This window comes from Kogia breviceps, chromosome 7 (genome assembly GCF_026419965.1).
Source record: "Kogia breviceps isolate mKogBre1 chromosome 7, mKogBre1 haplotype 1, whole genome shotgun sequence".
In the NCBI taxonomy this organism is placed as follows: Eukaryota; Metazoa; Chordata; class Mammalia; order Artiodactyla; family Physeteridae; genus Kogia; species Kogia breviceps.
In genome coordinates this window covers 107530637-107663323 of record NC_081316.1, presented here as the reverse complement: position 1 = coordinate 107663323, position 132687 = coordinate 107530637, and the positions used below count along the sequence as shown (strand labels likewise).

The 132687-nt window shown below is 49.4% G+C and overlaps 14 protein-coding genes and 1 pseudogene across 62 annotated transcripts in view; 6 read left to right on the top strand and 9 right to left on the bottom strand.

The window, feature by feature from the left end:
* HINFP (histone H4 transcription factor) overlaps positions 1–10169 on the bottom strand; it is a 10510-nt gene extending 341 nt beyond the window's left edge. Inside the window, exons 1-10 of one of the 6 annotated variants that reach the window (XM_059069045.2) lie at positions 9889–10169; positions 5123–5328; positions 3115–3344; positions 2743–2854; positions 2411–2563; positions 1806–1883; positions 1599–1719; positions 1374–1512; positions 1151–1275; positions 1–631 (exon numbers count right to left, since the gene is read on the bottom strand). The exon at positions 1–631 is cut by the window's left edge and continues 341 nt beyond it. In XM_059069045.2, coding sequence (XP_058925028.1) covers positions 208–631; positions 1151–1275; positions 1374–1512; positions 1599–1719; positions 1806–1883; positions 2411–2563; positions 2743–2854; positions 3115–3344; positions 5123–5318 — 1578 coding nt within the window. In that variant the 5' untranslated portion in view covers positions 5319–5328; positions 9889–10169 and the 3' untranslated portion in view covers positions 1–207. The remainder of the gene's footprint in view (positions 632–1150; positions 1276–1373; positions 1513–1598; positions 1720–1805; positions 1884–2410; positions 2564–2742; positions 2855–3114; positions 3345–5122; positions 5329–9888) is intronic. The other 5 variants (XM_067039126.1, XM_067039128.1, XM_067039127.1 and 2 more) reach the window with 5 other exon arrangements.
* Positions 10170–13477: 3308 nt separating this feature from the next.
* C2CD2L (C2CD2 like) lies at positions 13478–22544 on the bottom strand. 7 transcript variants are annotated; one of them, XM_059068917.2, is made up of 14 exons: positions 21824–22544; positions 19733–19828; positions 19235–19354; positions 18946–19056; positions 18741–18857; positions 18535–18646; positions 18284–18392; positions 17533–17597; positions 17315–17442; positions 17049–17223; positions 16227–16328; positions 15946–16079; positions 15573–15858; positions 13478–14572 (listed from the first exon to the last, which is right to left on the bottom strand). In XM_059068917.2, the coding sequence occupies exons 1-14, from the start codon at positions 22175–22177 to the stop codon at positions 14361–14363; spliced, it is 2121 nt and encodes a 706-aa protein (XP_058924900.1). In that variant the 5' UTR covers positions 22178–22544; the 3' UTR covers positions 13478–14360. The 7 variants fall into 7 exon arrangements, with proteins under 7 accessions (XP_058924900.1, XP_058924899.1, XP_066895225.1 ...); XM_059068916.2 differs by having other exon boundaries at positions 15946–16082; positions 21824–22536; XM_067039124.1 differs by having other exon boundaries at positions 13478–14592; positions 15946–16082; positions 21824–22269.
* A 4220-nt stretch (positions 22545–26764) lies between these two features.
* Positions 26765–31836, top strand: DPAGT1 (dolichyl-phosphate N-acetylglucosaminephosphotransferase 1). Of its 2 annotated transcripts, XM_059068679.2 has the most exons (9): positions 26765–27401; positions 27691–27811; positions 27987–28200; positions 28446–28592; positions 29849–29933; positions 30303–30491; positions 30813–30900; positions 31068–31223; positions 31307–31836. In XM_059068679.2, the coding sequence occupies exons 1-9, from the start codon at positions 27241–27243 to the stop codon at positions 31370–31372; spliced, it is 1227 nt and encodes a 408-aa protein (XP_058924662.1). In that variant the 5' UTR covers positions 26765–27240; the 3' UTR covers positions 31373–31836. The 2 variants fall into 2 exon arrangements, with proteins under 2 accessions (XP_058924662.1, XP_066895220.1); XM_067039119.1 differs by lacking the exon at positions 27691–27811 and having other exon boundaries at positions 27038–27401.
* Positions 31837–32544: 708 nt separating this feature from the next.
* H2AX (H2A.X variant histone) lies at positions 32545–33932 on the top strand. Its single transcript, XM_059068683.2, has one exon. The coding sequence runs from the start codon at positions 32645–32647 to the stop codon at positions 33074–33076; it is 432 nt and encodes a 143-aa protein (XP_058924666.1). The 5' UTR covers positions 32545–32644; the 3' UTR covers positions 33077–33932.
* Positions 33933–34245: 313 nt separating this feature from the next.
* HMBS (hydroxymethylbilane synthase) lies at positions 34246–41618 on the bottom strand. 3 transcript variants are annotated; one of them, XM_059068681.2, is made up of 14 exons: positions 41421–41618; positions 39142–39195; positions 38726–38798; positions 38290–38339; positions 38148–38203; positions 37689–37766; positions 37382–37459; positions 37169–37244; positions 35921–36034; positions 35632–35670; positions 35309–35428; positions 35013–35066; positions 34785–34871; positions 34246–34686 (listed from the first exon to the last, which is right to left on the bottom strand). In XM_059068681.2, exons 1-14 carry the CDS (start codon positions 41451–41453, stop codon positions 34513–34515), a joined length of 1086 nt encoding a protein of 361 aa, XP_058924664.1. In that variant the 5' UTR covers positions 41454–41618; the 3' UTR covers positions 34246–34512. The 3 variants fall into 3 exon arrangements, with proteins under 3 accessions (XP_058924664.1, XP_066895221.1, XP_066895222.1); XM_067039120.1 differs by lacking the exon at positions 37689–37766 and having other exon boundaries at positions 41421–41584; XM_067039121.1 differs by lacking the exons at positions 37689–37766; positions 41421–41618 and adding an exon at positions 39378–39465 and having other exon boundaries at positions 39142–39250.
* Positions 41619–43511: 1893 nt separating this feature from the next.
* Positions 43512–52450, bottom strand: VPS11 (VPS11 core subunit of CORVET and HOPS complexes). 4 transcript variants are annotated; one of them, XM_059068960.2, is made up of 16 exons: positions 52220–52450; positions 51461–51609; positions 51228–51363; positions 50723–50886; positions 49862–50109; positions 48917–49118; positions 48366–48517; positions 47546–47732; positions 46714–46860; positions 46400–46588; positions 46136–46297; positions 45768–45907; positions 45477–45679; positions 45174–45345; positions 44522–44744; positions 43512–44026 (listed from the first exon to the last, which is right to left on the bottom strand). In XM_059068960.2, exons 1-16 carry the CDS (start codon positions 52404–52406, stop codon positions 43862–43864), a joined length of 2826 nt encoding a protein of 941 aa, XP_058924943.1. In that variant the 5' UTR covers positions 52407–52450; the 3' UTR covers positions 43512–43861. The 4 variants fall into 4 exon arrangements, with proteins under 4 accessions (XP_058924943.1, XP_066895218.1, XP_066895219.1 ...); XM_067039117.1 differs by having other exon boundaries at positions 51228–51375; positions 51461–51632; positions 52139–52432; XM_067039118.1 differs by having other exon boundaries at positions 51461–51632; positions 52139–52429.
* Positions 52451–52466: 16 nt separating this feature from the next.
* On the top strand, positions 52467–77991 carry HYOU1 (hypoxia up-regulated 1). Of its 8 annotated transcripts, none has more exons than XM_067039112.1 (26): positions 52467–52610; positions 67101–67198; positions 67438–67531; positions 67710–67788; positions 67944–68098; positions 68221–68297; positions 68744–68925; positions 69165–69280; positions 70646–70838; positions 71053–71187; positions 71359–71441; positions 71537–71669; positions 71841–72028; positions 72259–72397; positions 72933–72993; positions 73149–73228; positions 73645–73830; positions 73974–74146; positions 74226–74313; positions 74443–74565; positions 74714–74847; positions 74928–75012; positions 75660–75900; positions 75995–76042; positions 76309–76359; positions 76493–77991. In XM_067039112.1, the coding sequence occupies exons 2-26, from the start codon at positions 67108–67110 to the stop codon at positions 76552–76554; spliced, it is 2997 nt and encodes a 998-aa protein (XP_066895213.1). In that variant the 5' UTR covers positions 52467–52610; positions 67101–67107; the 3' UTR covers positions 76555–77991. The 8 variants fall into 8 exon arrangements, with proteins under 8 accessions (XP_066895213.1, XP_066895216.1, XP_066895214.1 ...); XM_067039115.1 differs by having other exon boundaries at positions 52508–52610; positions 73977–74146; XM_067039113.1 differs by lacking the exon at positions 52467–52610 and adding an exon at positions 53943–54112.
* Positions 77992–82952: 4961 nt separating this feature from the next.
* Positions 82953–89607, top strand: SLC37A4 (solute carrier family 37 member 4). Of its 22 annotated transcripts, none has more exons than XM_059070085.2 (10): positions 83027–83160; positions 84390–84731; positions 85601–85833; positions 86150–86393; positions 86888–87046; positions 87294–87379; positions 87896–88009; positions 88207–88272; positions 88637–88775; positions 88886–89607. In XM_059070085.2, the coding sequence occupies exons 2-10, from the start codon at positions 84584–84586 to the stop codon at positions 89050–89052; spliced, it is 1356 nt and encodes a 451-aa protein (XP_058926068.1). In that variant the 5' UTR covers positions 83027–83160; positions 84390–84583; the 3' UTR covers positions 89053–89607. The 22 variants fall into 22 exon arrangements, with proteins under 22 accessions (XP_066895200.1, XP_058926068.1, XP_066895209.1 ...); XM_059070083.2 differs by lacking the exon at positions 83027–83160 and adding an exon at positions 83188–83779; XM_067039092.1 differs by lacking the exon at positions 83027–83160 and adding an exon at positions 83511–83637.
* Positions 89608–90547: 940 nt separating this feature from the next.
* On the bottom strand, positions 90548–94331 carry TRAPPC4 (trafficking protein particle complex subunit 4). 2 transcript variants are annotated; one of them, XM_059070096.2, is made up of 5 exons: positions 93399–94331; positions 93061–93235; positions 92340–92443; positions 91565–91691; positions 90548–90906 (listed from the first exon to the last, which is right to left on the bottom strand). In XM_059070096.2, exons 1-5 carry the CDS (start codon positions 93571–93573, stop codon positions 90828–90830), a joined length of 660 nt encoding a protein of 219 aa, XP_058926079.1. In that variant the 5' UTR covers positions 93574–94331; the 3' UTR covers positions 90548–90827. The 2 variants fall into 2 exon arrangements, with proteins under 2 accessions (XP_058926079.1, XP_058926078.1); XM_059070095.2 differs by lacking the exon at positions 90548–90906 and having other exon boundaries at positions 91477–91691; positions 93399–93663.
* Positions 93674–95795, top strand: RPS25 (ribosomal protein S25). The gene is made up of 5 exons (XM_059070097.2): positions 93674–94085; positions 94328–94423; positions 94986–95169; positions 95553–95651; positions 95746–95795. Exons 1-4 carry the CDS (start codon positions 94083–94085, stop codon positions 95645–95647), a joined length of 378 nt encoding a protein of 125 aa, XP_058926080.1. The 5' UTR covers positions 93674–94082; the 3' UTR covers positions 95648–95651; positions 95746–95795.
* CENATAC (centrosomal AT-AC splicing factor) lies at positions 95761–104102 on the bottom strand. 2 transcript variants are annotated; one of them, XM_059070089.2, is made up of 11 exons: positions 103927–104102; positions 103622–103785; positions 103106–103204; positions 99753–99819; positions 99612–99674; positions 99213–99277; positions 98960–99065; positions 97949–97979; positions 96262–96351; positions 96057–96189; positions 95761–95973 (listed from the first exon to the last, which is right to left on the bottom strand). In XM_059070089.2, exons 1-11 carry the CDS (start codon positions 104044–104046, stop codon positions 95910–95912), a joined length of 1002 nt encoding a protein of 333 aa, XP_058926072.1. In that variant the 5' UTR covers positions 104047–104102; the 3' UTR covers positions 95761–95909. The 2 variants fall into 2 exon arrangements, with proteins under 2 accessions (XP_058926072.1, XP_058926071.1); XM_059070088.2 differs by having other exon boundaries at positions 96057–96351; positions 103927–104089.
* Positions 100784–101082, bottom strand: LOC136794523 (enhancer of rudimentary homolog pseudogene; annotated as a pseudogene).
* Positions 104103–104195: 93 nt separating the features above from the next.
* On the top strand, positions 104196–118551 carry LOC131760209 (V-type proton ATPase subunit e 1-like). Of its 2 annotated transcripts, XM_067039089.1 has the most exons (3): positions 104196–104316; positions 105936–105993; positions 117756–118551. In XM_067039089.1, exons 1-3 carry the CDS (start codon positions 104297–104299, stop codon positions 117978–117980), a joined length of 303 nt encoding a protein of 100 aa, XP_066895190.1. In that variant the 5' UTR covers positions 104196–104296; the 3' UTR covers positions 117981–118551. The 2 variants fall into 2 exon arrangements, with proteins under 2 accessions (XP_066895190.1, XP_066895189.1); XM_067039088.1 differs by lacking the exon at positions 104196–104316 and having other exon boundaries at positions 105736–105993.
* FOXR1 (forkhead box R1) lies at positions 112698–122001 on the bottom strand. Its single transcript, XM_067039090.1, has 6 exons — positions 121941–122001; positions 115154–115228; positions 114805–115052; positions 114337–114563; positions 113224–113462; positions 112698–112736 (listed from the first exon to the last, which is right to left on the bottom strand). The coding sequence occupies exons 1-6, from the start codon at positions 121999–122001 to the stop codon at positions 112708–112710; spliced, it is 879 nt and encodes a 292-aa protein (XP_066895191.1). The 3' UTR covers positions 112698–112707.
* Positions 122002–128798: 6797 nt separating this feature from the next.
* UPK2 (uroplakin 2) lies at positions 128799–130912 on the bottom strand. Its single transcript, XM_059070100.2, has 5 exons — positions 130837–130912; positions 130292–130426; positions 129962–130100; positions 129632–129702; positions 128799–129235 (listed from the first exon to the last, which is right to left on the bottom strand). Exons 1-5 carry the CDS (start codon positions 130910–130912, stop codon positions 129099–129101), a joined length of 558 nt encoding a protein of 185 aa, XP_058926083.1. The 3' UTR covers positions 128799–129098.
* Between the last annotated feature and the right edge of the window lie 1775 nt (positions 130913–132687).

Below are 132687 nucleotides of genomic sequence, written 5' to 3'. Positions count from 1 at the left end.
AGGATCCCCACAGAATGTGGTCTGGCACAAAAGGGAAGTCCCTCAGTCTGCCGAATGATGCAAGCTGGGTCCAGAGTGGACCGCACTGCTCTCAGCACCACTCCTAAAGGCATCCAATGGCAAGCGCTGCCCACTAGGGGCACTGCCACCAGCCCGGCTCAAACCCCAGCTGGGGTCTGGGGTAGCAATGGCCAGGGTCTGCAGCCTTCACACCATTTGGACTTCTGGCTCCTCAGCTACTTCCTGAAGCTCTTCCTTGATGCCCCCAGAGGGGGGCTCAGAGGCTAGAGGTGGCTCTCCCGGGGCTTCGGACAGCACATAGTAGACAATCTCTCGCTCGCCTTGGGCGCTGGTCTGATTCACCACGTGGATGACAGGGCTAGAAGTGTACTGAGAGGCCGAGAGGGCTGTCCCCTCACCATCCCCACCTTCCTCTTCCTCTTCAGCCTTTTCCTGGGGTCCTGGCTCCCGTGGCACTGTTTCTAGAATGATGCCCTGCAGGCTGCTCTCATTCAGTGATGCTCCCAGGCCCGATCCCTCTGGTGGCTGCCGCAGCAGTTGCTGTGTCAGCTCTACACTCTCATAGCGAACCAGCTGCAGCCGCATGTAGCCGTCTTCATGCTCCTTGTACCTGGTGAAGGAGGAGCACAGAGGGCAGCAAACAAGGGCAGGGGGAGGCAGAAATGGCCTGGAGATTGGCGAGGTAAGGGACAAATATGGGGGAAAGAAGCAGCTCTGGGATTCTAAGTGATGGAGGTTAAAGATAAAAAAGGTCTTTATTGGAATATTTAGAAGAAAAGGCAAGAAGGATCATTACTCAAAAAGGGAAGGGAGGGGAGGGAAGGGGAGAGGGAGGAATTATCTGTACTGGAGAGTAGTGTTGTCAAAGGATTTATGAGCAGGCCATGGAGCTACAGATTAGGGCCCTTGGACTCACTCTGGTTCCGGTTACAGGGCTTTTGGCACCTTTTACTGTTTTGGGCATGTGCCTTGGATTCAAAAATCAGAAAAATAATCTTTGCCCCACCACTATTCTCGAGGTTCCTTGAGCCTAAATGGAGATGGTGGACATCAAAGCACCATCAAATTCAAGGTCTCTAAATTGTTGAAAGGTATGAAGAAAAAGTGTGGGAAGCTGGGAGGAGCATACCGAAAACGGGGGTGCCCTGAGGGCCACTTGAACTGGTGTTTCTTGCGAAGGTGCACGGTGAGGTTGTTGCCCCTTGTGAAGCATTTGTCACACACATGGCATCTGTACCTCGGCTCTGAGTCTCCCTGGTGGGGGGAGGGGAGGGAGAGTGAGGCTAGCTTCCCCCCGACCCCGGGCTCCCCGACACTTCTGCTGGCCCTTCCCCACCATCATCCCCACTCACTTCATGCACTTTTCGGTAATGGGACTTGATAGAGCAGAGTGACCGGGCACTGAAGGTGCAGTTCTCGAAATCACACCTGTAGGCTGGCTCCTTGCTATGGGTGTCCAGGTGCTTCCGGAGGTCGATCAGATTCTTGCAGCTGCCGAGAGAGGTCAGGAGGGGTCAGAGGGCATGGGGGACCCTGGAACACGAGTTCTCTGATTTCCAGTCCCCGTTTCCCTTTACCTGTAGTCACAACAGTCACATTTAAAGGGCCGGTCCTCGCTGTGGCGAAAGCGCATGTGGTTTCGGAGGGAGGATGGCAGTGGGCAGGTCATGTCGCACAGAGGGCACTTGTAGTGGTTCACTGAGGAGCAGGGAGGAGGCTGTGATCCGAGAGCTAGTGGAAGCTTGGACGGCGGGCTGGGACGAGAGGGGTGGCTGGTCACTCACCATGGTTACGCATGTGGTCCCGCAGCAGCCGCTCCGTGGCAAATCTCTTGGAACAGTGAGAACACTGGAAGTGTTGCTCTGTGGTGGGGCGGGCAGAAGAGAGGGTGGGTTGTGAGGGATGGTGGACAGGCACAGAGAGGAGAGCAAGCTGGGAAAGGGGAACCATCCCAGGCAGAAGGGAACCACCAGAGGAGGAGCGGGGAGCTTAGGGAACTATGGACGGACGTAGTATCACAGAAAGAGCATGGGACTTGGGAGTCGAGAACCTGAATTAGAATTGCGGCTTGACCACTTACTAGCTGTGTGATCTCAGGTAAGTGATTTAACCTCTCTGAGCCTCAGTTTCCTCATACGCAAAAAGCGTGGATAAGAGGCCTACCTCATGGGGCTGCTGCTAGGATTCACTGAGATAAGAGCTGTGGCACACAGTAAGCATGGAATAACAACGTCTAATGAGTCTCTATCAGCAGAGACTGTGGTAGGTGACTGAGCCCTCAAGGTAGATGCAGCCAACTTGCAGATACCTTCAGGGGTCCCCTCTCCTGGGAACGTGCCCCCGACCCCCACTCCAAGCCTGCACCCATGCCCCTTCTCCGAACACTTACGATCCAACGAGGTCTGGCGACGAATGTGATCTAAGAACTTGGTGTTGTTGGCAAACATGCCCCCGCAGGTAGGGCAGGCCACCACCTTCTCCTGGGTATGGCTACGGAGGTGCTCTCGAAGCTTAAAGCGGTCCTTGAAGGTGCACGTACAGCCTGGGAAGGAAGGTCCAGTCAGGTCCAGCTACAAACCCTCAGAGTAGGCTCTGGTACCCCCACGTCTCTCCAGCCAGCAGCCAACCTTGCCCTGTAGGACTGGTCCCACCGCTAGCTGCCCTGGCCCCTTAGCAACCCCACGGCTTCTTTAGAGGTCGGAAATTAAAGAGTGGTCCCACCTTTCCAGCCACACAGCACCATGTGGTTGTCCTTGCCGCCTGCCTGGTATTCACAGCACAGGCTGTGCGCTTCCACATGCCGATAGAACCACTCGGGATTGTCGAAGGAGCTCTGTGCCAGGAGCAACTTGGGGTAAGGACTGAGGGTGGGTGGAGGGACTCCTACCCCTAGGTGTCCAAAGGGGGCTTCTCGGCTCTCTCCCAAATTAACTTGGTGGGGATAGGAAAGTTTGAGCAAGGGGGCTACCCAGAAATGTAGAAGGGCTACGAGCGGGAACCTCAGGAATACAGGGCATCCCTGAAAGGGTCAAGGCATCTTGAGTTGAGATCCCCAACTTCCCTCCACCCCTATTACTGGCTCTGCCTGCTGACCTCACAGTGCTCCCACAGACACAGGAAGTGGTCAGGGATGTCGGGGATGAGGTTGCGGCTCTGGAAGTCCAGGACGCAGGGCTTGAGGTCGGCCTGGCTCTGCAGGGTCTGCAGCCCGCACTGTTTCAGCTTGGTGTGGTAGCAGTGGAAGTAGACATGGCGCACAAGATCAGCAGAACTGTCCAGAGAACAAAAGCCGCACTCCTGCCACAAGCAGGAGAATTCTTCCTCTGCAAAAAGGGGTTTAGAAGGGAGAGTCTGATACTTTCCAAAGCTCTCTGTCCACTTAGCAGCAAGTGAGGATGCCGGACTGACCTGGTATGCCAGGAATTCATTCAGCAAATACTAGTATTTAATGACCACTAACTGTGTGCCAGGAACCAGGGATACAACGACGAGTAAAAAAGAGTCCCAGTCTTTGTCCTCGTACAGCTTTCAGTCAGAGAGAAAAAAACATCAAATAATCACATGTATAAATATTAAACTGCAACCAGGTGGAGGGGAAGTGTGGTCTAGGCAGGCAGACAGTGTGTGCATGTCCCAGTGCCAGTGACTCAGAGACAGCAGGTGTGGCTGGCATTTGCTACAGTGGCTCGGAGTTTCTGCTGTTCCCGAGGAACCTGAGACACCTCCCACTCCTTCCTGTCAAACCGGAAGTCCTTCTTTCCCCCATATTCTGCCTAAGATCGGCAGGACTATTCAATTCCACTTCCTATCTCTCTAGCATGTCTCTAAGCACCAAATTTCCATTGCTTTATAGGGGTTTACTTGTTTTGAAAAGTAGATACTTTAAAAAATACAATAATCCCCTAATTTCTCTTCTGTATAAATATTACTTGACTTTTGAAGCTATTAGTTATAGTTCACAGTCACTAGACTCAAAACAGAATTTGAGGTGGGGGAAGGAGAGGTGTCTCTATACCTTCTGTAGAACAGAGTTTTTCAAACTGTGTTGTGACCCATTAGTGGGTAGTGAAATCAGTTTAGGGGATTGCAAATCACACTTTTTTTTAATGAAAGAGAATAAGATAGAACAATTCAGAGAGAATTTAATACAGGCAAGTATTATTTTTAGTATTTTTTAACTTTTGTGTACAGGGTTGTGATATAAGATGTATTCCTAACTGGTGGTCACAGTAAAAAAATAAATAAATAAAAAATAAAAATTGAAAAACACTACCAGAGAGTGAAAAACAAGCAGCTTGCCAACAGCTTGTACAATATGATCCTTTTAAAAAAATAAAATCACGGCTTCCCTGGTGGCGCAGTGGTTGAGAGTCGCCTGCCGATGCAGGGGACACGGGTTCGTGCCCCGGTCCAGGAAGATCCCACATGCCGCGGAGCGGCTGGGCCCGTGAGCCATGGCCGCTGAGCCTGCGCGTCCGGAGCCTGTGCTCCGCAACGGGAGAGGGCACAGCAGTAACAGGCCCACGTACCACAAAAAAAATAAATAAAATTTAAAAATTAAAAAAAAAATAAAATCATATCTATCTAATTTATGTATACACATGCAGAGAGAGGTCAAAAAGAATGTTCACCAAAGTCAGTAAGTCAGTAATTGACTTTTAAAATTTTTTTTAATTTTTAATTTTTATTTTTTTTGTGGTATGCGGGCCTCTCACTGTTGCGGCCTCTCCCGTTGCGGAGCACAGGCTCCGGACGCGCAGGCTCAGCGGCCATGGCTCACGGGCCCAGCCGCTCCACGGCATGTGGGATCTTCCCGGACCGCGGCACGAACCCGTGTCCCCTGCATCGGCAGGCGGACTCTCAACCACTGCGCCACCAGGGAAGCCCAGTAATTGACTTTTGATGGCAGGTTCATTCCATATATCCTTTTTGAATGAGTTTTCTATAATGAGTCTACAGTGTTTTTAAAAAACCAAAAAAAAGCACAATTAGGAAAATAAACCACCACTCTCAATGGCTGCCTTCCCCCACTGCAGCAAGGAAAATCAGATTTTCCACCATCCCTTGAGCTCTTTCCCCCTGCTGTGTCCTGCTTCCTTACCCAGAGGGTCCTCCTCCTCCTCCTCCTCCTCCTCCTCCTCCTCCTCCTCCTCCCCGGAGCCCTGCAGGTGCTGCTGCAGGTGCTGAGTGACGTGCTCGCAGAACTCCTCCATGGCTGAGCACACAAAGGAGCAGGACCCCCACTCACACTGTAGCCCCAGGTTCTCTTTTCGAGGAACTTTCCCAGGGGGCGGCATGGCCTTCACCCTAGAGGGGGAGGAAGAAATCAGCAGCTGCCAGGATTCCACCCAAGTGCTGCTGAGTGTAAACAGCTGGGCGGGCAGCCAGCCTAGACCCAGAAGACATTTTCCAGTGGCCCGTGACAAACTCCATGATTTTTCAATAAGGACAGAGTAGCAGTTCCTTAAACCCCTGAAAGCTGTCTGCTGTTCTTGGGAAAGGAGAATACAAACTAACGTTACTGAGCATGTGCCAGGCTCTGAGCTAAGAACTTCAATAGACAATTTTCAAGGAGCTTCAGAGCAACCCGCCAAGAAGGAATTACTCCTACAGGAAGCAGAACAATGCTCAGGTTCAAAAAGGCTTTGGGGAATGACCCAGGGTTCAAATCCAGAGGCCTCTGTCCACCACCTACTTAGCTGTGCGACCCTGGACAAGTAACTTAACCCTTCTACTCCTGAACATCCTCATCTTCAGAATGGAGACAAGCCCTTTTGTTTTTAATTTCACATTTACTATACTACAAGCACCTATTAAGCACTTTATTTGCCTTGTGGCATTTAATTACCAACACCACCCTATGAGGTAAGCACTATTCTTAACTTCATTTGTAGATAAGGGCCTAAGGCTTGGAGAGGTTAACTGGTTTGACCAAGATCACACACTACTGTGGTCGGGTCAGGTGAGGCTGACTCCAAAGTCCACATTCTTTCCTATGCACACATATGACCCTAGAAGCTCCTTATTTCTTACTGTATCATAAGTCCCCCGCCAGCCAGACTTACAAAGTGCCGTACAAACTCCCTTTGTGTAACCTATCCAGTGCTTTACTCCACCACTGCCTTAACATCCTCTGAACAACTATGCAGATTCCATTTCAGGCAGTTACCTGTCCAGTTTATACTGGGTGTACACAGTGCTAGGCACACTTAGGCATGTAATAAATATTTGTTTAAGAAAGCTGAATAAAATAACTAAAGGTTCTCAACCTTTAATAGCCACACAAATGCAGAGGTTTCCAACCCCTCCCCTAAAGGTTCGGATTCAGGAAGGCTGGGTTAGGCCTAGAAATATGCTCTCTTAACTCAGCACTCCAGTTCTGGGGGGGCTTCCAGGAACAGTTTGAGGAACAATAAAAGAACAGTTTCCCTCGTTAAAACAAAACACAGGGACTTCTCTGGTGGCGCAGTGGTTAAGAATGTGCCTGCTAATGCAGAGGACATGGGTTGGAGCCCTGATCCGGGAAGATCCCACATGCCGCAGAGCAACTTAGCCCCTGCACCACAACTACTGAGCCTGCACTCTAGAGCCCGCGAGCCACAACTACTGAGCCCACGCGCTGCAACTACTGAAGCCCACACGCTCTAGGGCCTGTGTTCTGCAACAAGAGAAGCCACTGCAATGAGAAGCCCACGCACCACAAAGAAGAGTGTCCCCCCCCGCTTGCCACAACTAGAGAAAGCCCATGAGCAGCAACGAAGACCCAACGCAGCCAAAAATTTAAAAAAATAAAACAAACAAAAAAACCCCACAGAATGACAGATGATACTATAAGCAAAATCTCTGGAGGAAGAAAAGTCACTAAGAGGCCCTGATTCTGTCCCCTGTCACCTCTTCCTTGAGGATTCTCACTGATTCTCGCTGTCCCCACTGCGGTACCCTGAGAGGGAGCAGGAGCATTGCTCCCGCTGGCCTTCCTGAAACAGGTGGGAACTCTGAAAAAGAACTTTACTACACACTGAGGAAGAAAACCCAGAAAACACAAAATGCATAACATCTTTCATAGCTACAACTGTAAGAACCTACTATATCTAACTGCTTACCAAAGAAACCCCTTTCAAATCCACAGCCTTTGCCTCTCCTCTGAGAAGAAGCCAGCTACCTCTGACACTCTGGGGTGTGAGTACTTGGGGCTGCTGAGCTCTTGGTAGACTAATAGTGAAGCCCTATTAGGAGAAAATGTGGACTACTTTTACAATTTGGGGATAGAAGAAGTAGGGAAAGCCTTCCTAGGTAAGACATAGCAGTCCAAACCTCCTATACTACCTTCAGGATCAAGTCCACTTAGCACAGCACGCAAGGCTCTGCTCCAACTGGCCACAACTTACTTCTCCAGGAGCTGGGTAAGGGAGCTAACACATGAGGGCCTACCATGTGTCAGCCCCGTGGTGAGTCCTCTTCCACACTTCACTTCATTTGGTGTAAGAGTGCCCTGATTCTAATCCAAAGGTCGTGCCCTTCCCCCCACACCTATCCATTTATTCCCTCTTTCTCTCTGAGTCAGTAATCTTTGTCCCTAAACATACTACATTCTCCTAAAACGCTCTGCCTGAGAAACCTCTACTCATTTGCTTCAAGCCCAAATGCCCCCTGCTTGGTGACCCCTCTCCCAATTCATCCAGGTACAGCTGACATATCCCCCCTCCTGCCTCCACGGCACTCGGTACACACCTCCATCCAACTACCTGTTACAATGGAACAGAATGTGTGTCCCCTAGACAAGGAGCTTCTCAGGGCAGAGCCCATCTCTTCTTCACTTCTCATTCCCAGCATTAGCCCAGAGCTTTGTACTCTTGGGAAACTCAATAAATGTGGGGATATGATTATATCCCAGGAAGCATTCCTAGACTACCCCGCCCCTCAAATCACTCTCGCCTTTCGGTTTGATGGCTAGCATAGTTGAAACCAGAAAAGCTCAACCCTATTTTTTCTGCTGCCCTTGGTCACTCATGGTTGTTTTGTGTTCTACTCTCATTTACCCAACTGGACAATATTTGCTGCTTCTGAGCAGATACCATATCACGCCTGTGTCCCTATACTGTGTCCAGCACAATGCTGAGCACAAATATTCTAAACACATACCTGTTGTTAGACTGTGGATAAGGCCCAGGAAGCAGGCTATCTAGATATCTAGAATGACTTGAAATTTAGGCAAAGCTCCCTGAATCCCTCTTTCAGCATCCCCCAGCGTTCTTTACTTTCTTTCCCTGTACACTGCTTGTTTCTACCCTGGGAAGCTGTAGGACAAAGTGACTATTTGGTCACCACTCCTCTTTCTGTAGGCAAGGGATGCAAATGAGGCAACCTGTATAAGGAAAGGGCGCTGGACCAGCTGTCAGAAGACCTGGGTTCAAGCTTCCTGTCTCAATGAGTTTGCTCAGCCTAGAATATTATAACACCTAACTATCTACTATATGCCAAGCACTGTTTTAAGTATCTTATATGTATAAAAACTCATTAACACAACAACCCTATTGAAGTAGGTACCATTATTACCCACTTCGCAGATGAGGAAATGGCCCAGATAGGTTAAGTAGTTTACCCAAGATCAAAGCTAGAAAATGATGGGAGACAGAATTCAAAGCCAGGGAGCTTGGCTCCGTTCTCCTCCTACATCAGCCTGTCTTTCTTCATGTCTGATTCCTTCCTCCCCACAGACATAATATCCATATACACAATACCCAAAGCATATTTTATTGAGTAGCTATTTTGTCAGTTTCCTCCAATAAGCTGTGACCTCCTAGAAAGCCTGGTCTGTGCTGTGTTCAGTTCCAACTGCAGGGCCACCACGTACCTACTACAACCTCTTTTAATGTTTAAGTAAATCTGTTAACTTATTACTTTACTTTTAGACAAATCACTTAGCTTCTTTGAACCTGTTTCCTTAAATGTAAAACAAGATACTAATATCACAGCAGTGGATGATGGATTCAATAGATCTGATTAGAAAGTTCCAACATTTACTAGCTAGCTATGTGACCTCAGGCAAATTACTTAAGCCCGGGTTTCCCATGTAGCATGGGAATAATCATGCCTGTCTCATTGAACTGGTTTATGGATTAAACCAGATAATGGATATTAAAATACCTAGCATAACACACCGCCAGAACTCAACAAGTGTTGGCTCTTCGTATCCCTGCTTCTAAGGATGAGATGATCTAAGCAAGAATTCTACAAAAAGATCAACAAAAGGAAAGCCCGAAGGATTCCTAACCCTTACTTTGGAGTCATAGTAAGAAGCAATCAGCAAAAACTTGAGTATAAATTGAGTATATATTGAGTATAAATTCGCAAAGCACCGAATGAACCCTGAATGGTGTTCAAGAAAGGAGGGACCCAGATCCGGAACCTCCTAAGGACTCACAATGTGGTCGAAGAGATAAGACTCTGACGTGTTAAGACAACGACCAAAACAAAGCGCCGGATGAGGGAAAGCTGGACAGGGAGAAATCCCAGTGGCACGCGAAACAGGGAAGACTTGCCCTAAGCGGTGAGGACCGGGCCCCTGGAGCACAGGTAGAATTTGGAGAGAAGGAAGGAGACCCTTCCGGCGGGTAAACCTCTCCCTCTCAGCCCCTCAGGCTTTCCCCAAGGCGTGGCGGCGACCGTGTCTCAACGGCAGCCGAAGCCCCAGACGCGAGGTTCGAGTAGATGTTGGAGGCTAGGCGCTGCAGGCACCAGGCAGACCAGCGTGGCCGAATAGCAAGAGGGAGCCTCGCCTAAGCGACTGGGGAAGAGCCTGGCCTCGGCAGCGAGCCCAAAGCCCAGCCCGACGCTGCCCGGCCAAGCCCGAAACCCGCAGCTTACCGTCGATCAGCCTAGTCAGCTCCGGGGTCTCTCCTGCTCTCCTCCCACCTCGCACAGTCTCTGGGAGGGCGCTTGAGCGACGGCCAACGACAGCCAATCGCCGCTCTCTGATCCCTCTAACAACCAATCGCCCCTACGACTGACGGAACCCGTGCGCGACCAAAACACGGAAGGGGCGGGAGTGAGGGGCGGCGGGACGCGCGGAAAGGTACCGCTGCTGGCGCCGCGGATCTCCTGGCGTGGCGCAGGAGGGGATACCTAGGGCCCGAATTCCCCCAACTGCGCAGGCTCGGCTCACGGCACCCACTGGGCATGCGCAGAGCTGAACGCAGAGAGGGGTCACCACGCTTGTGTTGGTTATCAAGCTAGCTGGCCGCGTGGGCGATGAGGCGGGGGAACAGGCGGAGGAGGCATGCGAGGCTCCGTGCGCAGCACAGCAAGCCCCAATCAGCCCGAAGTGGGAGTCCTTCACCTTCTTAATCTTCCTGTTTCTTAAATATCAGTATTCCTTGTGCCATCTCTTTCCCCTACACCTCACCTCCTGTGTCACCAGGCTCAGTGAATGATTCCTTCAAGTCAGAAACCTGGCGGTCATGGCTGATTCCTCCCTCACACGTCGCATCCAATCCATTGGCCAAGTCCTGTAAATGCTACCCCCTTAAATACAGGATCTCTCAAGTTCATCCCCCGTTCTTGATGTTCGCCGCCCCCTCTCTAGTCCATTAACAACGTCCATCCCGGATGTCTACACTGACCTAACTGGTTCCATTGCGGGCACTCTTCCCTCCAAACCATTCTCGACGGAGCTCTCAAGTGATCTTTACAAAGAGCAAATCTGATCAAACCACCACCCTGCTTTAAACACTCAAAGTCATTCTGTTGACCTCAGGACAAACCCCCAAACCATACTGAGGCTTTCTAGACTGTTCAGCATCTGGGTCCTGCATACTTCTCTCCACCGTGTCCTGAGTGCTTCTCGAACTCACTCTCTGCTCTCCAGCCCCCACGTTTCTTTCAGTTTCTCCACCACACCTAGCCGCCTTTCCTCCCCTGCCTTGTACTTGCTGTTTCCTCTGCCTGGAATAATCTTCCCTTTCTCCCCTTCCCACATATGTTTGATTCCTACTCATTCTTCTGGTCTCAACGAAGATACTTCTTTTTCCTGGAAGTCTTCCTGGACATCCCTTTCCTGCATTTCCCCATTACAGCTCTATCACGCGGTATTGTATTTGCCTGTTTACGTGTCTGCATTCTGCACTAGACTCAGTTCAGTGAGAGGGCAGGGATTGCGTGTATTTTTCACGTTTATAACCCCACTGTTTAGCCTAGTGGCTGAAACTCAGTAAGGGTCCAAGACATATTTGTTTAAAAATTATGTACCTTAGTAAAGTTCATTGGTATTGATATTTACTGTGTTATATTTTCTAACCTAAATATAAACCTATATAATTTATATAATCAGAAAACGTTTACCTTACATGTTCAATATAAATAAAATGAACTTAAAGATGCCATTAAAAATAGTGAAGCCAGGGACTTCCCTGGTGGCGCAGTGGATAAGACTCTGAGCTCCCAATTCCGGGGGGCGGGGTTCCATCCCTGGTCAGGGTACTAGATCCCACATGCAGGCAGCAACTAAGGAGCCCTGGAGCTGCAACTAATGAGCCTGCCTGTCACGACCCTGCGCAACCACATAAATACTTTTTAAAAATAGCAAAGCCAGAGTAAAATCAGAATTTCGTGTATGAAGTTTGTTACTAACAACAAACAGTGAATTAAACTTTGTCCCTATTTTAAAATATAATTCAAGAGTAACAAAAATGTTTTATCAACTTTATCCATTCAAAAGCACATAGGTATATTAATACTTCATAAAATGCCAACCATATTTTAATTCAGACTTACACCACTAAAGATGGCTCTTAGCTTTAATTTAGCAATTTCATGAAGAAAAATCCATTCACTGAGCTGTGTAGACTCAAACAATATTTACAGAGCAAAAATTTCAGGTATCTCTGGAATCCACACGTTTCCAAAATTTGAAATGGTGTATTGCTGTCTAACGTAGGTCACTTCCATCTCAGTCTGCTTTTCTTGAAAACAAGACACAATTTTGGCTGGATAATTCAAGACACATCCTGAGATTTGTTCTTTAAAAGATGCCAGAAAATCTTAAAGCGTAATTCATACTCTTCAAAAACTGTGGATCTATTCTGAAAGTATAAGGTGAATTAGGTTATGTTTTGCGTTCATTTTTTTAAATCCTTATTTTTGAAATGTGATCAGGCTCTTTGTCACTACTAAGTTTGTGATTGCATTGAGTTCTGGGCAGGTCACCCTAGAAACTGAGTACATCTTCCAGTCACCATCAGCTCAATCCACAGGTCTAGTAGGAATCTGAATACCTGCCCTCCCATAAACAATAGTTTCTTGTGAAGTCTCGAGTTCAGTGTGTTTGGCTGTCTTGTCATATTGGTAAACAAACTGCTCCTCTGTGAACTATTAAGAGTTGTATTTCTTAGATCAGGGGAAGTAGCTTGATAAATCTTTGAGTTGTGAGGACCTAGAATTTAGCATACCAATATATGCAAATTAACCAAACATCCATATTCTGCCACCCTTTCTAAATATTCCATTATTCTGTGACTAGCGCCGACAGGAGCATGGGGAAAATGAACAACTCCAAGCTGCCTAGCCAAAGGCAGGTGCCCTGAAGCCCCTGTGATATAGGTTAGTCAGAATGGCAAGGCTGGAAGTGAGTGTGACCTGGATGATTATCTAGGCCACCCTTCATTTTAGAGATGAGGAAGTTAAGGTTCAGAAAGCAGAAGTGGACTTCTCAAGCTCACTTGCTGTGTCTGTGGTACACCCAGGTTTTCTGTTCCTGGTCGAGTGCTCCCTCTGACATCCTGCAGCAGCTTATCTGTTTCAAGTCCTGTGTAAGATCCCAGAGAACAGCAACCAGCGTCTTAGAGTTTGCTAGTATCCATAACTTCCTGAAATTTGCCCACATTTAGGAGTGAAAGACTTTTTATTATGATGAAACCCTTATAAGACTTCCCCCTCCCAATCCATCTCTTCTGAGGCAACAGCTCACACTTATTCAGCACCGACTGTACGCCAGGCAAGTTCTAACCCACAACCAAATGATAGTTACTTTTATCACAGTCCCCACTTTACAGATGAGAAAAGTGAGGTGCTCTAAGTTTACATCTCTTGCCCAAGGTCACAAAGATAATTAGTGGAGCTGGGACTCAAGTGCAGGCAGTCTGGATCCAGAGGCTGTGCTCTGGACTCTCCTATATTCTAGAAGGAGCAGCCTGTTCAAGGAAGGAAAATGAAGATGCCCGTACTAGCTGATGGACTTTTCTTTTCTGGTTGACACTTTTGCTACAACTTCACCCTTCAAAGACGCTTGTTCTCCCATCCTGTCTCTACATGTCCCTTCCTCCCTGCAGGAACTTTGTAGACCCAATATATGTGTCACCGACCCCATCTCACTATCTGGGCCCTGTCTCTGATCCTCTCACTGCATCAACACCACAGCCTTGCTGCCCATTCGCCTGTCAAAGGATGACCAGTTGTCCAGTTTATAAACTCCAATTTGACTTTAATAAATTAAATTCCAGGCCATCACACAGCAATGGACATCATCATCTCCCACTATACAGAGGTACAGCTCTGATCTTGCTCCCTCATCACACACTCTGTAAACAAAGCCCCTAAAGCCATGTCTCAGGGAAAGGCTTCCCATCAGGCTCCTGGCTCCCTCCTTCCAACAGAGCCACTGCTCACAGAGAAGGTATCAAGTACAAAAAAACGGTAACAAAGGGGGAGGGAGGGCTGAGGAGCAGAAGGGGACGCAGGGAGGTGGGGAGTACCTGCCCCCCATCCCGGGCACCGGCCCGGCTTTCTGTGAGCTGTCCATGTCCTCAGAGGCAGACATTGGTGCTGGTCGGAGTGGGGACCTGAGGGAGGTGAGGGAGCCCCATCCGAAAGGGAATTGCCTACCCTCCTGGGATAGGAAAGAAGGGTCACCTGGGAGAGATGCCCTCTATTACCTGTTCACCGAGGGTCCGGGACCACACATATAAATAGAAAAGGGAATAAATAAGGGAGGCGGGATCAGCTGAGGAGCCGAGCAGCCTGGGGCTCCTCAGAGGGGCCAGTGCCAACGGCAGGCCAGCGGGTCTGAGGACGCCCACACGCGCCAGGACACAGCCTCCCCTTGCTCCCAGCCACCCGCGCCCTCTTCTGCGTCCTCAGCAACGGGTGTCCGCCTCTCACACGCTTCCCGCTGCAAGTCCCCTTCCGACTAGCCCCACAGCCCGGGGTGGGCGGGGCTTCCTGGAACCCAGAGGGCTGCCCTGGCCCAGGCTACCGGGGATCCAGGAGGGGGGAATGGAAGGGAATGTGGGGAAGGGGCTGAGAGGACGCCTGCCCTCTCCTAGCTCAGGAGGTGTGCAGGGCCCTCAGAGCTGGGGGCTGGGGTTGCCATTGGCCTTGGGTTTGGATTTGAAGGAAAAGCGCTTGATAAGACGGCGAGAAAAGCTGCCAGCCTTCTTTCGGACGCTGGGTGTGGCCGTCGTGTTGGAGAGGTCATCGTGTGATTGGCTCAGACCGGCTTCCTTCTGACGAGGCCTCCGGCGGAAGATGAGCTTAGTGCCACTGCGCAGGAAGCTCACTGTGAGGGGAGAGGGGAGGCTGAGGCAGAGAGAGGGGCCCCACGGGCTGGGGTGAGAAGGGGAGCAGAGAAAGGGGTCCAAGCACGAAGGGGTCCAAGATGCGGGACAGAACAAACATGCCCTTTTATCCTTCCTGAGGAAAACATGGTGATGCTCGTGGGATTCCGTGCGTGCTCCTGACCACCGCCCCTGAGGGGGAATGTCACGGGGCTGGCTGCTCCAATGTGTGAGGACAGATTGACGATTGGGCCTCTTTACTAGGGAAAGACAAAGGCGGAGCAGAGGGTGTTCCTAAAAGGCACGAAGGGACAAAGTGGGTTGACGCTGACTTGTTGACCAAATTCCAGGACGTGAGCAGGAAGCAGTGTGTCTGGAAGGCTTCAAAGAGGTAAATTCAGGACGAATATAATGAGAAGAAGGGTGCTTACACGGCAGGCTTCGGACTTAGGACTCTCATTATCCCAAGAAGTGATGCAGGCTTAAATCATAAATAGTTAAATACACTCGTGAGTGATAGACTCACTGGCAGAGGGATGTGGACGTCTGGGGGCAAAAGCCCTTGAACCTGAGAAATTAGAAATACCACAGCTGTGCACAGACTGTGTCACTGCTAGAGGGGCACTCCTAGGGTTGCCTGCAGTAGGAATTCTTATACTCATAGGGGAGAGAGTAAAGAATGAAAAGAAAGGGTGGTGGTGGGCAAGAATAAGGGAAGGAGGATATGCGCTTAGATCCAGGAAGAAAGAAAAAGGGAGGTAAAAGGAAATATTTTTACATCTCTTCTTATCACCCAGGCCTGTTAGATCCAAGCCAAGACTCAAGACATCAAGTCCCCCCTCTCTAATCAAGCTTGGATGAAACAGGCGGGGAACTCTGGGATCCCTTAGAGGAGGAAGGAGGAGATTGGCCCGAGGCTCCTATGTCCCTTAGTGTCCAGTGGGACCCAGGTGATGATACTGGGTATAAAAGAAGAGGGGGGGGCTGCCAATATCTCCCCACCTTTGTGATCCTTGAGGCTGCGGGTTTCCAGCGCACCAGTAGACCCTGTTTCCGACTCAACATCATCCACAGAGGGCCTCTCAGAAATGTCCGAACGCGTTGTCTCATCTGCTTCCTGGACACTCGTGGGACTGGAGAGGGCATCTAGCGGTCCTGGGGACATGGCTGGTGGGTCTGAGGGAGGTGAAGAGGGACCTCCACTGGGTCCTGCATCATCCTGCATTGAGGCTTCCAGGGATGCCGCATAGCCCAGGGATAGTGCCAACTCGTCCTGAGCAATGGGCACCTGGCAGGAGGGACAAGTTTTAATGGGCAGGAGTGACCAATGAGGGCTCTCTCCCTAGCCCAGCTCCTCTCCCCAGAGCCTCGTTACCTTGGAAACACCGGAGATGATGAGTGTGCTACGCTTGGTGGGTGTCTTCTTGGCTGCCCGCCCGCTGGGCTCAGTCAGCTGGCGAATGGCTGTCTCTGCTACAGGGTCCAAGCCGTTGGAAAGGTGGCTCTCCCCTGCTGGATGATGGATACAGGGGATGGCTAGCCTGACTCCTCCCCAGCTCCTTCTTGGACCTGAACTCCTGTGCCCCACCCAAGATGGCTTTTGACTCTGGGGCCCAGGTGCCAACCACCACTCACACTTCCCGATTCCCTACTCACGGCTGCTGCTGTGGGAGCTACTGCTGGGGCCACCGCTCTCGCTCAGCACAGTTGTTGTCTTCTCGGTCACCTCCACCTTGGACGGGGAGCGGGAGGGGGAGTCTGGTGGGTGGGGGAGGGTCAGTGAGCTGGGAGGTGCTTTAGAGTGGCCCCCACCCCTACCGTCTTTACTGAGATGCAGACTTTGGTTGACTCAGAGGGTAGGGATGACTAAGGGATGATTAATCACAGGGGTGACTAAGAAGATGCCATGGGGACAAAAAGACACCACAGGAGCCAATGGGAGCGTGGGAAAGTGCCATGGGGCCCACCAAGGGCGTGGAGAGATGCCATGAAAATACTGAGTGTGCAGAGATGGCAAAGGGGTCCAGTGGAGGTAGGGGAATTCCATGGGATCCCTAGGGATGGGAGAAATGCCACGGAGGGCCCCTGGGAGTGGGAGAGTTGCCAGGGAGGCCACTGGGTTTGTTGGAGGGTCCCACAGGGTGCTGGAGGTTGAGGGGCGAGGGAGGGGCAATTGGGCAGCTGGGGTTGAGAAAAGGGAAGGAGAGAGACGTGTGACAGAGGGGAACTTGGGGAGGTGGAAGTGTGAGAATACCGTAGGAGGGGCTGGTAGATCCAGGATTGAAGAGGGAGAGGACTAGTTAGGGAAATGGAGGGATGCAAGGGAAAGTTTGAGAGAGTCGAAGACAATGAGGAAGATGTGGTCGGAAAACAGGGAGAGTCGGAATTAGGGCTTTCCTTGCCCTTTCCCTGTCCAGCCACGGATCTGCAGTCTGGGGCCCCTGGCTAGAGCTGGGCTCCCAGGCTCCTCCTCTTTACCTAATTTGCCATCTACCCGGGGCCGGGACTGGACGGTGGTGACTGTGGTGACAATGGTGCCATCGGGCATGATGGTCCGGTCAAGCTCAATCTTCTTGGTAGGTGTGATGCTGGGGCGTGGAGTGGAGGGGGTGGGAGTGCCCAGGTTCCGGGGGGAGCCCTCCTCATACTGAAGCTGCCAAGGGGTGGAAGAGGAAAGAGGCAGGGCCTCAGAGACTGGTCTTCCCCCGTGTCCTCCCACCTCCCCCCAGGGGTCAGCTTCTCACCTCTACTGCCATGGTGGCTGCCTGCCCCAGGGCTTTCCCTGGCCCAGGGGTGAGCGGGCACACCTGTCTTCGGGACAGTGGTCTGGAAGGGGAGGCCACAGACACTGTGGCCTGGCCCAAGAATTCAGCTGGGGAAAGGGGTGGCACCGTGAGCCAGGGCTGTGACCAGGCCCCACTCGGCACCCACCCAGACGTGCTCCCTCCTGCCCTGTCCTCACCGTCTCCACAGCTGCTACGCCTCAGCACTTTGAGGACCAGCTCCCGGCTCTGGGGCCCCAGATCCCTGCGGCCAAGAAGAGGTGGGGCAGGGAAGGGGAAGATTAGCAAAGTGAATCCACCCTTGAGTTGATCACAGGCCAGAGGCAGAGAGAGATGGAGGTAAATAAGATAGAACAAGTGCTGCATTCATCCTCCAAATATGGTCTCTTCCCAAGAGAATGGGACAGGGCTGAGCAGGGACCATACCACTCAGCTGGGCATTCAAATCCTCCATGCTCCTGCCCCATCCTGCCTTTGCAGTCTCCCTCTATGGCAAATCACTCTCGTTTTCCTTTACTCAAGCTGTTCCCTCTGCCGTGAACACTTTTCTCTAACACTCCATTAAAATCCTAGTCTTGCTCGAAGGTGTGATTTAAATGCCGCCTCCTCCATGAAGCCTACCCTGATCCTTAGCCTATGGAAATTAAGCTCCCCCATCTAAGCACTTCCACTGCACTTTGTGTAAACCTGGACTGGAGCACTTATACCATCTTCTTTACGTACACCTGTCTCTGCTTCTAGCCTGTGATCAACTCAGGGCGGGGGTGTATCTTGGTTATATCTGGACTACGCCAGGGCCTGGCAGACAGTAGAGGCTCACACCAAGGTTTACTGAAAACAGAGCTGATTCATGCCAGGGCTCTGCTGGAAGGCTCTGATCCCCAGTCCAGCCGCGGGAGCAAGGGTAGGGGCTGGGGAGTCACTCCTTACAGTGTCAGGTCCTCGCTCCACTCCACCTCAGGCCCAGCCCTCATGGGCTTGGTCCACTTCTGTTGCATGGGGTCATCGAGCTCAGCTACACAGCACACTTCCCCAGTGCCTGTGGGGAACCGGAAATTTGAAAACGCTCAGTTCCAAGCTGAGAGGCCACTGAGGAGCAGAGAGGCCATGCCCCTGGCAGGGGCGCCAGGAGCACCTGCAACCATAGCCTCGGCAGTCCCCCAGAAGCTTCTGGCTCTCACCTTCCAGCTCACGTCCCAGGTGAGACGCTCGAAGCTGCCTTAGGAATAACCGGGTAGGTCTGGGGATGGCTGGCTGGGCTTGGGGCACCAGAGGTGGCTTCTCACTGGGTACCTAAGAGCAGAAGAAGGTAGAAAGAGCAAGAACCCCGACACAGTACCCTGGGGTCAGCATGCACGCAAACTATTTGTTGTGAGCGCCTACTCACCAGGCCCCCAGGGGCAGAGCAAGCCCTCAGGTTGACCATCATAGCCGGCTGGGTGCTGACTACGGAATCCTCGATCAGCTCCTCGATAGTGGAGAGCTCTACTTGCTCCTCTCCTCTCTGCAGGGAGGAGAACAAGGAGGTGGGGCCCCCAGCTCCGCCTCCTTCTCCCTGTTCTGTGGCTTCTCTCCCAGCCCTGCCCCCTTACCTCCCTGTTCTGCAGCTTGGGAAGCACTGTCAGCCTGAGATCTGGGCGATCAGTGAAGGCCCAGGATACAAGAAGGCCCTCGCCAGGGATTTCCTCCAGGTTGACTTCCAACTGGGGACAAGGGACAAAGGGACTGGGTTGACTTGCCCCACTCCTCCAACTACTCCCAACCCCCACCCCAGGACCCTCCCTTCCCAAATTCTGTCTTAGAGAGGAACCAAACTGAAAAGGCTGAGGCAACTGAACTGCCCGCCCCCTGCCCAACTCAGTTTCCCACATCCTCCTCCACCTGTGTTGGTGGCAGTGTCAGAGTGACGTGGTAGGTCTCCATGGAGACGGCAGCGGGGGACTGCTGGGTCACAGAGACTGGAAACATCACCTCCTCAGCAGAGAGCTGGCAATGCAGCACCTGAGACAGGCGAGGCAGGGAGGCAAGGAGGGTCACGCACGGAGGAAGGGTGCTCAACTTGGCCCTGCCCTGTCCTGCCCGACAATGGGTCAGCAGACCCCTCTCCACTTCGGTTTTCCTTGGGAATCACCTTTTGGGGGTCATAAGCCCATAAAAGAATGATAAAAGCCAAAGACTCCTCTCTCCAGAAAAATGCAAATATGCACACATGTACTACATTTTGCATGTAACTTTAGTGGGATTTTCAGACCTCCTGAAGCCAATCCTGGGATCCCTAAGGCATTCAAAGACTTCAGGTTAAGAACGCTCAGACTAAAGGGAACTCAGGATCAGCCCCCACTCCAGCCCTAAAGAAGGCAGTGCCCATCAGACCCTTACCATGGTGCGCTCTGATTGGTCTGTGCAGGTCACATGACTGATGCTGGCTTTGGGTGGGAGTTGGGGCACCTCCTCAAAGGCGATTTGGATGGAGCTCTGAGGGAGTAATGTGGGCATAGGATCAGGTCTCTGGAGCTGCCCCCCACAGGGCTGGCCTACTCAGTTGCTGGCTAGGCCCTGGCACTGCGGAGGCCTCAGCTGCAGGCTGGCTTCTGTCCCCTCCTTGGCTCAGGGCTTTAGGACAGGAAGTGTTCCCCTTGAACCCCGCCTCTCCGGGGCCTGCAGCTGCTAGGGAGAGCTGGGAAGCTAGACCACCTCAGAGACCGCATCACCTTGAGCTGAAGACCCTAGATTTCTCCTGGAATGCCGGGAGCCTCCCTCTTCTCCCCCACCTTCCCGTTCATCCCCACCCTACCCCCGAAGAAAGGTGTGCATAGAAAAAAAATAATAAAGGTGTTGGTGCCACCTGTATATCGTAGCTGGGCAGAGAGAGACACAGCTGAGCTAAGGATGAAAGCAGTAGAACCCCTTATTCAAGATAAGAGCTAAACCTTCTTCCAGATAAATAGGATGTAGAGGCATAAAAGTATGACTCTATCCATATTTTTGGAGATGAAGACTAGCTCAGCATGGCCTTGGGGAACGTTACCAGAGGAACTGGGAAGAAAAGCAAGCTTAGAGAGGTCAAGGGCCAGAGACTTGGCTAATTCCTCAAGGCAGACAGCAGGGTGGCTTTAGGGAGCAGAAAGCTGCTTAGCTTAGGTGTTGTAAGAGCTTCATAATTCTTCCACAGCAGTGGAAGCCAACTGCTGCAGCCCCATCCAGAGAGCAGGATGGGAAGAATTGAGGAGGGGGCAAACACTGAGCTGGCAGCTCCTCCTTGGGTCTTGGGATGGGAGGAAACATATCCACAGGGCTCATTTGCCTGGCAAACCAGGGAAAGCCAACTTCTCTGCTACTGTAGCGGTCTTGTTCAAAAGCCAGGCCAAGGGAGATGGAAGCTGGGAACGCCAGTCTCCCCACCCCCTGCAAGGGAGGCTAATGTCCAGCTGAGTCAGCTGTCCTGGGGAGTCAGTCCTGACCCAGGGACAAGGTACAGGGAGAGCTGGGTGGAGGGTTGAGTTCACGGCATAGACTGACAGATGCCATCTGGCTTTCAGGTCAGCTGGGCAGAGGAAGCAGAGCAATTTCTTGCGTGGCCACTTCTGTTTCCAGGCATCTGAGGAGCTAGTGGAGTAAAACCCTCAGACTAGTGGTGGCTGGAAATGGAGAACTCTCTGAGCCAGGGGCTAATAGACTGCGAGGGCCAAGATGAGTGTGGACCCCAAGAGAGGGAGGTCTCCACCTCCCACCCCACCTCAGTCTTATGACCACGCTTCCTGCCCCACTTCCTGGGAGGCCTGCTGCCCATGGTGCAATGGGAGGAAGTAGGCTGGGTTAGTCTGTGACTGACCCTCAAGGGGCAGCTCTAGGCTCATCTACTGGGCAGGGTATGGATTGTCAATCTCCTTTCCACCTGAATACCTTTCCCTCAACACAGACACTGCAGGGAGCATGGAGAAGGACGGGTTAGACTGCAGCAGTGAAATTACTGAGGGATGGGGCTGGGGGTGAATTCAGGCTCCCCGGAGACTGCCTGATCACACCAGGGATCTGGGGCATGAAGTGCTGACTGGGTGTGGTGGCATGAGGACCAGGCAAATTCCTTCCACAGGTGCACATGTCTCCCTTCAACACCCCCCCCCCCCGGCAGTGCCCCCCCCCCATCAACCCACACACACAACCAGCACCCAGGCTGGGCGGAAGTGCCCTGGGGCACAGGGATTAGCGTTGCTATGAGAACAGCAAGTTGTGCACTGGTCTGGAGCCAGAGAGTACCTAGACCGCAAGAATAGAGGATTTGGGACACAGCCGGATTTCTACAACCTCCAGCCTCACTTGCACCGTTTTCTCTGATCCCAGAGGAAAAGAGAGGCCATAGGGTTCTCCAGTTGCTCCCCACCCCCATACGTGCCTCCTGGCCTGAGCAGTCCCTCCTCTAGAAGAAAAGGCTGAGTGACGGGACCACCTAGGTCCTCCTGTCCAACTCACCCCATCCCTGCAGGCCTGCTCGTTCAACGCTCGCACCCAAGCCCGCTGCCAGTTCTCCCGGAAAGACTTGAAGGCGAAGAGCGACGCCAGGAGGCCCCGGACGCCTGGCTCCTCAGGGGCGCCGGCCCGAGTCGCCCGCAGCCTCAGCAGCGAGCGCCACGCGCCCAGCTCCCGCAGGGAGCCGGCGGACTCGGCAGCTAAGGCGGGTCCCGGGCCCCGGCCCCCGCGGGCCCGCGCCAGCCACAAACCCCGGGCATACTGCAGCAGCCAGCCCAACACCGTAAGCAGCGAGGCGGCGAAGAGGACCAGCAGGGCCGCCCAGCCTACGTCCCGCTGCCCCCAGTCTGGATCCATGCTCCGCGCGGGCTCAGGTCCCGGTTCCGGCTCGGGCTCAGCCGCTGCCCCGGGGGAGCATGGCCCGGGCGGGCCTCGGGGCGGGGGCGGGCTCCCCCGGGGCTGGGCGCGCGGGATCGGGGGCTCTCCGGGGCTGGGTGCCCGGGACTAGTGGGTGCCACAGATCGAGGAGAGGAGGTTCCTGGGGGGGGGGTCGCGACGCCGGGGTCCCTCTCTCCGGAGTCCGGGGCCCTCCTCGGTTGGTCCGGCAGTCCAACCCGGGTTAGTCGCCGGCCAGCGCCCGACTCCTCCCACAGCGGGGGCCCCGCCGGACCCGGGCGGGGACTCGTCTGCGGAGACGCTGGGGCTCGCAGGCCGGCACCGGCTCCGGGAGGGCTGCGTGCGCAGAGCTGACACTGACAACACGGCCGGCCCCCCGCCCCCATCCGGCCTTAAAGGAGCCGCACCCGCGGCGGGCGGGGCTTAGTGAGCCCGGCGTTCCAGCGCTAGAAGAGGGTGGGAGGAGGAGCGGAGAGCGGAGGAGGTTCTAGGGTTGGAAATAGGCGGGATCTATAACTACCCCGCCCCATCCTGGAATCGGGGGTACTCCTGCTCCCCGGAGCTCAAGGCGAGAGTAAGCAAGAGTAATTTCACTCACCTGAGATGACGCCTCTGCTTTCCCCTACGTTCCTTAGCTTTCCATAGTTTGGACGCCTGTGGGGTTAAAAAGGAGGTGACCCCTGTGGATAGCATCAACCCCTCATCCCAACACTCCCAGGCTCAGCAGCTTCTTGGTTCCTATGTCCTGGCGGAAGCTAGGCCCTGGGTGTGTAGCTGCAGAGCATCCCTCCTAGATAGAAGTGCCTGGCAGAGGTCCAGCTGATACCGACCCGAGAGGAACCAGAACCTGAACCTGGTAGAGGTTGAGAATAGAACATGGAACATTGAACCCCCTCCTCCACCCCCATCCTCTTCCCTCTGGAGCTAGGACCAAGGGACACTCTATTAACCTCCTTGCTCGTGTGGGTTTATTCTGGAGATATTTCCAAAGCCTGGAGCTGCTTCTGTTTTTAAAAATAATTTATTTCCATAGTAACAGCTCCTGCCTATGGAGCACGTGTAGAGGGGGTGGCAATGAGGAGGGAGCTGGCAATGCAGCACTGGACTCTCAGTAGATTCAGCCACAAGACCCTGCCATCCAAATATGTGATATCCCAGCAAGCACCCAAAAAATTATGTTATAGGTACACTCTGGCCTCAGGATCCATCCCTTTTCCTAGATTTAAGGGAATGGATTCCGTCCCTATAGGATAGAGGCTTGTCACTGCTTTCTGGAGGCAGGGGAAGGAAAATCCTACAAAAGGATTCAAAGGAATCCCCATTCCCCAAGAGGCCCTTTTTCTCCACATACATATGGCAGGCCTTCCTTAGAGAGGTAAACAGAGAGGCGTTAAGTATCTCTCTCCCAAATCCAATCATTAGTATGAGCAGTGAGCAGATGGGAGTAAACAATGTCTTCTAAAGTGCGGGGTTGCAGAGCTAAGCAGAACCTGGCAGGTCAGCGACAGGGTGCCTGAGCCACAGGAGGTGGTAGGAAAGCCTGGGGCGTCCCCAGATTTTATTCTAAGGAATGGGGTAGGGTGATGGGGTAACCTTGCTGTGACCCTGCCCATGCATTATCACTGGACCTCCAAAACCATAGAAGATTCCTAGAGTGTGGATTTTTAATCTTGAGGGGAGAAGAAATGAAGGGAGGAGAGAACTCAGGGACACAGAAGGAAGCTGTCAGTGGGCAGAGCAGCTAGGGCTAGGGGAGCAGGTTATGTGGGAAAGTTGTCCAGGTACAGTTTCACTATGAAGACCCTCTTCCCCCAAGAACCCTTTTCAGGGTTCTTCAGAGTTCATCTCAGGTCTCTGAGTTGTTGGGTTTACTTCAACTCCTCCACTGAGCACTTGGTCCTGTGCTGCCAGATACTGCTTCACAATTCAGTCTTATATTAGTCTCTCTACTTAGTCCTCCCAATCTTCCATCCACTTGTTACTAGACCTCTTGTACTTATTTCATTCTGCCTTATAGCCTAGCTGGTTGTTTATATGTCTGTTTTTCCCACTCACCAGAAAGCTGCTTAAGAGTGGAGACCCTGTCTTACTCATCTCTCTTCCCTCATATTGACTCAAGGTGCTTTAATATGATGAAGTAGACTCCTTGGAGAAAACAATTGCATTTATATCAGTTTGTGTCCCCACAGTACTTAAAAGTTTCCCATGCACATAGTAGGGGTTAGCAAATTCTTTGTAATTTTAAGAAGTCTAACAGAAAAGATTCCAATATACATGTAAACACTGAGAATTTCTAAATTGTTTACATCTTTTGAAAACCCATTCATGTCATCCAAGTGGACTAGGAGATCTTGGGGCTTGCTATCAGCTAACAACTTTTGATAAACTGACAGGAGAGAGGTGGGAGGAAACGGTAAAAGAGTAACTCAGCTGCTTGTAAAGAGCCACACATGTGGTCCTGCAAGTGTCATAGATCCAGACTCTCCAAAGCTGTCTCATATGGACTTTTTCAGCACTGTGAAACATTTCTGGGACAGTCTTTGTCAGGCAATCAGCCTTAATAGTGCATTAGCTTTGCTTACCAGGAGGCACTCAGAGCTCCCCAGTAGGCGATGCGCATCTCAGACCTTGTCTACTCAGCCCAAGAAACCAGCTGAAACTCACCTGATCCATGGGTCCTAGGACCAGCTTCAGCATTTAGGCAAATGCTTTGAACTTGTACCAGGACAGACACAAAATATCAAGTGTGGCCAGGTCATGTGTGTGTTTGTTTCTCCTGGTGAGTCTGATAGTCAACTGGGCATTAACCATCATGGGAACAAAAATATTCAGATTATATGACAAATATCCAAGTAACCATGCTATGATGGTAACATGTATGCATGGATGATGAATTCCCAGTGTCTTGTTTTTGAACAAGTATCCTCTAACCTCTTCCAGGGGTGTGTGGGGAGGGGGGGGCTAACAATCTCTGGAGAAGAAAGAGATAAAGGTGCCCAATGCCAGGCTGGGAAGGAAGAGTTATTAGGATTGGCCTCCTAATAAAACAGGAAATAGTTACAGACTGTCCCTCAGACCTCCAGGGAGTCCCAGCCTGCTCCTGATCAACAAGATAACTGAATGCTGCCTCCTCTGGGGCTTTGACAAGCCCCTTCTTTCCACCTGCTCCTGGCATCTCCCTTTCCCTGTTTGGAAGGCCCTTCCACTCTTGCCACCTACTGAAATCCTTAGAAACACTACTCTTCCTCAAGGTCTTCTCACTTCCCCTGGTCACAACTAATTGCTCTCTCCACGTGCTCCTATTGCCCTCTGTACCTCTTTCAGATCCAGACTCATTATGTGTGATGATGCCTTGTATACAGATATCTATGTGTCCTTAGCCCCATAGGAACACACTGTGGAACAGAAAACACTTTGCCTCTAGGGAATTTCCAGTCTAAGAGGCACAGATGCACACTCATGCACCCGTGTGCAGGTACACACACAAACACACACACACACACACACACACACACACACAATACCAGTGGGATAATAAGTACTGAAAATTTGGAGGAATACTACTATCAAATAACTACTGGGATTACTTTATATACATGGTTTGAGTTGTTAATTAGAGCCACCTTTGAGTAGAAAGGACATTTCACATCTGGTTTTGAGAGACAGGAGGGCCTATCTTTGGCCTAAAAGGAGTCAACCTGACCCTGACTCCTTATTCAAGAGTGAACAAAATGTCAGCATGCTTCAGTCGTCTCCTGCACTTCCTGGTGAGGAATTCTTCTCTGAGGACTATAAATCATTTGCCACCTAAGAGCTTGTGTGCCTGTGAAAGAGAATGAGATGCTGGTGAACTGTTATTTGCAAGGAAACAGGTGCCAAGCAAGAGGCACCTAACCTGGAGAAGAACCTGCCTGGGAATTCCTCAGACTTACTGGAAGCCAGTCACTTGTGGGTCTGGTTCTCCTACTTAGCTCTTTCCAAAGCCTCACCCTCACCTCCTCCGACTGGGAGCCCGGCACAGTGCAATGATCCAGGACCAAGGAAAGTCAAGAACGGGGTTAAATCCAAGACCTGAGGACATGAGGGTACTCCCAAGCCCCTTCAGTGCTAAGTACCCCTCAGTGTTGCCCGGCAACTAACTGCTACTGCGGGGGCAGAAGGCGGGGGTGGGGGGTGGGGATGGTGAAGGAAAAGTACCTGGATCAAGGACACGGAAAAACATGAAGTGGGAGGGGCTTTTCAAGTGTCCGCGCTTTAAATTTTACATCATCTTCCAAATTGTAGCTGTGTCTCGGGGAACTGAGTTGTGTTTACCTTGGCTTCCTTCCCAACGCTGACTATGTTGGCAACAGGTTTTCTACACTGAGCAGGTGCTGCTCCACATCCTCATCCCGCCTGCCCTCCCCCGTGCTTCCAGTAGCCATCTTCCAGTCTCCAGAGGCGTCCCAGAGTAAACGCGGGGCACTAGCCCTTTAAACGCGACCAGCGAAGGCCGACGAGCTAAACCCGACGTGGAACGAAGAGTAAGCGGCGTCAGACACGTGGTACAAGGAGGCGCTCATCTTGGAACCGGGCAAGTGTTTCCGCTTTGGGCTGTACATCTTTAATACGATATTAGGAAAGTATCCGCCTTTGTTTGTCCTTCTTTAATTGCTTTTCCAATCCCCTCCTGATGATTCAACTCTCGAATAAAGGGTGTAGTTTAAAATCACACTCCTGTCCCTACTCTTATGCCCATATTAAAAATGGCCGCCGCCTTCCACAACGACAGTTGTTCTGCGAACTAGATCCGGGTGGAAACAGTAGGTAGGCAGATGCAGTGGGGCAGAGCCAAGGTTGCTTTATAGAGGCTCGAGGGAGTCCTGAGGGCGGCTCAGGTCAGAGTTGTTGGGTTTCGTTCAGGGTGGCGTGGGAGGGTCCAGCCTGTGGGGAGCGGCCACTCCTTACTGCTGGGGCCACAGGGCTTCTGTCCAGCTTGCCCGTTAGCTAAGGAGGGTGCCGAGCGGGCCCCCTGGCCGGTCACCATGTGGGCCTTCCCGGAGTTGCCGATGCCGCTGTTGGTGAATTTGATCGGCTCGCTGCTGGGACTTGTAGCCACACTCACCCTCATCCCTGCCTTCCGTGGCCACTTCATCGCCGCACGGCTCTGCGGCCAGGACCTCAACAAATCCAGCCGGCAGCAAATGTGAGGGGCCGCACGCTGGTCCGGGGCAGTGGGGAAGGGGTGGGCAGGCAGGGGCGGGGACTGGAGTGCTAACTCAACAGCCAGCCCGGGACTCTGGGAGGTGGAGGGCAGATCTGATTAGCATTGGGGAAGGGGTGGAGGCGGGAAGGTGGGACCCTTGGGTGTATCTGGGAGTCTAGTAGTGGTGCCCTTCCCAGCCCCCAAGTCAGGTTATGGTGATGCTTGCCCTAGTGAGTGACCACGCCCCCTTTCCTCTTCCCCCTCCACCCGACTTGCTGCTGGGCCACAGCCCAGAGTCCCAGGGAGTGATCAGCGGTGCTGTTTTCCTTATCATACTCTTCTGCTTCATCCCTTTTCCTTTCCTGAACTGCTTTGTGGAGGAGCAGTGTAAAGCCTTCCCCCACCATGAAGTAAGTGGGTTAGTGAGGGCTGCTGCCTGTGGCTGGGACTGGGAGCTACTGGAGAGAGTTGGAGTTATTTGGGTGTGGGGGGAGGGGCTGAGAACGAAAGAAAAGATGAGAATTCTTGAAAGGAACGGTGAAGTGGGAGTAGGCTGGAGCCATGACCTGCCCGAGCCTTCCCCAGTTTGTGGCCCTGATAGGTGCACTTCTTGCCATCTGCTGCATGATTTTCCTGGGCTTCGCGGATGATGTACTGAATCTGCGCTGGCGCCATAAGCTGCTGCTGCCCACAGCTGCCTCACTACCTCTCCTCATGGTCTATTTCACCAACTTTGGCAACACGACCATTGTGGTACCCAAGCCCTTACGCCCACTTCTTGGCCTGCATCTGGACTTGGGTGAGTAGCACTGCCACTTCTGCCCCCGTGGCCCCTACTTCAGGGCACCCTTGCCCTGTGAGATACCCAGCAGAGCATCCTTCTTGGTGCTCCACATTCTCCTCCCTGTTTTGTCCCTGTGTTTTCTTAGATCCTTTTGTTGGTCTTCCATCCCATCCTCTATCCTCACCACTTTTCTCAGAAGAATATCCTTAAATTCTCATTCTACAGGTGGCATTACTTCTCTTACTGTTTTCTCCCCCCAGGGATCCTGTACTATGTCTACATGGGGCTGCTGGCAGTGTTCTGTACTAATGCCATCAATATCCTAGCAGGAATTAATGGCCTAGAGGCTGGCCAGTCGCTAGTCATTTCTGCTTCCATCATCGTCTTCAACCTGGTGGAGCTGGAAGGTAGGTGGGATTGGACTAGGGAGAGAAGAGAAGTCTGAGTGTTAAGGAAGTTGCCTGATATCTGGCTTTGGGGAATTTGTTAAACGTGAGAAAGAAACTAAGATTTGTTAAATGTGAGAAAGAAAAATAGCAGCCGTGTCATTTAAAACGGCATTGGCAGTAATAGGTAGGCCATGGTCTTCTCCTGTTGAACATAAACAACTTCATAAAACCTCAAAATCAGACAGGGTCACTCTGTGACCGTGATACAGTAAGACCAAAACTAGACCCCTCTGTAACCATGTCTGAGCATACACAAAACCACAGGAACACGGTGCATCTCACAAAAATGACCAAGATCCCCTTCTAGCTAACATGAGTGGTTGCTGCTTCCTTCCGATAACAACTCAGTTCCTCTCACTTCTTGGATAAAAATTATTAAGATGCTCAATCATAGCATTATCTCTGCTGACAGCACCCAGTACAGGGCAAAACTCTGCCTCCTTGCATCCTCCCCAGAATTATTTAAAACAAATTATATAACAAGTTCTCCTAACACCTCCTTACTGAGGCATCCCATGGTTCCCCATGGGTTTTTTCTTTTTTTTTTTTGTGGTACGCGGGCCTCTCACTGCTGTGGACTCTCCCACCGTGGAGCACAGGCTCCGGATGCGCAGGCTCAGCGGCCATGGCTCACGGGCCCAGCCACTCCGTGGCATGTGGGATTCTCCTGGACCGGGGCACGAACCCGTGTCCCCTGCATCGGCAGGCGGACTCTCAACCACTGCGCCACCAGGGAAGCCCCCCAGCTTTGACTACAGGAGTGTTTCTGGTGGTTTTTGGCTGATGGACATCCATCCATAAGTACTTATTAAAGCTAAGCACTTTAAAAATGTGATCTCAGTTTAAACTCTGTAACAGCTCTGTGGCAGGTGTTTTCATCAGCCTTTTTTCACAGATAGGAAACTGAGGCTCAGAGAAGTTAAATGTGTCATGATCAAGGTCACACAGTTAGTAAGTAAAGCTGGTATTCAAACCTAGGTCTGAATGGTCTAAACCAAATGTAAGACAGTAACTAGTTTAGGAAGGGTTCATGAAAGAGGTGAAATATTGGAAACTGCGTGGGTGACATAAAAGGGGTAGTTGAGTTCTTAGGACCTAGAGAGGTGGACTATACAGCTTGGGACAGAACTCAGGGACAGACAAAAATAGGACCCAGGTGTGCAGGGGAAGTGGCTATCAACTTTTCCTTCTTTCTTTTTCTCCTGTTTCCCAAGGTGATTATCGGGATGATCATGTCTTTTCCCTCTACTTCATGATACCCTTTTTTTTCACCACCTTGGGATTGCTCTATCATAACTGGTAAGTAGGCCTGTGGATAGTGGGACGGCTATTTGAATTTGTGGCCAGTACGGTTCTCCTGATTGCGACCCATCTCCTGACGGAGAGGCTTAACCTGTGCATCTCTGTATTGAGTGTTTCCTGGGTCTTTTTGATAATATTCTTAAATCTTAAATATTCTCTACCCAATTGTAGCCGGGGACAGGTGCTGTGGAGCCCCCAGGAATAGATGGATTCAGGGCCTTGTTTCCTGGAGAGTTGCTGGGAGAGCTGGAATGTCCTCTGAGCCAGAACTAGGGTCAGGGCTAGCCCAGTGTGCAGGGTGTGTGATGTGAGAGAAAGGATTGCTAATGCCTCTTGCCACCTGCTCAGATCCTCTCCCCCACACAGGTACCCATCACGGGTGTTTGTGGGAGATACCTTCTGTTACTTTGCTGGCATGACCTTTGCCGTGGTGGGCATCTTGGGACACTTCAGCAAGACCATGCTGCTCTTCTTCATGCCCCAGGTGTTCAACTTCGTCTACTCACTGCCTCAGCTCCTGCATATCATCCCCTGCCCTCGCCACCGTATGCCCAGGTAGCCGCTTTGGGGCTTGAAAGGGACATCATAGCTTTTTCCCTTGGGATGCCTTAGACGTTTGCTATGCAAAGGGAATGGGCCCAAAGAAGGGCTAACTCTTGCCATGCAGTTAGCCCTTTATACATTACAGAGCACATTTAGTTCCACGATCTCATTTAATGTTCACAGCAGCTCTGATCACACAGAAGCAAGCAGCAGAGCCAGAAATAGATCTCAGGGTGTTTGACTGCACATTCAGTGCTCTTCCTGTTAATTAACCACAGGGAGGAGAGTTCTTTGTGTAGTGGCCCAGTCACATGAAGCTGTCTTCCCCTGCAGACTCAATACCAAGACAGGCAAACTGGAGATGAGCTATTCCAAGTTCAAGACCAAGAGCCTCTCTTTCTTGGGCACCTTTATTCTAAAGGTAACAGGGTAACAAGGAGGTAAGGCTCTAGGCTGCCATTCGGAATTCAGGGAATGGGGAACCTAGGCCTACATCACACCCAAGGGGCGTTTGGAAGCACTGAGCAGATCCCCATTCCTGAAGCGTAGGTATTAGCTGAAGTTCTCTCCACTTTTGACCCCCTCCAGGTAGCAGAAGGCCTCCGGCTAGTGACAGTGCGCCAGAGTGAGAATGAGGATGGTGCCTTCACGGAGTGTAACAACATGACCCTCATCAACTTGCTACTTAAAGTCTTTGGGCCTATGCATGAGAGAAACCTCACCCTGTTCCTGCTGCTGCTACAGGTGCAATGCTGTTCGTGATGTGGTTTACATCTCCTTGTCTCCCTTTCTCTGTGATTCTTACTGTAGTTCATTTCTCCTTACAGGTCGTGGGCAGTGCTGTCACCTTCTCCATTCGGTACCAGCTTGTCCGACTCTTCTATGATGTCTGAGTCCCCTGATCCACTGTCCTTTGCTTCACAGCCTCCAGATTTCCTAACTCAGGCCGACCTCTTCTAGACCAAGATTGCCTCCTGGCCCAGGCCTCTCCCACCCTTCATTCTCCTCCAGATTTTGTCCTCAGCATTTCCTTTCCCCTGTGATTATTGACATCCTGGGCCTTTCTTGCCCTCTAATGACTATTGATTGGACTTTGCCTATGGCTTTCTTCAACTTGCCACTCCCCCTCTCCGTCCCATCTTTGCAGCCTCCTGAGGTGGGATACTGTAGCTTTGATGCAATTACTCACAACTCTTGACACTCAAGAAATATTTGGGGCCTGGGGATAGAACCCTGGCTGGGGATAGGGACACAGGCTCGAAGGTGACTTGCCATTTGACTATAAATTAAGTATTCTGATGATTTAGCAGACTGGGGGGCCTGTGCTCCCAGTGGTGACAATAAACTGTCATCTTTTTCTTATTGTTCCTGTAGGTGTATTTCCTATATAGGGCATTTTAGGATAGACTGGGAGGGTTGGTGGAGGCATTTCCTCAGAGAGTATGCCTATCTCTCTGCCCTATCCTTTATCTTTCAGTACATCAGGCCCCTCCTAGCAAGAAGGGAACAGAAAGAACAGACCAGACAGAACATGTTGAATAAATAGGAAATCCTGCTGCTCAGGTGGCATAAAGGGTCATAAGATTGGCGTTATCTGTTCTCTGGTATGGGGTTGGACTTTCAGGGGGTCTCATTCCTTCCCTTTTTCACTCTCCGTTTGCCAGGCAGGAGAAGGGAGTGACCAGACCTGGGACGGGAGGAAGAGGTAGCCGTAGTGTTGACCCCTTTCCTTTAAAAATCCTAGACCCGCACAGACTTCCCTGAGGCTCTTGAGGTGACTTCAGACTCCACCCTCTTTGTCTTCCGGCTCTGGTCTGGGCTGTAGGGTTTAAATCTGGCGCGCTTCACTTGGATTGGCTACACCCGGGAGTGGTTGGCTGTCTGCTTGCTGCCGCTCCTCCTCGCCTTTTCCCCGGGCAAAAGGTTTTCAAATTCGACCAATCGGCGGGCGCGTTCTTTCAGCTGAGGCGCGTCATCGAAGGGTTAACCGCAGCCAACCGGAGGCGGGTATTGGAGAAAAGAGCCAATCAGGAGAACGCGGGGGTGCGCCCTGGGGGCTTATAAGGGCGGCCCTTGGGCGCGCGCGGCAGCAGTTGGACTGCGGCGGACGGCTCTTCCGTAGTCTTTTGGGCAGCCCTCCTCTCCGTTCCTCTACCTCGCGCAGCATGTCGGGCCGCGGCAAGACAGGCGGTAAGGCCCGCGCCAAGGCCAAGTCGCGCTCGTCGCGAGCGGGCCTCCAGTTCCCCGTGGGCCGCGTGCACCGACTGTTGCGGAAGGGACACTACGCCGAGCGGGTGGGCGCCGGCGCGCCGGTCTATCTGGCGGCGGTGCTCGAGTACCTCACAGCCGAGATCCTGGAGCTGGCGGGCAACGCGGCCCGCGACAACAAGAAGACGCGGATCATCCCCCGCCACCTGCAGCTGGCCATCCGCAACGACGAGGAGCTCAACAAGCTGCTGGGCGGCGTGACGATCGCCCAGGGAGGTGTCCTGCCCAACATCCAGGCCGTACTGCTGCCCAAGAAGACCAGCGCCGCCGTGGGGCCGAAGGCGCCCGCGGGCGGCAAGAAGGCCACCCAGGCCTCGCAGGAGTACTGAGGGCGCCCGCGCCGCCGCCGCCCGGCCCCTCCCCTCGCCACCACAAAGGCCCTTTTAAGGGCCACCACTGCGCTCACGGAAAGAGCTGGGCCACGTCGGGCTCCGGGCCGGGCGGCCGCGCACTCGTCCCCTCCGCGGCCCCGCCGCCGCCGCGCGGCCTGCCCCTCCCCCGCGCGGCTCGCTCCAGCCGTGGCTCGGCGGAGGGCGGCCGTTTGAACGCCGTTCGGTGCCAGGAGCGAGCTCGTGACTCGGCCGGCCTGGCCCCCGAATGCTGATGGGCTGCGGGGAGGCCGCGGCACCTTCTAGAAGGCTGGGCCGGCCGCGCTGACGCAGGGCCGGGGCGCATGGCGGGGAAGGTGAGTCGGTGCGGACGGCCGCCGGCGCCGGGTGCGTTCCCCACAAGCCCGGTGCTCCGGACGGGACTCGGTTGCCGGCGGCGGCGGCGGCGGCGGCGGAGGCGGCGGAGTCAGTCGGTCACTTCATTTGTCCCGGGACGCCCTTTGCTGCCGGATCCCGAGCCTTGCACGTCCGCGCTCCCTCCATCTCCACTCGCAGGCCTGTGCGCGTGCCGGAAGACATACTTCGCGGCGTGAGCATCTCCCGCGGTGTCGGGTCCCGGCGGCGTGGGGGCTGCGGGAGTCCTGACCCTGTACCCGCGCCCCTCCCGGCGGGTCCGCTCCGCAAGCCAAGCACCTAGATACCAGCACTAGTCCGTTAATCCCCATCTGGACTGAGTCGCCGTTGGCCTCGGAATTGGAATTTTGCAGCTAACCCATCCAAGACAGTACTTTAGGTATTGGGGAGTTTCAGATGGACTAATTTTGTTTATTAAAGGATTGTTTTCTTTTTTAAACAATGAGGTGTCTCTTCATTTTGCAGACGGGTTGCAGGATCGATGACTTTGTAAGATTCCTAAAGGTAGTGGGGGAGGGGAGCTATCTGATACAAAGGCTCTACCGTTAACTGGAGCGGCAAATCGTAGATTATAAGATTATGGTTCTTTTCTTGGTGTTCCCTGGGAGACAATTTATTCTGTCAGAACTACTGAAACAAACAGAAGGCAATGTATTCCAGAACTTTGGACAGGGGTCCTAGCCTCTGAGGTAAGGAGCAAAGGGTCTTGTGTTTGTCCTTATCTTTCTTTCCTGCAACCCCATCAAAAACAAAGCCACCTTCAAATCTAGTTTATTAGTAGAGTTGGTTACATTCAAAGGCTGTTGCTTGTTAGATGTTTTTTCTCTAGAGACTAAGCCTCCACCTACTGAGGAGACAAGGCATCACCAAGGCCCCAAGTTGAGACAAGTCTCTAAGTCTCTGCCCCTGCAGTTCCATCCCCTGGGTAATCACCCCCCAGGTAGCAGTGAGACTGGGGCACTGAGGGCTGGGATGTAGGCACGGGGCACCAGCAACCCAGGCACATGTGCCCCACAGACCAGTTAGTGGGCATCATTGAGCTGCCGTGCAACATCCAAGATGCTCTTGGCTCCTTTGTTCAGCAACAAGGTGGCCAGGCTGATGCCCAGGCTCTCAGCAGCCAGCTGGGCTTGTCGTGGCACGTTCCGGGCAGTGATGCCCACCAGCTGTGGATCATCCTCAGGGCCATCTTCATGCTGGGTAAGGGAAGGAGGGTAGGATTTGGTGAGCACGAAAGGGGAAGCAACATACAGATGTGTTTTCTACCCTCTCCGTCACCCTCCAGCCTTGGCACCTGGGCAGGGACATGGATGGTGGCCTGCATGGTCTCTTGCATGCCATCTGCGCCATTCAGACTCCAGACTCCTCCAGTCAGGTAGAGCTGGGAAAGAAAACGTTTGCCTCAGCATACTGTGAGAGGAAACTGCTTAGAAACCTGGGCTTTTCTTGCTGGCAGCTCAGGATGCACAGGAGAAATGCCAGAGTCCCTTCCCTGCCCTCCCACCCATCTTCCCCTGCTTACTTGCCCATCCTTCATAGCTGTATGCACTGCCACTGGCACACTGCAGCCTCCTTCCTGCAACAAGATCTCCCTGTGAGCTCCAAGGACCCTTACCACCACCCTGTAACCAGAGTCCTCAGAGATAACAGACTCTTCTAAGGACATAACTGAAAAAGAGGTAGCGGCCCAGACCTGGATCCTATCCATACTTTCAAGGATGAGTTACCACTAAATACAGAGCAATAATTTAAGAATTCTCCCCACTACCCTTCCCAGCTCCCCAGGTACCCACCCCTCCACAAGAGCACAGGCCCTACCAGGTGCCTCAGGAAGGCCCGTTCAGCGATGCAGCGAAGCAAAGTCTCAGGATCATGCAACACACCCACCAGATCCAAGATGTCCTGGTCCTTGGCTCGAACTTCCACTCCCAGAGCCCCCTGATGGAAAAATAGCCTAGGATATCAGGGGCAATCTTTCCCCAACCAGTAGAGCTAAGGATGGGAACCAGCCTACTTCCACCTGTTTGCCAGGTCCTTTTGGGGCCAGTAGCCTCCCAAGGCTTGCCCCTCTCTGGGAATGTTCTTGGTTGAAAACAAAAGAAAGGGACAGATCAATACACGGCTTCCCTGGTCAAGCATACCTGACCCACAGCATACATGCACTCCTCAGGGTTCAGGATCTGTGGGGGCAGAAGAGGCAGTCAGAAGGGTGGAGGTGGGAGTGCCTAAAAGCACACAACAGTGAGATGGGGCTTTCCTAGCATACAGAAGGGCTGGAGAGGCAAAAGTGGGAGTTTGGCCTCTGATCCCCAGTCTTCCCAACCTGGGACTCTTTTCCAGCTTGCACTGTTAGAGGTGGGTATTCAAAAAGGGAACACAGACAGGAAGGAGATGAAGATCATCTGGGGAGGGAAGAGTGGCAGGCCCTACCTGCCCCACCCGGTTCTGCCAGCCCATGCGCTGCAGGCCAGCTGCGGCCAGGATGATGGCACTGAACTCCTGCAGCTCATCCAGCTTCCGAAGCCGAGTGTTGAGGTTTCCCCGCTGTGGAGAGGCACTAAGGACCACAAGCTTTGGGCAGTCTGGAGCCTTATGCTGTTCCCTTTGCTTGAGTCTCTCAATCTGCTAACTTCTCACCTTTGAGTTCTCAGCTTAATGACAACAGCTAACACTTACCTCATACTTACTACACGCCAGACCCTGTTCTCAAGTGCTTTAGATATGTCAATTCATTTAATTTTCACAATCCTATGACGTAGGTAGTAGTATTATCATCTCCATTTTACAGATGAGAAAAATGATAGAGAGGTTTTCATTTATTTAATAACTTGCCCAAGGTTACAAGACCTCTGAGAAGCCTTCCCTGACTCTCAAGTCTGTGTTTAGATGTTCCAGCTAGAAGCTTCCAGAGAATTCCCTACTTTGCGCACTGGAGCACTTAGCAAATACTAGTTTGAAAATCAGTTTTACAAACCTATAACATTGTAAAAATCAAAACAATATAGTGGAATATAAAATAAAAATGGACTTATGGTTACCAAAGGGGAAAGGGGATGGGGGGAGATAAATTAGGAGTTTGGGATTAGCAGATGCAAACTACTATATATAAAATAAACAACAAGGTACTATTATATAGCACAGGGAACTATATTCAATATCTTGCAATAAACTACAATGGAAAAGAATATGAAAAGGAATATGTATATATACATATATACATACAGAAACTAACTAAACTTGCTGCACACCAGAAACTAACACAATGTTGTAAGTCAACTATAATAAAACAAATTTTTAATTATTTAAATTGAAATGAAAATGGAAGCACCCCCCCAATCCCCCTCCCTCGATGTAATCATTATTCAGTATCACTCTGTATTATCAATGCCTGGTTGTCTGTTTCCAGAACTAAAATGTAAACTCCGTGTAAGCAGGGACAATGTTGATCTTGCTCGCCATATCCCCAGTGCCAGGCACTTGCCTGGGGCTAAGAAAACATGACAGGATTATGAATGGATGGATGGATGGATGGATGGGTGGATGAATGGGAGGACAGGCAGTCCACTGTATCCATGGTCCACTTCCTCTGGAAGCCCCTTCCACTCTCACAACTCCCAGGGCCCTCTGGACCTGGTCTTCCTCCTTGGCTGCTGCCTCCTCCCTCCGCTAAAAGGATACAATACTCTTGAACTCCAGATGTGGGAACTTTCTCTGCAGCTGGGCCGCTCTCCGCAGGGAGCTGGTTCCCACCACGCTGCTCAGAGAGATGGTTTAAAATGAGATTTAACTCGCATGAGATTTAACTAGGCAGGCACTGTTCCTTTCCTCTTCCTCCCACCCCTCCATCTTCTGTGCACATCCCACCAAGATGCCTATCCAGGTCCCACTCACCTCTTCTCTGGCAAGGTTTCTAGGGTCTTCCCAACAAATTTTGGGTGAAAGACCACAGCATCATAGGGGCTCTCCCGCCTGGGGATGGAGGGAAAGTCATAGAATAAGGGAGAGATCTCGGTTCAGGTCACTTCCAGGCTCTCTCAATAGTCAACTAAATGGCATTTTCTGAGTTTTCTGCCATGCTTGACACTCCTCAGGGCAGAAGAGACAGCCTAGAGGCAGAGGGCCAAGTCCCAAAGGGAAAAGTCAAGGTTAATATGATGTCTACCCCATGCCGAGGCCGCCTGACTGGCAGGACTCTTACTTGCAGATGGCTCCAATGGTGAAGCCAGGAGGAAGCACCGTGGGCAGGTCCTTCAGGGAGTGAACAACCAGGTCCACTCTAGACAGATGGCAGAGAGGGAAGGAGAAGGGGTCTGAGCAGCATGTCCCCAGCCCTTCTCCACCCACTCCTGCCTGTACGTCACTGGCAGAGCCTAGAGCAGTTCAGGAAGCAGGCCTTTCCGAGATCTTGGGTCCCAGAGACCCGCTCTCCTCCTACCCTCCCTTTCACCCCCCTCCCCAGCCAGTCCTGCACCCCAGGCAGCCAGATGGCTCAGAACCAGGACACTCTCTTTTTCTGAGCCTGAAAAACTCACATATGAGCCCCTCTCTAGCCTATCCAAGCGTTTAAGCCCAACAGTCTAGCTGATACCCAGGTCTGATGTGCACTGGGGTCCTAGCGAGAGCCTGGGAGGGCGCCATGCTCCCTGCTTTCACTCACTCATTCCTCTCCAGAGCGTGTTCCAGCTCCTTGGTAAACAGGCTCTTCTCTCCAATCTGCCAGGCAAGAAAGAGCCTCAGGGTGAATCTTTTGGGGGAAGGAAAGAGGAGGGGGAAAAGGGTTGAATGGAAAATGTTGTTACCTTAGAGAGAGCAGTATCAAGAATCTTGTCTCCTGTGGTGGACATAGCAACTGAGGAGAGAATCAACCAATCAGATGTTCAGTGATCAGCATTTATTGAGCCCCTACTGAGCTCAGCACTTGTGCTAAGATTGTTGGTGGATACAGAGGCAATGTAAGCCCCAGTCCCTACCCTCTGGGAATGTACAATCTAGGAGGAAGACCAGATGTTATCACAAAAAGACCCAAAGCAGATGTTAAATGCCAGGCTAGCCCAGGTAGTCAGAGCTGGAGGTGTTTTGAGAAGGAAAGGGCCCTCCAAACTGGGGACAGCCAAGAAGAATTCTCAGAGGCAACAGGACCAGGCTTTGGTCCAAGACAAAGCCAGAAACACTGTGTTCTCCCCTCCAGGGGTTAAAGGCTTCCCCTTAGCTTCCATTCCTGTCCAGAAAACTCACTGATTTCAAACTGCAGGCCTGGGTACAAGGCTTTCAGCGTTGCCACCACACTGTCCGTCTGTATGCGGGCCAGCTGGGGGTAGAAATTCAGGTTAGTCCTGTCCTCTGGCCACTACCCTAAGGTCAGACCCTCACAGGGTCAGGGAGATCCTGAAAGGATTGGAATTCAGAGAGAGGATTGAATGCCCACCTAGGAAGCGGAGGGGTCTGGCCTGGGAGTCCTCTGCACCCCAACTTCCCAGCCCAGGGACTATCTCTTTACAGAATGCAATGTCATTCTGCATGGGATTTGATACTCAGTCACCCCATTTCCTCCATCCCCAAGCTGCTGAGAACGCTCTGGACCCCCCAACTTATAATACTGTGAACAAAGAAGTCTTCTGACAAACCTCCTCCACGCCGGTACTTACACTCACCTGGCTCTTGCGGGTACCCACGCGAACCACTCTCATCTTTGAGCTGTTTTCTTCCTGCAGAAAAAGTCCCCAGGTCACAGTCCCTGCTGCTCTTTGTGTTCCTCAACACCTTGTCCAAGAATCAGAATCACTGGCTTGGAAGAAAGGAACCTCAGCCCCTGGCCTGTGGCCAGCTGAGCCTCGGAGTGGGGAAACACACCCCTCCCCAAGACTGGTCCCTTTACCTTCCCCAATACCTTCTGCCTCCCCAGGGATCCAGAGAAGCAGAGACCAGAGAGAAGTGACAGCAGGACCTGCTGTTGCTGTAATGACCAGGACACTAAGCCCTGAAGCCCATCCAAGCTAAGGCAGTAGGAATGCTGCACTCAGCAAGGTGGGTAGACAGATAAGGTCTATCAGTCTGGCGCCAGGGAGGGTGGGGCCTGCAGCAGGCAGGGGCAGGACAGCTGGGGCCACACAGGGGAACGTGAGCTGAGTCACTGAGGGCAAGTTCAGGGTCCACAACAGAGTGGCACTTGAGAAAGCTTCAGTGCCACCTAGATGCCATAAGAGCTACCCCACAGTTGCCATACTACGGATCCCGTAATCTGGACGGAATGCATGCATAAAGGACTGGGGTCGACAGATCTGACATATAGTCCTGCTCAGCCTCTTGACTGGGCGAACTTGAACACATCATCTTATTTGTTCATCTATAAACCTGTTTGTTCATCTATAAAATGAAGAAGTTTGCACTCAAGTATCTTCTTTTGATATTCTGTAAGACTAAGAGGGTAAGCTGTCTAATGTCCATTCACCTAGAGTGCAGCCTCTGATTTCACCACGAAGGAAATATTAGGATGTCAGAGACCAAGCCAAGAACTCAAAGGGACATCCCTCTTCCTCTTGCCCGGGCACCTTGGACAAAGGTATTCAGTGCCAAGCAGGCAGAACTGGGTTCTTCAGTCTGAGGTCCTATTTCTTCCCAGATCAGACAGTGGTCACTATAGATACTATCAACTTCCCCTGTTCTGGGATCTTCATCCTACAGAGTTCTTCTGCAGTCAGGTATCGGGGGGCCTCTGTTGCTAGAGGAGGTGACAGCTGGCTGCTCCTGGACTCTAGTCTACTCCATAGCTATCACTTCTCCAATAGATAAACCCTGGGGGATCCTAAGCAAATTAGGCTAGGTTTGAAATGCTAAACATGGCAACTAAAATTCTGGGCCACAGGGAGCCCACAGAAAGGAATCTAAGGTCCCAGAAACTGCTATGTTCAAACAATCCCTTAATTTCATTGATTCTGCACAGCATATTCAAGTCAAATTGTTCCAGTAAAAAATTCCTTATTGAGCACGTATATCCTAGAGCTATTGCTTTCAATCTTCATAACAACCTATCAGGTAGACAGGGCAGGCATCTCTGGAACTGTGTTAAAGAAGCAAAGTCTGGCTCTGAGGAGCAAAGTGACTTGCCCAGGGCCACAGGGTTAATCTTGGGTAGAGAGCTGGAATCCAGATCTTCTTACTCCAAGTCCAGCACTCAGGAATCTCAGCAATGGCACAGAATTCCCCTCCTTACCAGCACATAGGTCAGGGAGAGATAGGCAGCTGCCCCACTCCTTTCTTATCTCTGGCGGACTTTGGCCTCATGGACTCTGCAGTTTGCATCTGCACAAGCCCAGAGCTGGGACCCCAGGCTAGGAATAGGAAGGCCCAAGGGCGTCCCCCGTCCATGGTAGTAACCCAATGATGTGTCTCAGTTGGGGACTTTTGAGTGTAGGCTGGGGCTGGGTGTACATTAAAAAGAAAAAAAGCGGAGAAGGTGCACTTCCAAGACGTTTGTGTGCAGTTCGGAGAATTCGAGGTACACTCTCCTCTCTGGATCCAAAATGGAACACTTCCCCAAAGTGGCTGAATCTCGACTCGGACCTGTCTCGTGTGAAGGGATCCCGGGGAATAGCACCCTATCTCGTGCAGACGAATTTTCCTGTGTTGGGTCACTACATCTAGAGCCGTGGAAGCCATGCCTCATGGAATCCCATCCAGATCCCCGCAGGTACGGGGTTCTGTTCGAGACAATCCATCTGCTCTTAAGTCCGCCCCCACCGCTCACTGATTCCCCTAAGGGCAACGCAGCTACTGGCCCTTTAAAAACTGTTCGAACCAAAAAAAAAAAAAACACAAAACAGACGGATAACCGTCCCGACCAATTGACGACGGAGAATGGCAACTTGGGGCCAATCGCGGCACTGCTAATGCAGAAGACCGAAGCTGCGAGGGTCACCGGCTCAGGACTCACCGCCGTTGCGGCCGCGTCGCCGTTACCAGACATGGCTGTGCGCGGGAAGTAGGCCGGGGGCTGCTGCCAATGTCCTCCGGAGTCGGGCAAGCCGAAGGCCCCGGCAGGCCGGGTACTGGGCGCACGCGGAGCTCGCAATACTCCAGCAGCCACACACTCCCGACTCCGCTAAGGGCCTGCGTCACTTCCGGCCCCGCCCCAGAGCGGCTGGACCTCCCTGAGCGGGAATTAGAGCGATTGCAACAAAGACCTTACCTTGGGTTACCGCCCCTACTCCCCCAGGTTGACCCCGGTCTTCCCCGTTTGAGACCCAGGCCCACCCACTGTTCATTTTTACTTTTACCTGGCCAGTAATACCGGTGGTCAGTAGCCAAGATATGCTTCCCGGATTCATCCACAAAAGTAAGTTCTTTGCAGTCCCTCCTACCGCCACCCAAGGAAACGTCAATAAATCAAAAGTAGGCATGCCGAGAGGAAAAGGATATTAACCCTACAATGCGGCATCGGAAGTTAAAGGCTACTTGATCAACCTACCATGCCCGCAGGCTGCATTCAACATCTACAAATAAAAGAGGCCTGCTTCTGAAAGCTAGTCACCCAGAATTCCACAGCTTTATCTCCTTAGCTGTGGCACAAGCAATTAGTGCAGCTTATGTGGTGCTTCTTCTGCTACAACCCTGAAGTAGGCAACTAAAGACAAATAACTGAAATAGGAGTGCCAACACATTATTAGTGTTAGTGGGAAAAGGGCTTATGAGTAAAAGTGCTTTACCCATTAACAGTACTAATAACCATGTATTAACCACTTTCAAAAAACTGGACACATGTCATCCATACTAGCCCGAGGGCTACAAGATTCCAGCCTTGACTTATCTCTATGTGTTTCAGAAGCACCTGGTATTTGAGAGATGTTTTGCAATTGAGCTTTAAGAGATACACAGTGGTCAACAGCCCCGAACTAGCTCTGACCTGACCACACGACCTGGTGGTGTCCTAAAGCTACCTTTGCTTCATTACCATGCCAAGATCCCCGCCCAAGGGGGATAGTTGTACTCTGCTAGGTGCAATTCCTGCCTTGTGGAAGACTGTGATGCCCCAGCTCCCCACACCCCCGAAATCTCTGCCCCTTTCCTAGAGCCCTGATGACATGTCTGCCTCCTATCCCTTAAATTCTCTTACTGCCCTTCCTTGGGGGAGAAGGTATCTTTAAAGCATGTGCTCTCCTTTCTCCATTCCTTGATCAATGAATAGTTTCTGCTCTGCTATACCGAACAAGGTTTTGTTTGACCAGAATCTGCAACTCCAGGCAAAGGACCCACTGAGGGGTCGCTGACCTCTTGGGGACCAGTAACGCATCCATTGATTGGCTCCTTTGACCTTCATAACAGCCGTACTAGAAAGATGTTGTAATTCCTCATGTACAAACGAAGAAACTGAGGTTCAGAGAAGGTTGCCCTAAGTGAAACTAAGAATCAAGCTCAGGGCAGCTGATCCAGTCTGTATTCTTAGCTGCTACCACCGTAGTGTACTCTATCCGCCTCCTCTAAATACTATCTAAACCACAATGTCTAAGTTACTTCTTTTAATTAACCCATAGGAGCAATTTTCCAACGGCAGTGTAACCCCAATTACACGCAGACACTTAGCAACAGAAACTTCAGCTGACGACTTCGAAGAGGGAACAAAATGTTTCAATAAAGACACTTTTATCCTGCTTATCATCTGGTACTGAATACAGCGAGACACCAACCCACCCATTATGAAGGCAGGCTTTAAAGCCTAAGGCTCCCCACCAGAATCTGCCTCCAGCTTGAATACTCTGTCCATACAAGAGCCACAGAGACCAGCCACACTATAGAGCAGAGTCCTCAGTCCGGGCTGCTCTTGCGGCTCAGGCCTTTGCAGGGGTTCTTCAAATGAACTCTACTAGATGCCATAGGACCCACTCATTACTGGAATGAAGTCTCGTCAACATCATCTTTAAGGAACTCTGTAGGAAGGGAAGGGGAGCTCTAGGAGAGCAGAGGGAAAGAAATACATTTTGCACAGTTAAGAATCACCAGGAAGTCCCCAGAATAAATCCTTCAACCCTGAAATCATTATATGCTTTTATTTATAGACTCTGGGAGCCAGGACCCAAGCACAGCCTGGTGCTCTTGGATAGAGAATAAAGCCGCTATTGTCCAGACTCTGAGGTTGCTGAGGTGCCCTCCCCCTCTGGTCTGGAATGATCTACACTGCTCAAAAAGTCAACAGGAGAAATGGCAGGTTGGCCGAAGAAGGAGGCAGGAAAAGAAAGTCCTCTTAAGTCCTGAGGGCTATGGCATCAGATGAGAGCAGAGTCCTGGGCATGTCTGCCTAACTCCTTGCAACAGCCCTGTCTCCGTCCCCCTGTGTCCCTGCTGCTGGGCCTCCACCATCACACCCCTCCCACTAGCCACTTAAGTGCCCCTCCTGGCATGTATGAGCAAGTCCTTCTGCAGCCCGGCCTCCAGGCTCGCAGTCAGTCGGGCTGTGGGCGGGTCGGTAAGCAGAGTCAATTTGTTGAAAACACCTCGGCCAAAGTAGTCAGCAATCACAGAGAAGCTGTCGTTGGAGCACTTGAGCTGCAGGGAAAGAGAAGAGTTGCGAGTCAAAAACCCATAGGATGGGCTTCCCTGGTGGCGCAGCAGTTAAGAATCCACCTGCCAATGCAGGGGACACAGGTTCGAGCCCTGGTCCGGGAAGATTCCACATGCCTCAGAGCAACTAAGCCCACGTGCCACAACTACTGAGCCTGTGCTCTAGAGCCCGCAGGCCACAACTACTGAGCCCACGTGCCACAACTACTGAAGCCCGTGCACCTAGAGCCCGTGCTCCACAACAAGAGAAGCCACCACAACGAGAAGCCCGCGCACCGCAACGAAGAGTAGCCCCCGCTCGCCGCAACTAGAGAAAGCCTGCGCACAGCAACGAAGATCCGATGCAGCCAAAAATAAATAAAATACATTAAAGAAATAAAAAATTTTTTTTAAAAAAAACCCCACAGGAGGAGGAGAAAAGAACACCAGTCCCCAGCGCTCACCACCTCCCTGTGGGCAGGGGAGTCACGTCATCCCCACCTGGTGCTGGAACTGATCATGGAGATCTCGCTTCTGTTCCTGGGCCCGAATCATATCCATGACCTTGCGGTTTTCAGGGAGGCAGGTGGGGCAGTCGGCATCACTTTCTGAGTAACTCTCAAAGCAGTGCTGGTGGAAAGAGTGGCCGCAGAGAAAGTGGACCGAGGGCAACTCCAAGGCACTGTTACAGATGCTGCACTTGGTCTTCTGGAAAATCTTTGGACTACAGGCAAGGGAGACCAGAAAAGAGTGGCAAAAAGTGAGGGCAGGGCCAGGAACCATGTGGAGAGAGAAGGCAGTTGGAGGCAATGAGGAGAGAGAGGTCCCCGTTAAGGAAGTACGAGGCCCTGCTCTTCTTACCACCTAAAGGGGGTCACAGGAGGACCCCACGCTGGGCCTACAGGGAGTCTCAGCACCCTCCCAGCAGGTCCATCCAACCCAAGAAAAGTACCTGCTACAAGACAATATCCTCCAAAGCCCAATAAATCACGTTCTACGTAGTAAATCATTCTTCGGAATTCCTCCATCAAAACAGATCTTCAAGAATGAAATGCTCAGACATACTCCAAACAATCCACTGTCTTTGAAAAATGACACCCTGTGAAGAACAGTGTTATCCCCGGACGCCTCCACAATTCTGGATGCCAAGTACCTCGCCTTCAGCTCCTGGATCTCCTGGCGGATACGGGTGGTCTCCTCTCGGTAGCGCCGCACCCGGAGCTCGTCCTGCGCGATCTGCTGGCTCTGCTTCTGCAGTTTTTGGACCAGGTAGTCCCGGATGACAGACAGGGTGGCCGTGGAGTTGTGGGCCAGGGTCTGCACCACTGAGATGGGGGTCCGGGAGGAAACAAGACCATGAACTAAGCAGCCCTCTGGATAGAACTGAAGGGCCGCTGCCCCAGAGCCCGACTGCCGGCAGCCCGCACCCAGCCACCCGCCCTGTCCTCTGGAGCACCTAGAAGAGGCGGCATGAGGTTCTTGCTCTCGATGTGCCTCAGCACGGCCGCCACGTACTCCTTGCAGTCCTCCTCCTTGCGGGCGAAGTAGCTGAGTGCCTGTTCCCACAGGGAGGGCTCCTGCTCCCCGTGGCGCTCGCACACGGTGAGCACCTGCTGGTACTGCTCGTGCTGCATGTGGTAGTGCATGATCTGTTGGAACCTGCGGCCGGGCAAGGCGCACATCAGCGGCTGTCCCCCACAAGTGACTCGGCTACGTTCCCCTTCCCTGAGATTCCCCAGACTCTTACAGTTTCCCCTGCTCATAGAGGTAAAGGACCCCATCCTGGAAGTCGTGCATCTGGCAGAGGACCAGGGCTTTGTCAAAGACATCACAGAAGCGACCACTCTTCAGCAGGGAGATGGCCTCTGCGTGAAGCTTCTCTTTGACCTAAAAGAGGAGGGTACAGCTGCTGGACATCAGGGAAAAACGACAAGGCCTCTCAGGACCAGGCAAGTCGACTATCTCTTCCCCTCAGTCCAACTTGCTCTTCACGGGGGACCATTTAGCCCCCAAGGGTGAGGTGTTATTGGTCTAAAGAAAGCAGCAAGAGGCAACCAGGAAAGAAATGGAAGCAGTTTTTTCTCCAGCACCTCCGGCCACTTTGCCAGGTCTCACCTGCGGCTCCTCCTCGTGAGCCCAGTTCTGGAGTCGCAGCTCAAGGAGCGTGTCATAGATGCCCTGCGGGGAGTCACGCTGCACCTCACTCATGTGCTCTAAGAAAGCTTTCAGCTCCCGCGGGTTGTTGGCAAAGATGGGGATGAACTCCTCTGAGTTGGCCTAGGACGGCAAGGGAGGAGAGGTGGCCGAGTGAGTGGGCTCGGTATGTGGGCTGCTAAGGTGATCACTGCTGTCCAAACGCCATTCTCCCTGAGGCCTCACCCTGCAGCCTGGAGCCTCCCTATCGCCTCGACCCTCAAGGTTGGGCCGATAGTCGGTACAAAGTCCCTTCAGCAACTCGGTCGTCTGCTCTGGTATATGGTGCATGAGGATCTTGCCGTAGCGTTTCATGTTGCTCTCTGCCTGCTCAAAGGGCAGCTTGCCAATGTATCGAAGGGCTTCCTGATAATTCTGTGGAGAGGCAAAGGGCAGAGTAAGCACATGATCCTGCCTCACCCACCAGGAAGCACTTTCAGCATCCCAGGGATGTCCTAGAAAATGAACAGGGTCCTGCCCGTGTCAAGAGGCTCACCTACCTTGATGTCCTCTAGCTGGATCTTCAAGTACCACTCATGATGTGCATGGTTCTCAGCCAAATAGAGGGCGTGGGAGTAGTAGCCAGCCTGCCGGAGGACCTTGATGGCTGTCTCCACATCAAAGTGGACTTCACTCTCACTCTTTGTCTGCCAGGGAGACATTAGACAAAACCAGTCATAGAGAGGTTGTGGTTGGGGAACGGAAAGGAAATATGCATCTGATTCTAAAACCAAATTCTTAAGGCAATAAAAAAGTTGATGCTTTTTTTTTTTGGCAGCGCTGAGCGGCACGCAGAATCTTAGTTCCCCAACCAGGGATCGAACCCGTGCCCCCTGCAGTGGAAGCGTGGAGCCTTAACCACTGGACCACCAGAGAAGTCCTAAAGTTGATGCTTTTAAAGCACTGTTATCCTGCCTCTCCAAAAGTCTGCCTCTGCCTCTACTATTAGAGGGACTCGTCTGGGAACACAGGGCTTCCCTGGGCTTAGATACCACGAGAAATTTTGGCATCAAAAAACAAGAGGGGTGGGAATTCCGTGGCGGTCCAGTAGTTAGGACTCTGCGCTTCCACTGCCAGGGGTCCAGGTTTGACCCCTGGTGGGGGAACTAAGATCTGGCAAGCCACGCAGTGCAGCCAAAAAGTAAAAAAAAAAAAAACCAAGAGAGAAAACAGGAGAAAACTCGCAAAGAAGCCTATTCCTTTTCCTAGTTTATAGACCAGAGGACTCTGGTCCCCAAATAAGGTCAGCTCTTCTCTCTCTCTGCAGCCCTGGTGGAGCCCCTCATGCTCAGTGGGGCCCTCACGGAATCCCGCGCCAACACCACCCTGCACCTTGATGAATTCCTCCAGCTTCGAGCTGTCCTTGAGCTTTGTGTAGCAGTTGAGCAGCAGGGTGGTGTGGTCGGCATTGGCCAGGGACTGCCGGTGCAGGGTCTGCAGGTAAGCCGTTAGGTTGTGGATGCGCTGGGCATCCAGAAACTTGCGGATCACATACGATGGCTCCAACTTTCCAATGGTTCTAGGGAGACATATGCATCAAATAGCATTGGGGTCAGCGTACTTCTCAAACTTTCACGTGCATGGGAATCACTTGAAGATCTTCTTAAAATGCAAATTCTGTTTCAGCACGTCTGGAGTAAAGCCTGAGATTCTGCAATTCTAACAAAAATCCCAGGCAATATCGATTATACTAGACCATGGACCACATGAGTAGCAAGGCTCCAGAGCACTGTTTCTTAAACTTGGCTGAAAACAGGAATTCGAGAGAGGTTGGGAAAGAGGCTAGACAGCTTCTTAAGACCCCTTATTAATTTAAGAATTAGTATTGAGGGAAGAAAGTGTGGAAGCAAGAGATGAATACCTTTTTCCCTTTAAAAAATCTTATCAAAATGAGTATTAACAAAGGTCAGGTTAACATCTAAAATAACAGATACTCATCAGCTCAACTGCATGCTGGTCATGTAATATTTGACCCAAAACATTCCCTTTCCAATAAGGTATACTGTCTTCTCACTTGAGGCATCACAGTTTCTGGAGGAAAAAAAGACGGTTCACAGTGGAGTCCACCCTCCTTCCCCAAGTGCAGGTTTTAGCCTATCTGGCTGCCTGTCCCTGCATTCACAGCTGTATCCTAAAGCGCCTCCAGACTGACCGGATATACTGCTGGACAGCCCCATCATGGTTGCCCTTGCTGTAGAGATGGTCCCCATACTGCATGAAGATCTGGGCCAACCCATCACTGTCCAGATGCTGGCTCTTGGCCAGATTAATCGCCATCTCAAATAGATTCTTCTTAAACAGCATCTGGAAGGGAAGAGAGATTAGAAAACTGGAAGCAGCAGTCCTGAGAAGACACCTTCCTAGAAAGCACCCACAATACACAAGGCAGACAGTTGTGAAGCCCCGATCAGCCTAGATCTTAGACAGGGTGAGACCTCTCAGATACCCCCAAGAACAACATCAGCTCGCCTCACAAGGTTCTCTACAGGCAGGCAGAGTGGACCCTGAGAGTGGGCTCAGGCTCCCAGCCACTGCTTCCCTCTAAGGCCTCATCCCAGGCCACTGGCCTTGTAATCCTACCCTAAGGGAGCTGAGTAAGTGACCCAAAGGGAAGGAAACACCCTGGCCTAGGGACTTGGAGAGCCTATTCCTAGAGCTGCGTCTGGGTGCCCACAGCCAGCTCTGGGAATCTGGTGGCCTTGCCTCCAGTTTGGTCTGTGTGTCCTTCTCCTGCAGTGCGTGGACCCGCCCATCCCGCGTCAGCACGTACAGGGAGCCCCACTCAGCAAGCACATCCACTACATCCTCAAAGACGGTGCTATAGGCTATGAACTTGTTGCACAGGTCATAGATGTTGAGAATCTGCTTGTCGGAGCTCTGGGAGTCCCTGCTGGTAAACTCTGACCTGTGTGGGAAAGAGAAAGACCCAGATATTTGTACCACCTCTGTCTCAGCTCCCCTCGATTTCCTTTCCAATACAACTCTGATGCTGCCCATTCCACCCAGAACAAGACACCACTCTGGCCCGTCTAGCAGCTCATCCTGTAACATTTAGCATGGTGCTGGCAGTTGTGGGAAGAGAACATATAGACCTGGTCTTACCCTTTAGGATACTATAATTAATACAGGCAACAGACTGAAAAATTAACTACATTCCAACATCCATTATTTAACAAATAATTAGTGCCTGGTGTATGTAGGCCACTGAGCTTAGTACTGAATGAAAACTAACATCTGACAAGGATCACTTGCATCATGCTGAAGGCCCCATCGCCCTTTCTGGTGGCTCAGAGAAAAAAAACGCCCTGTCTTGCATCTCCCAGAACTTTCCAATTTCTCCACTACTCAGTCCCTTGTTCCTCTATCCAATTCATTTTGACCAAGGAGTAAAAATCCCAATACCAGGTCCCACATTTCCTGGAGCATTCTAGCACATCAGGGCTGCTCAGCAAATGTCTGCAGCAAAATCACACATTTTTCAGCAAAAAAAAAAACAAAACCATTATAACTGAGTCTAGGTGTAAGCACAATCTACCTAAAACCAAATAGGAGATTGACGGGATCCAGGCATTAGGAGTTTAAAATCAGGTTTTAATTCTGGGGAACAAGTTCAGCCCTCTCCCTTTTGCTTCTCCATGGAGTCCTTACTTGGGAGAAACCTTCCGGTCACGGGAGACAATGACAAGGTAGCCTCTAAACCAGTGAGCAATGAGTTTATGGCCCTCAAAGGCGAAGCAGGGCCCCCGTTCATCAGGCTGGTATAAGTAGACACATTCATCCCCTGCCACTATGAACTGCAGGTCCTGAGAAGGGTCGCTTAGGGCTGAGCAGCGCAGGCCACAACCGTGGGTGTCCAACTCCACACGAGGGTAGTCCTTTCCAGAAACTATGTAGGACTGCAGGAAGTAAGAGAGGGGTTAACAGGCTCCCCGTGAGGAGGAGGCATCTAAGCCTTCCCAAAGGTATCTCCACCTCCATATTGGCTCTCTCTTCATTCTTGGCACCCTAAGCCTTGCCCTGGCTGCTTGCCATCTCCATTAACCACCACCCATCTATTAAATACATAAGCCATCTATTAAATATATAAGCAAAGACTACATTTCTTTCCTCTGTATATACTATCACTACTTACTACAGGTATTTAGCAAGTAAGAGAATTTTACTACTTTATCCAAAAACCATTGCTGGAACAAAACAAAACTATTGCTGAGACTAAGCTGTTATAAATTAGGAGCACAGGAACCAGAGAAGTAAAGCAACTTGTCCAGTGTCTCTTAAGTTAATTAGGAGAAAAACTTAGGTCTTTTACTACAAGACCAAGAGTTCTTTTCCTAGTTCTAACTCTTCCCAGTCTCCTAAGGGAGGAAATATTAAGCTGGGCAAATGACTCAAGGTTGTATGATGAAAACTGCAAGAATTCGACCTCTTTTGTCAGTTCCTTACCCTAGCCCCCTGAGCAATGTTAAAGCCTTTCCTGCCTGCCCGTAACAGTGGAGGCCCTGGTCATACCTGAACATTCTCAGTTGTCACAACAAACAAGTGAGTGGTCTTTCCTGCTTGGCGAAAGGCCAGTCCGGTAACAGGATAGTTGCCCTTGTGCAAAATCTGGGTCTTGCTATGCCGGTCCCGAGTGATGTCCCCTTTGTTCAATGTAACACTGCCATCTGTGAAACCTGCAGGAGAGCAAGAAACATTCAGCCTCATTGAGCCTCATTGAGGCTGAATAGATCAGGAAGCATAGAAGGGGAAAAAGACCACTTGAGGCACTTGTTAGAAGTGACAATCTTTCTCCTCATACCCAACTTCTCCAGTGGTTACCATGAAGATCAGGACTCACTGACTCATTTTCAAAGAACAAAACGAAATGCTTTCCCACCCAAAACTTTAAAATCTCAAACGCATCAGTTCAGTACAAAATGGTCTCATGAAAACAGTGAAGATGAGCTGCAGAAGCAACTCTGAAGAAAATCTATAAAGAATCATGGGGTGTTAGCTTTGCCTTCTTTCTGCTTACCGATGGCCATAAAGTTGAGATTTTCATGGACAGTCAAACAAGATACAACAGTCGGCTCTGCCCCTGGGATGGCAGGGAAGATTCGAGTGCAGAGTGGATTGCCACCATCTCTCTTCTCCAGGTTCCAGATCTTTACCTGTGGACAGACCTCAGATGTATGAATGCTAGTCACCCTCCAACAAACAGCCATTCCCACGCTCCTGGGTCTTTCCCATTTCTTTTCTAGGACTCACCAGGGGGTTGATCCCCTCTTCATCCTCACCAACAGATGCCAGAATGTTGTGCTGCTTCAACTGGTACAGGTGTGTCACCCGTAGTTTGTAGGCCTGGAACCCGGTAAGCTGTAGGGAGCGGGGCAAGAACCAGATCTGGCCTTCCATGTGTGCAGAGTAGTCAAGGAGCCTCCTTTCCAAGGAGAGATACTTATATTTAGGCCAGAACCCAAATAACAACTAACATACATACAACTCTTTAAATTTTTCAAGGGTTTTTCCACAGATTATCTTCTGGGAACTCCCCATCTTAAAAAGACTAGAAAAGAAAGGCCCGAGTTTAGTGGAAGCATTATGAAAAGCAAAGCAGAAAACTCATGGTCTCATTTAACTCCTCCCCCACAATACTGGGCTGGGGAGATAATGACACCTCACATACTCAACTTTTAAAGCCAACTTGCATCCATTCTTTTCATCGATCTTAAAAGAAAACAACAACAACAACAAAACCTTGCCGAACTGTTATTTTACGCCCCTTTTGCAGATAAGGAAATTGAAGCCCAGAGAGGTTAAATGACTCGCCCAGGACTGTTCGCTCAGTTGGCAACAAGTTAGAGAACGGACTTCCTCCTTTCTTCCCTCAAACCACAGAAGGAGCACTGGGCGCCCATCTAAAGGAAAGTGGCACGTAACACGAACCCCTCTGACGGACAGATTTCATCCCAGCTGTATCTCTTCAGGGATTCGGGGAGGGAAGAGGCAGCTCCACAGGAAGGATATCTCCAAAGACTAGGCTCCCTCGGCCTGAGTCGCAGACAGTGATGCCAGGAGGTAGGCAAAGGAACTTGGAAGCAGAGGGTCCAGAGGCAGGCGCAGCCCCGGGAGCAGCCCCATCATTGCCCAGTGGCTCCTTCACCAGCTCCTTGTCGAAGAAAACGAACCGCCGCCACTGCAGGTAGGCCGCCATCTTGGCCGAAGGCCCCCGCCTCCAGTAGAGAGGTCACATGAGAGGAGCCGGCGTATCACGTGACCCGGCAGCTTCCGGGAGCCTGGGTGCACAGGCTCTCCAGTCGCTTTGACAGCTTCCCCGTGCCGGGAGAGTGCGCGCCGCCGCTTGAGGCAGTGTCCCCAGCCCGCCGCTCGCTCCGCATTTTGCGGTTTTGCCGGCTCTGTAAGTGCACTGGCTGAAATGCTTGTTAAGAGCTAGACCTTCATTCACCTCTTTGAGCATCAGTTTCCTCCTTTATTAAATTCGCAGGCAATGAGGGATCAAGATGAGGATCAAATGTCACGCGGTTTGTGAATTGTAACCCGCTGTGCCTAGGTGAATTACCTTCTGCCCTCACAGGACTGTTTTGAGGCCTAAATGAACCCGTGTATGTGAAACTGGTTTTTTGACTGTAGAAGAGGAGAATTAAAGTTAGAGGTTTGTGTCTGCCACCAGATACGGATTGTGAACTATAGTCAGTGTCTTATATTCGTTTCTGTGTCCCTCTGTCTGAGCGCATGGCATGTAATGGGCACCTAAAACATGTTTCTTAAGGAAGCTGGGAAATACTGATGGAGCAGGAATTCCAAGAACCTGGGCTTTCTCTCGTTGCCATAGTGGCAGGGTATGGCATGTAAGCAGAGCACAGCAAAGAGCCTTGAAGCCGCAGTTCTGAGCACTGAGTGATTTAACGAGTGGTGTCCAAGACACTTCATGGTACCCACCAGTCCCAACTCGGGCTAATCCAACTGTCCACGTGGAAAACTGCAGGTGTACTGTTTGTGTGCCACAGGAATCTACAAACAGGAGTGACACAGAGTCATTTGAGATAGTATGCATTTGAAAAAGTGGCCATGTGGTTAGTATTTGTGAAGTTCATTTTTGCATCCTTGCGCCCCACAGCTTTTTGTTTTCAGAACATTTTACTCTTTATTCCTTCCCCGGAGTTCCCAGAGAGTAGGGCCTGTATCTTGGTTACCAGGAACCAGGTCTAACAGAGCCTGGTAGATACTCCATGTTTGGTTGAAGCAATGAATGTGGATGATTTTCCTCTTATCACCTCCTCTCCTTGGTCTTGTTGACAGGAAAGGTAGTGTCCATTTGTCTAAAGAAATAAATGAGGAGACGGCACACAGATTGCCTGATTTCCAGCCCAGATTTCTTTCTTCTTTGTCACACAGGTATTAGAACTAGTTCAGGATCTCAGTCCGTGGGCAGAAGCACAAATGGGGAGTAGATGGGACCAACTTTCACCTGCTGAGAGTATTCTGTACTATTCATTAGAATTTTTAGATCGTGTGTTATGTCAGTTGTTAAGACTATGGATAATATATGTTAAAGGAAGCAAAGTGAGAGCAAAGAGATGTGAACAGCAGACTGGCATCTTTGTTGCTGACGTGAGTGCTCCCCCTGCTGTCCAATGGTACGGACTCAGCATCTTCCTTTTTTTTTTTTTTTTTTTTTTGCGGTACGCGGGCCTCTCACTGTCATGGCCTCTCCCGTTGCGGAGCACAGGCTCCGGACGCGCAGGCTCAGCGGCGATGGCTCACGGGCCCAGCCGTTCCGCGGTATGTGGGATCCTCCCCGGACCGGGGCACGAACCCGTGTCCCCTGCATCGGCAGGCGGACTCTCAACCACGGTGCCACCAGGGAAGCCCGGCATCTTCCTTTGATGTTTGAACCTGGTAAGGTCCATGCGCACTGGATCTTCTTGTTGATGGGGGTACACAGGCAGATAACTGGCCCACCAGAGGACCCATGGCACCTCTTCAGACTTGCTACCTTCCTTCCTTTCCTCTTTTTGACCAATACGTGTTCACTACTAACTGTTCCTGGCATTGTACTAAATACCCAGAATATATACATGAAAAGGACATGGTTCTTGCTCTTCAGGGAGTTTGACCACCACCATAGGGGACAGACAAACAGGACTGACAGTATCCAGCCCTTAATTTCTTTTTTATAATTGAAGTATAGTTGATTTACAATGTTTCAGGTATACGGCAAGGTGATTCAGCATATACACATACCTTTTTCAGATTCTTTTCCATTGTAGTTATTGAATATAGTTCCCTGTGCTATACAGTAGGTCCTTGCTGTTTATCTATTTTATATATAGTAGTGTGTATCTATTAACTCCAAATTCCCAATTTCCCCCCCCCCCTTTTCCCCTTTGGTTACCATGTTTGTTTTCTATGTCTGTGAGTCTATTTCTGTTTTGTAAATAAGTTCATTTGTATCTTTTTTTAGATTCCACATATAAATGATATCATATGATATTTATCTTTCTCTGATTTACTTTACTTAGTATGATAATCTAGGTCCATCCATGTTGCTGCAAATGGCATTATTTCATTCTTTTTTATGGCTGAGTAACATTCCATTGTGTGTGTGTGTGTGTATGTGTGTGTGTGTGTGTGTATGTCACATCTTTATCCATTCATCTGCCGATGGACATTTTAAAAAAATATCTATTTATTTGGCTGTGTCAGGTCTTAGTTGTGGCAGGTGGGGTCTTGCGTTGCAGCGCACAGGCTTCTCTCTAGTTGTGGCCTGCAGGCTGTAGAGCGCGTGGGCTCAGTAGTTGCGGCGCTTGGGCTTAGTTGCCCCGCAGCATGTGGGATCTTAGTTTCCCGACCAGGGATCAAACCCAGGTCCCCTGCATTGGAAGGCAATTCTTAACCACTGGGCCACCAGGGAAGTCCCTGTCAATGGACATTTAGTTTCCTTCCGTGTCTTGGCTATTGTAAATAGTGCTGCTACGAACACTGGGGTGCATGTATCTTTTTGAATTAGAGTTTTCATCTTTTCTGGATACCAGTCCTTAATTTCATGTAGTGAATGATACATAACAAAGTGCTTTCACTTTTCATGGATTCTTCATAGCAACCATCTGCAGAAGTATCATTATCTCTGAAGAGAAACAGTTTTAAAGAGGTTCAGGTGATTCTCTCTGGGCAAAAACATCAAAGTCCTTTGGAAATAAAACAAGAGTTCTGGGGCTTCCCTGGTGGCGCAGTGGTTGAGAGTCCGCCTGCCGATGCAGGGGACACGGGTTCATGCCCCGATCCGGGAGGATCCCACGTGCCGCGGAGCGGCTGGGCCCGTGAGCCATGGCCGCTGAGCCTGCGCGTCCGGAGCCTGTGCTCCGCAACGGGAGAGGTCACAACAGTGAGAGGCCCGCGTACCACAAAACAAAACGAAACAAAAAAACAAGAGTTCTTCAGTTCCCTAACCTTTAATTAAATGGTTTGCTAGGGTGTAAAGCTAGGCCACACTTGTCAGAACACACACCAGGGTTTAACTTTTAGTTATGCTTGTCTGAATCCAGGAACTTCAGTATAGTGAGGAAGATAAGAAAGCTGACTACACAGAAAAATGATCGAGTGTACAAATTCACTTACAGTTCTGCATACTGAGAACTGGAGTTCTGAGGAGACTAAAGATGTAGAAGCAACTCAAGTCTTTAGCTTGAAATTAAAGAGGTCACAACCCAGAATCAAGAATTGCCTAGCAGTGCCCTTTCTTTTGCCCTTCAGCCAACTACAGCCCATGATGTACAACAGTCATTTCCACTAGAGCAAAACAGGAACACTACTTCTTCTAGCTGCAAGTTTTTATTTTCTATCATTCCTTCCCCCTCATCTGGCTCTCTGGGAAGAAACCATTTTCTAGACTACTGGAAAGTCTGGTTTTTTCCTGTCAGCCCCTAAAAAGGCTAGCAGCAGTTTCCACTTTAGGAACAAGAAGGTCAACCTAAAATAAACTCAGAGGTCTTAGAGTATAAGAGAGTCCAGGGCTCCAAGGCTACCATGAAACAGGAGAAAGAAGCAATTAACTGATTATTGATTGTGAAAATCTAGCCTACAAAAAGAGAAATTCCCCATGAACTTGGCAAAGCACTTAACCAAGCTTTTAACACTGCAATAGTGCACATCTTTTAGTTTTATTTGTCTAGACAAAAACCAAAAACAATAAAAAAGTTAACTAATGTATATTCGGTGCTTAGGATGTCCCAAGCCCTGTGTAAAGCACTTTACTACCTTCTTTTTATTTTTAAAGTTAGAGGAACCACTAAACAGGCTCTTATTTATTTATTTATTTATTTGCACCAGGCCTTAGTTGCAGCAGGCAGGCTCCTTAGTTGCGGTTCCAGGGCTCCTTAGTTGCAACTCGCCCACTCCTTAGTTGCGGCACACAGGCTCCTTAGTTGTGGCACACGAACTCTTAGTTGCAGCATGCATGTGGGATCTAGTTCCCTGACCAGGAATTGAACCCGGGCCCCCTGCATTGGGAGCATGGAATCTTATCCACTGTGCCACCAGGGAAGTCCCTACCGCCTTCTTTAATTTTGACACAAACCCTGTGAGGCACATACCAGCATGCCTCTTTAAATGATGTCAAAACTGAGGCTCAGGAGAGCTAAACAACTTGCCTAGAGGCACACAGATAGGAAGTAGTGGGGTTCACAGACAAATCCAGGTCTGCAGACTCCAAAGCCCTGTATTCTGTGTGATCAGTTATTTTTTAAAGAGCATGCAAATCCATAAATTTGTTCATAAGTCTGAGTCATTTTTCTATGTGATCGTGAAGTCATAAAATTCAAGAACCCTAAAAGTCTTGCTTTCTCTCCTTGACATATAATAATCCCCATCTCAATGCAAGCTGAGAAATGTTCCTAAGCCTTTGTCTCCTCATCACCCCCCCCTCACTTTATCAAAACTCATAATGCCTGGACTTCCCTGGTGATCCAGTGGTTAAGAATCTGCCTCCCAATGTGCCACAGGGCAACTAAGCCCGCATGCCGCAACTACTGAGCCCACGCGCCACAACTACAGAGCCCGTGTGCCACAACTACAGAGCCTACGTGCCATGGAGCCCGTATGCTGCAAAGAAGAGCCCGTGCACCGCAACTAAGAACCAATGCAGCCAAAAATAAATAAATAAATATTAAAAGAAAAATAAACCTCATAATGCCAACACTTTATTTTTTTTCCTTTTGGCCGTGCCACGCAGTTTGCGGGATCTTAGTTCTCCAACCAAGGATCAAACCCGTGCCCCCTGTAGTGGAAGTGCAGAGTCCTAACTACTGGACCACCAGGGAATTCCCACCAAGACTTTAAAAATGAATTCATATTCTAATGTTAGTAAGGATACAGGGCTGTCATTCACTGCTGTTGGGGAGTGCACATTGGTAAACCTTTCTGGAGGGCAATTTGGCAATATGTACCAAATGCCTAAAAACCAGGATTTAAGGCCACATTTCCACTTTTATAAATTTATTTATTTTTGCCTGCGTTGGGTCTTTGTTGCTGTGCGTGGGCTTTCTCTAGTTGTGTTCTCTAGTTGTGATGAGCAGGGGCTACTCATCATTTCGCTGCGCGGGCTTCTCATTGCCATGGCTTCTCTTGTTGTGGAGCACGGTCTATAGGCACGCGGGCTTCAGGAGTTGTGGCTCGCGGGCTCTAGAGCACAGTCTCAGTAGTTGTGGCACACGGGCTTAGTTGCTCCGTGACATGTGGGATCTTCCTGGACCAGGGCTCAAACCCATGTCCCCTGCATTGGCAGGCGGATTCTCAACCACTGCGCCACCAGGGAAGCCCTCCACTTTTAGAAATTTATCCTAGGTAGATTATAAAGGATAGAGTTACATAAAAATTTATCAATAAATGTGTCCATTGCAATTTTATAACAGTACAAAGAACATCTTAATTGTCAAATAGTAATTTTGGTAATTTTTAAAATTAATTAATTAATTTGGTTTTTTTGGCTGCGTTGGGTCTTCGTTGCTGTGCACAGGCTTTCTCTAGTTTTTGCAAGCGGAGGCTACTCTTCGTTGTGGTGCCTGGGCTTCTCATTGCAGTGGCTTCTCCTGTTGCAGAGCACAGGCTCCAGGTGCATGGGCTTCAGTAGTTATGGCATGCAGGCTCAGTAGTTGTGGCTCGTGGCCTCTAGAGCTCAGGCTCAGTAGTTATGGCGCACAGGCTTAGTTGCTCCATGGCATGTGGTATATTCCCGGACCAGGGATGGAACCCGTGTACCCTGCATTGGCAGGCGGGTTCTTGACCACTGTGCCACCAGGGAAGTCCTTGGTAATTAAATATTGTATTTCTCTATGCTCCAATTCCATAAATATAGACACTGAAAATTCTGGAGAGGAAAAATATGACATAGGAACGTGGTAAAAGTGTGTATCGATTGATATCATTATAATACTATAAGTGATTTAATCTAGAAAACGGAATTGTGAGTGGTTTTTATTCTTTTTTTTGAATTTTATTTTATTTATTTTTTGTACAGCGGGTTCTTATTAGTTATCTATTTTATACATATCAGTGTATACATGTCATTCCCAATCTCCCAGTTCATCCCACCACCACCCCCTCGCCCCCGCCACTTTCCCCCACTTGGTGTCCATACGTTTGTTCTCTACATCTGTGTCTCTATTTCTGCCCTGCAAACCAGTTCGTCTGTACTGTTTTTCTAGGTTCCACATATATGCATTAATATACGATGTTTGTTTTTCTCTTTCTGACTTACTTCACTGTGTATGACAGACTCTAGGTCCATTCACCTCACTACAAATAACTCAGTTTCATTTCTTTTTATGGCTGAGTAATATTCCATTGTATGTATGTGCCACATCTCCTTTATCCACTCATCTGTTGATGGACACTTAGGGTGATTCCATGTCCTGGCTATTGTAAATAGAGCTGCAATGGACGTTGTGGTACATGACTCTTTTTGAATTATGGTTTTCTCAGGGTATATGCCTAGTAGTGGGATTGCTGGGTCGTATGGTAGTTCTATTTTTAGTTTTTTAAGGAACCTCCATATTGTTCTCCATAGTGAGTGGCTGTGCCAATTTACATTCCCACCAACAGTGCAAGAGGGTTCCCTTTTCTCCACACCCTCTCCAGCATTTGTTGTTTGTAGATTTGTGTCTCCATACAAATTTTAAGATTTTTTGTTCTAGTTCTGTAAAAAATGCCACTGGTAATTTGATAGGGATTGCATTGAATCTGTAGATTGCTTTGGGTAGTATAGCCATTTTCACAATATTGATTCTTCCAATCCGAGAGCATGGTATATCTCTCCATCTGTTTGTGTCATCTTTGATTTCTTTCATCAGTGTCTTATTGTTTTCTAAGTATAGGCCTTTTAGCTCCTTAGGTAGGTTTATTCCTAGGTATTTTATTCTGTTTGTTGCAGTGGTGAATGGGATTGTTTCCTTAATTTCTCTTTCTGATCTTTTGTTGTTAGTGTATAGGAATGCAAGAGATTTCTGTGCATTAATTTTGTATCCTGCAACTTTACCAAATTCATTGATTAGCTCTAGTAGTTTTCTGGTGGCATTTTAAGGATTCTCTATGTATAGTATCATGTCATCTGCAAACACTGACAGTTTTACTTCTTCTTTTCCAATTTGTATTCCTTTTATTTCTTTTTTCTTCTCTGATTGCCATGGCTAGGACTTCCAAAACTGTGTTGAATAATAGTGGTGAGAGTGGACATCCTTGTCTTGTTCTTCATCTTAGAGGAAATGCTTTCAGTTTTTCACCATAAAGAATGATGTTTACTGTGGGTTTGTCATATCTGGCCTTTATTATATTGAGGTAGGTTCCCTCTATGCCCACTTTATGGAGAGTTCTTATCATAAATGGGTGTTGAATTTTGTAAAAAGCTTTTTCTGCATCTGTTGAGATGATCATATGGTTTTTCTTCCTCAATTTGTTAATATGGTGTATCACATTGATTTGCATATATTGAAGAATCCTTGCATCCCTGGGATAAATCCCACTTGATCATGGTGTATGATCCTTTTAATGTGTTGTTGGATTCTGTTTGCTAGTATTTTGTTGAGGATTTTTGCTTCTATGTTCATCAGTGATGTTGGCCTGTAGTTTTCTTTTTTTGTGACATCTTTGTCTGGTTTTGGTATCAGGGTGATGGTGGCCTCATAGAATGAGTGTGGGAGTGTTCATTCCTCTGCCATTTTTTGGAAGAGTTTGAGAAGGATGGGTGTTAGCTCTTCTCTAAATGTTTGATAGAATTGACCTGTGAAGCCATCTGATCCTGGACTTTTGTTTGTTGGAAGATTTTTAATCACAGTTTCAATTTCATTCCTTGTGATTGGTCTGTTCATATTTTCTATTTCTTCCTGGTTCAGTCTTGGAAGATTATACCTTCCTAAGAATTTGTCCATTTCTTCCAGGTTGTCCATTTTATTGGCATAGAGTTGCTTGTAGTAGTCTCTTAGGATGCTTTGTATTTCTGCGGTGTCCGTTGTAACTTCTCCTTTTTCATTTCTAATTTTATTGATTTGAGTCCTCTCCCTCTTTTTCTTGATGAGTCTGGCTAATGGTTTATCAATTTTGCTTATCTTCTCAAAGAACCAGCTTTTAGTTTCATTGATCTTTGCTATTGTTTTCTTCATTTCTATTTCATTTATTTCTGTTTTGATCTTTATGATTTCTTTCCTTCTACTAACTTTGGGTTTTGTTTGTTCTTCTTTCTCTAGTTCCTTTAGGTGTAAAGTTAGATTGTTTATTTGAGATTTTTCTTGTTTCTTGAGGTAGGCTTGTATTGCTATATACCTTCTTAGAACTGCTTTTGCTGCATCCCATAGGTTTTGGATTGTCGTGTTTTCATTGTCATTTGTCTCTAGGTATTTTTTGATTTCCTCTTTGAATTCTTCAGTGATCTCTTGCTTATTTAGTAACGTATCGTTTGGCCTCCATTTGTTTGTGTTTTTTACGTTTTTTTTTCCCTGCAACTGAGTTATAATCTCATAGCATTGTGGTCAGAAAAGATGCTTGATACGATTTCAATTTTCTTAAATTTACTGAGGCTTGATTTGTGACCCAAGATGTGATCTTTCCTGGAGAATGTTCCATGTGCCCTTGAGAAGAAAGTGTAATCTGCTGTTTTAGGATGGAATGTCCTATAAATATCAGTTAAATCTGTCTGGTCTATTGTGTCATTTAAAGCTTGTGTTTCCTTATTAATTTTCTGTCTGGATGATCTGACCATTGGTGTAAGTGAGATGTTAAAGTCCCCCACTATTATTGTTACTGTCAATTTCCTCTTTTATAGCTGTTAGCAGTTGCCTTATGTATTGAGGTGCTCCTATGTTGGTGCATATATATTTATAATTGTTATATCTTCTTCTTGGGTTGATCCCTTGATCATTATGTAGTGTCCTTCCTTGTCTCTTGTAACATTCTTTATTTTATAGTCTATTTTATCTGATATGAGTATTGCTACTCCAGCTTTCTTTTGATTTCCGTTTGCATGGAATATCTTTTTCCATCCCCTCACTTTCAGTCTGTAGTGTCCCTAAGTCTGAAGTGGGTCTCTTGTATACAGCTTATATATGCTGTCTTGTTTTTGTATCCATTCACCGAGCCTCTGTCTTTTGGTTGGAGCATTTAATCCATTCACATTTAAGGGAATTATCAATATGTGTGTTCCTATTACCATTTTCTTAATTGTTTTGGGTTTGTTTTTGTAGGTCCTTTTCTTCTCTTGTGTTTCCCACTTAGAGAAGTTCCTTCAGTGTTTGTTGTAGAGCTGGTTTGGTGATGCTAAATTCTCTTAGCTTTTGCTTATCTGTAAAGCTTTTGCTTTCTCTGTTGAATCTGAATGAGATCCTCGCAGGGTAGAGTAACCTTGGTTGTAGGTTCTTCCCTTTCATCACTTTAAATATATCGTGCCAGTCCTTTGTGGCTCGTAGAGTTTCTGCTGAAGAAGTCAGCTGTTAACATTATGGTAGTTCCCTTGTATGTTGTCATTTTTCCCTTGTTGCTTTCAATAATTTTTGTCTTTAATTTTTGTCACCTTGATTACTGTGTGTCTTGGCATGTTTCTCCTTGGGTTTATCCTTCCTGGGACTCTCTGCACTTCCTGGACTTGGGTGACTATTTCCTTTCCCATGTTAGGAAAATTTTCGACTATGATCTCTTCAAATATTTTCTTGGGTTCTTTCTCTCTCTCTTCTCCTTCTGGGACCCCTATAATGCGAATGTTGTTGTGTTTAATGTTGTCCCAGAGGTCTCTTAGGCTGTTTTCATTTCTTTTCATTCTTTTTTCTTTATTCTGTTCCATGGCAGTGAAATCCACTATTCTGTCTTCCAGGTCACTTATCCATTCTTCTGCCTCAGTTTTTCTGCTCTTGATTCCTTCTAGTGTATTTTTGATTTCAGTTATTGTATTGTTCATCTCTGTTTGTTTGTTCTTTAATTCTTCTGGGTGTTTGTTCTTTAATTCTTTTAGGTCTTTGTTAAAAATTTCTGGCATCTTCTCAATCTTTGCCTCCATTCTTTTTCCGAGGTCCTAGATCACCTTCACCATCATTATTTTAAATTCTTTTTATGGAAGGTTGCCTATCTCCATTTCATTTAGTTGTTTTTCTGGGGGCTTATCCTGTTCCTTCATCTGGTACAAAGTCCTCTGCCTTTTCATTTTGTCTATCTATCTGTGAATGTGGTTTTCCTTCCACAGGCTGCAGAATTGTAGTTCTTCTTGCTTCTGCCGTCTGCCCTCTGGTGAATGAGGCTATCTTAGGTGGTTTTTATTCTTTGTTTTTCCTATGTTCCTCCAGTTTTCTTCAATAACCAGACATTTCTTTTGTAATTCTAAAAACATTTTTATAAAAATAGAAAAAAAACAACTTATCCTGGTGCTTCTCCTGCCTAAGGTTACAGTAAAATCAAACCCTCTAGTCCTTTGTGTGACACATACAAAATAATTTTTAAATTTTTTACTGAAGTATAACTTGCAAACAGAAAAGTGTACATACTACAATCCATTGAATTTTCCCAAAGCCACTGCAACCAGCATCCCAAAAGCCTGCCCTATGCCCTCTTCATACCCTGAAGGGGTAAGCACCATCCCAACTTTATCACTGTAACTTAATTTTGCCTGTTTTTAAACTTTATACAAGTCAAGTCATAAACTGTGTGCTCTTTGGCTTCTGGCTTCTTTCACTCAATATTGTTTGTGGGATTCATTTAAGTTGTTGAATGTAATAGTAGACCATTTGTTTTCATTGCTGTACAGAATTCCATTGTGTGAATCTACCACTATTTATCTATCCAGCTATTGATGGGCATTCGGGTAGTATTCAATTTGGGGCCCTTATGAATTAAGCTATTATAAACAGTCTCTACATTTGTTAGATATACACCTAAGAATGGGGTTGGTGGGTGACAACAAATTTTTAAAATTCTCCTGGATTATGTTTGCCATAATCAACATTGCCCTCAGCCCATAACATAACGTGCATGGTTTATAATGTATGAATGTGCTCTGGCTAATGTGTTCATTTTAGTCTTCTGTCAGTTTGGCACATGTTCTGCAAGACGGCAACTTTCTTCCCTTGGGTTTCTACACAGTGTGGGGGAAGGGATGTAGTCCTCAAATGTTATTACAGTTTATTCTGGAGAACTAGTGGATTCAGCTGTCTTAGTTAATCTAAATCAGGTGTTTTACATTAAAAATTTCCCATTGTTTTACAGCTTGCCCTTGTGAAATGCTATTCTCCTCTCTGGTCAGAGAACAAAACAGGTGACTTCCCAGAGCACTTGCACCTGCTGCACATCCCAGAGGGACAGACACCCAGGTCGAGAAGCATAGCTGCAGCAAACTGTGCTCCCACCAAGGGTATTCTGGGAGTGGGAGCTCACTTAGGAGCAGGGGAGACTGACTTACTTACTCTTCCAATTAAGTCATTCAACAGGTTTTTATTAAGTGCATGAAACCATGAACATACTTGTTTCCCAACAGACTGACTTCTCTGAAGGAAAGGACAAGGTCGTCCCCATCTTTGGAATCCCAGCACCTAGCACAATGCTTTCAGACGACGGAGGGCCAATAAATGTTAAAATGCATACTCTGAAAGGGATGGAAAGAATCTACCCTACTGGATAGCTGGTCAAAAGTAGAGTCAGTTATTGAGAAACAATATCTTTCTCTGTGGAACTGAAATGACAACTTCTATGTTCATCAGTATGGCTAAACAACCCCTATGCTATGGAATGTTCTATAGCAGTAAACAAGGTGAATCTCTATGTACTGGTATGGAAAATGCTCCATGATTTATTGTTAGTTACCAAAAAAAAAAAAAAAAAAGAGAGCAAGCTGCAAACAATCTAATTGTATAACATTTTACCATTTAGAAAAGGACAACAGCTACATGTTTCAAAACACGTATATGTAAATACAGAGGAAAAGGCCTGGAATGTTACACATCTGATAACAGCAGATCTCAGACAGAGTAAGGTTGTGGATATTATCAAAGGGATTTAGCTTAATTTAGAATATTGGAACTTTTTTCAAGATTACATTTGTGTATGGTGCTCCAGTGGTTAAGACTTTGTGCTCCCAATGCAGGGGGCGCGGGTTCCATCCCTGGTTGGGGAACTAAAATCCTGCATGCTACACAGCGTTGCCTTAAAAAAAAAAATTACATTTGTGTATTATTTGTGTAATTAAACCGTTTTAAGCAAATTTCTATTTCTACCAATTTCTCTGCTACCTGAACACTGAACTGTTCTTAAAAGGAAGGAAAATAGACCTTTCCCTGGTACTGCCAGTAGGTTTATCTTCTAAGCATAGACACCAGACTCTCCCTAAGCTTCATAAAAAATGTAGGGAAAGGAACAGATAAGAGTTCCTTAACCAAGCCCTGGCTGTCATAGTCAGGGCCTTCACGAGAACCTTCTGTGAAGCAAGGCCAGGCGTCGATTTCGTGAGAGGCGACTGATACCACGTTTAAGAAAAGTGCGCTCATCTCAGTAAAACTGGGAAAAGAAAGTGCTCTAAGGACCGTGCATATTTCTACGGGACTGCAAAGTACAGAGAGGGAAGTGAGGAGCGCCAATACCTGCCCGAGGTTCTTTAATTCAGGAAAAAAAGGCAAGTGCACAAGCTTTAATGGAGGAGAAACAGGAGGTGGTGCATCTGTGCTTAACCAATTACAGCTTCACAAATATTAAAAGCGTCTCTTGTGTGTAGCGATTTGCAGTTTGGAATATTCCTTCTCATACAAATTAAAGAGTCCAGGCCAACTTCTGCCACGAACACAACCGTTGTCTCCGACCCATCAGCGAATATCTCTCCTTTGGTGGCTTTAGTTTCGGCAAAGAAACAAAGGGGGGTTGAGGTGGACTGAGCCAGAAGCGCAGCCATTCTCTGATTTCCAGCCAAAGCCAATACCGACCAACAAGCAAGCGCCTCTTCCGCGTGGCTGCGGAGGGGATGCCGATCCTTCCTGCTCCTCGGCCGGAGCTCCCAGGTGACCAGAAGAATAGGGCTGAGGGCGGGACCGCCCGTGCACCGACTCGCTCCAGGGACCGGTCACTGCCGACCCGGGGAGTCAGACATCCACCACCGCGGCCGGAAAAGCCCCGCGAGCGCACCGGGACTGACGCTGGGCCGCGTGACGTGGTCCAATCCACTGCCAGCATCCGCGGTTTTCCTCCAACTGGTTGACTGGCCCCTCCGCTGCCTCCCCGGTAGCAGCCGGAGACGGAGGAGGGGGCGGGCCTAGGACGTGGCCCAATGGGGACGCGCGCCGCGGCGGCGGGGGGCGGGGCCTGGCCCGCGGCGCAGGGCCGGGCGGCGGAGGCTCCAATGAGCGCACGCCGCGTCCGGGGCCGGCTGTTCAGCGAGACGCCGCCGGGAGGTTGGTAGCTAATGTAGCAGTTTGCACACCGAGGGGAGTTGTGAAGGACGTGGGTTTGAGGGGCGCGCTGCTGGCCTCGTGGGTCCGTCCGCCGCCGCGCTTGTCCCAGGGCTGGGTCCACAGGAGCGGAGGCAAGAGGTAGCGAGGGTGGGGATGGCGATGGGGACCGGGCACCCCTCCTAGAGGAGGCAACGTGCTAGCTCCGGGGGCGGGTCGGTAGTGGGAGTGAGGGCCGCACGAACGCCGGTGCGCTTGGCCCTGCATCTCGGTCCCCGGGGCGCCCCCACGTCTTAGGGTTGGGCCGGGACCTCTTTCCGGGAGTGGGAGCCGCCGTCTTCGGCTGGTGAGGCTTAGGTGAACTCGGGGTACTCGGTACCCAACGGCGCGGAACCTTACCGTTCCAGGCACAGCGTCTGAGTAGGCAGCGGGGCCTGGTATGGGATGGAGAAGGGGAGCGGGCGGGACAACCTGAAGGGATGCTGAGGATGAGACAGGCCCTTCTTCCATCCCAGCCTCCCCCAACGTCACCATCTCTCAGTTCCCGTCCAGGCCCGGCCAGGCTTTCCCCGCCAGCAGGGGAGCTCCAGGTGTAGGAAGGTAGTTGAGTCCTGGGCGGGGATCCTTGGCTGCACCTGCATCCCAGGTGTCTGACAGCAGGGACAGTGCTGGGAGTGCGCCAGTTGCTGCCTGTGCTGTGGACGGAAGGCCCTGGTCTCTTTTCTCCTGTCCTGTTACGTTTATTTAGGGATGTGGTTGGTGGCTGGCGGCCAGGATCTCTGCTGTTTCACCTGGGCCTTTGTGTGGGCATTTCTGAGGATGCTGAGAGTGCTTGGTTCTCATTGGGAGGGAGGGAATGGGATGTAGACTGCTCTGCCCTGGGTGAGCAGGGAGTAGGTATGAATCTTAAAGCTTCTCTGTTCTGGATGAGGTTCTGCCTCCTTCACTCAGGGCATCCAGTTACAAGTGTTGTTTTTCTCCTCCCCCAGAGACACAATGGCAGCCACCATCAGGAGGCAGAGGCCAAGGAGGCTAGCCTGTTGGGCCTTGATGGCTGTGCTCTTGGCAGACCTGTTGGCACTGAGTGGTGTGTACCCCAACACAAGCATCAAAAGAAATATAAGCGAGTGAATGTTGGATGATACATGGTGGGAAGGGGGAAAGAAGCTGGTGGTGGGAAACTCTGGACTCTTAGGTTGTGAGACCCAGACCTTTTTCTTTGTCTATTGCTGTCTTACTTTCTCCATGGAAAGCAGTGTGCTTTGATTAGTGGGGCCTCGGAAGTGGGGGAAGAGGGGCTAATTGACAAATCTGTTTCCCCTTCAGACACTCTGGCAGTGATGTCTGTGGACCTGGGCAGTGAGTCAATGAAGGTGGCCATTGTCAAACCTGGAGTGCCCATGGAGATTGTCTTGAACAAGTGAGGGCGGCCACAGGGTCGGGTGGGGAAAGGGAGTCCACGCCCCAAGCCACAGTGTGTTCTTCGTAGTGCCCTCGGCAGACTTTGGTGTCTGCACGATTGATTGTATGTGGGGTGTTGAGGCTCCTGAGAACACACCCTGCTATAGGCACCTGGTACCATTGTCTCTTTTCCACAGGGAATCCCGGAGGAAAACCCCAGTGACTGTGACCCTGAAAGAAAATGAAAGATTCTTTGGAGACAGTGCAGCAAGCATGGTGAGCTAGCAGCCCGCCCCCTTCCCAGAAGCAGTGGGCAGAGGAGAGGAGGTAACAGACCCCAGAGTCTGTTCCCTGATCAATCTCTGAAGTAGGAGGTAGGTGATGGCCAGCTTGGGAGCCTAATACTCTGCTTCTTCTTTACCTTCTCTCAGGCCATCAAGAATCCAAAGGCTACGCTGCGATACTTCCAGCACCTCCTAGGGAAGCAGGAGAATAACCCCCATGTGGCCCTTTACAGAGCTCGTTTCCCCGAGCATGAGCTGGGCTTCGACCCACAGAGGCAGACTGTGTACTTCCAAATCAGCCCGTGAGTGCCCTGCTGGGAAGGGTGGGCTCAGCGGGCCTGATGGGGTCCCCACTGGCATGTGCTCACATTGTCCTTGCCTCGATGCCTGGCTTTCCTTGCCTCTAACTGCTTCCTTCCCCCAGGCAGCTGCAGTTCTCACCTGAGGAGGTCCTCAGCATGCTTCTCAATTACTCCCGTTCTCTGGCTGAAGATTTTGCAGGTGAGCGGCCACGATGGGGCCAGTGGTAGCCAGGTTCCCTAGGGACTCAAATGGAGGTAGTTTTGCCTCCCAGGGAATATTTGGCAACGTCTGATGACATTTTTGGTTGTCACAACTGGGGAGCTACTGCTACTGGCATCTACCAAGTAGAAGCCAAGGGTGCTGCCAGACATCCTAGACTGCACAGGCCTGACCCCCAAACCAAAGAATTACCTGGCCCAGAGACTTCCCTGGCAGTCCAGTGGTTAAGACTTCATGCTTCTACGGCAGGGGGCACAGGTTTGATCCCTGGCGGGGGAACTAAGGTCCCACATGCCGCACAGTGCCACCAAGAAAAAGAGAGAGAAAGAGAATTATCTGCCCCAAAACATCAATTGTGCTGAGATTGGGAAACCCTCCTCTAAGGTATGAAGCTGGTGGGAACTCTGTTCTGTTGTCCGCTGTAGAGCAGCCTATCAAGGATGCAGTGATCACCGTGCCAGCCTTCTTCAATCAGGCTGAGCGCCGAGCTGTGCTGCAGGCTGCGCACATGGCTGGCCTCAAAGTGCTGCAGCTCATCAACGACAACACTGCCACTGCCCTCAGCTATGGTGTCTTCCGCCGGAAAGATATCAACAGCACTGCCCAGGTAAGCCAGGGAGGAACTGCTGACCAGACTTTCAGGGTGGCTGAGTCTGATGATGGAGGCCATTTGGCTCGTTTTGCATCTTGTTTCCATGGCTGGCCCTTGACAAAATGAGGCAATAGCCCTCAGCCCCCAGCCCCTTTTGGAGTTGTTTGGCTTTCCCTTGAGAGTTGGTGCAGCCCCTTGCAAGCAGGGAGGAGTTGAATAAGGTTCCTGTGACAGTGGCCTTGATGTCTCTACAGAATGTCATGTTCTATGACATGGGCGCAGGCAGCACTGTGTGCACCATCGTGACCTACCAGACAGTGAAGACGAAGGATGCAGGGATGCAGCCACAGCTGCAGGTCCGGGGAGTGGGGTAAGTGGGTGCTGGGGGGAGGGCTGCTGGCTGAGATACCCTCGAGCCAGGGCTTTATTCTCAGAGGGGCAGCTGCCTCACTTGCCTGCTCCCTGCAGGAACGCTCTCCTGGTTAAAGCATCAGTCGTCATAGGGTACCTCTCCCGAAGAGCAAGGGGTAGATGGAAATTGGGGGAGGACAGCTGGGAAGATTGAAGGGCAGGGAACGTCCCCAGCTGCTTCTGAGGAAATCCACAAGGCCATAGGCCATATGTAGAGTGTCAGATTCAATTAATTTTTTGGTCTCGTCATTCCAGTTTACTTATCACTGGCGTTACCTTATTTCACAAACCCGTTCTTTCATGTCAATCTTTACTGCTTCTATGCTAGTCCAAACCACCATCGCCTCTTACCTGCAAAATTGAAGATCTCCCTACTGCCAGTGTGGCCTCGCTCCAGTTCTTTCTCCGCATCTCAGCCAGAGAGTTCTTTTCAAAATGCCAACCTGACTGTATCTCGTTTCTTTAAAAACCCTACAGTGGCTTCAAACCCTTGTCTTGGCCTGTAAGGCTGTGCCTGTGTGCTCCCGGGCTCCTCCTGCTTGGCTCTGACCCTGACCCTCTTGCTCTTTGAGCTCCAGCCATCCTTGCCCTCCATGGAACTTACACACCGCACTCTCTCTCACCTCACAGTTTTTTTTGTTTGTTTGTTTGTTTTTGTTTTGTTTTTTTGCGTTACGCGGACCTCTCACTGTTGTGGCCTCTCCCGTTGCGGAGCACAGGCTCCGGACGTACAGGCTCAGCGGCCATGGCTCACAGGCCCAGCTGCTCCGTGGCATGTGGGATCTTCCCGGACCGGGGCACAAACCCATGTCTCCTGCATTGGCAGGCGGACTCTCAACCACTGCGCCACCAGGGAAGCCCATCACCTCACAGTTTTTATGCATGCTTTTCCCTCTGTCTAGAACGTTCTTTCCTCTTCACCTAGTTAACCCCAACTCATCCTTCAGGTTTTAGCTCAAGCATCAGTTATTCACAGAACTTTTCCTGCCCTCTCTAAATAGCTGAAATTTTCCATATATGTGTTTAGTGGCGTTTTTCTTTCTGTTATAACACATAGGTTGGTTAAAATTTCACATTTATATATGATTATCTGGTTGCTGGATTATAAACTCTTTGACAACAGAGGGATTGTCTTGTCTTTTTTTTCTCACAGTTGCATCTCCAGAGACAAATACATAGTTTGATGCCCAGTAGGTACAATTGAATGAATGGGCAGATACCTGTCGCTGTGAGGTGTCAGCCATGTGGGTGAAGGCCAGGTTCTGTGCAGATGAAGGAGCCCTGTGTGTTCCTCATGCTTTTTCCTGTTCCCTTTCCTGCACAGGTTTGACCGCACCCTGGGGGGCCTGGAGATGGAACTCCGGCTGCGTGAGCATCTGGCCGGGATTTTCAACGAGCAGCGCAAGGGCCAGAGAGCGAAGGATGTGCGGGAGAACCCCCGCGCTATGGCCAAGCTGCTGCGTGAGGCCAATCGACTCAAGACCGTCCTGAGTGCCAATGCTGATCACATGGCCCAGGTGCTCACATGTGGCTGCTTGAGGGCAAATATTCCCCACCCAGAGGGTGGAGGATCGCGCCACCCTGAGCTAGACACCTTGTGCCTGGTGTGCCCCATCCCTTCTTCCTGTGCTTCCTTCCATCCTCCCAAAGTCCTTTTCCCTTGGTGTCTGACCTGCTCACTCAGAGAGCAGGAACTGGGTGAGAACTCTGACCCTCCTCTTCCTCCCGCAGATCGAGGGCCTAATGGACGATGTGGATTTCAAGGCGAAGGTGACTCGGGCAGAGTTTGAAGAGCTGTGTGCAGACCTGTTTGAGCGGGTGCCTGGGCCCGTGCAGCAGGCCCTGCAGAGTGCCGAGATGAAGCTGGTGAGGGGGTCGTCGAGGAGGGCATGGCAGGGAGACAGGTGGGATAGAAAGTGATGAGGTGGCAGGAAGGAGGGAGCAGGAACATCAGGGAGGAGTAGGACGGTTGAGTAGTAGGCTGAGTAGGACGGTTAACTCGTGCTGACCCATCTCCCATTCTTTCTTCCCCTGCAGGATGAGATTGAGCAGGTCATCCTAGTGGGTGGGGCCACTCGGGTCCCCAAAGTTCAGGAGGTGCTGCTGAAGGCTGTGGGCAAGTGAGTGTGGGGGGCTGGGGGGCTGGAGGGCTGAGGGGAGGCGGGCCAGGCGGGGAGCTGCAGGGGGATGGTGCTGAGGCTCCGGATGCTCACAGGGAGGAGCTGGGCAAGAACATCAACGCCGATGAAGCCGCCGCCATGGGGGCTGTGTACCAGGCAGCGGCGCTCAGCAAAGCCTTCAAGGTGAAGCCATTTGTTGTCCGAGACGCGGTGATCTACCCCATCCTGGTGAGTAAGCCTGTCTGATGGGGTGACAGGCTCCCTTTACCCCTTCCAGGGCCATCTCCCCTGTCTCCTCTAGACTGTCTGTCTGTCTTCCTGCCATTGATGTTCCCCGCCCTTCTTCCCCGAGACCCTCCTCTGCTTCTCCAGCGTACCTCCCCTCTGCCTGCCATGTAGGTGGAGTTCACGAGGGAAGTGGAGGAGGAGCCTGGAGTTCGCAGCCTGAAGCACAATAAGCGCGTCCTCTTCTGCCGGATGGGGCCCTACCCTCAACGCAAAGTCATCACCTTTAACCGCTACAACCATGACTTCAATTTCCACATCAACTATGGTGACCTGGGCTTCCTGGGGCCTGAGGATCTTCGGTGAGGGTGTGGGGCAAGGAGAGGACTCCAGGGAGGGAGGATTTGGGGTCTGAGGGTGACACAGAGGAAGCAGGCTGTGGGCTTGGTCTTGGGGTTGGGCTGAGCTTCTCTGCCGGGAGGAGCTTCCATCCCAAGGGTGTCCTCGGGGAGGGCCCTGCATCTCATCCTGGGAGGCTGTGTAGGCTAGAGCTGGGGGGGCTCCCCTTAACAGCTCTCTCCTCCCCACCCAGGGTATTTGGCTCCCAGAATCTGACCACGGTGAAGCTAAAAGGTGTGGGTGAGAGCTTCAAGAAGTATCCCGACTATGAGTCAAAGGGTATCAAGGCTCATTTCAACCTGGATGAGAGTGGCGTGCTCAGCCTAGACAGGGTGAGAGCAGGAGACCCCGTGTGCAGGGTGGGGGCCCAGGCCCCAGCAGCCGTTTCCAGAGCAGTTCCTCATGGTATTAGAACGTGACAAACGAAACGGGTTCTGGAGTTGGGTAAACCTTAGGTTAAACAAAGCTAACCAGGGACCCGGTATGGTCTGTCTCAGAGCCTATAAATGCTCGTGGATGTTATAAGTTTCAGGATCTGTAGAATGGTTGAGGAAGCTGTTTTTAAAGAACGGTTCTGGGGGTTAATATCTTTTAGAACATACTGGGGCAATACGGCCCATGCGGTTGAGTGGAGAAGTGTGAGGGTGGGTGGAGGAGGAGCTACGGTCCCCTTCTGAAAGGGCTCATAATCAACAGGGGTGGCAGTGACTCCATCCAAGAGCCCTTAGAAGGAGGCAGGTGAGAGAACAGGCCGGCACACCTGGAAGTCACTTGGATGTGCCTAAGCAGTCACCCGCCAGGCAGGATATTTGTGGAGAAAAGGTGGCTTAGCGTGTGCATTTCTTCACCTCGGATCCCTGTCTTCAGGTGGAGTCTGTGTTTGAGACGCTGGTGGAGGACAGCCCAGAAGAGGAATCTACTCTGACCAGTAAGATGAGCGTGCACACACGTGTATGTGTTTGTGTGTGTGTGAGAGGGTGTACTTGTGTGCATTTTGGGGAGGTGGGCGGGCCATGCCCTTAGGGTTGGGGGTGGAGTCAATGCTGTGGTCCCCTTTAAGTCTTTGGGTTTTCTTCTTTCTAGAACTTGGTAACACCATCTCCAGTCTGTTTGGAGGCGGTGCCACACAAGATACTAAAGAGAATGGTACTGACACTGTCCAGGTAAGGCCAAGATGGAGCCAAGGGAGCATGGAGATGGTGCAGGGGACCAGGCAGAGGCAGCAGGGACAGGGAGTTGGAGTGGGCATCTCAGCTGCCTAGGATGTGATAGACCTACCCCTCCTCTCAGCCCAGGCCGAGTTCACCACACCCTTCTCTGGACTCTGAGCTGTCCCTGTGCTTGAGCTCCAAGGCCCACCCTCATCTCCAAACGCTTTTCCTTTGTCCAGCTAGACTGCTGTAGTCCAGATGCCTGCTGCCGATTTCCATACAGTTGTCCTCTGTCTCCCCCAAGCTGTGTCATGGGTGGTGAGCCCTTCAAAGCAGAGCCGTGGGGACCTGGCACTGCCGAGCCAGTCCTGATCCATAGGCTCTGCTAGTGACTATTGTGGGTGGGCGTGTCTGTGATTGTTTCCCAGGAGGAGGAGGAGGGGGCTGCTGAGGGGAGCAAGGCTGAGCCTGGAGAGCAAGCAGAGCTCAGGGAGGAAGCTGAGGCCCCAACAGAGGACACCTCTCCACCCCCACCCCCTGAGCCTAAGGAGGATGTAGCCACTGAGGGAGAAAAGGCCGCAGAGAAAGACAACGGGGTAAAGCCTGAGGCCCAGGTGAGCCCTAGGCAGAGTGAGGCCAGCCTGGACCCAGTGGTTAATGGGACAGGTGCCTGCCTTGCTTCTTGGCCCCCCGAGCCCTGCCTGTGGAGGATAGAAGGGCCAACACTTGCCCTGACATCCTGGTCTCTTCTCCCCAGAAGCCAAGTGAGAAGGACGAGGCAGGGGCTGAGGGTGTCCCTCCAACCCTGGAGGAAGAAAAGAAGCAGAAGCCGGCCCGGAAGCAGAGAATGGTGGAGGAGATCGGGGTGGAGCTGGTAGTCCTGGACCTGCCTGACTTGCGCCAGGATGAGTTGGCCCGCTCGGCCCAGAAGTGAGTAAAGGCTGCAAGTGCACGGAGGGTGCCCAGGGTGTGGAGTGGAGCCCCTCATGCCTGCTGCCCCTGTCCACAGACTCCAGGACCTGACGCTCCGGGACCTAGAGAAGCAGGAACGGGAAAAAGCAGCCAACAGCTTGGAAGCATTCATCTTTGAAACACAGGTTGGTCGGCTGGGAAGCACACCTGCCCCAGGCCCTGTATCTGGGGCTGGGGAGCAGGGAGGGGGTCCTGTTCCATGAGCCTTGCCCCCAGGGTCTGCTGCACACTTGTGCTCTCGTGCACCTCCCCAGGACAAGCTGTACCAGCCTGAGTATCAGGAAGTGTCCACCGAGGAGCAGCGTGAGGACATCTCTGGGAGACTCCGTGCCACGTCCACCTGGCTGGAGGATGAGGGCTTTGGAGCCACCACAGTGGTGAGGGACCTCCCAGGACATGGCGGGCCGGATGGGAAAGGGAGGAGAGTTGGGGTGCGAGGCCATAACGAAGGATGCAGGGCTGGCTCCAGGGCTGACATGTCGTGCCCTCAACCCTTGTGCCCTCTCCCTCCCCCACACTCATCAGATGTTGAAGGAGAAGCTGGCCGAGCTGAGGAAGCTGTGCCAAGGCTTGTTTTTTCGGGTGGAAGAGCGCAAGAAGTGGCCCGAACGGCTGTCTGCCCTTGATAACCTCCTCAACCATTCCAGCATGTTCCTCACGTGAGCGGCCCCTTCGCTTTTCTTCCTCATTCAGTCCCGCCCTGTCCCTCCTGGACTGATGGTCTCCTCTCTGGCTGCAGGGGGGCCCGGCTCATCCCAGAGATGGACCAGATCTTCACGGAGGTGGAGATGACAACATTAGAGAAAGTCATCAATGAGACCTGGGTAATCCCCATGTAAATACTTAACTGGAGACTTACCTGGCAAGGTGGGCTGTCCTAGGCAGCGTGGGAGATGCGGAGAAACGGAGAGCTGGCAGCCTCTGCCTCCGGGCTTGGCAGCTAATCCGGAAGGCAGAAGATGGTTACGTTTGAGGCCCTGTCGGATTAGTCCCAGACTAGGGTCATAGCCATGAGTCATCAACCAGATGAGCAACAGAGCCCATCCTGTGAGGTTAGAGAAAGCTGCTTTGAGGAGCTGGTACTTGAGCTGGATGCAGAAAGTGGGCCAGGGTTGGGGGAGGTGAGAATGACTTGTCATGAGAAGCAGAAACTGTTTTGGATGTAGGGACTTTTTTTTTTTTTGAACCAGAGCTCAGAAGTGGAGAGATAAGGAGAAAATAATTAAGAGGTTCAACTGTAGTTAGTCCATAGTAATAGGATGTAAGCCAGAAACGTGTAGTTTGGGACTCCCATGTGGAGAGTCTCGAATGCCATTCTGAGGGGTCTGCTTACTTCTGGGGCTGATGGCCACGGGCAGCAGTGATTTGGGGTCTGAGGGAAGAGCCTGAGGTTGGTTGGGGGGTGTATTTCACCTGGGACAGAGGTGTCTGCCATCTCCGTGGCTGGCTCTGAGCCTGTCCTCTCCCACAGGCCTGGAAGAATGTAACCGTGGCCGAGCAGGCCAAGCTTCCTGCCACAGAGAAGCCCGTGTTGCTCTCAAAAGACATCGAGGCCAAGATGATGGCCCTGGACCGAGAGGTGCAGTATCTGCTCAATAAGGCCAAGTTTGCCAAGCCCCGGCCCCGGCCCAAGGACAAGAATGGGACCCGGGCAGAGCCTCCCCTCAATGCCAGTGCCAGTGACCAGGGGGACAAGGTCATCCCTCCAGCAGGTGAGGGCAGGGTGCCTGGTTCCAGGGGCTACTGGGCAGCAAGAAGCTTTCCTTTCCCTCCCGGGACTACATTTTCCTCCTGATTTCCCTCCAGGCCAGACTGAAGATGCAAAGCCCATCTCAGAGCCTGAGCAAGAGACTCGTAAGTTGGGGAAACTGATTGGGAATATGGGCATCGCTTAGCTGAGGAGTCGGCAAACTGGCAGGTACAGCCTCTTTGCAGACGGCCCGTGAGCTATGAATGGTCTTAGAAGGTTATTTCCAAAAACGAAATATGGAAAGAGACTTAGTGTGGCTCACAAATCCTGAAATATTTACTATCTGGCTCTTTGCAGAAAAAGTTTGCCATCCCCTCCGTTAGCCCCTTCCTTCCTTTGCAGACACTAACCCATTCCTTCCCGAAAGCAGGATCTGAACCGGCAGACTCTGAACCTCTGGAGTTAGGGGGTCCCGCAGCAGGTGAGGGCAGAGTGGGAGATGGGGGGTACCGGGAAGCCTAGCAGGGCCTGGGGGGAGATGCCTGCCCAGAACTGGGCCCATTACCTCCATCTCACCTGCTTTTGTTCCTTTGCTCTCCCCCAACTCCCACCAGAATCTGAACAGAAGGAGCAGCCTACAGGACAGAAGCCAACTTTGAAGAATGATGAACTATAACCCCTGCCTCCCAGTTCCCCACTCGTCCCCGCCCCCTTCTCTTACCACCTCTATTTATTAAACACCAAGGGTTGGGGGAGGGGTTGGTCCCACCCTCAGAGGCTTAAGTTCCTCTTCTCTCACCTGTGATTGGAGATGTGGAGAAGGGGAAGGAAGGGACAGCTCACCAGTTCCTCTGGAGTAGTTCTGTGGTGAAAACTGAAATTGTTCCGTTCCCCAATCCAACCTTCTGGTTCCCTACCCATCCAGGCCCTAGTTTGGGAAAAATCACTATTAGGTCTTAATTCTTCGCCTGTGGGTAGGTGAGAGGATGGCCATCGGTAGTTGGTTGACAGACCTGGTAGTGGGAAGGGTGTCCTGGCTGATTAGAGGGTCTCCAGTCTTTTCTGGTCATCCTTCCCTCCCTCCCTCCCTCTTCCACCACGAGATCAGTGCCACACAGGCCAGTGTCTGCAGAGCCTTGGTTACCAGGTTTGATTTCTGAGCGCCTGTCTGTGCTCTTGCCTCCTCCAAGCTTTTTCTCTAAAAACCCCCACCCCCATGACTCCTCCCCGTGGGTCTCCTTGGCTTCCTCTTGCAAGTTGGGCAGTCCTCTGCCTCTAGGGCAGAGCCCTTCCATCTGGACTGCCTAAGTCAATCTAGGTCGACTCCCACCCACATGTACAACCCCCGGTGGCCAGAGTAGGCAGGGAGAAAGTGAAGAAGGGAATCCAGCTGCCTCTCCAGGGAGTGAGATGTGTGAAAACCCTGTAGCTCCCCAACCTGTGGCCTCTTGGGCCTAGGAAAAGCTGTGTGCAGTGGCTGGCACAGAATGCCAGCATCCTGCAAGCGCTGTTGAAAACTGCATCTTCCTAGTAGCCTGGTACTCCATGGCCCTTTGACTTCCTGCCCCCATTCTCTCCGCTCCTGTCTGCCCTCTCAGAGCCTTTCCCTCACTTCCTGGCCCCCTGGGCTGACCAAAATGTGCTTTCTACTGTGAGCCCCTGTCCTAAGACCCTGGGGGCAGGAGAGACCATGGCGTGAATGTAAAAATGCCACCTCGCTCTATTGGAGGCAGGCCTTGTGGGGGGAAGGAAGAGGGTACAGGCTGGCCTTTCCTATTAATGTGTTGCTCTGCTGGGATGGGGGCCCCTTACCCACCACACCGGTGTTGGGCAGCCTGCCCTCCAGGATCCCATCTGTACCAGGGGCCAGGGCTGCCACCCCAACTCCCAGGGCAAGGGGTAGCCTGCTTGTGTCTGTCTCTTGTGTTTTTTTCCTCTTTTTTTTTTCTTTTTTTTGCCACATTGGCAGAAATGTGACCCAAGTGTCCTACCCTGTCCTGTATGTTTGAGTTGTTTCACTAGCAGTTGAGGCTGGTTGGACAGCTTTGAGTCAAGTTGTACTTTGCTCCATTGTTAATTGAAAAGCTGTTTCAATAAAATATTCTTTTCTACAGTTTTTTTGTGCTGTGAAATTTTAAAAATATGTTTATTTATTGAATATAAATAATGCATGTTGATAATGGAAAATTTGGAAGGTAGAAGTTTGAATAACAAAATTGCGTATAATACTACCACCAAAACATCATTAACATTTTGGACTTAGTTGAGATTCATGTATGTAATTTTTCTTCATGAGAACAAAACTGTGGTTTTATTTTTCCCCTGACATCATTTGGATCCCTATATTCCAGGTATTTTTAGGTAATAATCCATTTTTAAGGTAACAACCTCATTTTACAAATAAGTCAGCAGTTCATAGAGGTTCAGAGGTCCAAGGAATCAGAGGTATTAGGTGACTCAGCTAGGTTTGAACTTAATTCTAACCCAATAACCCTTGCGTTATTACCCTGATACAAGAATGTGTTGCTAGAGCTTCTTTACTCGTAGCACAGTTAATTTGGGTTGTTCATCAGTTGTAATGGAGCCATGTTTTACCAAAGGAAAATCACTGTAATCATTATTAACAACGGCCTCAGTCTTTTTTTTTTTTTTTTTGGTTGCACCGGGTCTTAGTTGAGGTAGGTGAGCTCCTTAGTTGTGCAAACTCTTAAGTTGTGGCATGCATGTGGGATCTAGTTCCCTGACCAGGAATCGAACCTGGGTCCCCTGTATTGGGAGCGTGGGGTCTTATCCACTGCGCCACTAGGGAAGTCCCTAGTCATGAATCATTCACATGTCTATAAGCAGTTGAATAAAAAAATGACCATGAAGTTTATGTTTTTCTCTAAAGGTTGAACAATTCAGACAAGTTTTGAACCTCAAAGTCTCTTTTTGTTTCCCAATAGACTTTTTTAAAGGGCAGTTTTAGTTTCACAGCAAAATTGAGCAGAAACTACACAGTTCCTATATAACCTCTGGCTCCATAACATGCTCAGCCAACCCCAGTATCAACATCCCACACCAGAGGGACGTTTGTTATGATCTATGAACCTACACGTCATTATCACCCAAAGTTTACATTAGGGTTACTCTTGGTATTGTACATTCTTTGGGTTCCAACACATGGATAATGAAACGTATCTGTTAACATGTCATACAGAGTACTTTCACTGCTCGAAAAATGCTCCGTGCCCTGCAAATCCATCCCTCCCTCCCCTTTAACTCCTGGCAACCACAGATCTTTTTACTATCTCCATAGTTTTGCCCTTTCCAGAATGTCGTGTAGTTGGAGTCATACAGTATGTAGTCTTTCCAGGTTGGTTTCTTTTGCTTAGTAACATGCATTTAAGGTTCCTCAATGTCTTTTCATGGCTTGATAACGCATTTATTTTCATTTATTTATTTTTATTTTTGGCTGCGTTGGGTCTTCGTTGATGCCCACAGGCTTTCTCTAGTTGTAGCTAGCGGGGTCTACTCTTCGTTGCAGTGCGCAGACTTCTCATTGCGGTGGCTTCTCTTGTTGCAGAGCACGGGCTCTAGGCGCACGGGCTTCAGTAGTTGTGGCACGTGGGCTCAGTAGTTGTGGCTTGGGGGCTCTAGAGCACAGTCCTAGTAGTTGTGGCACACAGGCTTAGTTGCTCCACGGCATGTGGGATCCTCCCGGACCAGGGCTCGAACCCGCGCCCCCGCCCTGCATTGGCAGGCAGATTCTTAACCACTGTGCCACCAGGGAAGTCCCATGGGAGGAGGGAGGGGCTTTGATGCCAAAAGCTCAGATTCTCTGTACACCGGTGCCAAAGCAAATCTTGGAGACAAGAGTTTTGGGTGAAGTAGAAAAGGATAGCTTTATTACTTTGCCAGGCAAAGGGGGATACGGCGGGCTCCTGCCTCAAAAAACTATGTCCCAACCCAGGAGGATTTGATGAGGAGTTTTATGACAATAGTTCCCAAGGGTGGGGTTGCCGACAAATTAGGGTGCAGGGTCTCAGAGTCTCAGGTGTTTGGTCTCCTAATCTTGATGAGCTTCTATGGTCCCTGGTTTCTTGGCTGTTCCTCCCTTGATTAGTAACTGTTTGAATCTGCCCTTTGGAACTCAGGGAAGGTCATGGAGGCTGGAGTCTTGCCTACAAGTAACGGGGGACAAAAAGGCCTCCGTGCCCGGGAGCCCCACAAGGCCCCGCTTGGTTTCAGTTTCTAGTATCTAATGGACAGATGTCAAGGATGCTGCTAAACATCCTACAATGGACAGGACAACCCCCGACTACAAAGAATTCCCAGCCCCAAATGTCAATAGTGCTGATGTTGAGAAGCCCTGATTTAAATTCCCAAATATTATCTTCCTTCAATTCTTTGCTAATGTGTGTGGGAAGCAGCATCGTTCATTGATTAAGAATATGGGGGGCTTCCCTGGTGGCGCAGTGGTTGAGAGTCCGCCTGCCGATGCAGGGGACACGGGTTCGTGCCCTGGTCTGGGAAGATCCCACATGCCGCGGAGCGGCTGGGCCCGTGAGCCATGGCCGCTGGGCCTGCGCGTCCGGAGCCTGTGCTCCGCAGCGGAAGAGGCCACAAGAGTGAGACGCCCGCGTACCACAAAAAAAAAAAAAAAATCTAACATACAATGTAATTCAAATTGTATAAAGACTGCTTGGGATCATAACAGTCTGAATGTATGACAGTTGCAATTCCATTCTAATAGGTGTGAAAATATTTGCTCTCCTTTAGCTTTGGTCCAAAAGAGGTGAGCTGAATCTGCAAGAATAAACTAAGTACCTGTGGACAAGAATGTTGTATTAGTAAACAAAGGATGTTACAGCCATCAAGTCCTCAGCCACTGCAGCCACCACCAACTGTTTATTCTGAGGAGATTCAAAGGAGAAAAATAGGATACTGGCCCAAAGAATTCATGTGCATATGAAAGGAATGATTTCAACGAGCCCAGACTCTTACATCTTCCAATACATAGAAAAGTCCTATATTCATTAACTTGAGATGTCTGGTTTTTCTTTAATTAACAGTAATCGTTTGATGTTCTGACAACCTGGTTTTTGCCCATATATCCTGGCTCCTCCCTTACCTCTTCAGAGCAGTCCCTCAGAGCTGAGAAGGCTGTCTTCCGGGCTTAAGTCCTCAGCAAGTCTACCGAATAAAATGCAATTCTCACCTTTTGTGTTGTGCATTTTTTTCAGTCGACATACCTAGTCTTTTGCCAACATTAATTTAGATTGCTATTGGTAGCAGAAATGTCCATGATGACTAGTTCTACTATAACAAAGTAAAATAAAAGAATTTTTTCTTTTGGCCATACCGCGTGGCTTGTGGGATTCCCCGACCAGGGATCGAACCCGGGCCACAGCAGTGAAAGCAGAGTCCTAACCATTGGACTGCCAGGGAATTTCCAATTAAAGAATAGTTATCATGAACACATCACAGTATCAGATAAACTTTTTATAACAGAAAAGTATGAAGGAACAAAAAAAGATTAAACAGCTACCACAAACAAAAAAATAGTTTCTCCCCCGTAACTCTATTTGAAAGGGCAGAAAGTGGGATTAGAGGTTTATTGATGCTAATATGAAAGGAAATTGAGTATTGTATTTATTTCTTATTTTTTACAACTCTTACTCTTTATAACAATGTTTATAGTCACACCCAGAAAAGTATGACCCGTGGCATCTGAAAGCAAACACTCTTTAATTATTTAAAAGGGCCTTAAAAAAAGTATACTACTGGGCTTCCCTGGTAGTGCAGTGGTTAAGAATCCCCCTGCCAAGGCAGGGAACAGGGGTTCGAGCCCTGGTCCGGGAAGATCCCACATGCCGTGGAGCAACTAAGCCCGTGCACCACAAGTACTGAGTCTGCGCTCTAGAGCCCGAGAGCCACAACTACAGAAGCCCACACGCCTATAGCTTGTGCTCCGCAACAAGAGAAGCCACCGCAATAAGAAGCCCGCGCACCACAGTGAAGAGTAGCCCCTGCTCACCACAACCAGAGAAAGCCCGCGCGCAGCAAGGAAGAAGCAACACAGCCAAAAATAAAATAAATAAAAATAAATAAATTTATTTTTAAAAATTCAACTGAGAAAATTCTAAAAATCTTATTGGCTTTATTCAACAATTTATGAATCAGGACACGTCCAATCTAGCAGCCAGAAAGGCGCTCTGAGGAGCTGTACAAAATGAAAGCCTTTTATAGATAGCAGGGAACAGGAACAAAGAATTAAACCAGGCAAAAAGCAGATTGGCTATTACCAGGTTACTTCGCTTTATGGAATGGCAGTGGAGTCTATAGGTAGATGACATAACTAGATAACTAGTGCTGAGCAGGCGGTTCCTTTTTTATTTTCTTTTTTTGGCAGCACCACATGGCATGTGGGATCCTAGTTCACCAACCAGGATCGAACCCAGGCCCCCTGCTTTGGAAGCACGGAGTCATCCACTGGACCGCCAGGAAAGTCCCAGGTGATTCCTGATTGACTTATTTAAGATTCCACTTCTGGGAGAGCCAAAACTGTAATTAAGTCTCCCTTTGGTGATGTGGGGCTTAGCATAAGCAACTCCATTTTGGACCTGTTGTGTTTTTAAACATCACTCTAAAAGAGCTTTACTCTCAACTTTGAAGCACTGATTTCAGCAATTCTTTGATAGACTCTGAAAGCAATTATCTAAGTTTTCTGAACTCGTATCTGAATCTTCTACTGAATCCTCACAATCACCCTATGAGGTTGGTAAGAAAACGGGGCTCATAGAGATTATTAATTACCCAGGGTCATGCTGTCAGAAGCAGCGCGTCCGGGATTCGAATTTAAGTTTTACTCGGGGCCCATACTTTAAACACTCCGGCTATTTCGTTTTAACTCTGTCCGCAATAGTCTGACCACAGATAAATGTACAAATTGTGCTTACTGAGGACTGCATTATTTTCTTACAGAAAATCCTGTGTCCTCTTACAAGATGTTTCCCAGACCGTGAACAACTCAGGAACAGTAATTGGTAGCTGGAGGAACTCACTGATTTGGTTTGTCGAATGCCATCAGTTAAGAAGGGAACGTACGACTCCAGCCCCTAAGGGGCGCTGTCTTCGCCCAACGACCAGCGTGACCCGCAGTCTTATATGAAAACGTTTGTGGGTGACCTCAGCTCTCGGGACTGGAAGACGCAGGCGGAGTCCCCGCCCCACTCTGGGCGCAGGCGCATGCGCCCTCCGGGCCCCGCCCCATGCCACTTCAGCTACCACCTCCGTTCAGGTAGGGGGCGGTGTGCGGGGGAGGGGCGTCGCCTGGGGGCGGGGCTGGAGCGGGAGTCTCAAGCGTTGCGGCTCCTTTGTTGGAGGCCCAACTTCCAATCCAGCCGGGAGCAGTTACTGAGGCTGCCGGTTCAGGGGTGGAGGCAATTGCTGGGTCCGGGAGCAGCACGCTCCCTCTCCTTTCTGTCGCACGAGTCCTGGGGTCTCCGCACCTCTCCAGCCCCTGCACTCGGGCCCCCGTCCATTCCCAGCCGGAGTCGGGTGTCCTGGGTAGCTTGAGGACGCGGGGCTGGGCAGCTGCCGAGAGCCCGCCGCCTCGCTCCCTCCTCCCCCTTCTTGCCGCTTGGCCCCACCCCACCTGGCCGGGCCACTCGGCGCCGGAAGCGAGGGGCCTCCGGGGCCTAAGTGTGGCGGCCTGCTCCGCTTGCGCCCACGCCTTCTGCTCCAATTGCTTTCCCAACCGAGCGGCAAAGCCGGGGTAATGTTGCCGGGACCCTGGGAAGCGGGGCACATGGGCACTGCGCCTGGAGTCCGTCGCTGCGCCTTCCCGCCCACGGGGCGTCCGGTCACGGTCCCTGAAGCCCCAGCCTGCCAGACCGGAGCCCATACTGACGTCAAGGGTAAAGGCGACCAGAGGCATCTGAGTGGCACAACCAGGACCCCCGCCCCTAGTGGGGCTTTCGGTGTGCAACCGTGGGTCCTGAGCAGGGAACTTCCTTCCCCCGCCCCTTGCTTACAGTTCTGCAACTGTCAATAAACAGTTACACCCTACCGTGTGCTAAGCATCAGGAGTTACAGGGCTTGAGGTCAGCTCCGGAAGACTTGAAAGTGAGGTTGGTGGGGGTAGGTGTCTGATTGAGTGTGTGTGCGCGTGTGCGTGTGTGTAGAAACTAACCCAGCACCTACTGCAGTGCCTCTCAACCAGTAAGCCCTCAATAAACCTTCGCTGAATGAATGAGAAGGTAAGTGGATGAGGGAGCCGGGCTAGAGAGGGCAGCTCCACTCATCCCAACCCTGCCTCCCCTGAGCGCAAGCCGACAAAAATAATTAGGTTAAGCCTTTAATCACAGCTGGTTTCACGGGCAGGCGGACAAGGAAGAGCCGGGAAAGGCAGCAATCCTGGGGACACAGGGTGCTGGCCTGGCTCACGGACACTGCCTCCCTCTCGGATGCCCTCCAGGCCCCCACAGCTTGGGTGTCAGTAATCTCCTGTTTTCTTGTCTCCCTCAGGACACCGGGTTCCCTAGGAGCTGCCCCAGGCTTAATGATTGTCCAGAAGGTGCCTATAAAGGGAGCGTGGGAGGCTGGGTGGAGGAGGGAGTAGAAAAAGCCCAACTCAGCAGATCTGAGCACTTGAGAGCCTCAATCAGGAGCCGTGGTCAGAGGCTCTGTGTCCCGGCCAGTAGGGCCTGCTCTTTCCCACCATGGCGGCCCGAGGCTACGGCTATTACCGCACTGTGATCTTCTCGGCCATGTTTGGAGGCTACAGCCTGTACTACTTCAACCGCAAGACCTTCTCTTTTGTCATGCCATCGCTGGTGGAGGAGGTCCCTCTGGACAAGGATGACTTGGGTGAGCCCTGGCAGGGCAGCGGGGGGTGGGCCCAGGAACACAGGACCAGCAGGACAAGTTGGGTGTTTGTGCAGTGTGGTGGGTACAGGCATGTAGTGTGTGTGTAGTGTCTGCACAGCAGACACCAGGGAACAGTGCATGTGCCGGATGAAGAGGCTCTGAGATGCATGTCTGTGGGCACAGGTTAAAGGACTGTGGGTATGGTCTAAGCATGTCTGAGGGCTGCTTATCGTGTGTGTGTGTGTGCGCGCGCGCGCGCGCGCGCACACGCCCGCCTGTGACTAACGTGTCCCCAGAGGCACTGTATGTTGAGGGATTCTGAGCATGGTTTCTGCATCTGTATGGGTGCAGGCTAAGACCACAGGGTGAGTGCTGGCCACTGACATTGTGAGCACTGGGAACTGGGGAGTTAGTGCAATGACTCCATGTGGCCTAGCAGGCTACCCTTCAGGAGAAATAAGGTCCCTGACTCCAATTCTAAGCTTTTTACCCCATGTTCTGAGGTGGGGCAACAGAACTGCCAGAGACCCTGGGTTGGCATCCACGGTGAAGGGGAAATCAGGCATATGAGAATCCCATGGAGGAGGGCTGTCCTGCCTCCGACAGCTGCTGCTGGAACTCTCCAAGAGGCTGAAAAGTCATGGGTCAGCCTGGGGCTAGCGCTGATGGAGAGGTGGGAGGAGTAGCCTGGCCCCATGAATGAGTGTCCGGATTCCAACACAGGCCCCTCCTATTCCTCTTGGAAGGAACCAGTCTCACCCTGCCAGGCACCTCTACACACCTAACCCCATGCCTTCCTCCACCCTCCTGTGCCTCTGCCCTGGCCCCTAACCCCCAGGTGTCCTGCTCCCTGCTCCCCTCCCCTGCAGGGCTCATCACCAGCAGCCAGTCGGCAGCCTACGCCATCAGCAAGTTTGTGAGCGGGGTGCTGTCTGACCAGATGAGTGCTCGCTGGCTCTTCTCTTCCGGGCTTCTCCTGGTTGGCCTGGTCAACGTAGTCTTTTCCTGGAGCTCCGCAGTACCTGTCTTTGCTGCTCTCTGGTTCCTCAATGGTCTGGCACAGGGGCTGGGCTGGCCCCCATGTGGCAAGGTCCTGCGGAAGGTGAGTGTCTGCTTCCAAGGAGCTGGTTCAGATTGGCAGAGAGGACACCTAAAGAGCATGTGGGCACACTGGCACCTCCACCCCCAACCAGAGCAGGTTCCTCAGGAGTTCCAGCCCAGCTCCTGTTGCTTGTCAAGATATTTTAGGAGGCTGAACTTGGTGGGATCAGGTGGCAGATGAGGGAATTGGCCCTGCCAAGTAGAAGAGCCCTCTCCCTCATCCCTGTAATGTGAGCTTCTGGGTCTGCCCCACCTGACCCTCACCTTCAATATGGACTGTAGGCTGGGCATCTACTCTGTCCCCCTTTGCCCCACAGTGGTTTGAGCCATCTCAATTTGGCACTTGGTGGGCCGTCCTATCAACCAGCATGAACCTGGCTGGAGGGCTGGGCCCCATCCTGGCAACCATCCTCGCCCAGAGCTATAGCTGGCGCAGCACGCTGGCCCTGTCTGGGGCACTGTGTGTAGTTGTCTCCTTCCTCTGTCTCCTGCTCATCCACAATGAACCCGCTGATGTTGGACTCCGCAACCTGGACCCCACTCCCTCCAAGGGCAAGAAGGGTGAGTACGCACTAAAGCCGACCCCTAGGGAACCTTCATTCATCATTCACCTGGCAGACTTTCATTGAGGACTGGCTGTATGCCTGGCCCTGTACTAGCTAATGGATGTCGGGATGGTGATGGAGAGTGGGTGGGGAGTAAATAAAACTCCATCCTGAGAGGCAGTTAAGTACCAGACAAGTGGCAGAGCCAACAAATGCTATGACTCATGTTATAGCCTAGTCCTTCCTTACAAGAGAGCCAGAGTTCTCTGTGTGGACAGCATCCTAAGCTTAAGTGGCTTGGGTGCCTTCCTCCATCCCCACTGGTCCTCAGGTTCTCTTTCATTCGTTGAGACTTGCAGTGGAGAGGAGAGGGCAGAACAGTGGGTGAGGGGGACCTTCCTGCTGACCCTTGGCTATGGGGACGGACTCTGCCCCTATGGCTAGTTAATGAGTGGTGGGGGCAGGGCAGCCTGAGCAGAGTCCTGAGGCCTGGCCTCCTTCCACCCCCAGGCTCCCTAAAGGAGGAGAGTACCTTACAGCAGCTGCTGCTGACCCCCTACCTGTGGGTGCTCTCCACTGGCTACCTTGTGGTGTTTGGAGTAAAGACGTGCTGTACTGACTGGGGCCAGTTCTTCCTTATCCAGGAGAGAGGACAGTCAGCCCTCGTGGGTGAGATGAGTGTTGCGATGGGGCAGGCCTAGGGAGCAGGAGCCAATGCAGGGGATGGGAAATTCAGACCCGCTTCCCTTTATCCTCTTTCTTCTTTCCCTGAGGCCGGGCAGTACTCAGGCAGCTGTGGCCAGTCACCCTTGGGGACCTTGTACCTCTCTGGGTTTAAGTCAGTCTGGGACAACACCAAGGTGTAACACCCTTCCACCCTTCTTTTCCCTCTTTCCACCACAACTCCCCACTGCAGGTAGCTCCTACATGAGTGCTCTGGAGGTTGGGGGCCTTGTAGGCAGCATCGCAGCTGGCTACCTGTCAGACCGGGCCATGGCCAAGGTGAGTGGGCAGAAGGGACGGGAAGGTGGAGGGTCCTTTTAAATCTTCCCAGCATGACTGGGACAGGCACCAGAGAGGTAGGAGCCCTGGGGCACAGGCAGCTTGGCATATGCTGGTTTAGGTTGGGTGAGGTGGGAATGATTACAGGCTACTCTTCTTTGCTAGGGATGTGGAGATGAGGCTCTTGGGGGAAAGGGTTTTAACTGATGTCAAGGAGAGCCAGAATTTCTCTCCGCCTAGCTTCTCCACAGCCCCAGGGAAACTGGGGTTGGGGAGGGACTGGATGCAGCCTGCCCACCACGTGTCCCCAAGCCTGCCCCAAGTGGAGGAAGGGATGTTGTGGAGTTTGGCCTCAGAACATAATAAGCAGGCCCCAGGGCCTCCCAGAGCTGCCTTGGGCCAAGAACTGCAATGGGATTGCCAAAGACCTGTCAGCAGAGGTCTGCTGTGTCAGCGTCCAGGGGTGAGGGTTCTCTGCTGCTCCTGGGGCCTGATGTTGCGCGACTGTGTCCACAGGCACGGTTGTCCATGTACGGGAACCCCCGCCATGGCTTGCTGCTGTTCATGATGGCTGGCATGACAGTGTCCATGTACCTCTTCCGGGTAACTGTGACCAGTGACTCCCCCAAGGTAAATAAACAGGGACTGGCCCATGTCAGGGACGAGGATGAGAAAGCAAGGGCCACTGACTCTGTCTCCCTCTCCTTGGTCTTTCTCTGCTTCTGATTGCCCTTTTCAGTTGTTTGTACCTCCATTCCCCTCCTCTGTACTCTGATTCCCCTCCTTGACTCTGGGCCTGGTTTCTTCTCCTCTCTATGCTCCTCTAGGATGTTGCTTTCTGGACTCCGGCCCTTCACCCACTCGCTGAGCTCACAGGCTTTACAGAGCATGAGGTGCCCTATCTTTATCTCTGGTTTTCCTCTTGGTGTGTCTCACCTTTGTCCTACCGCCTCTGCCTTGCCCTTAGCCAATTCAGCTTGCACAAATCCTGAGAAGAGACAGCATCTCACTTGGAGGGATGGCTCCTGAACCTCCCTCCACTACCTGCACAGGCCCCTGGGTTGGCTGAATGTGGCCCCCACTCCTCTAGCTCTGCAGTCAGCTGTGCTGGGAAGTGGTGTGTGGGGGAGTCACTTACTGTCTGCTTTTACTACAATTATTTGTTCCTGGGGCCAAGCATTCCTCTATCCTCTGGCAGGGGTAGGTAGGTAGGAGGCTTTCTCAGACTTTAAATGCTACCCTGCACTGCCCTTGCAGCTCTGGATCCTGGTGTTGGGAGCTGTGTTTGGTTTCTCCTCTTATGGTCCCATTGCCTTGTTCGGAGTTATAGCCAATGAGAGTGCCCCTCCCAACCTGTGTGGAACCTCCCATGCCATTGTGGGACTCATGGCCAATGGTAAGTGATACCGCCACTGATGCCTCGCACACAAGCCAGCTAGGGGCTGGAACAAGCCCCACCGGCTCTATCCTCACAGTGACTCAAGCTCTTCCCCTCCTCCCTGACAGTGGGCGGCTTTCTGGCTGGGTTGCCCTTCAGCACCATTGCTAAGCATTACAGCTGGAGCACAGCCTTCTGGGTGGCTGAAGTGATCTGTGCGGCCAGCACAGGTGCCTTCTTCCTTCTACGAAACATCCGCACCAAGATGGGCCAAGTGCCCAAGAAGGCTGAGTGAAGACAGTGCAGGCTCTGGAGCATCCTGTCCCACTTGTGGCCTCTCCCCTCCATGGGGGTGGGGGAAGGGAGGGAGGGGACTAGCACCTTTGCTAGCATCTGACTAGCACCTCTGACTTTCCCTTTCTGCTCCTTTTCCCTCATCCAAGTGGCGCTGGAAGTTATCAGTGTCTAATGAGGTCCCAGCTTCCCATCTGATCTCTATTTAAAAGACAACCTTTGTTCTTGGACTCCATTAGCTCCTACTTCCTGGCTTCAAAGAGGAAACCCCTGCACTCAGGGAGTCTCCTGTATCCTTCTCCCTCTCTTGGGCCCTGCCCTGTCCCCATCCCACCCCATCCTCACCTGAGGTGAGGCTCCTCCTGCAGCAACAGGGCAGCAATGGCCCAGAACTTCTGCCCTGAGGCTTCTCAGCAGGGGGCAACTGCTCCTGCCAATACCTTGGACTCCAAGGGAAGAGGGTCACTCTCACCAATACCCAGTGTACAGTAGGGGGGTAAGGATGGGAGAGTAGAAAGACTTGTTATAGAAAATTAAAACTAGATTTGATACTAAACCCTGTCAGTGAGTCATTCTTTCAAAAAGGGTAGTACAGGGACTTCTCTGGTGGCGCAGTGGTTAAGACTCCGCACTCCCAATGCAGGGGGTCCGGGTTCAACCCCTGGCCAGGGAACTAGATCCCACATGCATGCTGCAACTAGGAGTTTGCATGCCACAACTAAGGAGCCCGCCTGCCACAACTAAGACCCAGTGCAACCAAATAGAGAAATAAATAAATAAAATAAATATTTTTTTAAAAAAATAAAGAGTACTTCTCAAAAAAAAGGGGGGGGGAGGTAAAAAATACAAGCCAGAGATAGCTTTTTTTGGGAAATACTCCCTAATGCCTGCTTTTTCCACCCCAGAAGAGAGAGGCTTCATTCCCCTGGAAGGGAAAGCTGAAGTGTAGATAGACTCTTTAAGCTCATGTCTCTACCACCTTCAACTTCATACTGCATAATTCAATGAACATTTTGAAGATGAAACTACTGGGTGCCAGGCAGGTTAAGTAATTTGATGGAGGGAGATAACAGTGTAGTCAGAAAGCCTGGGTTCAAACTCAGTCTGCTGGTAACTAGCTTTGAGACTTTGAGGCAAAGAGTTTGTACCTTGCTTGCTGAATCTCATCTCTAATAGAAACAGAATGTACCCCCTGAGGTAAGGGAGAGGATTAAGTGAGACAGAGCAGTAAAACGTAAGCACTTGATAAATATTCTATCATCATTTTCATTATCATCATCACCACCATACCCACCACCTAGGAAGTCAGTAGCAATTCTGGAACTAGGACCAAGGCTCCTGATTCAAAGTCCCATGTTCATTCATTCACTTAATGAACATATATTTGTTTTGTTTTCTACTAGAACGTAGTATCTCATGTTCCCAGAATTCCCTTATCATTCCTGTCTCCCCTCCTGAGGCATTTTCCCCAAACCATCAATTAGGATAGCAAACACTGAGATCAAAGGAATGTTTATTATAGCATTTATGGGCCTACCTCCTCCATAAATAATCTGTACAGAGTTGGGAAGTAGGACCATGATAGATACAGGAGGAAAGAGAGCATGGTATTAAGGCTCGGGCATCGGTACATGTCACCAGGCTCAGCAACCTCCCATTTTCAAGTGCACTAACAAATGCTGCTGGGCTCTCCATCGGAGTGGAAACAGCAGGATCCCTGTTGCAGAATCTCTCAAGAATATGTGGGGAGTTGGCGGGGTCCACTGCAGGTTCAGCCTAAGACCCAGGTCCAAAAGTTCCAGCCTTCTCTGCCACCTCCAGGGCTAACTTCAGGTTCTGGTCAAACAGCTCACACCTAGGCCAGACCCAGGAAGCACAAATAAGGACAAAGTGTGAGGCCTGGCTCTCTCCCCACCTTGCGTGCAGAGGCAGAGCCAGTGGAAACTCTGCCTGAAGAAAGATATAAACCCCAAGGAAAGTCTTTGGTTTCTCCAAAAAATAAATAAGTAAAAGGCTAGTTACTTTTGTTTTATTTAAAAATAACTCTTGGGCTTCCCTGCTGGCGCACTAGCTGAGAATCCGCCTGCCAAGGCAGGGGACACGGGTTCGATCCCTGGTCCGGGAAGATCCCACATGCCACGGAGCAACTAAGCTCGTGTGCCACACTACTGAGCCTGTGCTCTAGAGCCCGTGGGCCACAACTATTGAGCCCACGTGCCGCAACTACTGAAGCCCGCGTGCCTAGAGCCCGTGCTCCACAGTGAGAGAAGCCACTGTAATGAGAAGCCTGCACACAGCAACGAAGAGTAGCCCCCGCTCGCTGCAACTAGAGAAAGCCCGCGCGTGCAGCAACGAAGACTCAACACAGCCAAAAATAAATAAATAAATAAAATTTAAAAAACAAAACAAAACAAAAAAACCTCTATTACACTTCAAAATGACATTGGGGAAAAGCACACAGGGAGGGGGAACAAGGAAGCTTTGACCTGAATCTGGCAAGTGGGACCACATACCTGATGGGCATTTCCAGGGAGTAAAATGGATTCTTCAGGGCAAAGTCTGAGTAAATCTCATAAATCTTTCGGAGAAGAGAATCTATCCCAGCCTGCCTAGGATCCGCCAGCACCACAAACTTTATCCCTGGAGAGGGACCAGGAATGATTACCAAAGGGTAGAGAATGCAGCAAATAATGCTGTCCTTTGTTTGTACAGCATTTTCATATGCCCACTTAAATTTTATCCTTATTGCTACATAAAGCACGAAAAGCAAGATTTTGAATCTACAGTTGAGAGCAGAGAAGTGAAATGACTTTGTTGCATCACCCAGCTGACTGAGTGACTAGGCTTTGGGTTCTAGCTCTGTCGCTTACTTCTGGCCTGGGGGCCCGGCCCCTCAGCAGAAAGTGCCAGGCAAGGAACAAACTCAGGCAGTTTTCAATGATCTGCTTCAGGGAGTGATGCAATGACAGTCACGATCCAAAGGTCATTTCCATTTCACCTTCAAATTTCATTTTGGAACAACACACCTTCCAAAACGTGTGCAACATGAGATAACGTTAAGGGGAGTTTATCTATGGACAGGATAACCAAGACCGAGCACACTCAGTGGCATGGATAAAACTGGCGTCAGATTAAATATTGGCTTTAGATTCACAAACAAGTAACTGTCTGTGCAGTTATCCCAGAAAAGGCTAACCAACACTCCCTTCCTTACCAAACCCAACTTGGGTCAATTCCTTCTCCCAACCTGCCCCATCGCATCCCCTTGGCCTATCTAGAGGTGCCTACCTGTCAAGGTCTGGAAGCAGTGCAGTTTGAATGTGTCTGTCTCCAGCATCTCAATGCCTGAGCTGCCCTGTTCAGGAGACAGCTGGGAGCCGATTGCGAACAGCCTATTTGCAAAGGAGGCAAAGTTGGAAATGCACCTCATTGCTATAAGGGAGAAGTGCTTCTCGAGCTTTTCCGCTGAAATGACCCTTATCTTCTGAAGAGTTCAATTTATAGCTTGAGACAGTCAAAAGCAGCAGTGTGAACTTCCTGGCAGCAGTATCAAAATTTCTTTAAAAATTCATTTGAATTCTGCATGTATTTTACATTCATACTTTGCTATAAAACATTGTACATTGAACTTTGGGTGAAATTAACACTCTGGGATTATGTGCCACGTTTACCCACCCCTTGACTATGCATATCCAGCACATCTCATACCATAATCGACAGCAAGAAAAGATCTTAAAGATCATTTAGCTCAACTGCCTTACTTTAAGGATGAAGAAACAAGACTCAGAAAAGAGAAGGTGACTCTGGCAAACAAAATCACACCGCTGCCAGCATTACCTACAGCCTAGTCATACTGGATCAATTCTTTTCATGACACAAGAAATGACAATTTAGAAGGAGGAAGGTAAGCACCGCCGCTCAGGAAGTCTCTGAGCGCAGAACCACACTAATCCAGCCAGTCTGTGAGCCAAGTGCAGACCGACAAAATCTAGGAAGGGTTGAGACTTACGAGTGGAACATGGAGGCCAGCATGAGCTTCTCATTCGAGGTGAGGCGAGGCCGGCCGAATCGAATGGACACCGGGTAGTTAGCAGGGTTGCCCAGGTACTCCAGCACCTCTTTCCCATCGGCCGTGTACTTGCCGCTCACATCCACACCATTGATGGCCAGCACTGCGTGGCCCACTGCAGAGCCGAGGCTAAGCGTCAACGAAGCCTCAGCTTGGGGACCCCGCCAAGGGGACAGTGGACCCGGCCCCAACTCCTCACCCCCTCCGCCCCCCGCCCAGAGACACCTGCCCACAACGGCGGCACCGGGCCCCGCCCCCCGGGCCCGAGCCTAACCCACCCCGGATGCCGTCGCGCTGGCCGAAGGCAACCAGCACACGCTCGTCATGCAGTTTGAGCAGCAGATCAAGCGGGTAACTGAAAGTTTTCTCAGCCTCGGCTCGTGGCGCGTAGCTGTCCAACTGGTAAATGAGGCCTCCAGCTTTGTTCACCACAAACACACTGAAAATCGCCATTGCTGCCGCCGCGACTGCGGGACTGCCTCCCCCTCCAGGCCCCGCCCCGGAACCGCAGCACAGGACCTGCCCGCGGCGCCCCGGCCGCGCTTCCCCTCTCGACTCCTAAGCGCGGCCCGCTGAGGCGCTTGCGCACTTGGAGCACGCCTGGCTGTCAGTAACGCCGGGAAGTTAGCTGTCGGGATCTAGAAAATTGTTTTCCGTCCCTTTTCCCAGGTTTTTAGTGCCAGGAAACAGCAACGTGTGACTGCCTCACAACTAGCCGCAAAGCGCAAAAGGTAGGGGCAGCCTCGAGTGCCTCCGACAGCACGGTGAGCTCGTACTGCCCGCAGGCAGTTCCTGGCCTGAGTCAGGCCTGCACCTCCGGACTTCCTCCGCGCGGTGCCGCCCTTTGCCCCGGAAGCACTCGCTTCAGGCGGAGGTTTCTGGGCTTCTTCGCTAGACGCACTTCCTTTTTGTCCGACATCTTAGCGAGGCGAGGTGGTAGCGGTTGGTCTCCCGGCTTCGCTATGGTGAGCTCTGTTGGGGGACAGCCGGCGTGGTTTTGGGAGCCGGCGATGCCGGCGCGCATTTGGGGCGGCATCGGAGGAGGGCTCCCAGAACTGCCGGGCCGCGTGTCTAGGCGGGCGGGCTATTGCTTCCCCCATGTGCCTCGGCAGTGGAGTCTGGGCGGGGGTGGGGAGGTGGGGCGCAGGGGTAGGGGGAGCGTGGGGCTGCCTTGAGACCTGGTCGCATTCCCGCTTTTCTTCTGTAGCCGCCTAAGGATGACAAGAAGAAGAAAGATGCCGGAAAGTCGGCCAAGAAAGACAAAGACCCAGTGAACAAATCTGGGGGCAAGGCCAAAAAGAAGGTAGGAGTCAGTCGCTTGAACGTTGAGGGAGGCTGCAGGCACCTGTCCTTTGTCGATATATTAAGTGACACCTAGCAGATGGCTTGTAAGGTTGTGGGGTCTAGAGTCAGGTTATTACAGTTTATGCTTTTATCACCACTTTGATTTTTTCTCATTTGGAGAATGGGGTGATATATGCTGTTTGGAGATTAAACAGATGTTACAGAGCATTTATTTTGATACGCAGCACATAGTGTTATTTTAATTGGTTCCGTGGGCCTCAGTCATTATTCGAAAGTCTCAGTAATAGGTTCCCCCCCCCCCAACCAGATGTCTTTGATGCCCTTAACGACAACCAGGGTCTCTTGGTACTTTGAATTCTAGCTTTCTAATTATTTGAATCTTAATTTGCAGAGTTTCTGCAAATTCTGCATTTCATAGATGTCTGCAGGCCAAGGAATAGATCCACTCTCTCAGTATAGCCTTACAACCAAGTAACAGTTCTTTGAGGCAAGTTGTTCCGGAGGAGGGAAGAACTGGAGCACTGATTTTTTTGTTTGTTTGTTTTTGTTTTTGTGAGCAGAAGTGGTCCAAAGGCAAGGTTCGGGACAAGCTCAATAACCTAGTCTTGTTTGACAAAGCAACGTATGACAAACTCTGTAAAGAAGTTCCCAATTATAAGCTTATAACTCCAGCTGTCGTCTCTGAGAGACTGAAGATTCGTGGCTCCCTGGCCAGGGCAGCCCTGCAGGAGCTGCTTAGTAAAGGTGAGAGGGGTGTGTTGTACTGATTTGTATGCTTTTGCACCTTAAATTGGCCTGACCGTGCTAGCCATCTTAAATGCAATAGGTGGTTGTTAGTAATGTAATTCTAACATGTTACCTAGGTTATTGGTTAGTGCCCAATAATGGAAACAGTGATTTTCAAGTTATAGTAAAGTGCTGTGAAGGTGGCCATCCCAAGAGCAGGTGGTGAGTCCCTTGTTTTAAAAGGGTAAGTCAGATTATAACCAAGAAATGTAGGCATGCTTCCTAAACTCATGCTTAAATTCAGCATTTCTCTTTGGGATGGGATATAAAACAGATATTTTTAGTGTCTTATTAAGTATTTCATAGTACTGTTGTGTGAAAATTTTATGCTTCTTTTCTAGGACTTATTAAACTGGTTTCAAAGCACAGAGCTCAAGTAATTTACACCAGAAATACCAAGGGTGGAGATGCTCCAGCTGCTGGTGAAGATGCATGAACAGGTGAGCAAGAACCCAAAGGTTCATGGTGTAGGAAGTATGCATCCCGTCACAAGGCTCTATAGTTCTGATTCTTGAATTTTTTTTTTTTTTACAGGTCCCACCAGCTGTATATTTTGAAAAATAAAACTTTATTAAATCAAATAAGTGGGCATGTCTGTTTCCTAAGAAAGGCAGTTAGTTACAAAGGATAATAGTGGGTATTGGCTTGTTGATTTGGCTTTGAGCATTATGGTGGTTGTAAATGTATTAGGAAACCATTTAACTTTTCTTTTTATGTAACTGCTGTTTGTTTCTTGCTGCGGCTTCAGTTTTGAATTGATGCCTGAAAGGAAATGAAGGGTTAGCAAGATGAAGGGTGAGATCTCCAAGGGGGAGTGGGTTGGGGTCCTGACACTGGGCCCATACCTGGATTGCCAGCGGCGTCCATTATTCCAGACCCGGCCAAAAGAGGGCAGCCAGCCTGCACCGGTACTAGAGTTATGATCAAAGTTGGCCCCAACTCTGTCTGGTGGGAGTTTCTTCAGTTTCTGTTTTTCCTCTACAATAAGCAGTTTTATTTGAGTAGGAAGACTTAAAGAACCCATCACCATTTCTGAATTAGTTAACTTACTTTCTTTGAGAAACTCTTCATAGGAGGGTCCTATTTGTTGGTTCCCAGAGCTACAGTCCTCATCTTGGACCATCCAGGGAGGTGTGGCACCTGGAAAAGGAAGACCCTTTAAGCAGAAATGAAAGCACTTAAAAAAAGTTGTTTTTAACCTTCAGGCTATTGTGGAACATAGCTAGCTATAAGTTCCTACCTAACTGAAAACTATAAATGTTCGTAAACAAAACCCAGGAATTCTGGACCATGGGAAGTTGATGAGCCTAGGCTAATTTAAAAGGTGCTGATACTTAATAGCTGTACTGACGCATGACTGACATAAAACAAACTACACACATTTAAAGTGTACAAGTTGAAATGTATGGGGTGAAATCACCACCACCATGTATCCTTGTGCCCCTTTAAAATATTTTCTAGCACACCTCCCTTATACCCCTTTTCCCAGGCAACCACTGATGTGTTTTCTGTTGCTATAGGTTAGTTTGCATTTTCTGTAATTTTGTATAAATGGAATATATTATGTACCCTTGTGTACCTTTTAGCATAGTTACTTTGAGGTTTTTGTGTTATGCATGTTTTCAATCATTCCTTCTTTGTTATTGAGTATTTTTTGAAGTGTTCATTGCTGAGGCACATTGGGATTTTTTTTCAACTTTTAAAGAAACTGCCAAACTGTTTTCCAAAGTAGTTATGCCATCTTGCATTCCCACCAGCAGTGTATGAGAGTTCCTGCATATATAAATGGTCAGTCTTTAGCCTTTTTGAATTTTTTGGCCACTCCACGTGGCATGTGGTATTGTTCCCTGACCAGGGATTGAACCCGTGCTCCCTGCATTGAGAGTGCAGAGCCTTAACCACTGGACCGCCAGGGAAGTCCTAGTTCTAGCCATTTTGATGAGCATCTTTTTATATGCCTTTATTGAGTGTTGAGAGGTTTTCATGTATTGAGAATACACATCCTTCATCAAATGCTGCTTTACTTTGGAAAAACGTAAGTTTATTATGCTAAAGTTTGTAATCTTCCATTTTTCAAGCAAAGTATTTTTTCCCTTAGTTGAAATACAAGGAGACGAGTGGCTGTAGCATGGCTAATGCCATGGTGGGCACTGTGTAGGGTATAGAGTCTTCTCTGGCCCTCAATTGCAACGAGTTTTATTTTTTAAATTTATTTTATTGTATTTGGTTTACAATGTATTAATTTCTGCTGTACAGCAAAGTGACTCACTTATATATGTATTCTTTTTCATATTCTTTCCCATAATAGTTTATCACAGGATATTAAATATAGTTCCCTCTGCTATACAGTAGGACCTTGTTTAGTTTATACTCTTTATTTTCACTACTAAGTGTATTATTTCAAAAAACAATTTAACACACACTCATATAGTGGTTGAACAAAAACCTTTACAAGAATTACCATGTCTGACATCTTCTAACTTTAAAACACCTTAGATCTGAAAGTTTAAAAAAAAAAAAAAATCCGGTAAACAGGTTAATGTACATCTGTTACTTTCCTGAGTTACTCAGACACATTTGACTTGTGTCTTTGATACCCTTCTACCAGTGAAAGGCCTAGAACTCAGGTGTGTCTCAAAGATCCCAAATTCACCGACAGTGCTGTATCTTAATCAACTTTATTCTTTAAAAAAAAAGCAGCTGCTTACAGTTTGAGAAACATTGCCGTGGGTCTTACCTGAGTGGATGTTACCAATTCCTGGTGTATCCTGTAGTTGGAAATGGGGGAAAAAAATCATAAGAAAGCCAAGAGATGATAGGATACTCATAGCCTAGAGGAAGAAATTTTACAGGAGGTGGATGGAACCACTGCCATGATGCTAGTTCTGCACTGGGTTGATGTTAAATCTTACAGAGCACAGCAAATCACTGAAAGACAGTCTTGCCCTCACCAGACTCAAGGTCTTAGTAGCAGAGATATCCAAAATTAAGTGCCTACTAGATGGTAGGTAAACGAAACCCTTTTCTTATAGAGCATACATACTACTGGGAAAGAGAAGTATGAATTACACAAATTACATTCACAGCTTTTTACATGGGGCTACCTACATTTATAACAGTTTTCCATGAAAAAGTGACATTCAAGCTAAGAGCTGAAGGAAGGTGAGGGTTAAGTAGATGATAAGACAATGGTAATTACATGTTCAAAAGCAAGGAGCACAGTGCAGCTGGAGGATAGAATGTAAGATAGCAGGTGATGCGATTATTTTCTGTTGTGTTTGGGACAAGATTGCAGTAGTACGAATTGTTCCAAGGTGGAATAGAAACCAGCTTGTATTCAGGAGATAAAATAGGTAAGACATACTCATGGAGGGAATGTGAAAAATGAAAGAAAGGAGGGAATAAGAATCTGCATCTACAGTTAATGGAAACACAGGAGTGGTAGGGGTTAGCTTCAGGTACCTGCGGGGTATCTGTAAATGTCTCGTATTGAGCTGGAACTGTGGATTCTGCACAGGATGAGATTTAGGAGTTGGTACTCCTTTGTGGCAACTGGGGCAGTGTGTGGATAAGATCACCATGGAGGGTGAGGAAAAAGTCTAAGAACGTGATAGTATGGGACAGGGCAGCAAGAAGGAAAAGCTTGCTAAGGCAGGAATGGCCAGAATACACAGAAAACCCAGGATAGATGGGTGTCCTGGAAACTGAGGGGGCATTGGCCCTTTCCCAACTTTTGTATCCATTGTACCTGATGGCCAATGAATGTCAGAGGTTGTCCTGTCTCCATCCAGTCAAGTTCTGGGGCCAGTGGCAGGTCCACATATGAGGGCTGCTGTGAGGTGGAGGCTACTTGGCTGTAAAAGACAAACAGGAGCCAGGCTGGCAGACAAGGTCCTTGAGCCATGAGGATAGCAAAGATTTGTTCCCTTTTCCCAGCCAAAGTTACAGAATGTTCTAAGAGATGTCAGAACTCCCAATAAGAGGTTTCCTAACAATCTTACCTGTTTGTCCCTTTCCAGCTTCCAGGTGCCGAAGAGCCCTCTTCTGGGTCTGGCACTGTCTGAGGCTGAGTTTGATTCAGGAAAAATAAATGTGTCTAGGATGCTTAAGAATTTGCCTAGGCCATGCTCCCACCCTCCAGAAGTAAACAAATTGACATATTGAGGGTACTGCCCATATCTTGCAAACTTCCCTCCCTCCCTCCCTCCCAGCCTGGCCCACATCATCTCCACTGACAAAGGCCTGCCCCCTGGTGGGCAGGTAAGGGAATTCAAGCCGAGCAGATAAAGCATGGAGTCCATGAATTCTCCATAAGAAGAGCTGGTAGGTGAAATGTTGGACCTGGGAGAAGCAGGAATCTGGATTTGGATACTGCTCTGGCTCCTCCGAGGGAAACCAACCTCTAAGACAGACCGAACCATCTCCTGCCGGCTGTGCTCCACCTCACGGATCTGAGCTGCCATCTGTGGGGGAGAGGCTGCTTAGATAGGTACAAAATGGTGGGGGGGCGGGGTCCTTCAGAGGCCTTTCCTTTAACTCACCTCTTTAATCACTTCATCCTCTTTTTCCTCATAGGAATCCAGACTTTTCACCATGGACTTCTTGAATCTAAAAAGAAAAAGGGCAAGTCCCTGCCAGTTGTGAAAAGATCCTCAGTAGATCTTTTTTCTCTGAATTTTGAGTAGTGTCAAACAAAATAGTACAATGAACATCCATGTACCTCTCCCCCAGATTCACTGTTAACATTTTGCCATACTGGATCCAGTTTGCTTATAAACACATTTCCTTTCTGCCAAGAACATGAGACTTAATTCTGAATTTTTCAGCATACATCTCCTGGGAACAGGAACAGCCTATGAAACCATTACCATACTTAAGAAAATCAATTTCCCTTTCTTGATGTCCAAATTGTCCCATATTTGGGACAACAATATATTTGCAGTTGTTTTTATCCTATAATACAAAGGTACCCGAATAACATCAATGCTGCTATCAACAATAAGACTACTAAGCAAAGCTCAAGATTTCTTTGCAGTTCATTAGTTCTCAGAAAACCTAAGGGTGTACAGATTTTTGTGTTCAAATGTGACTTGAATTCTTATTCTTTCGTCATTGTTATCAATTGATATATAATTAATATAACTCTTTGCCTAATTTTATTATTATCTTTTGAAAATATAACTAAAGGACATTTGTTTTTCACTAAGACTTTGTCTTGAGGACATAACTAAACTGCATCACCACCCCCCACCCCGATTTGAAGAAGGGTTAGTACAGTGAATGTTATAAAGCAGATATGAACAGTTTGAAGGACTGGAACCAACAGTAACTGACAAAACCCCACTTCCATCTAAATCATCATAAAAATGTTTTAAGTTTTAAAAAAAGGGGGAGAAGGGGGCAAAAGGGGTTTCAGATTGAACAAGATCCTCACATTTCATCTAATACATTCAACCCTGGCTAGTGTATACCAAAATGGAAACCGGATTACTACAATACAAAACTATTACAGCACTTTGTACACACTTGTGTTCCAAGCCCACCCCCATCCCCCTAATGCTTCCAAACTCAACTATTTCCCGGCCTGTTGATGAAGGAGCATATAGATCTTCTTTTTAATCCAGTCTTTGTTATACGGCTAGTATAGTATGTCTGGGTATCAGCTCGGTAAACAAGGCAGCTGAGGTCTTCCAGGTCATCAAAATCAGATAACTGATATACGTGATAGAGGGGCTGTTGGGATTCACTCTCTTCAGATGTTCTTCGTACATTATACAAACGCCTTCCATGCATTCATTCACATTCACAGGCAGCGTAAGTTCTGCTTTCTGGCCTATTGGTAGGCTGTACCAGCAAAATGGTGTGAGACATGGCGCCAAACTCTCACTACAGCTGCTGCCGACTACTCTGCTGACTCCACCTCTGCAGGTGAGCTTATAGCCTTTTTGCCTAATTTTAATAATGTAAAACATTTATGTAGGGGAATGGCTCTATCAAAGTGCCCTGGCAGGCTTGCACGTATCCTTACAGGCAAAGCCTTGCAGTGTAGCTTATCAGAGTTTTGGCTGAAGGTCTGCATGATCCTCCTGGAACACAAGAGGACAGGAGGCCTGAAAGGAACTGCTAGGAGGCTATCTCCCACTCGTCTCTCTCTCACGGGAGACCATTATGAAACAGTTTCATCAACGCCCAGTTCTGATGGGGTATGGGACTTTGTGCTCTAGATTTGAGCTGCAGATATAAAGCACATAGCTGCAGTCTAGACTTGGCTCCCCAGCAAAAGTATCACAGCTCACACGGCAGTCACCCAGCCCTATTTGTATCAGTATGGCCCTTTTTGGTGTGTTGGACAACCTGGGAAGCTGGCATTTTGGGCTTACTCTTCACTGCCTATGTAACAAACGGCCTGAATCTAAAAGTAGCTCACTGTGGGACTTTACTGGTGGTCCAGTGGTTAAGAATCCGCCTGCCAATGCAGGGGACACGGGTTCAAGTCCTGGTCCGGGAAGATCCCACATGCCGCAGAGCAACTAAGCCTGTGCGCCACAACTACTGAGCCTGTGCTCTAGAGCCTGCAAGCCACAGCTACTGAAGCCTGCACACCTAGAGCCTGTACTCCGCAACAAGAGAAGCCACTACAATGAGAAGCCCGTGCGCACTGCAATGAACAGTAGCCGCCACTTGCCGCAACTAGAGAAAGCCTATGCACAGCAACAAAGACCAGACGCAGCAAAAAATAAAGTTATTTATTCAATAAAAAGATTAGGGCTTCCCTGGTGGCGCAGTGGTTGAGAGTCCACCTGCCGATGCAGGGGACACGGGTTCGTGCCCCGGTCCGGGAGGATCCCACGTGCCGTGGAGCCTGCACGTCCGGAGCCTGTGCTCCGCAATGTGAGAGGCCACAACAGTGAGAGGCCCAAGTACCGCAAAAAAAAAAAGTAAAAAAAAAAAAAAAAAAGATTAAAAAAATAATAAAAGTGGCTCATTGTATCTTTACTGGTCAAATCAGTCAGGCTTGGCCTGGCCTTGTCTTGTGTGAGCTTGAAATTTATAAAGCTCGAAAGTCAAAGTATATTTAAATAAAAAGTTCAAAGAGTCTATCCTCATAATTCTCAATTATAACCTTTGCTGCTCAACTATCCTTTATTCACCCACCAAAAACCATATGGAGCTGAGCCAGGGTGTGAGGAGTGAGTGGCCTCAGTTTCTTATCTCCTCCCAGTCTGAACCACAGATTTTAAAGCAAGGTGGTGGGATTTAGGCATTTCTTATTTCCTCATTATTCTCCACATTGGGTAGAAAGAAATAACAAACACCATGTGTTTTCTTAACTTTGGCTTTGGGATCCCTTTGGGTTCCACACTCTACAATCTCAATATGGTTCCAATAAAATGATGTGAGGCTGCCTGAGTCCTCTTCCTGAGGCAGTCAGGGCTCACTCCCTCTCTGTGCTGTCCAGCTTCCTGCACTCCAGTTACTTGGGGTCCTCCGAGGCCAGTTAAAATAGAGTCTAAAACTATTAAAAGTGGGCATTGGGTGAGCACCAGTTTCTTGCACACTATAAAAAGCATCTTCTGCTCCTAAAGAACCTTATTAGTTTCTGTGTCATACATTTAAGTAGTTGATTATGGTCAGCTTTAATTATACACTATTCTCTATTTGCTAAATACATTGTAAATCCACCCCCCCCCCCAACTAGATTAAAAACCTTTCAAGGACTCTGTCATATTTCTTTTGTGTCCAATATGGTGCCTAGGATAATGAGTGCTACAAAGACAATGGTTACTAATGAAGTCCTTACTAAACTTCCCAAGCAGTAGAGGAAGCTCTAGTACCTGACACAGGCCCAGAGAATCCACACTCTGCTACTTCATCATGTGAAGTAGTGACTTACCGTGCATAATCCTGGGGGGAGATCAAAAACTTCTCTTTCATCTGGAACTCACCCTTGTTCTCCCACCAGAATCTGTTGGTTGCTTTCTTGTGCTCTGGACTGAGAATGGAAAGGACAAGTAATCTCAATGATAGATTGCAGAATATTACACAGACATCTAGGCATTAGATAAATAATGCAAACTGACATCTGGGTTTCTGTCTCTGGGCAAGGCTGAGAGAATACTGATAGTAGTCTCTTCAAGATCCAGTCTCCCCCTTCCAATAAAAATGTGAGAATCTGAGAGGAAGTGATGGGAGGGAACCTTGATTGAACCAGCTGCCCAGATGACTTTCCCAGCTAGACCACCAACACCACTGGGACCATGGCAGCCGTAAACCCGCTACCCTCAAGGCTGGCAATGCCTACAAGATGACTCAATCAAATGACAAAAGCGTTCTTCCTCCCACCCACCCTAAACCCTCCGTCCCACAAATGTACACGGCTGTTGTATGCGGCTCCCGGCCCGGCGCTCACCTGGCCAGATGCTCCAGCAGCCCCCCATGCAACACGGTCAGGTTTCCGTGGCTCAGGTGTTTCCTCACCTCACAGCCGCAGCACAGGCACCAGCAGCACCGCTCGTGATCGGGCACGTAACGCTCCACCTGAGCGGCGCGGACGGCCTTGCGGGCGGCCTCCACCTGCCGCGGAGAGGGTACCAAGGGGAAGAGGCTAAGGAGGACCCCGGCGGGACCCCCAGATCCCACCCCCTCGGGCCCTCACAGCCCGGCCGCATTCCCGCCCCGTCCTGTCCAGGGTTTCCTCCAGCTTCCCGTCCGCACCTGAGGCAGAAGCCGCTCCAAAGCCACCTTCAGCTGCCGCTGGTGCTTGCGACTGTAGACGTGTCCGCGGCCGCAGAAGAAGGTCTGGCGGCAAACAGGGCAGCGCTCCGGCGGCGCCATCTACCCAGGACTGGTCATCCGCGAAGCGCAACCGCTCCTTCGCCGTCTGGTGACCTCTGACCCCTCAGGGGCGGGGCGAACCCAGCGAACCCAGCGGCCCCCGCGGCCCCCAGCGGCCCCCGCGGCCCCCAGCGGCCCCCGCGGCCCCCAGCGGCCGGCAGGCGCCACTGCAAGTCCTACTACGGTTGCGCGGGTTTTTCTCCTGGAACCCTCATTGCGCACAAACCAAGCCCGTCAGTAGTACCGCCAAATGCAGTCTGGCTGGAAAAGGTGAGGAGAAGGAGCACACGCAACAGTTAGGGGGGACCGCACACGTATCTGGACACTGACAAGGACCCGTAGAGACAGTTTAACAAATCGTAACTAGTATTTATAGGGTGCTCAGTGGGGGTCCAGAGCTTTACCTTAACTACCTCAGGTAATCGTTACAATAACTCTGTGTGGTGTCCTGTTATTACTGGCATTTTACAAGCGGGAAACTGAGGCGTGAAGGAGGAGGTAAGTTTGTGGAAGGTTGCACAAGTGTAAAGCGGCAGAGTCATTGCCAGCAGGCTGTAGAGAACACAAGCTGAAGGCCTAATCTAAGACCTAATCACGCTCATACCCCACAGGGGTGATCTGAACGTTGCTTCTGTAAAGCTATAAAGGGTGCAGAGTCATTGCTGAGGGTTAGCAGACGTCTTTAATCTGTTAACGTGCTAAACTAGTGGAACTTTATTCTCTACAAGCCACTTCTCCCAGAGTCAACAGCCTTCCTGTCTGTCCTGCTCCCTTAGCACCTAAGGTGAATTGCTCCCTCCCAGGGCTGAAATCCCCAGACTGTGATCTCCACCCTAGAATTCCCTCCCAAAAGCCTGGGGCCTGGCCCACACCTAACTTATAGGATGTGCAAACAGAGCTGGCACAAAGTCCCCAGCTTCCCTTACATTTGTTACCTGTATTGGTGCATTAACCTGGATGGGTTACAGTGTCTGTGGGCATATCCAGTCAACTCTACATAATTCAGACCCAGAAAGTAGCCAGACTCCCCTTCAGATCTTGACTTCCTGATGGAGCTTCCCTTTAGACTCAGGCCTTTGCCAGATGTGATCCATTTTGATGACCTTGCAGTTCTCAGTTCCTTGACCTCTCATCACTCCCCTGGCAGGGGTAATCCTGGACCTTGTCCACCAAAAATTGCTCCTTCTCTGAATTCAAACTCTGAAGTTCTACGATGGCCATCGTCCTCCATCCTCCCCTGTGGACTTAACCTTCCGTCTGGTCTTTAACTGCTGGGAGACCTCCATTCCAGAATATGAGTACTCTTATCCATTCACTTGGAAAATTATTCATCATCTGCCAGCTACTAAATGCTTTGCTCTAGGCCAGGTTTAAAAATTTAAAAACCTTTAAAGTGTGGCCTCCAGGTCAGCAGCATCAGCATCTGGGAGCTTGTTAGAAATGCAAATTCTTGGGCCCCACCGCAGACCTGCTGAATAGGAAACTCTGGAGTGGGTCCCAGCAATCTGTGGTTTAATGAGCCCTTCAGGTGATTCTGATGCTCAGTCAAGTTTGAGAATCACTGGTCTAGGTCTTAGGTCCTCTTGACTTCGCTTTACCCACTGGATCCAGGAACACTTCCACCACGCTCTCATGGCAGCATATTACTTCACTTGACCTACCAAGACCTCTCATTCTGTCACACCCCAACCATCCCATCGGTTTCTGTCATTTGTCCCAAAGCTGCTTTAGAGTAGTCTATACCATCTGCTTAAACTCCTAACTTTTCAGCCCTCTGCAATTTGGCTTTTGAAACTGTTTCCCTAAAGTCTTCCTTCCATTACTGAGTATTCATTCGGCTGCCATCTGAACTAGACTGTGTGAATGGAACTCAATTTCTTCCTCTTCAGATCATCCCCTGTTTTCATCCTCCCAGTGAATGATACCACTAAAGCCTGGAGTTTTGGGGTAAGTTATCTTTTTTAAAAAAAATTTATTTTTAAAAATTTATTTATTTATTTTTGGCTGTGTTGGGTCTCCGTTTCTGTGTGCAGGCTTTCTGTAGTTGCGGCGAGCGGGGGCTACTCTTCGTTGCGGTGCGCCGGCTTCTCATTGCGGTGGCTTCTCTTGTTGCGGAGCATGGGCTCTAGGTGCACGGGCTTCACTAATTGTGGCTCTTGGCTCTAGAGCACAGGCTCAGTAGTTGTGGCACACGGGCTTTGTTGCTCCGCGGTCTGTGGGATCTCCTGGACCAGGGAAGGGCTCAAATCGGTGTCCCCTGCATTGGCAGGCACATTCTTAACCACTGCGCCACCAGGGAAGTCCCTGCGGTAAGTTATCTTTGATTCTCCCTTTCACTTAGTCCCCACATCCACCCTGTGCAGGCTGTCTTACTGGATTTCTGAGATGTATAAAATCTGTTCTCCACCTTTTATACTCATAGACCATACCTTATTTCAATTCCCTACCTTGCTTGCTTAGATTCATGTAAAATCTTTCTGACTGGTTTCCAAGTGTCTGGTGTATTTCAGCTCCATTTGTCCTCCACACGCTGGTCTTAAGGTAGTCTCTAAAATGACTGTCCTGATTAATTTAATGTCTCTAAGTTGCCTTCAGGAAATATCTAAATTTCGCAACATGAATTTTACACTAAATTTCCTAACCTCCTTTTCAGTCTTGTGTCCCACACTCCCCCCCCACCCTCCAGGCAATATTCTTGCAGTCCTGTTGCTCCTGTGCACTTTAGCATCTCCAGCCCTTGGTTCCCTCTGCCTAGAATTTACTTCTTTCCAGCTCTGCCTGATAAATTCTTTCTATTATATGGGGCTCTGAAATATGAACTAGAATGGAATTTCCACAAGGCTGGTGACTTTGTCTGGAACATGGTAAGCTCTCAATCTATTCATAAGCTCTTAGATCAATTCATGATTGAATGAATGAAATGTCACCCCTTTCGTGAAGCCTACCAGAGTGGATCCTGCAGAATTAATTTTTAAATTCCAAGGTCCTTTGCTCATCCTCTTGTCATTTTGTTTAGTAGTCAGTTGAAAACCCAATAGTTAAAAAGCTCTTCAAGTGCAGGGACTGTGTCTTGATCATACCTGACTCAGTAGAACTAGCAGAAAGGGATCTTCTATGAATATTTGTCAAATTAAGTTAAAATCATCAAAACTCCAGGCACCCTGGTGTTAACATGCCCATGGGGTGGGAGTCTGTGCTGGGAAGGAGCTTCAGAAGCATGCAGCTAACAGCCAGCTAATTATGTTGCAGGAAGGGAGACCCTTTCCAGGGCCCAAGAGTGGGCTCTTGTCTAACACTCGGAAATGAATTGTCTGAGGAGATACATGTACTGACGAAGCAAAAGACTTTATTGGGAAGGGGCACCCGGGTGGAGAGCAGCAGGGTAAGGGAACCCAGGAGGACTCCTCTGCCACGTGGCTCGCAGTCTCAGGTTTCATGGTAATGGGGTTAGTTTTCAGGGTTGTCTCTGGCCAGTCATCTTTCTTGGCCTATATTTGGTCTAACTCAGGGTCCTTCCTGGTGGTGCATGCATCTCTCAGCCAAGATGGATTCCAGTGCAAAGGATTCTGAGAGGTCGGTAGGACAATATTATGGGCTGGCATCTCCTCCCTCCTTTTGGCCCCTCCCAGATTCTCCTGGTTAGTTATTGGTGGCAGCACCACGTTCCTTATTGGGAACTCCTGTGTGAGACAGCTCATGCAAGTGGTTGTCATGGTGCCTGGCCAAGGTGGGTGGTATCAGTCAATAGTTCCCTAACAATTAGAGTAGCAAACTACAAAACAGGCTAGTGGATAGCTTTATTTATTTAAAAATTCTAAAAAGTAATTTCTTATTAAAAAAGAAAAAAAAACCTGTACCGAAGCTATAAATAAAAAGGGGGACTTCCTTGGTGGTCCAGTGGCTAAGACTGCACTCCCAATGCCTGGGGCCCAGGTTCAATCTCTGGTCAAGGAACTAGATCCCACATGCTGCAACTAAGAGTCCACATGCCACAACTAAAGATCCTGCATGCTGCAACTAAGACCCAGCACAGCCAAATAAATATTTTTAAAATAAATAAATTAATTAAAAGAGATTGGCCTCCATATCTTTTTGCCACGCACCAATCCCCAAAGATGACTATTACTGTCTGATACCTGTTTTATTTAAGACATTTTCTGTGCGTAGACAACATACTTGTATATATATAAACATAGTTTCTGTCACATTTGGAATCATATCGAACATACTGTTCTGCTACTGTTTGTTTTTTTTAGCCCTAAAAATGTATTTTGAATATATTTCTACACCAGTACTTTGAGTATGATTGAAACACTGTCTATATCCCCCTGACTCTCAAATGTATTTACATCTTCAGCTCAGGCTTATCTTCTGAACTCCAGACTTACAACAGTTATCAACTTGACGTAACCACCCTGATGTCTCACACATTCTAAACACAAAACTGCTCAAACCTGCTGCTCCTGCACAGGCTTCTCCTCCTCATCATTCATCCAGTCATTCAAACCAGAAACCTCAGAGCCATTATTTTCTCCTCCTGCATCTAGTCAATACTGTTGACGTGTTGATTCTGCCTCTAAGCTATATCATCAAATCAGGCTGCTTCTCTCCATTTCTACTGCCACCTGGATTCTGCAGTCACCTCCCTACAGGCCTTTCTGCTTCTATGTTTGCCCCCTCCAGGCCACTTTCAATGAGTGGCTAAGCATCATTTAAAAAATAAAAGGGAGTTGGACTTCCCTGGTGGCACAGTGGTTAAGAATCCGCTTGCCAATGCAGGGGACATCACTTCTGGAGAAGAGCTAGCTGTTGTTTTCCAGACCTGGAAAAAAGACTCCGTGCTAACATCTCCTGTGAGAAGTCTTCCCCAGTTCCTCTCACACTAATTGCCCTCTTCTCTGTGCTTCCAGAGAACAAGGAATCTGCCTGTTAGGGAAGTTACTAGTGACAAGTCCTAGCAAACAGCATTCTTACTGCCTAACGGGCCCCATGCTAGGCTCTGGGGTTTGGACATGAATGGGACTTATGCCATTGTATTGTCCTCACTGGTTGCCAAGGTCACTGTGGGTGAGCACCTCTGGGACAGGAACTATATCTTACACATTGCTTTGTTTGATGGTTTTCTGCTTCATCAGCCTTAACACCCTAGGAATGGAGCAAATACTCTGTGAGACCGTCTTTACCACCCTGAAATGAACCTTACTGATAAAATAACCTACCTACACATACAATTAAAAAAAAATCAAACTGTAATGCTCTAACAGTAATACAACAGAAAAATAAAGGGAGAGAAATGTATAAAAATGTATTCTAACGAATAAACTATATGTATATTCTTTTTTATAAATTTATTTATTTGTGGCTGTGTCGGGTCTTCATTGCTTCACGTGGCCCTGGTTGCATCGAGCAGGGGCTGCTCTTCGTTGCGGTGCACGGGCTTCTCATTGAGGTGGCTTCTCTTGTTGTGGAGCATGGGCTTTAGACACGTGAGCTTCAGTAGCTGTGGCTCGCAGGCTGTAGTGCACAGGCTCAGAAGTTGTGGCACACGGGCTTAGTTGCTCCGTGGCATGTGGGATCTTCCCAGACCAGGGCTCAAACCCATGTCCCCTGCATTGGCAGGTGGATTTTTAACCACTGTGCTGCCAGGGAAGTCCGATAAACTATATTTGAAAATATGAGACAGTTAAAAATTTGTTGATACTTATTGTGAATAGCTTAAAGAGATGTCATTCAAATGATTATTGAAAATACTTTTTAAAAAATGGATGTAGAGCTATTCTGATTTTTAAATTTATTAATTAATTAGTTTGCGCCAGGTCTTAGTTGTGGCTCGCTGGCTCCTTAGTTGCTGCATGCGTGTGGGATCTAGTTCCCTGACCAGGGATTGAACCCGGGCCCCCTGCATTGGGAGTGCAGAGTCTTAACCACTGTGCCACCAGGGCAGTCCTGAAAATACTTTTTTCTGTATAGTGGCTACCTTGAAATAGCTAAATATTTGTTTATACATGTAGAATCCCGATGATTACAACAAATACAAACAGACCAATACTGGCATGTGGTATTGGTGAGTTAAATACCAGAGCAGCTTTGCTGTCAGTGAAGTGATTTTCCGAAATGGCAAACAACTCTCAGAAAACTTCCAAACTAAAAAAAGTACAGTCTTCCTTCACTTTACGTAAGAGTTGCATTCCTGGAAAATTCAGTATATAATAAAACAACACAACAAATACTTTCTGCTTAGGTGTAAAACTGGGTTAGGTTCTTGGCTCAGCTCATTCTCAATGGCCTTCAGTATGAGGCTCAGCTCTTTGAGGTGAGACACTGCGTCCTGCACTGACACTTGACACTCCTGGGCCTGCCAATCCCCCACATCCTTGCGGCAACCATAGGGCCAGTGAGAGCCCCTGGCCTAGCGCTGCTTTTGATGCATATTCCAGAATGAATGCAAAGCTGGAGCGGGTAGAGCAGAGGTGGTTGTGATGGACAAGTGACCAGGGCGAGACTGCATGTCTTTTACCAAAAAACATGCAAACCAAGTAGATTAACCAGGGCCTTTCTTCAAAGGTAAAGATTTTGGTCAGATAGGGCATGGGCCAGGCTTTTCAGGAATACCATGTTTCAGAGGCTAGGGAGGAGGCAGTCTGATTTTATAGTGCTGTAGACTGCAAGGGATTAAGGGCTGAATAAGTGGACAGAAATGAAGGCAACTCCTTAAATAGCTATCACACTCAACCACCTGAGAAGAATAACAGTACCTACTCCTTAAGGCCTCTGTATGGATTATACCTGCAAATGCACTTAGAATGATGTCTGGTCCAACTGTAAACACTCAATGTTAATATGCCGGACACAGGACTACACACTTTCCATTGTCCTATTTAGTTCCCAAATCAAATCTGTGTGTACTTTTATTATCCCCAATTTGCACGCAAAAGAAACTGAAGTTTAGAAACGTTAAAACTGTGCTAAATGGGCTTCCCTGGTGGCGCAGTGGTGGAGAGTCCGCCTGCCGATGCAGGAGACACGGGTTCGTGCCCTGGTCCGGGAAGATCCCACATGCCGCGGAGCAACTAAGCCCGTGAGCCATGGCCGCTGAGCCTGAGCGTCCGGAGCCTGTGCTCCGCAACGGGAGAGGCCACGACAGTGAGAGGCCCGCGTATCACAAAAAAAAAAAAAAAAAAACTGTGCTAAAGAAGATACAGTGAGAGATGACAGGTGATCTGCTGAGCGGGAGCAGAGCAGGCAGTCAGATGGAGCAAGGTCCCGGCTCCCACCGAGACTTGCCAAGTGCTGAAAGTAAATCCAGGCCATTACTAGCCCACCAGCATCCTGGAGGAAGGAGGCGGGTCCTAACTAGACATCACAGGAAGCAAAAAAACAGCTACCATTTATTTAGAACTGGGAGCCAGGTTTGGTATGAAGCACTCTACTCCATCCTCCCCCATCTCCGTGCTGGTACAGTACTAAGAAGGAACCATCAGGGACTTCCCTGGCGGTCCATTGGTTAAGACTCCGCACTTCCACTGCAGGGGGCGCAGGTTCAATCCCTGGTAGGGGAACTAAGATCCCACATGCCATGCTGTGTGTCCAAAAAAAACTTAGAAAAATAAAAATAAAAAAAAAGAAAGAGACATCATTAACTCATTTTCCTGATCAAGACACTCAAGCTTAAAGAGACAGTGGCTGCCTGAGGCAGGTTCTTCTAGAGCAGCAAGCAGCTACATCAGAGCTGAGAGCCAGTACCCTTCTTGAGACTCACGCACCACCCACTACTACCTCTGGGGAGTAGTGATGCCCAGTCCCTGGGACAGTGTCTGAGGCTGGAGCCATGTTTCTGTACAGGCCTGTTGTGGGGTGAGGGAAGAGCAGGAGAGGGAATGAGAAGGGTCATCTCAGCCCTGTGGGAAACCCAGCATGAACTTCAAGCACTGTGGGAATGTCCGTGGCATCTCGACACAGCTCTGAATCTCGTTCCTTCCTTACTTGTCCCCCTGGCTTCTCCCTATCCCTCAGGTCTGAGGCTGGTAGCTGGCCTTGCCCTGGACACGGTCTCCTGCAACCAGGGAAGTCACAGCAGCCCAGCTGTGATCTGCAGCCTCTAAGGACAAGTGCTCTGGTTTCTACTGAAACCGGAAGTTTGGAAGGGCCATGTCTCTCAGCTCTGAGTTCCCACCCCTCACCCCCAATGCTTAAATGGGGGAAATGAGACTTAAGCCTGGCTACTCGTTTTCTCAAGACATTCTTTCCTTTCATCTTTCTCACTGCTCCTTCATGGCCTCCTATAAGGGTCTTTCCTTCAACTGTTCCATAGATGTGTTTCCCTAGGCCTCTCCTCTTTGTCCCCAGCTGATTACATCCACTCCTATGAGTGGGTGGTGATTTGGGGGGGCCTTTTGCAGGCCTGGCTGCTTTATGCTAGCATCTCCCAAGAAAAATGGGACCCTAAAGAGGTTGAGTGTTTTCTTCCTTTGAAGAAAGAAGAGTATGGGCTCCCTTTGCTGTGCACCAGGCAACTGCCCCACCCATCAGCTCTGAGGGCATCCAATTTCCAACCTCAGAGCTCGCCTCCGCCCCCACCCCTGCCCCATCCTCAGACCACGCACAAACCAGGGTGCTGCAGATAACTTTAATAAGGCATGGGCGGAAGGTTGGTTTGTGGAACTAAAGGTCGAAGAGGGAGGACATCACATCTGTAAGGAAAGAAGTCAAAGGGATCTATCTGCCGTTTGCAGACACTGTTCCCTAAGCCCGGAAAGCTCTCTCATGGCAAATGATCTACTTTTCCTCTCTCAAGGCCCAAATGCCACCTGGTCTCCAGGAGAAGAAAAAGCCCCCTTTGCAGAGAACCTCTTATACCATGCTTCTCACACTGTGTGGTTACCATTTCCCCAGGCTGCGGGGCTGTGAGTAGGGCCAGCTGCACCTTAGCTGTTTCTCCATCAACTCCCAGCACCTCAGGTTCCGTGCTTGTGCGTGGGGGGACCCCTGAGGCAGGCACCACCCCAGGGTCTCAGAACACTGCTATCCTCTCCCCTTCCTACAGGAGGTTCCACCCCCTCCCCACCTGCCCCCCGCTGCACCCGCTGTGTGGCCCTGGCCCCTTCCCTGCACGCTGGGCCTTGGGTCAGGATCTTCAGGGCCCCTCCCCTCAGCCCCACGTGTGACAAGCCCTCACACCTGGCTGACTCATGCACTGTTGGATAGTTTCCAGCTTAGTGGAGGCCAAGGCGCGGGCCTCCTCTGCAAAGCGGCGGTGCCCCTCGTCGGTCAACTTCCAGAGGCAGGATCGGGACCGTGTGCTGGCGCCACCCTGCATGCTGACCGGCACTTTCTCAAAGCTGTCTCGGAAACAGAGATTGTGACGCACTGTATTCTTCCAGCCTTCAGGAGCCGTCCGGAAAAAGGGGAAATGTTGTCTGCAGACAGGGAGGAATGGTAAGGAGAGGTGTGGTCTCTCTGGGAGATGCCTTACCCTGGAGAATGTTCTCCCCCCCGGCCAGGAGCCTCGGCCCTTCTCTCACGTCGGAGAAGGGCAAGCTGGCCCACGACGCACTCTGCCGACTAAGCATGTGTCAGACCTCCACCTGGCAGACCTCCACCTGGCGCAGTGCTTGTGCAGAGCCTCACCTTATAGACCCAGTTCAAAGCCCCCACTCCCCGGCTTGCTCTCCTCCCTCCCTCCGAGGGCTCAGGAGTTTGACTTGCAACAGGAACAGAGCAGAAATCAGGCCAACAAGCTCCTGTCAGAGGAATCCTGGTCAAGGAGGATGCCTCTTGAGGATTAATACTCTGCGACTCTTCTGATAATAGAGGGAAAAGTTCCGAGAAACTCGTCATACTCATGGGTACCTGACTCTCAAAGCTCAACGTAAATCCCTTCTCAGCCCGGCTTCCCCAGCTCCTTGGGGAACAGGCTGTGCCAGGAAGTTGAGTCCAGAGGGAAAGCATGTGAGAAACTGTTGGGGAAACCAGATTTTATACTGGGTGTTCTTGAGAGGGAAGATGGGAGAATTTATGACCCGGGTGATTTTATGTGTTAAGGAACTAAGGTATAAAAAGGTTGGAGTTTCTTAGATGTGAAAGGGGGTGGGGTGGCTATCTTCCTGTCTATGTGAGGTGTGTACACACAGTCCGGAGCAACCCAGAACCAGTGCCTGGGAAAGGAGAAGTATCGTCTCAGACCCAGATGGGGGAACTGAAGCAGCAGCCCAGGGCCTGGAAGGTATAAGAGCAGGGCCCTGCCCCCTCCCTTCGCCCTTCTCACAGGGCCCCCCCCACCCCCGCACATACCGAGTGAAACTGTAGATCTGTTGCACGTTGAGGCCACAGGGGGAACTGTTTCTTAATGCCAGTGCAATTAGGTGGAAGTAATTGAGAGGGGGCCTGGACCACAGCACCCCCTCCTGGCTGTTGGCTTGCCGAAGCCTCCGACTCTGGAGGGGGGCCCTTTTGTGAGGGGACGGGAGAGCCACAGAGGAGCTGTCATCCTGGTCCTCAGCCTCCTCCTCTTCTGTGAGCTAGAGGAGCACAGAGTAGGAACTGGTCCTAACTCCACGGCCTCTACTCCAGGGGTGCAGTGGCAGGAAGGGGTGGTGGTCTAGGGCCACCATCTGGGCTTCTCCCCAACCCAGGGGCACAGCTAATTTCTGAACCCATTAACCCTTCATTAACCCTAAGAAAACAGAACTCTCTGCTGCATCATCGCCGTGCCCACCCCGCCTACATCCCAAGTCCAACCCACACCCCAGAAATCCCTACCTCCCAGTTGCTGTGGGAAGAGGCAAACCGCTTCCAAGGGGGATACTGGTCTTCAGAAAGTGATGGCGACTCCACCACTGTGGCCTGTGGGAATTTGGCAAAGTCGTCTTCTTTTGGGGGTGGCTGAGGGGAAGGGACTATGCTTGTCAGATTCTTCCCCTTACTGGGTTCTGGGACCTCCAGCTCTCCAGGGGGGAAGACGATGTTGGGGTCTACCCACATCCACAGGTTGGGCTCGAAATCTGGACCTGTGCAGAGAAAAAGGAGATTGCGGGCCATAGGTCATGGGCTTGGGGTGTCCCGCCCAGGCCACAGGACCATGTCAGAGAACTCACTCCCATCTACTCACCATCTTTATCAGGGTTGGGTTTTTTTTTCAGAGGTAGTTTTGGTGGCTCAACTATTCGGAGTTTATATCTGGCAACTAGCAAAAAGAAAAGAAGAGAGTCAAAACATCCTAGGATTTTTATTTTGGCCCCTTGAAGCTTCCCTGGGAGGTGGCTATGGGCCCTGCCTGGGAAGTCATGATGCCATATTCTACTGGTTTCCCCTTACCTCTCGGACCTTTTCATTCTCCTCTGCATTCTTCTCTTCTCACCCCACATTACGGCCCCTAAACCATCTCGTTAATACCTGTTACTTTAGTCAGTCACCATCTATAAACTCAAGGCTTACAAATCTTTATCTCTAGCCCAGACTTCTCTGCTAGCCCTTAACTAGAACTGCCCATGGGATAACCCCCAGGCATTTGAACAACATCTAAAACTCAACTCCATTTTCCTGCTCTTGCTCCTGCAGTCCTTGTTTCAGCATATGGCACCATCTAACCAGCTGTCCAGGCTAGATACCTGGAAATCATTCTTTTTTTTTTCTCAATTTTTTAATTGAAGTATAGTTGACTTAAAATGTGTTCGTTTCAGGTGTACAGCAAAGCAATTCAGTTTTATACATACACACACACACAAGCATATATATACACATATTCTTTTTCAGATTCTTTTCCATTGTAGGTTATTACAAGTTATTGAACATAGTTCCCTATGCTCTACAGTAGGCCCTTGTTGGTTATCTATTTTATGTACAGTAGTGTGTATCTGTTAATCCCAAACTCCTAATTTATCCCCCACACGCCCCCCCCACTTCCCCTTTGGTAACCTTAAGTTTGTTTTCTGTGTCCGTGAGTGGAAATCATTCTTGACTCCTCTTTCCCGTACAGCCACACCCAATCAATCACCGGAGTTCTACCATCCTAGTCCAAGCCTATAACCTAAAAGGTCTGTTTATCTTCTTTTCTTTAACTTACCGTATTCCAGTTTGAGATCTTCCCAAAATGTTAATCCAATCATGCCACCCTTCAGTGTAAAACCTTCGATGGCTTTCCATTGCCTTTGGGCCAATTCTAAATTCCTGAGATAGTCTACAAGGCCCTGGCTCCTCATCAGTGTTGAGTCATTCCTCCCAGGCTCTCCACCCATCTCCAACAGACCACATCTAGATCCTCTGCCTTCCCATAAGCTGTTCCCTTTGCTGGAAACACTCTTCCCTCTTCCTGCTTGCCTAGTTAATGGCTACTTACCCATCAGGTCTCTGTTTAAACATCTTTCTAAAGCAGGCCTTCTCTGACTACCTGTCCAAACACTTCCATAGCACACATTTTATTGTAATTACCTGCTTAGTGTCTATCTCCAGGTCTGTCTCCTTCACTGCCTGGCACACGGGAGGAGCTCAACTTAACTGGATGAATGAATACATGGTGGGCTCAGAGTAAATCAGGAATGTATTAGAGCTAGCTGCTCGACATGAAGCTGGCTTCTGGTCCAGTTAGGGGGAACTATTTTTGTCCCCCTCATTGTCCCCATGAGTGTCATCATATTACAGATGAATCTAGGTTTTTGTCTGGAAAATGATGATATACTTATTAGAGAGCTCAGTAATTAGAAAGGATGCCCATTACATTGTTAATGTTCAACACAGTATTCTAAAAAGGAAAAAGTAGTAAGAGATATAAGAAAGAAAAAGGCAAAACTATAATTATTTACAGAAGAAAACAGATTAACAGAAAACCATACAAAATCGATATATAAATTATTAGAACCAATAAGAGCCCAGCAAGTTTGCTGGATATAAGACCAACATACTAATCACCACTGTTCCTCTATACCAGCATTAAGAAACTGGAAAATAAAATTGTTTTTTTCAAAAAGGTGCTGTTCACAATAGCAACCAAAGTTATAATGTATCTAGGGGTTAACTCATCAAAGAATGGACCTTTATGTGAAAAAGATGTACTTACTACTTAAGGACCTAAAAGACTTCAATAAACAAAGACATATATATTATAAAGATGCCAATTATCCTCAAATTAACCTATACATTTAATGCAGATATTATAACACATAAAGATTGAAAGGTTCTGCACAGTAAAACTCACAAGGGAAAAAAAATCAGTAGATAATAAACCAGAAAAAAAAAATCATTTCCAGATCTCTCAATTCTCTGATAGACAGCTCCTACAAATCAAAAAATAAAAGGCTAAGACAAATCTATACATGGGTGAAAGCTACAAATCAGTATTCAGAAGGAGGGGCTACCTGAAGACGCTCAGCCTTACTAGTAATAGGAACACAATAAAAGAATGATATAATACTTTACATCAAACTGGCAAGAATTATAAAAAGAGGTAATACCAAGTGTTGGCAAAGATGCAGTGAAATAGGATCCTTTATTACATCTGAATAGCAACTGGTGCTGGTGAAGAATAATCAGGCAGCACTGCAATTTACTGTCTAATCCTGGGTGTATCTATTCAAGTTAATAGAAGAACTTCTGTACTAATTTTCATTGCTACCATCATCTACCAAATTCTCGGCCACTCCCCCTCATTTAAAGGAATTTAGTTCCTGGCTCACTGTCACTAGTGCTACTCCTGCCTTAAATCTTGGCTGTTTCAGGTTGACACTTCCGGGTGCGACCACAGTGAGGCGGCGGGGCAGGGGCTGGCACCTCCTAAAGCAACCATGGCGTATACCGGCCTCACCGTGCCTCTCATCGTGATGAGCGTGTTCTGGGGCTTCGTCGGCTTCCTGGTGCCCTGGTTCATCCCTAAGGGTCCCAACCGGGGAGTTATCATCACCATGTTGGTGACCTGTTCCGTCCGCTGCTATCTCTTGTCATGAAGAGAACTCCTCTAGATGCAAAATCACCTCCATAGCCAGACCACCTTCCTTGACTCGCCCACTTTGGCTGTCAGCTGCCTTACTCTAGATGCAAAATCACCTCCATAGCCAGACCACCTTCCTTGACTCGCCCACTTTGGCTGTCAGCTGCCTTAAACGTTCCCACCACATTTGAATATCTTATTCTACAATGCAGTATTTTTTCCTGTCACCTTTTTTACACTTTGATGGATGATGTGCCTATTGAATCTAAACTGTGCTGCCTCTATAAAATGTTTATGTACTGTTCGGAGATAGAAAGTGCTGTTCTTCTGAGAAATAACATTTCTCTCTCCTTGGAAACTGTGGATTTGAAGATGGCTCCTGCCTGCTCACAACATGAGAATCAGCGAAGTGTTTAAAAACTGTTACATGACAGTAAGACTCCAGTGGGGCAGTCAGTAGGAGAACATGTTCAGAGGGAAAATCTGTCCCACCAGAATTATACCAAAGTATATTTTCAGGATGAATTTCTTATTTCTGCCCTCCTTTGGAATAAATTATTTTTCTGCTCTCTAAAAAAAAAAAAAAAAAAAAAAAAAATCTTGGCTATTTCAATAGATACATAGATGATTATCCTAATAACCTGGCCTCTAGTTTCTTGAACTCTTCTCCCAAAATTCTGCCTTCCATCCTAATGTAGACAGTCCTCACTGTCATAACCGAAACCAATAACTGCAACCTCTCCATAACCTCATTTTTGCCCCATGTAAAGATGCACCACCGCCTCTTTCCAGCCGTCTCTTTTGATACCAACTGATAACCCCAATCCATTCATCTATGGCTTTGGAGCACTTGTTTGGTAGAGCTGGATTTAATCAGGGTGGTTTGGCCAAGCAAGTGTTCCAAAGCCATAGAGAGCCAAAGGAGTCAACGGTATATGCAAGTGAGTGAGCCTGTTTGGGGGATTCCAGGTTAGTTACAGAGAGGACATCCTCTCTAACTCTGCTCTTTGAGAGCAGGGAAAGGGTGATGGGATCAACAGACAGGTGATCTCAGTGGGATCAAAGGATAGTGCTTCTGTCCATCTCCCTCCCCTGCTCTCTCTGACACAGGTGGCCCCACACCTCCTCAAGGACAGTGTTTGAAATTTATTTTGGCCTCGGGAGGCTTGTGGGATCTTAGTTTCTTGACCAGGGAGCAGTGAAAGCACCAAGTCCTAATCATTGGACGGCCAGGGAATTCCTGTCTCCTCTCTTTTCTGTTATAAATTTCTGTCTCTGGACCATTATCATCATTCAAATATGCTGTTAATTCTCTCATCTTATTAAAAACAAGAACTTCTTTTGTCCCCACTTTCTGTGCCAGGCCACTACTCCATATTTTTGCTTTCCTTTGAGGAAGAACTCCTTGAAAGAACTGCCTATACTTTGTCTCCACTTCCTCTCCCTTCCACACTTGAACCCTTGCCAATCAGTCTTTCTTCTCCACCACTCCACCAAAACCACTATGATCAAGGCTGCACTCCACCAAAACCATATAATCAAGGCTCTGCTTTGCTAAATCCAATAGTCAGCCCACCTCTGACCTGATCTCACAGCAGTGTTCCTGCCCTGTGACCACTCCTTTGAAACACTTTCTTCACTTGGTTTCCAGGAAACCACAATACCAGTTTTGATTCTTAATGGTCATTTCCTCAGGTTTTTTTTTGGTTTATCTCCTCTCCAATCTCTTTAGAATGGAATGCCCCCCAGGGCTCATCCTTGGTTCTTCTCTGTTCTCACCCCTTAAAGGCCAGGCGTGTACCAAAGTCTCTCAAAATTTATATCTGCATACCTCTCTCCAGAATTGCAGACTTATATATCCACCAGCTTATTCAACATTTCTACTTGGATATCTAAAAAATATCTCAAACCCAGCATGTTCAGAACAGAATTCCTGATTTTCCTTCCTAAACATCCTATCAGGAGCTTACCCCATCTCACTATAAGACAACTCCATCCTTGCACTTGATCAGCCAAAAACTCTGGAGGAGTCATTCTCTAATCTCTCTTTTTTACACTACACATCCAGTCCATCAAGCGAATCCACCTGGTTCTACCTTCTCACCACATCCTCTGCCACCACTCTGGTGGTGCAGTCTGCCATCAGCTCTTGTCTGGATTACTCCAGTAGCCTCCTAACTAGTCTCCTGGCTCCGCAGTTGCTCTACATTTACAGTGTACCCTCAACCCAGCAGCCACAGTGATCTTTTCAGACCATAGATCATTCAGGATCAGCTACATAATTTGCAGGGCCCAGTGCAAAAGGAAAATGTGGGCCTCCTTGTTCAAAAATTATTAAAAATCTTAAGACAGTGATAGCAGGACGTTAAACCAAGTATAAGCACACTATGCAATGGCACAGGTCACTCACAAAGCTGGTGATCGTGTCAGTCCTCTGTTCCAAACTTTTCAACCATGCTGCATCTTACTTGGAGTCAACCCTAACACCCTCAAAGGGAAGACAGCTCTTCCTGATCTCTGCTCCACGACCCACACCCTCTGAACTCTCCTCTTTATTTACTTTGATCCAGCCTCACTGGCCTCTTTACCGGTTCCTCCAAGCATATTCCTGAGGGCTTCTACACTGGCTATTTTTTCTGCCTTTCTGCCTTTAAAGGAAACTTTTCCTCTAAGTATCCTCTGGCTCACTGTCTCACCTCCTTATATACTATGTTCCCAATGAAGACCAACTTGATGACCCTATTTAAAACTGTAGCTGCCACCACCTCCCAGCCCCCATTCCTGAGCCCTCTTACCATGTCCTTTTTTCCCCCCATCTCAGTTATCACCTTATAACATACTATATATATATATATATATATATATATATATATTTTTTTTTTTATGTGGATTGCCTGTGTGGCCCCAGTAGAATGTCAGCTCCACAAAGACTTGTCTGTTTTGTTCATGATGTATCACATGAGTGTCCAGAACAGTGCCTGACAAATTGGAGGTGCTCAATAAATATTTCTTGAATCAGTGAAGATACAAGAATGTTGGTCAGCATTACTTATGGTGGCAAAGAGTTCCAATGGAGTTTTGTCTCCATCAGTAAGTAGAATTAAAATGCAAGAGTAATATATGCGGATGATAGAATACCACACAGCAAGCAATCAGAAATGATGAACCAGATCTGCATTTAGCAACTGAAATAACTCAAAAACAATTTGAATGAGGAAAAAAAAAGCAATGAGTTTATGTAAATTAAGGTCACCTATAAAAGCAAAATAATGCTAAACAGTTTTCAAAGATACACCTATCTAAAGACATTAAATGGATTAGGGTAGATACTTAGGAGTGTGGGAGGTGACAAAAGTGGGTGGGGATTGAATGAGTTAATCCAAGTACTTTGCCCAAACAGATGGCAATCATGTACCATGAATGTAGGAGGTGATTACCTCAAATCTGAACACTTGAGGACCAAACAAAAAAAGTTTATAAAAGACAACGGTCAACTATCCATTCAGCAAATATTGAGCACCTCTAGGTGTCAGACAATGTATTAAGAGGTGGGGATACAGCCACGAACAAAACCGATTTTAAAAAGATTTTAAGAGAAAAATGAACGAAAATGTAATGTGCCCGATGGCGTAGGCGCCACGGAGAAAAGACGGAGAAGAGGCCTAGAAAGTTCTGGGATTTAGCTGGGGCGGGTGGGGTAGGATTGAAAGGCCGTGTTCAGGCAGGACCCCTACTCTCCCTGGGCTTTCCATCGAGGCGGGGACTCCATTGCCCCTCGGAAAAAGTGGGGGCAGGGTGGGAGCTCCGGGGCTCAGCAAAGGTGGCGCGGGGCCCCGAAACGCGACATAGTCACGGGGCTCGCGGGGGCGAGTGGCGAGCAAGTCAAAGGCCGCGGAGCTTCCGGTCCGGCGCGCCCACGAGCTTCCGACCCTGCGTGGCGCGCCCATCCCCCACGACCCTCCTCTCGGACACTCACGGTTCTGTTCCGCTAAGGGCAGGTGCGTAGTGGTGAAGGCCAGAAAGCACTCGTTCCCCATGTCCCAGTCCAGCAATCCCGGGACCTGGCCATGGAGGCTGGCCCAGAAGTCTAGGTGCTGGAGCTTCAGGTCCACGATTAGCTAGAGGAGGGAGAGCCGGCACAGGGTGGGAGAGTCTGGAGAGACTGAGGCTGAGGCCTAGGAGGCACTTCCTCAAATACCCGCAATCTGATTGACTTAGATCGGAACCCGCTCAGGTGTGCCCAGTCCATCTGACACCCTTGCTCTCGAGCCTCCACTGAGTTCTCCTTGCCACGTCTTTCTGCAAGCCCGCCCACTTTCATTTGGGAACCTTGGGGGTCCAGAAGGGAGGTACCCCATGCCCTCTTTCCCCTCTACATTTGCGCCAAGCTCTTGTTTTATTTAGTAAATCAGTCTGCCGCTGAAGAATGATCCCGTGGTGGTATTAATAGCTACTTTCTAGAAGTTTGGAAGATTTCATGGTGTATCCAAGATTACATCAGTGAGTATATGGTGGAGAAAGGATTAAATGGTGATTTTTTTATTATTTTATTTTTTTGAATGGTGATATTTAAATTTTGTTTTTCATAATTTCAAATTTACAGAAAAGTACCAAGAATACTATAAAAAATTCCAGTATACCTAAATCCTGTAACTCACCAATTATACCAATTATTAGCATTTCATCACATTTTTGCTTTTGTCTCCGTGTATGTAAGACATACATTATTTTTTCTGAACTGTTTGAGAGTAATTTGCAGATGTCATGTCCCTTTACCCACAAATACTTCAGTGTGTATGTCCTAAAATCATGGATATTGGTTTACATAACCAGAAAATCAGAAACAAGAAAATCATCAAAATTTAACACTGGTTCAATACTATGTTTAATATACACATTCTATTCAGATTTCACAAATTGTCCAAATAGTGTCCTTTATTTAATTTGTTTTCTGGTCTAGAATCCAATTCAGGCTCATGCAGGGCATTTAATATTCATGTCTCTTTAGTATCTAATCTGGAGCAGTTTCTCAGACTTTATTTATTCATTTAAAAATTATTTTGAATTTTTTAAATTTATTTTTTATACAGCAGGTTCTTATTAGTTATCTTTTTTTTTTTTTTTTTTTTTTTTTTTTTTTGTGGTACACAGGCCTCTCACCGTTGTGGCCTCTCCCGTTGTGGAACACAGGCTCCAGACACACAGGCCCAGCGGCCATGGCTCACGGGCCTAGCTGCTCTGTGGCATGTGAATCTTCCAGGACCAGGGCACTAACCCGTGTCCCCTGCATCGGCAGGCGGACTCTCAACCACTGTGCCACCAGGGAAGCCCTAGTTATCTATTTTATACATATTAGTGTATACATGTCAATTCCAATCTCCCAATTCATCCCCCCACCAGACTTTTAAATCTTTCATAACATTGACATTTTTGAAGAGTACAGGCCATTTATTTTGTAGAATGTCCCTAATTTCCTCATAATTAGACTTAGATTATGCGTTTTTGGCAACAGTACCAGAGAAGTGATGTTGTTTCCTTCTTAGTACATCACATCAAGAGGCCCATGATGTCAGTTTGTCTCATTATTTGTGGTATCCATCATGTTTCTCAACTGTGAAGTTACCTTTTTTTTTCTTTTGTAATTAGTAAGCAATTTGTGGGGAGATACTTTAAAGTGATCTAAAATCCTGTTTCTCATCAAGTTTGGACCCACAGATTCTAGCATCCATTTATGATTCTTGCCTAAATCAATCATCATTACTATCATGGGCGTGAAATGATGATTTTTTTTTTTTTTTTTTGACTGTGGGATCTTAGTTCCCCAACCAGGGATTGAACCCGGGGCCACGATAAGGAAAGCATTGAGTCCTAACCACTGGACCGCCAGGGAATTCCCTGATTTTTCTAAATCAATCATTCCATCTCCATTTATTTAGTTGGCATTCTGTTGTAAAGAAGAGCTTTTCCTTATCTCGTTTTGTTTATTTGTTATCAGTATGGACTCAAAGGATTGATTCTTTTTTTTTCCAAAGGATTGATTCTTATTTTACAGAGTGGATCATAATTCAGTACTGTAATTATTTGTTTTAATTCTTAAATTGTTCACATTTGGCCAGAGGGTGAGGCAGCCCCCTCTGGTTCCTTTGTGCATACTGGGTTTTCCCATCAGAGCTCATCCACACTATACTGTGTTGCCTGTTGCTTGTCTACTAGACCAGATTTTTTTAAAATAAATAATTTATTTATCTTTGGCTTCATTGGGTCTTCGTTTCTGCACATGGGCTTTCTCAAGTTGTGGCGAGCGGGGGCTACTCTTCGTTGTGGTGCGTGGGCTTCTCATTGCAGTGGCTTCTCTTGTTGCGGAGCACAGGCTCTAGGCGTGCGGGCTTCAGTAGTTGTGGTACACGGGCTTAGTTGCTCTGTGGCATGTGGGATCTTCCTGGACCAGGGCTCAAACCCGTGTCCCCTGCACTGGCAGGCGGATTCTTACCCACTGAGCCACCAGGAAAGTCCCGACCAGAAATTTTGAGAGTAGTACCTGGTGCACAGGAGACCCTTAATAAATGTTGTTTTAACTATGGTGAAAACAACAGCTTTCTTTTAAAAAATATACTGGGACTCTACCTTTAATATCAATAATAACAATAATTTTGTGACAATTTATCTAATTATAAAAATAATACATGTTTGATGCATAAAACTTGGAAGTATAGAAAGCACAAAGAAAAAACAATAAAATAAAAATCATTCTTGTTATCAGCCAGAGATAATAATAATTACATTCTGATGTATATTATTCCAATCTTTTTCCTAATGAGTGTTTCATTTTTGTTTTATAAAAAATGTTATTGTAATGCATCCACCCTTTTGTAGCCCTTTTTATTTATTTTTTATTTTTATTTTTTTTCCTTTTATTTATTTATTTTTTAGGCTATCCTGTGTGGCATGGGGGATCTTAGTTCCCCAACCAGGGATCAAACCTATGCCCCCTGCATTGGGAGCACAGAGTCTTAACCACTGGAGTGCCAGGGAAGTAAGTCCCCTATAGCGCTTTTTTGGTTGTTGTTGAATTTTATTTTATTTATTTTTTGTACGGCAGGTTCTTATTAGTTACCTATTTTATACATATTAGTGTATATATGTCAATCCCAATCTCCCAGTTCATCACACCCCCAACCCCACCCCCATAGCCCTTTTAAAATTAGTGTGTCATTTAAGAATGTTTATATCATGTAAATCGTATCTCTGATAAGGGGTTAACATCCAGAATATATAAAGAACTCCCACAACTCATCAAAAAACCCAAACAACACAGTTTAAAAATGGGCAAAGGACTTGAATAGACATTTCTCCAGAGAAGAAATACAAATGTCCAATAAGCACATGAAAAGATGTGCTTTTATATCATTAACATTAGAGAAATGCAAATAAAAACCACAATGAAATTCTAACACATCGACTGGGACAGCTATTATAAAAATAAACAAAACACAGAAGATAGCAGCTGTTGACTAGGATGTGGAGAAATTGGAATCCTTTTGAATAACTGGTGGAATGTAAAATGTTGCAGGCCCTCAAACCAAAAGACGTAGGGACTTCCCTGGTGGCGCAACGGTTAAGAATCCGTCTGCCAATGCATGGGACACAGGTTCAATCCCTGGTCCAGGAAGATCCCACATGCTGTGGAGCAACTAAGCCCGTGAGCCACAACTACTGAGCCCACTCACCACAACTCCAGAAGTCCGTGCACACTAGGGCCCACGTGCCGCAACTACTGAACCCACATGCTGCAACTGCTAAAACCTGCATGCCTAGAGTCCGTGCCCCGCAACAAGAGAAGCCACTGCAATGAGAAGCCTGTGCACCGCAACGAAGAGTAGCCCTCCACTCAGCTCAACTAGAGAAAGCCCGTGCACAGCAGTGAAGACCCAATGCAGCCAAAAAAAATAAATAAAATTGAAAAAAAAATGTAGAATTACCATATGATCTAGCCATCTCATTTCTCGGTATATAACCAAAAGAAGTGAAATCAGAGATTTGAACATACATCTTTATACCCATGTTCGACAGCCTTATTCACAATATCTAAAAGTGGAAAAAACCCAAATGTCCATCAGTGGATGAAGGTGGTATATACATACAGTAGAGTATTATTTAACTTTAAAAAAGAATAAAATTCTGATGCATGCTACAACATGGATGAACCTTTGAAAATATTATGCTAAGTGAAATAAGCCGGACACAAAAGGACAAATTTTGTACAATTCCACTTGTATATCTAGAATAGCCAAATTTATAGAGACATAAAGAACAGTGGTTGCCAAGGGTAGAGGAGGAGGGAATGGGGACTTATTATTTAATGAGTACAGAATTTCCATTTGGGCTGATGAGGTTCTGGAGATAGTGGTGGTGGTTGTACAGTGTAAGTGTACTTAATGCCACTGACCTGTACACTTAAAATGGTTAAAATAGTACATTTTATGTTATGTTCATTTTGCCGCAATTTCTAAAATGTTTATGTCAGTAATATCCAAACTTTGCTGCACATTGGAATCCCCTGGGCATCTTTAAAAAGTACTAATGCCTGGATCCCACCTCCAGTAATTCTGATTCTGGTGTGGGGTGTGGCCTGGGTGTTGGGATTTTTAAACCGCCCCCCCCCCCCGGATGATTCTAATGTGCGGCACAGTTTTGCTCCTTGTCTGAAGCTCTTCCCACAATACAGGAGGGGTGGGCACCAAACCTCCCTCAGCTGGTGCAGTTAGGGTGGGAAGCAGGGCCTGAACCATTCTCCCTGACCCTCCCTCTTGACTCCAGGCCTCAGCTCAAGTCAGGCGCACTGAAACTAAGGAGGGTCCCAGTGTTCACCTGCTCTCATCTATCATAGCACTTATTACAGTTTTATTTATTTACTTGTTCCCATTTTGGGGAATCTGTATCTTCCACTAAATTCCATGTAAGTTCCACGAGGGTTGAACAGTGTCTTTTCACAGTTTATTCCTAGCACCTCCAGTAGCACCTGGCACATAATAAATGCTTAGTGTTCGTGGATTTAATAGATATTGTTGTTCTTCTCTTCCATTGCCTCCCTCTCCTGAGCTCCTGGATTACTCTAGAAAGGGATCATTAGACCACTGTTCCAGCATCTTCTAACTCTGTTGTCATTTTTTTATTGTTTTTGCAGAACTTTTGGCACTTTCCTAGCCCCCGCCTTCTCTTCAGGGGCTTGTTAATTCATTCGTTCGTTCACTTATTCATTGAGTATCCACTGTGTCCCAGACACCGCAAAGGTACTATAGGCCCTTGGGAGCAAAGCAACAACTCCCAGGGACCATAAAGTCTGGTGGGGAGACAATTGAATAATCACATAAACGTAATAATAAACATAGTAATGCTATGAAAGTTGGGATAGGAGAACACAACCTAATGGGGGGTGGAGGTCAGAGAAGGCTTCTCTGGGGAAGCTGGCTTAACTATGCAAATAGAATGGAGTGTGCGTGGGGGCAGTCTTCAGAGCAGCCTGGGCTTAAGGTATAGTCTGTGCAAAGGCACTGAGGCAAGAGGAAACACAGGACATTAGAAGGCGCATGGTGAGAGCCAGAGGGGCAGTTAGGGGAGAGACCCAGGGCTGTCTTTGAAGGTCACCTCAAAGATTTTGGTCTTTACCCTAAGAGCAAGGCAAAGATCCTTAGAAGGAATGTATATTGGAGAGGACACAAATGAATGAGGATGAGCACTCCCGCTCTTTTCCCTCCGTTACCCCGTGGTACCACTCTTGCCTCCTCCAGCAGGGTTCTTCCACTTCTGCTCTCTCCTCCTAGAGACTCCTTTGCCTATTTTTCACTCCCCTTGCCCCCAGCACCCTGTCCTTGGGTCTCACCCTGGTGGCCCTCTGTCTTTTCCTGGTCAGAGCCTCTGTTTCCCCCAGCGCTTCCCCTTGTCCTGCTGGTCCCCACAAAGGCCCTCAGGGCCCCACGTGATGCACCAGCCTCGGCGTCACCCCCACCCCAGGCCCTTGCTTGGGTGGCCTGCTCTGGAAGGTGCGAAACCCACAGCCCAGGTGTGAGTCTGAGAACGCTGACTCTTAGATTCTTTTTTATTTTTACTTAATTAATTAATTTATGGCTGTGTTGGGTCTTTGTTGCTGCACACGGGCTTTCCCTAGTTGTGTGGAGCGGGGGCTACTCTTCACTGTGATGTGTGGGCTTCTCATTGCGGTGGCTTCTCTTGTACGGAGCACGGGCTCTAGGCACGCGGGCTTCAGTCGTGTGGCTCGCAGGCTCAGTAGTTGTGGCTCACAGGCTTAGTGGCCCCACAGCATGTGGGATCCTCCCGGACCAGGGCTCGAACCCGTGTCCCCTGCATTGGCAGGAAGATTCTTTTTTTTTTTTTTTTTTGGTGGTACGCGGGCCTCTCACTGTCACAGCCTCTCCCGTTGCGGAGCACAGGCTCCGGACGCCCAGGCTCAGCATCCATGGCTCACGGGCCCAGCCGCTCTGCGGCATGTAGGATCTTCCCAGACCGGGGCACAAACCTGTGTCCCCTGCATCGGCAGGCGGATTCTCAACCACTGTGCCACCAGGGAAGCCCCTGACTCTTGGATTCTTATCTCATCCACCCCTTCCTGCCTCCTGGGAAAAGCAACTTTGGGGTTCCAGGGCAGAGAGAGGACTGGGAGCAGCTGCAGCCTGGACATAGAGTCTATAGGTTCACCCCAAAGTGGAGCCCGTTGAAGAGAAACACACACAGCAACATGGCATCAGGTTTTATTGTAGGGACTAAATTCATTGAGGGAAGGAAAAATTCCTGTCTGTCAGGGGTAGGGATTGGTTAAAGAGGTGAAATGGGAGGAAAACCAATTCTGACACGAGTGGATGAGGGGAATAATAGGGAGTGTTGGGCCAAGGTGAGGCCTTGGGGGACAAGGAGGGGGACAGAAGGAGGAAAGGGCTGCAGTGGAGAGGGGCAGGGAGGGGAGTTGATGGCACCAGAGGAGCCAGAGCCTGCTGACTGTGGCCTGGGAGCCGGCAGTCTTTTCAGCAGAGGAGACAGGAGCAAAAGCAGAGCCCTGAGCTGGGGACATGGACGGCGCCTTGGACTTCCTAGAGGAGCCTGCTGCCCGGTGCTGTCCTCCTCACTTTTGGGCGCCCAGTGCCAGAGCGATGATGAAGCCCAGAACCAGCAGGAACATGGCTACAGAGAGCAGCACCGTGATGACCACCATGCCCCCCGTCCGGGCCATGCCCAGCCCAATAGATTCTGCCTTCCTTCCTGTCAGAAGAGAGCAGGGAGGCCGTTGTGGTCAGGAGCGGCCCCCATCCTTCCCAAGGCTCCCAGCCTAACCCCTCATCCATTCATCCGACCAGCCAGCCCTTCACCCATTTATTCACCCAACCAACCAACGACTCGTTGGAGGGATCCAGACATCCATCAAAAAAACATTTACGAAGCATCTCCTATGTTAGGCACTGAGGATACAGAAATTAATCGGACACAATGGCTACCCACAAAGTTTAGCGGTGCGGGCAGATGAGTCAACAACCACTTAAAATGCCAAGGGCTCAGTGTGAAGCTAGAGGTAAGCAAAGGAGCTAAGGGAGCACAGGGAGGGGCAGCTGTGGGATGGGGGTGGCTGGAAAGGCTCTGGGGCCCTGAGATGTTACTTACGAGGAAGTGTGGACATTGGGACCTCTCTACTGGACTCAGTGGATGCCCCCTTCGTCACTAGGTAGGAAATGCTTTTGTGGTGAGATTTGGGAGAGAGAGGAGAGAATCCTCAGTGAGTATCTGGGACTTAGGGTAAGAGGGAGCCCAGGCCTCCCCCTTCACAGCTATGCCTCCTGTTGTGCCCAGGAGAGGTACATTCTTGACCCCTTTAGCTGTGCCCTCACTCTCCCCCATGCTGACCACCTCCCACAACCCACACCAAAGTCAGGACCCAGCTTCTCTTCCTGTAGGCCCTCCCACAGATGCCCCAGGCCAGGGTCCAGTACTTACTAGTATTTGGTTCCTGGTACGAGGTTTGTCATCTGGTATGCACTGAGCCGGGTGACCGTGAAGCCAGACCCGCTGTCCACCACGCTTACCAGCTCCCTGCGTCCGCGGCATGGAGGCACCACGAAGCTAGATTTCACCACTGGGCAGGAAATTGGGGGTGTGAGGCAGGGTCAAGCTTCTGGAGACCCCAAGGAGAAGGGCAATATTTAGAGGACGGATGGATGGCCCAAGAAGGGGGTCTATAGGAAGGGATGAGTGGGAGGAGGGGTGCCGGGTGTCCTGGGAAGGGATCTCTGGGGACTAGGGGATGCCTGGGAGGGGGTAGCAGACCTTTGCTGTCATTGGCTCTCCGGACCATCAGTGTGGCATTGCCCCCTGTGAGGTGACAGGGGGGCAGGGCAACTAGCAGGCTTTCTGTCAGCGCTGGGGACAGCAGACCAGAGAGGCTTGAGATGTTGAAATCGGCTGGGGGGCCAGGAGGGAATACAGGGGAGGATCAATCCCTCTCTCAATAGATCTGCCCCCCACCCCTGGGGGTCCTCTCTAAGGATGAAGAGTCCTATTCTGCAGTCCGTTTGCAGAACATGAGTCTTTGCCTGTGAGACCACCAGGTGGCAGGCTTGAGCTACAGAAGCTAGGTACTCCACCAAGCCGCTAGACCGTGGGTGCCAGGAGGGGGCAGAGCCCAACCCCACCCATATCTATAGCCTTGGACTCTTCCCCACACGTGGATCTGGGACCAGGAGTGTGCCCTGGGCCCCAGTGACTGATGCCTGGTCACTGCCATCACCAGTCCCCCAACCCCAACTGGCCAGTCCTGGAAGGCACAGTCCCTCCTCGAGCCCCTCCCCACCCCGGCCAGAGATGGCAGAAACCTGCAGCCCCGGGGGCCAGGACAGCCAGCAGAATCAGGATCAAGGACAAGGTCTGGACAGGCAGCGGAGATGCCATAGCTGGGAGCTGGGGTGGGTGCTGGCAGGCTGTGGCTTCCTAAGGAAAGTGAGGCCCTGCCCCGGGGGGTGTCTGATTTTGTCCTGAGGGTGGGAGGGGCTAGAGGGGAATCCTGTCCAACCTGCCCCTTGGGCCCTACAGCCTCAGGGGAGGCCCCCAGACAGGTTTTTCAGGATGGGGAGCTAGCCCTCAGGCCAAGAAGGGGGAGGCCCTGGCTGGATCTTGGTGGCTTAGTCACCTGCAGAGGAGCAGGGTAACTAAGGTGGGGGGAGGAAAACCCCCTTCTTCTGGGGCACCCACGTGTAAGGGCATGAGTGTTGCTGCCTGCACGTGCATCTGGAGCCCAGCCTGTAGAGGACGGTTCCCCTCAGGTGGTGTGGGGCTCTCCCTAGGAGGGCGGCAAGTCCTGAGTTGGCCCTGGTGTGCAGGGAGAGGAGAATAACCCTGAGGGGCTCCTGAAAGGGCCTCGGCTGGGCAGGAATGGGAGAGAAGCGGAGAGAAACAGGTAGTAGGGGGTGGGGGCAGCAGAGCCATGGGTTCCAGTTCTTGGCATCCACTGAGGCCCAGGCCCTGAGCTCTGGGAGAGGCAGAGGGGTGTGGGTGCCCGGGAGCGCACAGGGCCTCCCATTCTTCTAGAGAGTGGGACCAAGGATGCCGGGGAGGACTTCCAGTGTTCGGAGAGGTGGGCACTGACCCACCCAGTGGCAGTGGAGGTGGGCACAGTCAGCCTTGGTCAGCAACTTTTGTGAACTGTTTGAGAACAAAGAAGAGAGAGGGGCTTCCCTGGTGGCTCAGTGGTTAAGAATCTGCCTGCCAATGCAGGGGACGCGGGTTCGAGCCCTGGTCCGGGAAGATCCCACATGCCGCGGAGCAACTAGGCCCATGTGCCACAACTACTGAGCCCGCGAGCCACAACTACTGAAGACCGCGTACCTAGAGCCCGTGCTCTGCAACAAGAGAAGCCACTGCACTGAGAAGCCCGCGCACCACAACAAAGAGTAGACCCTGCTCACCACCACTAGAGAAAGCCCCTGCACAGCAACGAAGACCCAATGCAGCCAAAAATAAATAAATTATAAATAAATAAAGAAAGAAGAAGACAGAGAGACCTGGTAGGAGAAAATGAAAAAGAGACACAACTTCTCTGATGGCACCATCCGTGTTAGAGACCATCAGTGTTAGAGAGACGTGAAGGAGGAGTTGTGAGTGGAGAGAAGACAAGAGGAGAAGGCAGCTACCCTGAGCCCCGGGCAGGGTCTTTGCTTGTTCCACACTTACCCTCACAGCCATCCTGGGTGGTAGATGTCATTGGCTACCTTTTGTGGTTGTGGAAACTTAGACTCAGCACTAGAACCACTTGTGGAACATGGAATACTTTGTCAGGAGAGGTCGTAGACCTCCTCAGAGAGTGTTATGTGTGTCTTTCTGCTCCAGGAGCCACTCTAGCTTCCCCAGTCCTGGAAGAGGTCCTGGTAGGGAAGTAAGGGGCTGGTGGGGTTGTGTCCTTATCCCCACGGTGGGAAGGTCAGCTCAAGGCCTGGGGTGTGAGCAGGCAGTGACAATAAAGATAGGACTCATGGGCCCAAGCAGAGTAGGAGGGCCTCAGACCAGTGCTTCTCCAAATTTAATGTGCATATGAATCACCGGGGATCTTGTTAAGATGCAGTTTCTGATTCAGTGGGTCTGAGCTGGAGCCTGAAATTCTGCATTTCTAACGAGCTTCCAGGTAACGATTGATGCTAGTCTGGGAGGCCCACACTTTGAGTCGCCAGATG

Excerpts from the sequence above, each read along its gene's own strand:
- C2CD2L (XM_059068914.2), bottom strand. The coding sequence starts at position 22,177 with ATGGATCCAGACTGGGGGCAGCGGGACGTAGGCTGGGCGGCCCTGCTG. Across the intron at positions 18,647-18,740 it reads GCTCTGCCCCTGGGGGCCTG|GTACCCAGTGAGAAGCCACC; the intron begins GTGAGTAGGCGC and ends TTCTGCTCTTAG. Across the intron at positions 16,083-16,226 it reads TAGCTCCCACAGCAGCAGCC|CAGGGGAGAGCCACCTTTCC; the intron begins GTGAGTAGGGAA and ends TCCATCATCCAG.
- DPAGT1 (XM_059068679.2), top strand. The coding sequence starts at position 27,241 with ATGTGGGCCTTCCCGGAGTTGCCGATGCCGCTGTTGGTGAATTTGATC. Across the intron at positions 29,934-30,302 it reads GGATTGCTCTATCATAACTG|GTACCCATCACGGGTGTTTG; the intron begins GTAAGTAGGCCT and ends TCCCCCACACAG. Across the intron at positions 30,492-30,812 it reads CCTCGCCACCGTATGCCCAG|ACTCAATACCAAGACAGGCA; the intron begins GTAGCCGCTTTG and ends CTTCCCCTGCAG.
- H2AX (XM_059068683.2), top strand. The coding sequence starts at position 32,645 with ATGTCGGGCCGCGGCAAGACAGGCGGTAAGGCCCGCGCCAAGGCCAAG.
- HMBS (XM_059068681.2), bottom strand. The coding sequence starts at position 41,453 with ATGTCTGGTAACGGCGACGCGGCCGCAACGGCG. Across the intron at positions 38,799-39,141 it reads TGGGTACCCGCAAGAGCCAG|CTGGCCCGCATACAGACGGA; the intron begins GTGAGTGTAAGT and ends TTCTACCCCCAG. Across the intron at positions 38,204-38,289 it reads TTGATACTGCTCTCTCTAAG|ATTGGAGAGAAGAGCCTGTT; the intron begins GTAACAACATTT and ends CTTGCCTGGCAG.
- VPS11 (XM_059068959.2), bottom strand. The coding sequence starts at position 52,406 with ATGGCGGCCTACCTGCAGTGGCGGCGGTTCGTTTTCTTCGACAAGGAG. Across the intron at positions 51,610-52,219 it reads AGGGAGCCTAGTCTTTGGAG|ACATGGAAGGCCAGATCTGG; the intron begins ATATCCTTCCTG and ends ACTACTCTGCAC. Across the intron at positions 44,027-44,521 it reads ATGATCAGTTCCAGCACCAG|CTCAAGTGCTCCAACGACAG; the intron begins GTGGGGATGACG and ends CTTTCCCTGCAG.
- HYOU1 (XM_067039112.1), top strand. The coding sequence starts at position 67,108 with ATGGCAGCCACCATCAGGAGGCAGAGGCCAAGGAGGCTAGCCTGTTGG. Across the intron at positions 71,670-71,840 it reads CGGTGATCTACCCCATCCTG|GTGGAGTTCACGAGGGAAGT; the intron begins GTGAGTAAGCCT and ends CCTGCCATGTAG. Across the intron at positions 74,848-74,927 it reads CATTCCAGCATGTTCCTCAC|GGGGGCCCGGCTCATCCCAG; the intron begins GTGAGCGGCCCC and ends CTCTGGCTGCAG.
- SLC37A4 (XM_067039109.1), top strand. The coding sequence starts at position 83,641 with ATGTTGCCGGGACCCTGGGAAGCGGGGCACATGGGCACTGCGCCTGGA. Across the intron at positions 86,394-86,887 it reads TCCCTCCAAGGGCAAGAAGG|GCTCCCTAAAGGAGGAGAGT; the intron begins GTGAGTACGCAC and ends TTCCACCCCCAG. Across the intron at positions 88,273-88,636 it reads CAGGCTTTACAGAGCATGAG|CTCTGGATCCTGGTGTTGGG; the intron begins GTGCCCTATCTT and ends CTGCCCTTGCAG.
- TRAPPC4 (XM_059070095.2), bottom strand. The coding sequence starts at position 93,573 with ATGGCGATTTTCAGTGTGTTTGTGGTGAACAAAGCTGGAGGCCTCATT. Across the intron at positions 93,236-93,398 it reads CCAGCGCGACGGCATCCGGG|TGGGCCACGCAGTGCTGGCC; the intron begins GTGGGTTAGGCT and ends TCGGCTCTGCAG. Across the intron at positions 92,444-93,060 it reads CTGGCCTCCATGTTCCACTC|GCTGTTCGCAATCGGCTCCC; the intron begins GTAAGTCTCAAC and ends CTTTGCAAATAG.
- RPS25 (XM_059070097.2), top strand. Across the intron at positions 94,424-94,985 it reads GGGGCAAGGCCAAAAAGAAG|AAGTGGTCCAAAGGCAAGGT; the intron begins GTAGGAGTCAGT and ends TTTTGTGAGCAG. Across the intron at positions 95,170-95,552 it reads GCAGGAGCTGCTTAGTAAAG|GACTTATTAAACTGGTTTCA; the intron begins GTGAGAGGGGTG and ends CTTCTTTTCTAG.
- CENATAC (XM_059070088.2), bottom strand. The coding sequence starts at position 104,046 with ATGGCGCCGCCGGAGCGCTGCCCTGTTTGCCGCCAGACCTTCTTCTGC. Across the intron at positions 103,205-103,621 it reads CTGCTGGAGCATCTGGCCAG|TCCAGAGCACAAGAAAGCAA; the intron begins GTGAGCGCCGGG and ends TTCCATTCTCAG. Across the intron at positions 99,820-103,105 it reads TCCCCCCAGGATTATGCACG|ATTCAAGAAGTCCATGGTGA; the intron begins GTAAGTCACTAC and ends TTTTCTTTTTAG.
- LOC131760209 (XM_067039088.1), top strand. The coding sequence starts at position 105,910 with ATGGAACTCAATTTCTTCCTCTTCAGATCATCCCCTGTTTTCATCCTC. Across the intron at positions 105,994-117,755 it reads CTAAAGCCTGGAGTTTTGGG|GTTGACACTTCCGGGTGCGA; the intron begins GTAAGTTATCTT and ends TGGCTGTTTCAG.
- FOXR1 (XM_067039090.1), bottom strand. The coding sequence starts at position 122,001 with ATGGGGAACGAGTGCTTTCTGGCCTTCACCACTACGCACCTGCCCTTA. Across the intron at positions 115,053-115,153 it reads ACCCAACCCTGATAAAGATG|GTCCAGATTTCGAGCCCAAC; the intron begins GTGAGTAGATGG and ends TTCTCTGCACAG. Across the intron at positions 113,463-114,336 it reads CAGATCTACAGTTTCACTCG|ACAACATTTCCCCTTTTTCC; the intron begins GTATGTGCGGGG and ends CCCTGTCTGCAG.
- UPK2 (XM_059070100.2), bottom strand. The coding sequence starts at position 130,912 with ATGGCATCTCCGCTGCCTGTCCAGACCTTGTCCTTGATCCTGATTCTG. Across the intron at positions 130,427-130,836 it reads CCTGGCCCCCGGGGCTGCAG|CCGATTTCAACATCTCAAGC; the intron begins GTTTCTGCCATC and ends CTGGCCCCCCAG. Across the intron at positions 130,101-130,291 it reads GAGAGCCAATGACAGCAAAG|TGGTGAAATCTAGCTTCGTG; the intron begins GTCTGCTACCCC and ends TTTCCTGCCCAG.